General features: G+C 51.4%; 19 protein-coding genes across 19 annotated transcripts; 10 read left to right on the forward strand and 9 right to left on the reverse strand.

The window, feature by feature from the left end:
- Positions 1-6084: 6084 nt before the first annotated feature.
- Positions 6085-8356, forward strand: T069G_09818 (fungal zn(2)-Cys(6) binuclear cluster domain-containing protein; the record flags this gene model as incomplete). The annotated part of the gene is made up of 7 exons (XM_056177028.1): positions 6085-6119; positions 6234-6266; positions 6344-6385; positions 6448-6750; positions 6872-7099; positions 7172-7208; positions 7313-8356. 7 exons carry the CDS (start codon positions 6085-6087, stop codon positions 8354-8356), a joined length of 1722 nt encoding a protein of 573 aa, XP_056025506.1.
- A 4643-nt stretch (positions 8357-12999) lies between these two features.
- Positions 13000-18888, reverse strand: T069G_09819 (uncharacterized protein; the record flags this gene model as incomplete). The annotated part of the gene is made up of 2 exons (XM_056177029.1): positions 13000-13450; positions 13505-18888. 2 exons carry the CDS (start codon positions 18886-18888, stop codon positions 13000-13002), a joined length of 5835 nt encoding a protein of 1944 aa, XP_056025507.1.
- Positions 18889-21910: 3022 nt separating this feature from the next.
- Positions 21911-22663, reverse strand: T069G_09820 (uncharacterized protein; the record flags this gene model as incomplete). Its single annotated transcript, XM_056177030.1, has 1 exon — positions 21911-22663. The coding sequence occupies one exon, from the start codon at positions 22661-22663 to the stop codon at positions 21911-21913; it is 753 nt and encodes a 250-aa protein (XP_056025508.1).
- A 4191-nt stretch (positions 22664-26854) lies between these two features.
- Positions 26855-27898, forward strand: T069G_09821 (endonuclease/Exonuclease/phosphatase family domain-containing protein; the record flags this gene model as incomplete). Its single annotated transcript, XM_056177031.1, has 1 exon — positions 26855-27898. The coding sequence occupies one exon, from the start codon at positions 26855-26857 to the stop codon at positions 27896-27898; it is 1044 nt and encodes a 347-aa protein (XP_056025509.1).
- A 6073-nt stretch (positions 27899-33971) lies between these two features.
- Positions 33972-36164, forward strand: T069G_09822 (uncharacterized protein; the record flags this gene model as incomplete). The annotated part of the gene is made up of 1 exon (XM_056177032.1): positions 33972-36164. The coding sequence occupies one exon, from the start codon at positions 33972-33974 to the stop codon at positions 36162-36164; it is 2193 nt and encodes a 730-aa protein (XP_056025510.1).
- Positions 36165-38571: 2407 nt separating this feature from the next.
- On the forward strand, positions 38572-39774 carry T069G_09823 (uncharacterized protein; the record flags this gene model as incomplete). The annotated part of the gene is made up of 1 exon (XM_056177033.1): positions 38572-39774. The coding sequence occupies one exon, from the start codon at positions 38572-38574 to the stop codon at positions 39772-39774; it is 1203 nt and encodes a 400-aa protein (XP_056025511.1).
- A 2767-nt stretch (positions 39775-42541) lies between these two features.
- Positions 42542-44190, forward strand: T069G_09824 (SPRY domain-containing protein; the record flags this gene model as incomplete). Its single annotated transcript, XM_056177034.1, has 4 exons — positions 42542-42794; positions 42848-43153; positions 43220-43644; positions 43699-44190. 4 exons carry the CDS (start codon positions 42542-42544, stop codon positions 44188-44190), a joined length of 1476 nt encoding a protein of 491 aa, XP_056025512.1.
- Positions 44191-47660: 3470 nt separating this feature from the next.
- T069G_09825 (nucleoporin FG repeat region domain-containing protein) lies at positions 47661-49311 on the reverse strand (the record flags this gene model as incomplete). Its single annotated transcript, XM_056177035.1, has 2 exons — positions 47661-48553; positions 48621-49311. 2 exons carry the CDS (start codon positions 49309-49311, stop codon positions 47661-47663), a joined length of 1584 nt encoding a protein of 527 aa, XP_056025513.1.
- An 817-nt stretch (positions 49312-50128) lies between these two features.
- Positions 50129-51157, reverse strand: T069G_09826 (uncharacterized protein; the record flags this gene model as incomplete). The annotated part of the gene is made up of 1 exon (XM_056177036.1): positions 50129-51157. One exon carries the CDS (start codon positions 51155-51157, stop codon positions 50129-50131), a length of 1029 nt encoding a protein of 342 aa, XP_056025514.1.
- A 1300-nt stretch (positions 51158-52457) lies between these two features.
- Positions 52458-56131, forward strand: T069G_09827 (tetratricopeptide repeat domain-containing protein; the record flags this gene model as incomplete). The annotated part of the gene is made up of 5 exons (XM_056177037.1): positions 52458-52582; positions 52635-53431; positions 53508-54167; positions 54220-54516; positions 54570-56131. 5 exons carry the CDS (start codon positions 52458-52460, stop codon positions 56129-56131), a joined length of 3441 nt encoding a protein of 1146 aa, XP_056025515.1.
- An 861-nt stretch (positions 56132-56992) lies between these two features.
- On the reverse strand, positions 56993-58945 carry T069G_09828 (calcineurin-like phosphoesterase domain-containing protein; the record flags this gene model as incomplete). Its single annotated transcript, XM_056177038.1, has 4 exons — positions 56993-57365; positions 57429-57955; positions 58024-58860; positions 58931-58945. 4 exons carry the CDS (start codon positions 58943-58945, stop codon positions 56993-56995), a joined length of 1752 nt encoding a protein of 583 aa, XP_056025516.1.
- Positions 58946-60238: 1293 nt separating this feature from the next.
- Positions 60239-61173, forward strand: T069G_09829 (SAP domain-containing protein; the record flags this gene model as incomplete). Its single annotated transcript, XM_056177039.1, has 2 exons — positions 60239-60395; positions 60539-61173. 2 exons carry the CDS (start codon positions 60239-60241, stop codon positions 61171-61173), a joined length of 792 nt encoding a protein of 263 aa, XP_056025517.1.
- Positions 61174-66033: 4860 nt separating this feature from the next.
- T069G_09830 (uncharacterized protein) lies at positions 66034-66522 on the forward strand (the record flags this gene model as incomplete). The annotated part of the gene is made up of 2 exons (XM_056177040.1): positions 66034-66217; positions 66320-66522. 2 exons carry the CDS (start codon positions 66034-66036, stop codon positions 66520-66522), a joined length of 387 nt encoding a protein of 128 aa, XP_056025518.1.
- Positions 66523-67787: 1265 nt separating this feature from the next.
- Positions 67788-72272, forward strand: T069G_09831 (uncharacterized protein; the record flags this gene model as incomplete). The annotated part of the gene is made up of 6 exons (XM_056177041.1): positions 67788-68398; positions 68438-68528; positions 68628-70322; positions 70386-70588; positions 70682-72133; positions 72185-72272. The coding sequence occupies 6 exons, from the start codon at positions 67788-67790 to the stop codon at positions 72270-72272; spliced, it is 4140 nt and encodes a 1379-aa protein (XP_056025519.1).
- A 1197-nt stretch (positions 72273-73469) lies between these two features.
- Positions 73470-74859, reverse strand: T069G_09832 (uncharacterized protein; the record flags this gene model as incomplete). The annotated part of the gene is made up of 4 exons (XM_056177042.1): positions 73470-73674; positions 73714-74366; positions 74428-74663; positions 74745-74859. 4 exons carry the CDS (start codon positions 74857-74859, stop codon positions 73470-73472), a joined length of 1209 nt encoding a protein of 402 aa, XP_056025520.1.
- A 1078-nt stretch (positions 74860-75937) lies between these two features.
- On the reverse strand, positions 75938-78701 carry T069G_09833 (clr5 domain-containing protein; the record flags this gene model as incomplete). Its single annotated transcript, XM_056177043.1, has 4 exons — positions 75938-77204; positions 77273-77418; positions 77517-77626; positions 77693-78701. The coding sequence occupies 4 exons, from the start codon at positions 78699-78701 to the stop codon at positions 75938-75940; spliced, it is 2532 nt and encodes an 843-aa protein (XP_056025521.1).
- Positions 78702-82177: 3476 nt separating this feature from the next.
- Positions 82178-86441, reverse strand: T069G_09834 (lipase (class 3) domain-containing protein; the record flags this gene model as incomplete). Its single annotated transcript, XM_056177044.1, has 3 exons — positions 82178-82245; positions 82316-82509; positions 85477-86441. 3 exons carry the CDS (start codon positions 86439-86441, stop codon positions 82178-82180), a joined length of 1227 nt encoding a protein of 408 aa, XP_056025522.1.
- A 1773-nt stretch (positions 86442-88214) lies between these two features.
- T069G_09835 (protein kinase domain-containing protein) lies at positions 88215-90444 on the reverse strand (the record flags this gene model as incomplete). The annotated part of the gene is made up of 4 exons (XM_056177045.1): positions 88215-88381; positions 88424-88777; positions 88833-90071; positions 90168-90444. 4 exons carry the CDS (start codon positions 90442-90444, stop codon positions 88215-88217), a joined length of 2037 nt encoding a protein of 678 aa, XP_056025523.1.
- A 2365-nt stretch (positions 90445-92809) lies between these two features.
- On the forward strand, positions 92810-94524 carry T069G_09836 (eukaryotic and archaeal DNA primase, large subunit domain-containing protein; the record flags this gene model as incomplete). Its single annotated transcript, XM_056177046.1, has 4 exons — positions 92810-92999; positions 93056-93597; positions 93663-94270; positions 94362-94524. The coding sequence occupies 4 exons, from the start codon at positions 92810-92812 to the stop codon at positions 94522-94524; spliced, it is 1503 nt and encodes a 500-aa protein (XP_056025524.1).
- Positions 94525-110080: the final 15556 nt, after the last annotated feature.

The raw sequence follows: 110080 nt of genomic DNA on the forward strand, positions 1-110080 counted from the left end.
GGGCCCATGAAACGTGGTTTTTCTTCTTTCCTTTCTTTCAGCTCGGGGTGGCTTTGAAAGCATGAAGCTCGGATATCCAGTCGTTTCGAGTGTATGTATCATCGTATGACTTGAATGCTGTCTAATAATACTTCAAAGTACGAAATAGTAATAAGAGCCGTGTTGATAATAATAGCAGCCCGTATTAACACCATACACAACGTTGAGCTCATCACTGCTGCACGGAATAAGGCGCAGCGACGTGCATTCATGAACGTTATGCCTTGTGCCAGATCAAGGAGCGTCTCGCCGTGCACTCCATAGTATGGGTCTGCGGATGCTCTCACCAACGTGCTTGTAGAGTGATGATACTGCTTTTCGTCGGTTGAAGATTGCATGGTACTGTAGCAGTAGACGTCATAGAAGTAGAGAGCAGTGCATAGTACCGCATGGGGTGGTGCATCGGATGCCACGTGCCCCCTTTACCAGCAGAGCCATCTGCCGGGATGCTACTTGAGGAATGAGACCAGCCCACAATATTCGTCACAAAAAGCTGAGAAATGCATCATTAACCACTCGACTGGATTATGAAATGTTGACCCGGAAATCTTCTTGACCTGACGGTGTCTAAATCGAGACTGATAAAAATGGAGCTCCGGCATTGAGCATATGGCTGGTGCGTTTGCGCCGATGGCTAACACCGTGCCCCGGTACCAGATTCCCTTGGGGTATCAATTTTGGAATATGAGAGAGATTGGTTGCAGAAAGATTCCAAGGACTGATCGTTGGCTGCCTCCGTCGTGAATCTCTTTTCTGGACCCTTAATGCGTCTGTCTTTGCTCAGCAGGGGCTGCGGATGAAGAGCCGAGCCTCTCAGCCTAGCCTCCATCCGGAGCGTGTTTTCAGGGCCCAGGGTTGTTGCTGCTTCTTGGCCTGCCGTGACAAGTTTTTGCGCGACCAAGCGCGATGCCAAGCTAAGAAGGCATCCTAACTGCTGAAGGAAGAGTGCGGCCTCGTATCTTTGAATAGTGAGACGATTAGACAGCGCCCAAGGCTGTCGCTCATTTCCTGCAGATCAGGAACGCGCTCGATCACGGCGGGGCCAGGTGAGGAGCGTGGCTGAGATGTCATGCAATTATGCTAGCAAGGCCAGCCAACCACATTGACGCTCGTACGGGTAAGTAACCTATTCAGGATGGCAAGCTGGGGGAGTCGCTGAATGACTCGATGCGGCTGTTTCTTGTCATTATCCTAGGGGCCAGCCTGCCACTCAATGAGAAGCGCTCCGCAAGCGCGAATGCCTTCCGCTTTTGTTTGTCCGCTTGCTTGTCTGTCTCTGCTGCCCGGCATGAATACCGTACAGGCTCAAGCATTCAATGCCGTGGGCATGGGGCGCGCGGAGCTGGGGATTACCCTTTGACAGGACTTGGGACGGAGAGTACTTGTACGGAGTACATGAGCTCCATACGGCCGCTCCATAGCATCGCTCGGCCGATAGCTGTACCTGTACAAGTGTCAACTGGCGCGGCTGCCGATATCCGCGGTAGGATCTGCATGCAACAGGCCCTGTTCGCATATTGGAGGGGATGTACGGAGTAGCACTGCTCCATTGTTGTATATGCCTGTACAAGTAGCAAGACGGCCGCTAAGTTCTGACTGGCTTCTCGAAGACGAGGATTCGCGGATCAGCAGCGTCAGCCAAAGGACACATGTCGATGCAAGGTTCTGTTCTAATTCTGCTTACTCGTACTGGCTAGTGCTCGCACAGGCAGAAAAACTGATGCAGAGATCCAAGCGGGAGAGTTTTTCCGGCTCAGGGTTCCCGTTTGATTAGGTAGATAGGCGAGGCCGCAGGATAATCACCGTCACTGGACGGTACGGATACAAGTGGGCGCCTGGCAGTTGAGAATACTCCGTAGCACGAGGGCACGAGGGCACTTTCGTAACGTTAACCCGGCAAGGAGCGCACTGACCAGAGGCGTTTGAGATCACAAAGTATTATGAAGCAGCTGAGCGAGCTTCGCCTCAACGCCTCCAAGCCAAACAGACGCCGGCCGCTTGGGTAAGACCGAGCGTGGCGCGCCGGCGTTCAAACAGCGGTTGTGGCCGCAGGACGGAGATGTTGGCGCGAGCAAGCAAGCCGCTACCAGCACTTCACTTCATACACAGGACCAGCACCAGCACCATCCCGGACCCAGCTCCCACTCACTCCCTCTCCCACTCCCACTGCCGGGGTCTCCTGGCCAAACAGATGCTGTCCGGTCTTGTCTGCTCGGAACCGACTGTGGAAGCGTGGAGCGTATTGCCCAACTTGGACGTAACTTGGATGACAGGGAACATTCAATGCATCAATTGAGCGACATACGAATAAAGGAGCAGCGAAAGGAGTCTGCAACAGGAATGCAGCCGGATACTCCGTCGCTCGATTCTTGTCCATCAACATTTGTCCAGCCAAGCCGGTGCCGAAGCCTCCGTGGCGGCCATGCCTGAGCAGCCGGGGCAAAGCGTGGAAGCCAAGGTACTGACGATAAATAATGGAAACTTGACTTTCGGGCATGGCTCCAGTCTTTGGGTGGATACGTCGAGCGCTAATCGCTGGAACATGCCGTTTTCTGCAGCATCTGCCGCGGTGAGGTGAGCAGTGCTGAGTATACCGGTAGTGTTAAAGTGGTAAATGGTGGTAAAATGAAATACTCAGGCCAACGTGGGTATGAGGCTGCAATATGCAGTTGGTTGAGGCACAAGATAGAGGCATTGAAGCTGGTGATATCAATTCATTTGGGTGGTGATGCTGCTCGCTCCCAAGTTGGCATGCTGGGACCTTATGCGGGCTCTTGGCAGCAGCACCGGCGGCACAGTGTGGATGGCCGCTTTCCCGAAATGGCTATTGGAGGCTGCGTGACGTCGTGCCTGCCAGAGCGGCTTGAGCAGTCGACATGGAAAGAGGCCAGGTCCGGGCGATGCCAAGATTAGTACAGGTACAGCCCGTGCTTGTACATGAGCATTTCTTTGCACGGCACTTTGCTGCGATTGCCGCACACAGATGCACACGCACATGTACGAGTACACCGTCTGCCTGCCGAGACCTTGTCCAGGTACAAACGGGTATAGCATTGGGGCCTGGTTCCATGTTCTCTTGCACTTCTCGCGCTTGCAAGGGCCAAAGTGCAGGTGCTATGTAGACTAGAGGCTGCAGGTGCAGGTGCAGGTGCAGGTGCGGGTTCAGGTGCAGGCAGGTGCAGGGCCCGGGACAAACAACCTCGACCGTGACGACAAATCCACCGCCCAGCACAGTACGGACAGCCCATTGGTGGACGGTGCCCAGCCTCTGGTCTGGCGTCTGGTGGGTGCATCTCATCTTGGAAGCCGCCGACTTAAGCTCCCGAAAACTTTTCGGCTAAGCACTACAAGTACTAGCACCGAGATAATGGCGCCATGTCTGGTAGATGAACTCTGGGCTACGGTTGATGGTGCCTAAGATGCTTTTTTCAGCTCTTTTGCCATTGCCCATTCGGCGAAAATCATGGGAGGCGAATATCGTGAAACTCAAATCAACTGCTTGACGTTTGACTCTGTCCTTGCATGTGCTACCTAACCTTATGGTATGTACCGTCTCTGAGTGCTGTCTGAGTGTTGCGTCTGTGTTTTGACTTGCTGTCTTGCTTGGTGGCCGTTGATAGTAGAAGACTATTGGCATAGCGCGGCCACTTGCCAGCTCCTTTTCGAAGAGTCTGGGCGCACAAAAACCTTGAGGACCATACAGTAGTCGACTGGTGAACAAGATAATTCCGTTGCCCCGCGGCGCCGACTCTTCCCACGATGTGCTGGCACGACCACCGGCCAACCAAGCATCTGACGCTCGCCTGATGGCCTCCGAACCGCGCAGCTGTTTCACCCTGACTAGACAAGACATGGGGCCTAAAGCTGTCGGGTGCCATAGCCCAGGAGGCAAGGGTCTGGTAAGAAAAAGCGACGACGACGGGCAGCAGGCCCTCAGTTCCGGCTGCGAGTCGCTACTGGACTGGCAGCAGAACTACTGCGGTAGCACTCGGTAGCCCGAGCTTGTCTGGTCTGGCTTGGTGCCGTCCCCCACACGCAAAAAGCACTTGACCCTTGTCGCAACCAAGCCGACGGCTCGCCCCAGTTGTTATTTTTACTTCCTTCTGGTGCGCGGGCATCGTGCCATGTGCGTCATGCCTCTTGGGAGCTGTGTGTCTGAGCAGCCAAGCCTCAGAGCCGTCACACCCCTAGCGCCGAGATGCTGAGCTATGCTCTGCTGGGCATCATCATCAATCATCCATCACCCGCCCCCCCTCTCCACCAGCAGCGGTGCCTCTGTCTATGCGGTGCTGTGCTGTGCTGTGCTGGTGCTGTGCCCAGCCCTCTTCTGCCGCCCTCTGCCGCCCGTCTGCTGTCGTCTCGTTTGGTGTGGTTTGGTTTTGGTCTCGTCATGGTTTCCTTTGGCATGTTGCCCGTTTGGATTGGACGCACCGCAGGGCTCGGTCTGGTTTCGGCGCTTTGGTGTGTGTGGGCGACTTTTGCAACAGGTTGAAAAATTGTATGGATGGAATATCATGGCGTAGCTGTATCAAACCATGGTGATGTTTTCTTTGACGAGTGTAACCAGACGAGAGTAGACTGCAATGTTCTTTGATGGCATCAAATTTGTTTCTGCTCACCTCAACGAGATCAATTCAAGGTTATCAAGGTGTAGTAGCTTAGAGTAGGGCGTGAAGGTTCACATCAAGGTTGTGCCGCCAAAACTGACTGACACTTGCAAGACAACCGCAGCACAAACAGCGCCCCCACTGACACTGCTAACTGACCTGAGGGCCGAGTCGCACAGCGCGTGGCACCCCCTTGCACCCCCCAGTCGCGGGACATGGCCGCTGGAGGGGCCCTTTTGCAAAAGTAGCCCCAGGTAGCCGCAGTGGTACCTGCTCTCCTGTCGAGGCTAGGCCGGACCCCTAGCTGCCCCCCTCGGCGGACCAACAGGGCTCCGTTAGCACCCAGACCGGAAGGATCTAGCACCACAGGTTCGGCGAGGGTCAGGCAAGTCAGGGTAAGACTACCTTGGGTGACCGGCCGGTACCTGGACGCGCTGTAAATGCATGGCTGGCTGTGTGGCTGTAGGGGCTTACAGTATGTTCCCTCCACCTGTGCAGTCTGTTGGCAACAGCAGCAGCCAGTATTTAAAAATCCCAGTCCCCCATCTGCCTCCCCTCTCCTTCTCCCCTGGTCCACACTCCAAATCATCTACACTCAACGTTCGCTCTCCCACATTCGCTCTCCCAAACTTTACTCTCTAGGAAGTCCTCGTTGACTCCTGTCATTCGCTTTACCGGTGCTCGTTTTCTTTTTGATCCTCCTTCAACCGCCACTCCGTCGCAACCTTCCATCCGCCGACTCCGCCAGAACTCTATTATCCCGAAGTCAAAGATCCAACGACAACTACCTTTTGCACGGAACACATCGCCTTGCTATAGCTACGCTAAAAGCAAATATCCAAGAGGCTTCGAATCGCGCAAAGGATTCGAAAGGACTAGCAGCTTCGCTACGGTTTCAAGTCTATCCAGGACCGAAATCCAAGTCGCCGTCAATGTCTATCTAAAAGAACATCATCTTCACACCACCACAATCGCTTTCCCACAATCGCTACCAACAAAGAAAATTTATAAAACCAAATTATAAAAAAAGAACGCTTTTTACGACCAAAACTACTTGCTATTTAATTCGAGGTTAGGGAGAGGTAATTCAATACGCCATATTCGATCGCTACGTTTTTTCAAGAGAAGAGGAATATATATATCCGCGGGTATATATATATCGTCAAACCATTTTAGGAAAAAGAGAAACAGAACAAAAGGGATACAGCACAAACGTCTTGTGCATACCAGCTGCATTCGAGCCAACACTTGATTCAAGCATTCACCGGGACATCCGTATAAGTCAATAAGCACGACACTCACTCGTCGTCCAAGCACAGCAATTTTTAGCTGTGTTTTGTTTCATGTATGTGCCTTCATGACGTCTTCCAGTTGATCCATTTACTGACAGCTTCCAGCGGCTCGTCCACAAATTTCCACGCTTTTTCAATCATCAACAATGGCTGGCCCTGGCGGTGGTCCTCCTCGTCGCAGGTTTGTCTCTCTTACTCACCCAGCACTTACACACATTCACTCCTTTTCACTCAACAAAACTACACTCCCACTCACTGCGTCACATCGAAGCACAAGCTAACTCTCTCATGATAGTCACACCAAGTCTCGCAAAGGCTGTGATACGTGGTACGTAGCAATATTCACGGTTTGCCGAATGGCGACCCTGATCAAGCTCGCAAGCACTGGTCTAACTATGATTCTAGCAAGCGTCGTCACATCCGCTGCGATGAGAGCTTCCCTCAATGGTAAGTTATTGGTGCCGTTTCCCGTTCGGAATTTCTCTTTTTGCTAATACGGGTGTCCTCAGCCGCAACTGCACCAAGCACAAGATCCGTTGCCCGTACAACGATGTGCAGGTTCCTGAAGCTGGTCGCTCAACCACTCCGGACAAGCCCGATCTCATGTGGACTCCCCAGATCGAGGCTGCTATTGCCGAGTGGCAGAGGACTGGCATGTTCCCCTTCCCAACGCTCCGCATCTTCCCAGCGCCCATGCCGCACATGTTCTCGCTTGAGGACCTCCGGTTGATCTACCACGTTGCATCCCTGTACTATCAGCTGGCGGCCTATGAAGCCAACAACTTCACCTTGTGGACCCGTCATATCCCGACGTAAGTTTCCAATGAGAGCGGCTATTCCATCCTTCTCCTTGGATACCACCGCTCTGGCAGCAAGCTTCCGCTGCGAGCGGTAGCACATTGTCCAACACAACGCTAACTTTGGTGTTTCCAGTCTGCTCAAGATCGGCGCGACTACTCCCTATGTGATGCATGCGCTGCTGGCATTCTCTGCCATGCATATCGCCTTTTTGACCGACTGCCCTCTGGTCGGTAGCATGGCGTTTGAGCATAGGGGCAAGGCCTTGAGCGGTTTGCACACCGCGATTGGCTCCTTCTCTCGCGCTACCTCCGACGCCATCCTGGCGGCATCCCTGGTGCTATCGTGGCAGGCCACCGATTGGTAAGCGCTCTTCCCTTGACATCTCTGCCACACTCACAAGAACGCTCAATGGCTGACTGAATGTCCAAACAGGCGCAGCTGGACCCAGCTCATGCAGGGCACCTCGACGGTAAGTTAATTGTTGGTTGGTGACGAAGAGCTAAGCATTTCATTGGCTTGCCTTGACTGTTCCCCTCCCTTTTCTTTGGCACGTTGACTGATTTTTCTCGGCAGGTGATTGATGCAATGGACGCATGGAAGCACGAGTCTGAGTTCACAGACTTCATCGCGGAGAGCAGCACGTTCCCCACGGCTCCGGCTTCTCCAGATCCTGAACGCCGGGTTCACCAACCCCAGAAGGACGACATTGAGGCCTACCAGCGAACCTTGGAGCAAGTCATCAAGGTTGAGGCTCATCTGAAGCACTACAAGGAAGACACAACTCAGATGCAGCACTTGATCGGCTTCCTCAAGGGCTCTCGCAAGATCAGCCCCACCCTCCCCATCGCCCAACAGTTTGAGCGCCTCCAACCCCTGAGGACTTGGCTTTTCTGGGTCCCTGTCGGCTACCTTCAGACCTACCAGTGCTCCCCCAACTCCCTGGTTGCCATTGCCCACTTGTACACGGCGGCCTTGCTTATGGAGCGGCTCTTCCCCGAGATTGGCGCGGCCTATTTTGGCAGCTTGTCCATGACCCCGATTGAGGAAATCGCTCGGCGACTCATGTCCATCAATCTCGCGAGCACTGGTGTGAAGAACTCGTACCAGACGCCACTCACGCTCATGGAGTTTCCCATTGACACCGTCAGTGAGTTCCGATCCCGCATGGGCTGGATGAGCCCGCAGAGGACCCCCTCGTTCCCTACGTTCCATCCGCCCAACTTCCCTCTGCGCGAGGAGGTGCCAATGGTCCCTGCTACGGAGTCCTACATGCCATATGGGAACCCTGCCTTTAGCTATAGCGCTGAGAGCATGCCAATGCTCAACAGCCCTACAGCGCCTGGTCCGCATGAGTCGCTCAGCCCGCTGGTCATCTCGTCTCCGTATCTGAGCCATCAGTACCTGAACGTGCCGTCTCCGTCCTTTGGAGTTGCCTACAGTCCGGCATCATCAACCTTTGAGGCGTCCCTTGCATACAGCGACTCGGAAGAGTACGGTGGGTATGAAATGCGAGGCTACCATCCCGGCCATTCGCCCACATTCGAGGATGCGCAATGCGCCGGCAGCAGCAGCTACCCCGTCGGGTTCGTTACTCCCCAGCAGTCCGTGTGGATCTAGTTTCCTCTAGATGGACTTCCCACACACTCGACTCTCCAACCCCGGCTCGAGGAAGCACAATCGGATTGACCGTTGCCACCCAGGAATTCCAGAACTCAATCAGCGTACCCGCCTCCGGATGGTTCATCGATGGCGCCACCCTTTCCGCCAGCTCCATCTCAATCTCAATCTCCGTACCACTACCAGGACACGCTCGGCATGCTTCCTCTTCCTGAATCTCCGATTCCGCTGTCTAGCACACCGCATCACCGACACCGTCAGACCGTTTCGGTCTCTTCCACGCCGCACCCTCCGTCTCCGCTGTCGCGCGTGCCTTTGACTCCAAGCTCTTCGGGGCTTGATGACAAGGGCAAGCAGCGGGCGACGTGATTGATGGGCGCTCTCTTCCTTCTCTCCTCATCCTCTCCGCGATACACTTTGGCAGCTGGGATCTGCTCTCCTCCTCTTCCTCTTCTCTTGATTTCAACGCAGACGCAAATGTACAACATTCCTTAACACGCTCGCTACTACCATGAAACAACAACGATTAATGGGCCTTGTTTTTGCATCATCGATTTTGCTCTTGTCAGCACACTGGCCTGACTGAGCCCAACGCCCGAACGACACTCCTTTAGACTTCTCGAGTTGATCTCGATTGAAACAATCCTTTACGACAACGAATAATTACCAACTAACTATTAATGTATTATCTAATACGCGACACTCCTTTCGAAATGATACCCTCCAGCTTAATCGACAATCCTTTAGACGAAGATACCCCCAAACTACGCACACTCCTTTTATGAAATTACGGTTATGACGAACATCTGGTCGACATAGAGTCACTCCTTTCTGGGTTATACAAAAAATGGTAACTGGGCGAATTGAATATCACACTGCATAGCGACTGTTTTTCTCCGTGCTGCAATAGGCACATTGTTGTGGATAGAAATATGGCGTTTTCCCGGCGTTCAAACGAACAAATAGTGGGGAAGTTTTGGATCTTGGTTATGTTTGAACACTTGGCTTTTGATTTATGTTTTTGATTTATTTTTGGGAAAAGGCCGCTCGGTGTGAAGACGAAGGGCATAAAGTGCCGATGAAGAAAACGGGGGGAGCGTGCCGGGACTTGTGTGTGTGTTAATAGCTGTTGTAAGCTGCATTGACAATGCTTCAGCGACGATGCTTGAGGATGATTCGAGCTCTGCCTTTAGCAGGCACCTTGAATTGGGATTAATACTATTATGTTCGGTGTGCCCCATGAGTCTCAACTATTGGTTCCATCTTGTCCAAAGCATGACGTGCAGATGCGCATCCCTGAATGTGTATGGGTTTTATTGGGCTTGGCCGCTTACGCGGTGTGTCTGCGAAGGAGCCTTTGCTCCTCCCCTGGTTGGCGTTTCTTTTTTCTTCTTCTTTCCTTTTCTTATCCTTTTCCTTTCTCTTTTCCCGTTCTCTACCTTGCAGGTTTCCCTCTTCGTTTCAGTCAGGTCTAAGACACTCTCAAGTGCGTGGTGTCTTCGATCTCGATGTCAGCGAGAACCATGTGGGCTCAGATACACCCCAGTCTCGAGCGGTCTCACGCGGCCTCAAAGCGGTCCTAAGACGGTCCCAAGTGGGATTTTGGAACCGGAATCAAGAGTCCCGCAAGCTGGGGGTGACTGGTCGGGCTATCTTGGGGCGGCAAAACAACCTCCTCCCCTTGACTCTGCATTATCTCTCTTTTTTCTTCGTCTGTTCTTTTGTCCGGCTAGGTCCCCGTTGCCGCCCCCCATGCTACTTTTTTTTTTTCTGTGTGCCCAGCTACTAACACGCAGGGTCCCCGACTATGACCTTTTGGCGTACATTAGGCGCCCTGGCTTGTGTCCGTTTTTGCGTCTCCTGCAGGTTGCTAGCAAGTCGACTTGACACACCCCCTGCGGGAAAACGAAACGGTGAGATGGGGGCTGGGCAAGCTGGGCTGGGCAATGCTGGGCTGTGTGGTCCTGGGGAAACGGGCACGAGTCGGGTTGTCTATTTCGGCTTACGAGAAACGTTTCTCCTCTGCAGAGACGGGATGAACTGGACTGGACTTGGGATGAGGGAGCCAATACCTGTAAGTATACGGGGATGCCTGAAATGGTTACTCGTACCACGAGGCAAAACGGGGGCCCTGAGAGAAAAAGACAGAGAGAGAGAGAAAAAGAGACAAGGACGACTGTCTTTGGTGGCTATGAATTAGGCGATGGCGGATATCCGTCCCGTTCTAGGTCTAGCCCATGGGGTGGACGCTTGTGAATACGAGAAATGGGTGGCAGGGGGGCCAAGAAGAGGAGGGACCCAAACGGTCTATTTATGTACGAATGTACAAAAGTATGCATGGGGTGGTTCATCTCTTTAGGGAAAAAGAACGATTGAGTTGTTTTTTGTGCCGTTTCTCTGTTTGGCTGGGGACAGGTGAATGGTCTTTGTCAGGTTGCCGAGTTAGGTCGGCCTCCCCTCCTAATATTCGACGATGGTGTTTCTCTGCGGCGTGATATGAGAGGGAAGAACATACTGAGACTATTGGAATAGAATGGCCGTTTTTCTCGTGTTTATAATTAGACTATTTGGGAAAAGCGTGAAAAAGATGTAGTGATGGTCTTTTGGTAACGATACTGGCGTCTTTTATTTTGGGAGAGTGAGGAACACGAGATAGTGAGCCAAATACGAGATTTTTGCGTGTTTTTTACTTGATCGGGATTTTTGGGCAGTCCTGCAATGAAATGAATGAAAAAGGGGATAAGAAGACGCTCTTGTTTTGGTTTTATTTTTCCTTTTGTTTGTTTTGATGAGTTTGTGGCTTGAAGTTGTCGTGGAAGGGGGTCAGAGAGAAGCTTCGATTCTGACCTCTCCTAGTGAGTTTGTTTCCCTCTTTTCCCTTGTCCTTCCGAGAGACGCTCTCTAAATATATTATATGCTAACTCTCTCAGATACAGGCCTGTATATGCCGCCTCCGGAAAATCAAACCTCGAAAAATCCAAAGCCTTCATCGATCTTGTTCAAGCTATAACGCCCTTCTCATCCACGTTTCAACCCCCCTATATCATATTCACCAACAACACCTCATCGTCCATGCATACAATAAACACACAAGCTAATCTCCCCTTCAGCTTCAGCTTCTGCACCCGTCGGAATAGCCTAAAGACGAGAGATATTCCCCTTCCGATCCAGCTAAGCAAGTTCCTCAACAAAGTGCCTCTCCCCCTCGAACCTTGCTCTTTTCGTCGTCGTCGGCTCCCCTGATCTACATCCACGAGCCGCCTTGGCCCAATATTTTGCATCGACTATCGAGAATAAAATAGGATCTTCAGAATCTACGTGTCATTGTGCCCGATCTTTTGTCGTTCCACCAAAGCAGCACGACGAAGCGGTCTCTTCCTCCCTCCTCCCTAAAACGTTACATCATGAATCTCGAAACCCGTCTCGGCCGAAAGAAAAGCCTACAGCTTCAAAGTCCCATCTAAACAAAACCAAAGTCCCACCCCTCCTACCTTTACCCCAGTCTATACACCTGCTGGATGCCAAGTTCTACATGTATCCCCGAGGCAATAATCGCCACCACGAAGGGGGTCCATTAAAGGGGCCCAACCACTAAGCCACTCCGGCAAGTTTGCCATCGAATATCCCGATGAGCAGATGAGGGATTATGTCCCGGCGCTTATAGATGTGCTTGCCACTGGGGTTTACATGAAACATCCGCCTGGGGACTTTCAAAGGGGGTGGCTAACTCGTAGGTCGTAAGGGGACTTGGAAGTACATCAGAGTACATCAGGGTACCTACAGAAGAGGCAGCATCTCGTATGGACCATGGCAGTGAGAGAATTCGAGTATCAAGCATGACTGCTTCCTCACATACAAGAATCTTCCAAACTTCACTGAATAGTATTGTAAGCTCATATAACCTCCTACACCTACCTGTGTGGTAAAGTAAATTCCTCGTGCCTCGTACTAGATAGCTACAACTCACATCATACATCATTCTTACTTCCAACCTCTACGTGACCATAAATATAGTGACTACACCATGCCGGACCTCTTACGTTGTGGCCTGACAAGTATAATGCACAGTTCAGACAATCATCCCATATTATAAACATCTTCTGTCTTGTAGCATAATTTTAACCTTATTTAAGCCAGTCCCCCTTACGCTTGATGCGCTTCCTCGCTGCCTGTCAAACCAACTTGGGAGCATCTGAAAATAATAATAATAAAAAGAAGCTCGAATATGTCTCCTCCATGATTCCGCTGTCCGCTTCCTATGCTTTATGCCTCTCTCCCCCTTTCTCTAAATACAAAATGTTTTCTCGCATGTACAGATATCAAACTCCTCGCTGTGTGGCGAAACAAGGGGGGGATATAATGTAGCCACGGGGTGATACAAATAATTAATACAAAGGATGTGGCATGTATGTTTCTAATGATATAAATAATAAAGAAAATGGGGGGAAAGTGAACGGCCCGTAAAAATAAATCTGAGAGCGAAAGTTGAAATCTCCAAGCTGAAATCTCCAAGCTGAAATCTCAAAGCCGAAATCTCAAAGCCGAAATCTCAAAGCTGAAATCTCAAAGCTGAAATCTCGAAGCGGAAATCTCAAAGCTGAAATCTCAAAGCTTTTACCGCTCAAGAATCCTCAGTCGTTCAGTTAGTTGGTGACAACCTCTTGGTGCACCAGTCGCAGAACCCAACCAGCTTCAGTCACGCTGGCGAATTGGAAGCACCACTTCTTGATGTTTCCTCCCGTGGCTCCGTTTGCCGGAACGCCGCCGACAATACCGTCGCCGTTCTTGACTTCTTCCCAGACGCCACAGACGATACCTCTACTGCCCATGGGAGTGAAGCATCCACTTCCCAGAACAGCATCCAGTACAATGATTGGCTTCTCAGAGCTCTTCTTGGGTATTGTCGTAACTGTGACGCGTTTCTCGAGGCCGTGATCCGCTCGAAGGGCTTGACGCCAGCCCGGAGGAGGTCGACGGATTTGTAGACTGCAGTTACCGTAGTCTTCCCACTTGGCGGGCGAAACAAGAAGATGGAGCCGGATGCGAATGTTCTCGGTGCCAAGATTTACAGGCGTCTCGCCGCCATTATCCACGCTAACAGAGGGCGATCGAGGCGAGCCATATCCTGACGAAGAGCCCGATGTGTACATGCTGTTGTGGCCACTTCCACCTCGGCCGCCACGCTGCTTGTCAACAGATGATCGGGCCAGGTTGAAAGAGAGGTTTCCCACCAGAGTGAGCTTCTTAAGGAAACTGGAGGCAGACAGGTTCGACGAGGGTGTAGTGCTGGCGCCATCAAATTGTTGTGACTGCGGTGCCCTCACCGAGCTGCGGTAGCTGTTCTTTCTGCCAAACCAGCTGCGAGCCCGGCTGCTCTTGTCTCCATCATCCGCCGGAGCAGGTCGCTCGCCAAAGCTCCTGAAACGGGCCTCATTCTCCAGCTGGATAAACTTCTGGTTATTGAGGCGAGCGTGGTGGACAGCCGTGTAGAGGGTGTAGCAGTCAGGGCCGTTCAAGCACCGGAAGCGAAAGTTGCCGCCCTGGTAGACTGGCGCCAATTTACTGTGAGGTTGCATTGATGATCTGATTTCGAGGTCGACCGCAGTGCTCTGTCGAATCAAGACCATCGGCGTAAGATCCAATGCGACAATGGGCTTATCGTCAAGCTGAGTGTAGTTGCTGTCTCGGAAAGCAAACGCCTCAATAAGGCCATCTGTAACGACGATTGAAACGTGATCAGGGTGCACGTCCTTCCACGCGCCCTTGTCAGACCACCTGGAGATGGTTGCGAGACATCGTCCTGATCTCGCAAGGCTGCCATCTTCCTCCGATGGCTTCCGTCCATGGAGGCCAGCTTGGGAGGCAGAGTTGGATGGCGTCAAGCTGACTTCGGATGCGGGCGCATATGAGGGAGCATATGAAGGTGCATAAGAGCCTCTTCTCTGGCCTTCGTCCCTGATGCTGTAGCCAAGCTCAGTCTGGGGAATGTCGATGCTCTCCATCTCCTCATCGGATGACTCGGACTCGCTCTCACTTCCAGACACATCTTCTCCCTCTGTTTCCGATTCTGAGGACTCTCCTTCTTCTATTATCGAAGACACTGCAGAAGAAGACAGGCCCGAGGCAGAGGAAACCTCAGAAGGCAGGTACTCGTGTTTGAGAGGAGAAGAGCCTCTTCGCCTTACGGCGTGCATATCAACCGGTGGTTGAAGCAGTGACTGGGACTTTGGTGACTGCTGAGGCGTGGGGCTAAGGGTTCGGTGAACCGGCGGTCGCGGTGGTGGCGTGTCATTGTGGTATATCACAGGGACTTGCTTCGAAGACTGAGCCTTGCTCTTTTCTCTGCCGGGAGGTCCAGGAGCAGCTCGTGTAGGAGTCGGTGGAGTTGAAAGGCCGCTGTCAGAGTCGTCTCCGTCGGTGTTTCGAGACGCCGCGCTCACCATGCTCTGAACTCCCACGGGAACATCAGGTAATCTAGGAGAATCTGATCCCAGCTCAGACTCGTCAAGGACACTCGGTTCAGGCTCCCTCGGCGGGACGGGAGAAGACGGCAGGATATCGAGCCAGTCCAAAATCTGCTCTTCTTCATCGGCCCAGAGATTGAGCAGCTCATGCCATGGTTTCCCATTGTGATTGCCACGGACCATGACCACCATGTCCAATTTTCCATCCCCTGAACGGGCAGAGACGAGAGACATGGAGATGGGCGGAAAGAGGAGATACGATCGTCGACCGTCTCCCACTTCCCGGATGAGAAGATCTCCTCTGTCTTCAGGGCGGCTTTGGTTGTCTCGGTGAACCAGCTCCACCTGACACTCCAGCCTCTGCCCGTTGGAGTGGGCAAGGTCAAGCGAAAAGATGTCCTTGGCACTAACTTGTCGAGTGAGACCGATATTGATGGACTTGGTTGGGCCGAGCGTTCTGAGGTCTCGGGCTCTAGTAGTATCCGTGTTGGCGGCTTCTTCGTCAATGATCCTCGCAACTTCCTCTCTGTGGCGCTGACGAGCCTTTTCCTGCAAGGCCTCGAAATCTTTGACCAGCTGGTTGGTATCAGGCGACGTAAACATTTGGTCAACGCAGACAATCAAACGGGCCATCTGTTTGATGCGAAATAGTGGCCGCTTGAGGAGATAGGCGACGGCCACCCGCTCTCCCTGGGCGTTGATGAGATCGCCATTCGCATTCCTTGGCAACGAATCGAGGAGAGAGTCGTCTTCGTCAGGGGTACCACGTCGCGGTGCGAGGTTGACTATCAGGTCTTGAAAGCCTAGTCGCCAGACACTCAGATAGTTGTTGTAAAGTGGGACAACACCATGGGCCCAGTTGGCCATCCGGCGGATATCTGTCAAGGGAGCCTTGGCATGTGCATTCTTGAGCTTCTCGAGGGCAACTCCCATGTTGACGACCGACTTGGATGTAATATCGACCTTGATCTTCGGAGAAGCAGTCCCGACGAAGTCGGAAGAGACAGTAGGGTCGCTCACTACGTGAGAGAGAAGCACGGGTACCACGCCATCGACCAATGTTTTGAGCTCACTTTGATACAAGTGTTCGTCGTCGGCAAACTCTTTTAGCAACTCATCAGCAGTCACGTTGGATCCGCCACGTGCTTTCCGCAGACTCGGCCTCGACCTGCTATTCATCATTCCTTTAGGAACATTTGTGTCGTCCGGTAGTGAGAGGACGGAAACCAGGTCAGAGTGTTTTGTCAGCCTCCTTTTCAGCCCTGAACCCTGTCGTTGTGGGATTTTTGGGTCGCTCGATTTTGTGACCGTCGTTGAGCGAGTGAGGGTAGAGTGGCTCACATCCGACTCAGACTCCGAATGACTGATACTAGAGCCCTCGGAGAGAATTGTCGAAAGCTCATGATGACCATTTGTAGGGGGGCGGAGACGTGGTCCGGCGATATGTGGTGCCCCTCTTGATGAGCTGTGGACCGATGAGTCTCGATCAGTGCTTGAGCGAGTGTCTGTCGTGACCCAGCTGCTCAACTGACTGCTCAATTCAGAATTGGACTGCATGTATTGTGAATCGGCTTCACGCTCTGTTTCTGTTTCTGTTTCCGTCTCCGATCCCGTTTCACTGTCTGTTAGATCGTCATCATCTGATTCGAGTCGACGCTCTTCATGACTCTGGTAGCTCTTTATGGGTTTCGTGAGCCCCGCAGACTCTCCTTGAAAGGCTTCTTTCAGGGCACCGAAGAATGGTCGTCTTTTACTACCCGATTTAGAATGCAAAGAGTCTCTAGTTGCGCTCCTCCTCTTCAGACTTGAAGAGGATGATGTCTTCTTTCTGAGAGTTTCTTTAGACTTTGACTCCGATTTTGGGGTTGAACCTGTGGCATCAGATGCGCTCTGAGCTGTCTCATCCGATCGCGTTGTGCTTGTCAGGTAAGACGTGACGTCGGAGGTGACATTGGAGACGACACGAGACTCAGAGACCATTGAGCTCTTTGTCTCTGCTGATGGCTTTCTTTTGTGCGTAGTCTCCTTGGTCATAGCTTCTCTGAGTGCAGTGTCTCTTTGTGCCGCCTCTTTTAATTTAGCCTCTTTTGGTGCAGTTCTTCTTGGCGTCGTTTCCTTTGGCGTTGTCGCCTTTGGTGTTGTCGCTTTTGGTGTTGTCGCTTTTGGTGTCGTCGCTTTTGGTGTCGTCGCTTTTGGCGTCCTTTCTCTAGGCGCAGCCTCTCCAATGGTATCATCGTCATCTTCGCTGTCGTCCTCATCAGATAGCGTGGACGTGGGTGAATGTGGCCTTTTATTCTTATCATAAGGCTCGACAGTGTTGTTGAGCCACTTCTCGATGCTGGGGGGGTTGTTGGGCACAGCATGCCTGGGAGCCTCATTGAGATCATGTATAATCTTCTTACCCTCTTCCACCACCTTCTTTAGTACATTCGGCATGGCCTTGAGGCTCGTTGCCCGGTCAAGCTTTGTACGCTTCTGTTGTTGCTTCGGTTTACTCTTAGGAGGACCCCGCAGAGGCAAATCCAGCTCACTAAAGGCGGAATGTCCAAACGGAATGTCTCCTGGGATGTCAGCCAGAGATTTGTTTGACAGCGATGTGCCCAGATCCGAGTCTGGAATATGAGGAGGGTGTTTGGCGCGGGAGCCGACGTCTGCCGACTTGGCTCTGGTGTTGGGACGCTTCGTTCCGCTTCTTTTTACGCCCCCTGGACGAGGTTTCTGCCGTTGGGCATCCACATAGGAGCCTGCGTCGTCCGACATTGATAACTGAGTCGCCTCCTCAACGGCCTTTATCAAGTCTTGAATCGTGGGGTTTTTGTGGGCAGTACCAAGAGTTTTGCTCCGTTGTCGTGTCGGCCTTGGGGTTCCTGGTTCTGATCTGGAGTCGGCCATTGGCTTCACTCTAATGCCATCGTCCTGAGCCGCAGCTGGTGAGGGTTTCATAGGTGTAACACGGATACCATCGCCTTCGGGTTCCTTTTCCTTTTTAGCCGTAGCTGGTGAGGCCTTCATAGGTGCAACACGGATGCCATCATCTTCGGGTTCCTTTTTACCCGCAGTTGGTGCCTTCATAGGCGCAACCCGAATACCATCGTCTTCAGGTTCCTTTTTCCGTACCGGCCGAACACGTATACCATCATTATCGTCCGTGCTAGGCTTGAGCGGCTTTCTCGCAGTGACTTCGGTTGCCGTCTCCTCCTGGTCGCTAACATCCTCATACTCATCCTCAGAACCAGAAAGATCCGAGGACAGAGACCCTTTAAGGCTTTTTGGCGGCGGAGTCACGACCTTTTCAGCCCACGCCTTAACCTTGCTCTGAAAAGTCGGATTAGGTACCGATCGGAAGGCAAAGCCATTAGGAATGCGGGGGGCCGCCGGGGTAGGATTGCTCGCTTTTCTCGGGCGAGGCGAGACCTTTCGAACAGACGCCTTTCTGACTTTGGGCTTGACCCAATTGTCGTCGCTCACAATCCTCTTTTTGGGAGGAGGCATAGGCTCCTTTTCCTCTTTCTCGGCCTCCGCATTGCTGTTGTGCACAATGGCCTTTTTGGGTGGTCTCCTCTTCTGCCTCATCTTGATGCGCACCCGGTCCTCCTCTGTCACGTCTTCCAACTCTTCTCCGGCAAAAGCAACATCAGTCGGCTCTGTGGCAGCATCATCCGGATCGGCATCCGCCATGGCAGCCGCATTGGCCTTTTGCCATTTATTTACCCTGTCTTTCACACCACTTGGCGGCTGCAATTTGCGCACCATGTTCTGTCTCATCTCATGCCGAAGCTCAGCCTTACTGGTATCCATGCTTTGCCGCCGCTTGCGCTCTGCCTCTAACCTCGCTGGGGAGGGCCGCCCTAGAAGAAAGTCGTGGAGCAGAGTAGGGGGCTCTGGCTTCTTGGTGGTGTTGGCCCGCGGGCGGCCCGTCGCCGCAGGCTTGGGGGCCTCTCCGGGAGTGTTTTTGTCGTCCGCCGCGGCGTCATCTTTGGTCGTGTCTGGATTCTTGGTCGGAGTCGTGGGGTTGGCTTGCGCGGTGCTATCGCCAGAGGAACTTTTGGAACTTTTGGACGTGGTCATTGTCTTTTGAGCTGCTAAGCATCGCACTGTTAGCCCGGATGCCACCGCCGAGGCAAGAACAAAGAGTTGTAGTACACGCTGCTAGAAAATAATTCACCACAATGCGTGGAGGCTATAGCGCGCGGAAGCAGAGCGGCCCAAGCTGCCCAAGATGCTCGAGCTTATTCGCAATTGCTCCCGTCCCAGGAAGCCGGTCGTAGAGACGAGGGGCAAGCCAGACAAAGCAGAACGCGGACTTTTCTGTTGCGCTACTCACCTCATCTGAGCAGCATGCTGTTCGCATCGAGGATTCGAAGGTGTTTGCTCGCAGTGTCGCGTTGGCCGTTGCACATGACAGAGCTCGAAGCTCCCAGACCAGCCGCCCGGATCCTTGCTCGCTACCAACAACAAAGACGACGGCCGCAAACGGCTGCAGACGCTGTCGTGTTTGTAAAAGCCTTCGGGAGAAGAAAAAGAGTGAAATGGCGCGAGCTGGTGGTCAAACGGGGTTGGTAGTTCCAAGTCGAGCTGGAGGATCTTGAGTCGGCAGATTAAGGAGAGTAACTGTAAGATGCAGAGCGAAACGAGCGACAGCGGACGAAACTGGTGACGTCTTTGTAGGTGTGTGTATCGGCAGTGTATGATTACGGGAATGATGCGTGTACAGGACAGTGCAAACGTCGAGGGTTTCGATTGACTGACTGACTGCCCGCCGCGATTTGATTACAGGCTCCGGATCCCGCTTATGCCTGTGGCGCTGCAGCATGGATGGTCATGGATCAAAGCTTTGAAGCTGCTGGTGCTGTGCTTGTGCTGGGTGCCGCAGTAACCAGCGGGGTCGCCTCCAAAGCCGCTGTAAACGTAAACAATGCAGTGCAATTTGGCACAGCTCGAGCGTCACTGAAAAGCCACTCAAGGCCCGGGCCGCGGCCAATCAGAGACGGACCTTATTATCGTTCTAGTCAGGTTAGTATCACCATGAAGAAAACTTGCTTCATCAATCTTACTTGGTTGTGCTAGTTCCACGGTATCGTGTTGCGGCTAGCCCCAGACGGGCTGGTGGCTGGCTCTTCTACCTTGCTGTGGCTGATGATGGATCCATGGGTCGGATCTCTGCCTTGATTTGTTGTTGTTTTCTTCCTCTGTGCTGGAGTGAAGATGAAATTGTCCTAGCAGGGGCGATCACCAGGATCGTGACACCGCATCGGGCTCATCGATTTTCGCATCCAGATCTCTGGATTATCGATTATCGTCTTGTTTGTTCTTGTTGATCGCCAGCGCTTGTATCGGCTGCACCTGCATGATATCTACACCCATTCGACTTACCCTGCAATAGAATGGATTCGATATCTTTAAATGTTTCCATGCCTTTTGCTTGTACGAGTAATCATGAGCCCTGCCAGTTCTATTATTGTATGCTTACATGTACTTTGCGGGCTGCAACACGTGTTGACCGGATCGGTATCGTACGTAACTCATCGCCGATGGATTTCACTTACACACCATCTCACCTACACCAGACCGTCAACTGACAAAACAACGACATGCATGCCCTCCACCGTCATCAACGGCACAAACAATTCCTTCCTATTATTTGCTAATATAGCTCGCTCACATCTCAGAAATCATGCCCACGTTCTTCTTACCTACTGTCCCAAAGAGACTCGGCCCTCGTTTTGACAAATTGGAGCACCCCATTTATCATGCCGTCATTTTCCCACTTACACACGATGGCCATTATCTCGAGCGAGTCACAAGGTGGTATCGGACTCTCCACCAACTCCGGACGCACTCTTTGTTTCCCCACTCATTGTCTCAACGCGCTTTAACATCTCCGTCCTATCCAGCACTCATATTCACCCCATACTTGTCCAACAAAGAACTATTCATGCAACCTACCCACAACATCTTCAGCTTTCTCAGCTCTCCCCCCTTCAAACAAATAAACACATCTCCCCATCACTTCTCACCGGAACCCCCGAATCCTCTCTCTCTCACCATCATTACCGCCCTCACAGCCTCCTCCTCTAGCCCATACACGCGTCTCACCCGCTCAGCTCGCCATGGCCATTACCTCCATTCTTGTCCCGGTCCAGCTGATCAACCTCACCCACTAGCTCCACAACCAGCACCACCCGCAACCAATAATGGCGCAAAGTGTGCGATTCAATTCCCGAATGACAGGTCACGCCAAGGGAATGCGATTTCTGGGCAATCTTATGCTCTGCAAGTCATGTCCATCCATATGCAAGTCGTGGGTGCTAGGCGCTTATCGGCTGCCCTACGGATGGAGATCAGCGCTTTGAAGGTTGTGTTTCCATTGTGGCGATAAGGTTTGCGGTGAGGGAGCCTGATGGATGGAATTGTCTGCCAACAATAGCATCCGCATTCGTATCCGATATGGTGTAGTGGCTAACATCGCTCGCTCTCAACTTCTGGTTGAAGCACCGAGCAGCCCTGGGTTCGATTCCCAGTATCGGAGATTTCTTTTTTTGCCCTTCTAGTATCCTACCATCTTCCTACTTGTGTAAACCTGCAAGAGCTTCTTTTTGTTTTCACTGTATTTGATATCCCAAAAGTAGATGAAAGTGAAGAGTCAATTCAGTGATAAATAGTAAGGATATGTAATAGTACCAAATAGTACTGTTGTCAATCAAAAGTTGCCTCCAACTCCAACAGATGCCCTCCCCGGTTGGTATAATTGCAATAAGCAAACAAACAGACAAACAAAATAACAAATGCACACCGTCCGTCCTGTCCTTTATTATGCCTCCTCCCCACCGAAAGTCCCAGCTTGCGATGGCCCAGAAACAAAAACAAAAACTGTAGACGTAGAAGCTGCTACGTATTATAAATGCATGAAACCACTCCAGCCGCCCCGAACGCCTTGAAATGCTATACCAGATAACACACCACACCAAAACCAAATGATGAAATCAAAAACCCTCAACCACCCCCGAAAAATGAATTGATACCGCCCTTTAACGCCGCCCAATGCAAAAATAAAATGGTTGATTAAAAGATATGCACGACGCTCGTGTTATTACTCCTTATCTGGGAGCACGAAGCGTACCTTCTTCTTCGGCTTTGCAGCCTTGGTGTCTACACCTGCATCGCTCATCAACTCCTCTTCAGTCTCTTCTTCGATGGACCACACGTCGGGACTGGGTTCCCTCCACAGGTGGTCATCTCTCGCGCGGACAGACAGGCTCCGAGTCTGCTGGCGTGTCGACCCGCGGCTGTTTGTGCGGCCTCTGCCCCTGCGGCCCGGCGCCGGCACGGAGTTGGGCGAGAGCAGGGCGTTGGCAGTGAGGCCGAAGACGGGGCTCTTGGCTCGGAAGCGGAGGCCCTCGACGGCGAGGTCTCGCAGCGGGGTGAGCGAGAAGGACGACGACGTGGGGGAGAAGCGAATGTATTCCTCATCGTCGTCGTCGTCGGTGGTGAGAGCGTCCGAGTCAAAGTCTGGCGAGGCCGGGCGAGCACTGTCGGGCTTGCGGAGGCCCTCAAGAGAGGAGGGACTGACGCTGCGGACGGCCTCGCGGGGCTGGCTGGCGTCCTCGATGCCGGCGTCGAAATCCATCATGTCGACGTCCAGGTCCATCTCGTCATCCTCATCCTCTGCTGGGATGGGAGTGAGGAAGTAGGTGAGCGGGTTGTCATCGATATCCTCGAGAAGCGGCCGAGGCTCAAAGCTCTCAATAACGGACCTCTTCTTGAAAGACATGGTGGGAGTCAAGCGGAGCTGGGTAGGTGGCCAGGATTCTCGGCGAGAGGAGAAGATGGATTCCATGGGCATTGTTGGCCCGAGTTGCTTTTCTGTCTGGGGAAGACAGAAAGAGGTGGATGGCAGGGGTTTAAGTAGGATGCAAGGCAAGGCAAGGCAAGGCAAGGCAGGCAGATTAGCACTAAGTCTAGGTAGATAGGACTCTTTTGCTGATGCCTTCAAAACGCCACCTTATTGGATGACTCAGACGGGGGAGAGAAATTATGACAGGTCCAATCTCTGAGCGTAAACGAATAGTTCCCTTTGCTGAGGTTCACGAGTAAGGAGAAAGAGTGAAGAGAGGGAACAAAGAGGCCTGTGGGTTGGCGGCACCTCCGACGGTAAAAGGCTGAACAGCCACTGAAAAAAGGGATTCCTGCACGGAGGACCAGAGAAGCTGGTCCAGAATATCAAAAGAAGCCCAAGGGTATGTAGGTAAATGTGGCCAGTCAAGTGAGCCTGGCGAGGCAGCGAGATAAGCCGCAGATATATATGCAATCTGATGCAAGGCAGCGGGTATGCCGACTGGACAAGGACAAGACAGAAATTCAATGCAACGCCCCTACCACCCCCCCTCTTTCTCTGCCGCAAGAGACAATAAACGGGCTCGATAGCCAAGAGCTGGTGCGTTCTAAAACGTCACCAATGCAGCCCGTGATGGGCAGAGACAAGGGGGGGCGCACGGCTCCGGCTTGGCCTTGTGAGGTGCTTTGATGGTCATCAGCAAGCGGTAGATGAGAGAGCTGCGCCCACGTGAAGGAGGCCTATGGGAGAGGCGTCTGGGGCTGGGTCCACCGAGTGTGACAGCCGAGAGCCGTTGTGTATCATTTCTCACAAAAGCCGTTATTGCAAGAGGCTCTTGCTCTTCGCCCGGGCCAAGTCATGAGAAGACAATATATTGAGAGAGGGCTGAAATGGGCGTGCAGTAGGCTCGCCTTGTGGTGTGAGCGCGAGAGATAGAGAGCCAATATCTGCCGCATCAGGCATTTCCCGCCATGGGCAAATAGTCGCAAGCCATGGTGTGTCCATGAGCATTCCAGGATGGTGGTTAGAAGGCGGCGAATGAGCGGCCCGTGTTCAGAGCCCACACCCGAATGACTGAGAAACAAAGACGCGGGGAGAGGGACTAACGAAAGCTGCAAGGGTTCGATTCTCGGAGCCTCTTTGGAGCTTCTGCTGCAGTCTCGTAAGCTGAGACTAGGGCACACCATCTCGAACCAGAAGGGATACCAGATGACTCGTCTGCTGGGGCGAGTAAGGTGAATAGGATGAGGATGATGCTATCTCGTCTTGCTCCATCCCCGCCATCTGGTGGGTTTGAAACCCAGGTCACGCTCACCCCAAGCAGCGTGGAATTCCCATCTGCATGATTTGCATCGATCGAGTTCCTTGTTCCTTGGACGATGCATGCTGGAATGCAAACGATCACTGCATGGTTCCTTGCATGATGGATGCTTGCCCGCGCATGGCGCCTAAAAAAGGACAGGACCGAGCAAGCGTTTGCAGTTTGGCCTCGTCGATCAAGGGCTCGCCATTTTTGGATAGTACGAGTAGTTTACCAACAAAGAAAAACGGCCAGGCAAAGGATAAAAATGGAACGCCGCGAAAGCTAGGCTACGGCGCGGCGCGGGAGCTTCGGCTGGGCTCGTCATCGTCGTCATACTGGATAATATGAAGTTACTGTATCTGTCAGGATACCCTATCCAGCAATTGTACGAGTACGTGTATACGAAGAGGGCACATGTAATTCAAGATGCCGTCCCGTTAGCACAGACTTGCCATTTCCGGACACACGGATTGACTCTAACAAGACTCTAGGATTCTAAGACACCGCCAGTCCAAAACTATGCTCTCCTCAGCTATGGTGGGCCGGATCGTCTGCGTCTGCTGATTTGCTCCAAGCCTCCCCAGGGCGACGAATGCGGCCGTCGAGCTGAGCACGATGGCGCTCGATGGACTTGCTTCGTTTCCATTATTGGCGCCCCGGCCAGGTCAGCTCAGCTTTCACGAGCAAGTTAGTTAGTGCGGGCAACAGAGAGAGGCAAAAAGCCAGTTTCCGTTCTGGAGCTATGGGAAAAATGGAATGTTGATTCGAGAAGATTGGAAAAAAAGATGTGCCACATCCCAATATAGAACGGTTGCCCGGCTTCTTTGCGTATTGTCTGTGTTTCCGTCTAGATAATGGCTGCGAACCCCCTCCGAGAGGATTGAAGAATTTGATTCTCATGAGACCCTCTGTTCCTGATCCGTGATTCCAGGCCGTGCTCGCAGCAGCAAAGCGTGACAGGGACCAGCATGAGAAATTCACTCAAAAAAGGTCCTCTACGCGTCATAGAAACAGGGCGACAAAGACCACACTTCTTCTGCTTGAGCGGTTTCTGGCATCCTGGCGAACACTCAGCATGGGGGAAGCATGACCAGAAAAAAAAAATACACCAGTCGAGCCATGAGTCGTCGTGATCAGACTACTAGACTACTAGACATCTCATATATTCACAAAACCTGGCAGCTCTCGGGCGACCAGAATTAATATATCGAGCAGGAAACATGCAACCCTCCAGGTCCCTTGCTGCATTTCTCCTCTTATTGTATCGAGACTAAATCCCGGCAGACGATGTCTCTGCTCCGTATCCCTGCCGCCAAGCCCAAGCCGTGACCCAAGCACCTGACGCCCTCGTTTGATTCCCTCATGGCTCTTATTCATCTTTTCCCCTCTCTCTTTTTTTCTCCATGGAGCTCAAGCCCCTGCTCGATTCCCGCGCTTGCTGCGGTGCTCCCAATTCCGAACCTGGTCCAGCCTTTTCCTAGGCCAATGACGCCATGTCGGCCTTTTCGGCTGCCGCTGAGTCGCAGTTGAGCTTGATAATCTCCGTGTCCCGACTTTTTTTTTCTTGCCTTGTATCGCATTGCTCTGATAGCTGTGCAAGATATATACTGGGACGGAATCCCGTCCGATGCACTGGATTGCATGCGGCAAGCAGCTGTCAAAGCTTTTTCTTCTCGTCTCTTTTCGCTTGGAGTCTCGTGGAATTTTCCTAACTGAGCAGTGAATGAATACGAGTACGTTGCTGCTTTTTCAGTAAATTGGGGCTTGCGCGGCAATTGCGTGTCTACGATGTCGCTTTGTCCATCATCCAGACCGAGCGTCACTTGTGGCATCATTCGCTGTATTACTGTACCGAACATACTACTCTGTACATAGTAATACTTCCATTCACATTCACATCTGCATACCATCACCGTTTGTACAACCACCACAGTCCATGAATTCCTGCTAGCTTACATCATTCATCCTCTCCCTTCACGTGCATCTCCTGTGTGTCTCGGCTTGAGGCGTGCCGGACTGAGGAGAATAGTAGCCTATTAACGTCTTGGCACGCGCAAACGAGAACGATGTGCCCTGTAAGAATCGACATAGGCATCGCTAGCTGGCCGGCCGTATCGTACATACGCCGCATACGCGTACCCGCCTTTCCTTACCCCATTGCCCAGGAAGCCTATCGGGTATTCGCTTCCTCAAGCTCCGATAAGGGCATCTCCAGTCTGGTTGGGAATCAAGGGCTTAGCACATATCATCCTTGCGTCCTACGTAGTCGCTGTCGCAGTCCTAGTCGCCAAACCTGCAAGGCTTTCGGCGCCAAGAGAGACGGCCCTGTGGCCTGTTTTTACTTCGGCCCGCACGGGATTGTGCTATCGTGCATGTCTGCAGCATCAAGTCAGCGGCGGTCCATTACATAAAGCCAAAACCGCCCTCCGGATCTCCGGATTATAAACCCAACCGACTTCCACCTTAAGTAACCAGCCCGCATTTGACCGTCATTTCTATCTCTCCCTCCCTCTCTTCTGCTCATTGATATATCCTCAAAGTGCATCGTAGCGCTCAGTTCATCTCAGCTCCATTCCTCGTCATTGACTCAATTGCGGAGGTTCTCCTCACCTAATTCTGGTGACTCGCCCGCTCGCTTCATCGACTGCCCTTTTCGGCCTTTGCTGCTCCGCGTATTCCGCACATTCAAAGAGCTCGCCCCACGTGACAAACAAGTCAATTCCGATTGATCGCCTCCAGCTTCCGGATCCGTTGAGGGCGACGACAAGAGAGAAAGCCAGACAAGAAGCTTTAAAAAAGAGGCTCGCCCCGGGCGGTGCAAAAATTCTTTGCCTGCCTCAAGGTTTATGGTGACCTCGAGATTGAAATTCTGCCCTCGAGCAGTGCTGTCGTCCAGGATGCTTCGCTCTGCTCTCGTTGGCTTCGTACTGCTTTGCGCTCTCGTCACTTGGAGCACCACGCTCTTCTTTTTGCAGGGCGATTCTTTCGAGGCTTGGTTTGACGCAGCTGCTCGCCGGGACAGCGGCCTCGAGTTCAGCAACAAGGCGCAGGATCTGGATTACGAGCCTACCAGGATGGATGTGACTAACCTAAGCCCTACCATTCCGCTGAGGATGGTGACGTTTAACATCCGATACGCCACTTCAAGTCCGGTCAAGGGCGAGAAGCTGTGGGACGAGCGAGGACCCAGGCTCGTCAACGAAATCAATTTCATCACTGCCGGCCAAGAAAACGCATTTCTGTGTCTCCAGGAAGCCCTTTACAACCAGCTCGAGGACATCCAGGCCGGCCTGGGCCCCAGATGGGCGTACATTGGCCGGGGCCGCGAGGACGGCAAGAAAAAGGGCGAGTTCTCCCCCGTCTTCTACCGGTCCGACGTCTGGTTCCTCGAGCGCTCGCAGACGCGGTGGCTGAGCACGACGCCCGAGAAGCCGTCGTTTGGCTGGGGCGCCCCTCACAAGCGCGTCGTCACCATGGGCGAGTTCTCGCACAAGGTTACCGGCACCAGGGTCGTCGTCATGAGCACGCACTTTGACTACAAATACGCAAAGGCGCGCAAGCACAGCGCCGAGCAGCTGATGCAGTACGCCCGCGACTGGAGCCAGGGCAACAACAACGCGGCGGTGCTCATCGGCGGCGACTTCAACAGCACGCCCGATGACGTGGCCTACCGCCTCATGACGGCGCCGGGGTCTGGCATGTCCGACCTATCGGATCTGCTGCCTGCGGACAAGCACCACGGAAACAGCCTGACTTACACCAGCTTTGGCGAGCCCAACGAGTGGCCGCAGCGCATCGACTTTTTGTTTATTCAGGAGCCTCGCACCGCAGTCGTCAAGACGTTTAGCGTGCTGGAGAATGTCTATGACGACCAGATCCGCGTGTCGGACCACAGGCCGGTCGTGTCGGACCTTGAGATTGCCGTGGACCCCTCCTCATGAGAATTGACGAAACTGTCCATCTTGGCTAAAGAAAAAAAAAAAAGGAAAAGGAAAAAAAAAATAGCCGTATTGATACTTATGATCAACGTCTCTTTCAACACTGGATAAAACCTCGGAGGATAATGATACCCGGAGCGTGCTTCTCGAGTGGCACCGTCTCCAAGCAACTCGTTATGGACAGGGAGTTTCGGATTTGACATTTATCGCTAGCATATTTCCAAATAAATTAAATAAAAAATCAAATGAAAAAACCTATCCTGTTTACTGAAGATTCTACTCAACGAAAGGACGGAGAGATATGAGCGCCATCTGGATGCATGCCATCAACATAGGCTACGGGCGCTTGTCTGCATACCACACTTGAACGCTCTGCACCTTGTATCCATGGCCATGCTGACGTCCAACCTGAATATCTGCAGACGGACAGAAAAAGCCATCAGCGATGCAGTTTGCTCATGCCGGTGATAATCAACCCGCCTCTCCCACTCTCTTACACCTACCGCACGAGAGCCAAGGATCCAACCGCGTCTCGTCCCCAACGCATCAAATTTCTCAAGGGAGAGAGGCTGGATGGACCTGCAGCGCATCAACGGACATGACAATTTGCAGGATTTATATAATTATTATGGAACCGGACTCTGTACAGTATGCACGCACAAAAAGGCGGTCAAGAGCTGTCCTGGTTGGCTAAGATATGTATCAACTGCATCTCTTACAGCATCTGGAAGTCGGCCATTCTTTGCCATCAATCAGCTTTTGCCTTGGATCGCTCTAGTAGATAGATCGTAAATAGGATACGACCAATATGCATTAACAAGGGATTTATACTATTCTACAAGTATTCAAGTTTGTACGGCATTGAAACGCTTCGTTTGCTCTCACCTGCATGTGATCATGATCCTTCGCCCTCGCGTCAGTGATTGGACTAAATATGTCTCTCGATGCTGATCTTCTTGACAACAACAAGAATACGAGTATGTTTCAGTGCCTCCGTTTCAACTGGCCAATGAGATGATACTTGGTATGTTTGAGCCAACACGCTTGAATCTCTGAAACGGGCCGGATGCAGATAGCATGTACGAGTATTCTCACGTAGTCTGGCGTTCTTTCGGTGATAAATGAGCTACTCACATTAAATTCGTCAACATTCACCGACTTGCTGCTGTCTTTGGAATAAATTGACAGTATGAGATAAGAGTGACTGCATGCAGATATGGCCAATGGCATCACCATGTACGCATGTCCGACTGGCTACATGTACGGCTGACAAGAAGCAAGCAGCAGCTTACCTGCTTCCAACATGCGTATATAAGCTCAAATGTGTATTCTTGGATGCACGTCCGAACATCAAAACGACCGCTGATGAAGCTCCTTTCGGCCCCCGACATGTCCGGTGGTGGATATGCGCAACGGCGGCATACACATTTAGGTTTATCAAATTATATGTCATCTGAAACAGCCAAGTTTCCAAATACACACACACCATCCATATCAGCGATAACATCGAAGAAGGAGAAGAACAAGAAGAAGTTGAGGGGGTGTGTCTAATCTGTAGTGGCTGCAGCAAGGCCGGCATTCCTTTAACACTACATATATGCCATTTCAACCACTCACATCCGCTTACTGTGAGACAAACAAAACAAAATTCAAGACAAAACAGGTAGGTAAGTTGGTAAGTTGTCTCCCAGTCGAACAAGTTATTGCCACTCCAGGCCACGTCGTCGAAGAAAAGTCTTGGAATTCGCCTCGCTGTGTAACACCACACACCGAACAAGAGAAAAAAAAAAAAAAAGAAATGTAAAAACTAGAAATCTTGGTTGAAGCTACACCACGCCCCAACAATGGGAAAAAAGGCTGTGTGCTGGGAGAGGGTCCTCCCACCAATCAAGATGACGAGGCCTACCGATTTTGACACGGATTTGATGTTTTTTTTTTTTTGATCACGAGATTTTTGGATGTGTGTCACGGGTGGCGCGGTATTATATCTCACGCTACATCGTGGGAAATCTGGCGAGACAGCCGCGGTGGGACGGTGCGATGGTTGCGGGTTTGGTATCCTGGTTTGTGGAGGTGGTGGTCGACATGTAGTTTGGCGGAGAAGGATCCCCCATGTGTAAATTGTTCGCAACGCCGGTGTTTTCTTTGTTAGAGATGCAATTACTTCTTTTGCTATATGAGCGGTTTGATGTTCGGTGTATCAAGCGTCTATAAGTCTACGAAGCTACATGTACTAGGGATATGAATACGAGCGGGACGAAACAGTACTACAAGCGGGAGTCTAGAGCAAGAGAAAGGAGCCGTAAAAGCCGGAGATGCTGTCAATATTGAAAGCATCAAGCACCAAATAGACCATCGGGGTTGGTGTGGAGGTCGAGTAATACGGGAGAGGCCGGGAGCCGAGACTGGCAAAAGACGGGGGCCCGGGGGTGGGGCCGGACCATCAGATACGAGTACGGAGGATGCAAGCAGAGGAACAAACTCGATGATAAAGATGAGCACCGCAGGCTGTGCTGACAAGCAGGAGAAGGATCCCGTAGCATTCGGCCGCGGCTGTGAGCTGCGGGACGAGCAGAAAGAAGATGGACAAGGGGGAGGGTCTGCCGGCAGCAGCAGCAGCAGCAAAGTGTGGACTCGGAAGCCTCACAAACTGTGGACGAGGGGGGGCGTGCACCAGCCGGTCGATCATGCATGGGCTTTTGCAAGCGATGGAGGCATTTCGAGTCATCGGCTGAGCAGGCAGGCAGAGAGGCTGGGACGAGAGACGAGAAGACTTTGACCCGAGATATTTCTCGAGGCATGACTCGGAGGAGCAGAAGCACGAGAGGAGGGGGAGCTAAGGCATCAGCCTGTCCTATCAACAGCCGATGGCACGTCCAGCCTGCATGACGGCAAACGGCGACGATTGGGCCTCAATGCCAAAACTGGGGCCGGTGTGAGTTGGCAGTTCGAACGGAGCATCCGCATACGCCCCCCGGATGCCTTTTTTGCCTCCCCCATGTTGCTGTTCTTGTGTCTTGTCCATATTTTACCGCGCACCAACAGTCCGGGGCCACCAGCCTTGGCCTTGAAGAGAAGGAAGTTCACAACCATTTACGATGTTTTGAGAACCGTCGCTGGATTTTTGCAGATCATCTTGTCTGACTGACGAGGACTTTTTTTTTCGTCTTGCTTTTTTGCCTCAACGGGCGTCGGGAGGCAAAGACGGGAAATTATCGTCAGGTCCTTTGCGGTTGATACCCAATGAAGGCCCTAAGAGGAATTTGTTGGGCAGAAAGCCGACAGTAAAGCAAGAAAAAAATAATGTGGTAGGCAAATGGTAGCAGTTTATGGTGGTGGTAGCAGTCGTAATCAAGCAAATTTCTCAAGAAGTTGGGAGAGGCGTATGTGTATATGGCTCTGCGCACTTTGTACCCCCTGCTCAGGCTCTTATAAGCCCCCAAACATTTTTTTCACTTTGGCTCTGTGGCATTGCGACCGTGGTGTGTCATTAGTTTATTAGAGGTTGTCACCAGTTTCGTTGGACTGGGCGAGGCTGGAGAATGTTGAAAATTTTCATCGTTCGCTGGCAGGTTTTTGACCAGATTCTGCTGTCCAACGGTGAGTGTTGAGCTGTCAAGTCCCCCCACGGTGGCGAGATCCAGGATAAAATGTAAAAGGTTTGTTGTACACCGAAGAAGAAAAAAAAAAAAAAACAACGCTGGTTGTGCTGTAGAGTTTCAGCGCGTGTTTCACAATCCCGTCGAGAGGCTGACCCGACTCCCAAAAGGTGGCGGGGCGCCAACGACGGGCAGAGACGAGCCGCCAATCTCCACAGTTGGGCGTGAGTGCTTTTCCTGCTAAAATGGATCAATGTTTTTTCTGCGATTCTTTGGCTCTCAGCCATTCGCCGCGGCTCTACCCGGCGCGCACTTGGCACTAGGATTTGCTTGTGTTTCCACACGGGTGGGAAGGGAATTTGGAAATGGAAAATTGGAAGCCCGTGGCCCAGTCTCCCACAACCCTGGTCCGAACAGGCGGGAATGGTGACGTCGTTGCTTGAACTGAGCTTGACAACTTTGAACTGAACTGTTGGGCTTGGGCTGATTCCCGACAAGGACGGGAGTCTGACAGACTGACGACGATGAAAAATGCTGGCCAGAGCCAAGGCGGATGGATGAGACGAGTAGCGGCGGCGATTCGTCATTGGGAATGCATGTTTTTATTTTTATCCGTCGAGAATGCGAGGCCCGGCTGCTGTCTTGAAGACGGCTAACGCAGCAGCAGCAGCGCCTAGGATCCCTGCTCGAACGTCTTTGTTTCTATTTTGCATGGATTGCATAAGACATGGAACCTACAGGCTACAGGTAGGTATGGAGGCTATTACTAGGTATTGTTGTGTTGTTGTTGTCGCTGATGCTGCAGCCTTTTGGCGAGCGCTTGTTGTAACACCAGCCCCGGCGCTCTGGCATCACGCATCACCCTACAACATCAACGCAACATCAAATGCAACATACGACATCAACTGTTCGCTTGTTCTTTGTGCTTCGCGTAGATTCCTTTCCTTCCTTCGACTCTCTCTCTCTCGCAACTCTTCCCCCCCTCCTCGAAGCTGCTCACAAGCTCCGTCTCAAACCCAAAATACCCTTGCAAGCTCGTCTTTCCCTCGTCTCGCGGCCCCCATTCGCTGGTTCGCTATCGCAGTCCTTCTCGACGGTGGTGCGGCACCTCCGCCCTCGGCCTGTCGTTGAGACGACCCAAGGAGCTACTAGAGGGTCAGGCGGTCGTTAGCTGCCGATGCACTGTGCAGCTTCGCGGGACTGGGACTGGCTCAACGGGCTGCGAGTGTGAGTGTGTCTGGAGCTTACATTACAGTATTTGTTCCATCATGTGGGGGAGAGGGATATCCCGCCGTCTAGACCATTCGGGAGACATCCAGGCCATGTACGGACGGGTATAGCACCAAAGCCAAATAGATGAAGGGACGACGGCTGTCAAGAATGATAAAGGACGGGAGCATCAAGTCAATCTGCTCCATACTCCAGTGTGCATGCGGACGGATATCCAGTGATGCCGTCAAATGTCGCGCGATATTGTGTCCCGGTTGTGCTACTAGAAAACCACACCACCATCTGCCCAGTGCTCATGAACAGCAACTTACTGACTGACATCCATCAAATCTCCTTTCGTCTATCGAGTCCAGCTCTCCCTTGCATCGCGTCGCGTAAATGTCGCCTCGCACAGACGCTCGCTGCCCAAAAGCCAAGTGTCTTTTCTCTCTCTTGGCCTCTCTCCTCCCCCTTTACGGAGTCCGTAACATGCTCGTAGATTATTGATCTTCCATTCGCATCAATCCAATATTGATTCAACGCATCACCAACCCACATCTTCTTTCACAGTGCTTCGCACACTGACACAGCGCCAGATCCAGTGCAGCGACAGCGCATTAGCCCCTACAGCACCCCCCCTGCTACCCTGCTACCCCTCCCTAGACCACCCCCCCTCTGCCCACCCCCATGCCCACCTCACACAAACCCGAACCTTCGCACCCCTCATTCCCGCCCTTGTACAGTCCTCGTAGCGCTCTGCCTGCCCTCTGCACACACTTTGCGGCCATTGGATCAGCGACGACGGGCGATTAAAACCTCGACGCAGCCGCTACTGCGCTGTCCGTTGGTCTTGCAGTTGACAAAGCTCGTTTTTGCGAAGACGACGAAAAATTTCTATTGCTGGGTTTCATTGATCCCTTATTATCCTGGCCCATCGCTGTGAATGAGGGGTTGCGTCTCATCTCATCTCGTCTCATTCACACTCACCACTCTCACACTTCTCTTCTCACGCTTTACGGACAGCTCTTCGAATTCATTTACGCCTGGCGCTAATCGATCCGACTGTCTCTCGCCCACCGCCTGATTGCCCACCGAGCTAGTCGCTGCCTAGACGCCCGACTTTGGATGCTTACAGCTTCTCACTCAACAGCGACTCGAACGAACTCGAATCCCCCCCGCCTTAGTGCGGCTTCTTTTACTTCTTTACAACTAAACATTTACCATTTAACTGCTCCTCTCGGGGCATTCACACTTTTTACTCATACACAATGCCTACAGACAACATGGTAGGCTACGTGGAGGACGTTGACGAGGACATTGGCAGCACCATCGGCGTGGAGAGCACCCGCCGATACGCCAGATCAGCAGCCGCCAGAAGCCCTGAGCGTGAGCGATCCAACACCGGCAAGCCCAGAATGCCAGAGTCCGACTCCGATGACGAGACGGCCTCGAGCAGCAGCAGCCTCTCCGACTCTGACAGCACGCCCGCACCCACCAGGGACAGGACAAGGCCCGTTCCCGTCGAGCATAGACGCCCACTGCACCACAAGGAACGAGACCACCGTCGCCCCCCTCAGGATTCTCGTCCTCCTCGCGACAACAGAGCCCTTGCTCGAGATGATCGCCAGAGACGTGAGAGGAGACCTAGGGAAGACGACGACGACCACAGAAGGCTGCCCCGACCTCAGCCTAAGGATAGAGACCCCAGAGACGCAAGAGATCCAAGAGACCTGAGAGACCCCAGGGGCCCTAAGAAGACCCGACCCGGCCCCCCCAAGCATGCTGCCTCTCAGCCCGTCGTCTCTCAGGGTGCTTACCGAAGAGGCCAGTTCGAAGATCCGGCCGCATATGGAGTTCAGCAGGCTCAGCAGCTCCAGCAGCCTGCTGCCTCTGGCCGGCCTCGTGCCAAATCTCGTCCTGCAAGCTACTACGCCGGACAGCCCCCACGGCCCCCTCTGGACATGGGCTGGCCTGGGCCTCATGCTCCCCTTCCTCCCCCTCCTGGGCCGTTTGGCATGGGCAACTTCCCGCCGCCTCCTCACATGTTTCCTGGCGGTCCCCCAATGCATCCTGGCATGCCGCCGCCTCAGTCTCCCATGGGCATGGGCCCGCCTCCCTTCTTTGATGGTCCCAGCCCAATGGGACCGCCGCCTCCGGGAGAGCATCTTAGACATCGGTTCGATGGTGGCGGCCGGCCTGCTTCTGCCATGGGCTTTGGCTCTCCACCCGAGGCCATAGGCTACTTTAATGAAAAGTATGACGACTACGAGGAAGAGCAGCATCAGAAGGTTGCCCGTCGTTCTTCGCGTGCCAAGAAGGCGCCGCCGCCATTGGAGGAGCGCAAGAAGTTACCGCCTTCCGAGTTTGCTCTCAAGCGTACTCAATCGGCAAGGCCAACTTCGGCCGCCTACAAGCCTCCTCCGTCTGCCCGCGAGCCGATGCGTGAGATGCGCGAGCCACTGCGTGAGGCACCACGGGAGCACACGCGAGACCACCAGCTCCGAGAGCGTCCGCTGTCTCGACAGGGCCACCAGCGGCCGCCGCCATCGCACCGCCGGTCTGTGGGCTTTGTGGACCAGCAGGCCTTTGACGAGGATGACTTCCTGGGCGGCGAGGTGGACCTGTATCAAGAGGTCTCTCCCAACCAGCGCCGTACTGCCCTCGCTCGACCTCGACGCAGCAGCTCCGTCGCTTATGATCAACACGGCTACGACATTGTTCCCGCTGGCAACCGAGGCCGCCGCTCGTCCATGTACGGACCTCTCCCTGGGGAGTCTGGCGGCGTCAGCCTCGAAGAAGATGGCAGGTACTTTGATGCTCTGCGGTATCAAGAGGATGTGAGCGGAGGTGCGCCAATGCCCTTGACTGCTGAGACTCTGCGCAAGGCATCTAAGCGCGGGGAGCTGGCCAGCAGCCGATCCACCAGGAGCAGCGGCAGCCATGACGAAAGCGACTACAAGCGAAGCAGCCACACCACTGGCCTTACCACGCAGTCCTCGGCAGCCCACAACAATGACGACTTCACCATCAAAGTCTCCGGCCAAGCGGTCGTCAAGCTTCCCGGCGCCCAGATCGAGTGCGACGGAGGCGAGATCACCTTTAGCGGCAACCGAGGAGCCGGGGCCGGACCTGGCTCAGGAATGCACGGCGCTTCTCGCGCTGGCAGCGACAAGGAAAGCACCGTCTACCAGCTTGACGATGCACGCAGCTCTCGCATGGACCGCAAGGCACTGCCGCATCGCCCTCGCGCAACCAGCCAATCTGATGTTCACAGCCGCATCTACGCTCCGATCCACGCCCCGTACGAACATGCCCCGTATGAGCATGTTCCATACGAGCACGCCCCATACGAGCAAGCCCCATACGAGCATGGCCCATACGATGCTTTTGAGCCATATGAGCCCGTCACTTATGAACATGCTCCCTACGACCCGTCCCTTGCTGCTTCCAACTTTTATTAATGTTGACGACCAAAAACGAAGAACCATTCTCAAAAATTTACGAAGCTAAACTCACGACTTATGCCATGATGAAAAGTGCTTTTTTTGTCTTTCCTCAATGTTGACGACATACAAACGATGTTGAGGTCACTGGTTCTGCTTCTTTTTCGAAGACCGACTGAATGATTTTTTTCTCTCATCTCTATTTCTCCATTTCTGTTTCCATTTCCATTATTTACGACGTTTCTTCTTCTTCTCTTCTTTTCTCCCTCACATCCAGCGCTTGGCTTGGTGGTTCATATACCCTGCCGCCATTCCATGGCAGCAAAACTTTCTGATACCCCCAAAAAGTTGGCGATGGGAAGGATATTGTGTGCTTTCTACTAGGCGGATCTTGGTACACGTGTATTGGGTTTCATTTCATTTCATTCTTCATTTTTCCATTTATTTTCCTTTTGCATACTCAGCTTTTGCTTTGAGCGCCGCACAGCCTGCAAACAAGTGTCGGTGAGATAATCGAGGATGGATTTGGCAGGGAGAAAGCTGGTCTGACTCCCCCAACCTTGCCGTTTGGGAGATGGCGCCATCTCCAAGGACGGCTGTGTTTAATTCTTCTCTCGGGCCTGGATTTGACGATGCTCGAACACAGCCGTCTCCCTACCCATCTACACCCTTTTTGGAGCTGGCACTTTGTGGCCAATGTCTTTTATTTTACTTTTTGGGTTTGGCAATTTCTCAGTCTACTACTATAGCGGCTCTTTGTGTTAAGAGGAGGAAATTATCGAACTGTCTGATTTATTCATTTTCTCATCAATGTTACGAAAGCGATAGAATGTACGAGCAATGGGGGTTCACACCCCCTTCACTCCCTCTGCCGTACACGAGGGGCTCTTTGATTCTCAACTGGCATGCTATTTACTCCCCGTGCTCCGGCTCCTTTACCCTCCGAGACAAAAACCTCTTCTGCTTTCTCCCTCTCGGGGGGAGAGAGAGCTGTGATTTGCGGCCACGTGCACTGGAGCTGGACTCTGATACCCCTCACGGCTTACCCTTGTGGGCTAGCACGCATAATGCGAGGAGGGAGGTGCATGCACGCATGGCTCGAGGAGGACGTGATACAATGGATAGACACGATGCTGCAGGGAAGGACGATGTGGTATGTATGGTGGTTTAGATTACGAAGCGGGGGGGTGTTTGGATAGCATGCGCTGCTGGAGGGATTGGCTTGACGATTCTTTCACGACCTGATGACGAACCAAAAGCGTTGATTTTCTTGTCTTTTTTTACTCTTTTATTTCTTAACGATGGACCATGTATTTTTTGTTATCAAAGCATGTACTTGTTTTTATTTCTACACTTAATAAATGGCCCCTGGCGGCCATCTACCTGAATTACGTTTGCACCACCAGTGACATTCAAAGGCATGAACCAAGCAATACTCCATGTAAGTTTATGCAGGGAGCCAGGGCAGGCGGTGAATCAAGCGGAAGAGCTGAGAAGCCTCCACGTAGCAGTGTGGATCGTACTGGATCCTTTTGTGATGCACGTTTCCATCGAGGCTGAGGCTGTTCTGCAAGTAGTAGCACGAGCACGAGCACGAGCACGAGCACAATGACGAGCGAGCAAGCAAGCAGCGAGAAAAAGTAAAACCTGCTGTACTGTAAATACGACGATGAGCCAGTTCTGATGCTCTTGTGTAATCAATACGATTAGCGTGTTCTGATGCTCTTGTGTAAGGCAAACTGCAGTGACACTTTACAGCTCAGATCTCGAGTCCCACAAGCCCTCCGCTGAGAGCAGCAGGTGGAGCGTGATTGGATCGATCGATGGGGGGTGGGGCGTTGCTGGGTCAGGGTGTTTACTTGGTGTGCGTCATCCCGATTTGGAACTTCAAAGGAAAACACACAAAAGGTACTCGGTAAGTAAAAAAAGCTAGAGATGTTGTAAAAGCTGCCAAACACGTTCAATTATTGGTATAATAGACTTTTTGAAAGTAAACAATTTACATTAAACTGCCCGCTTACGATGCTAGTGAGAGGCCGTATTGCATGCATCGATCAGCAGAAAAAGCGAGTTTGATTGGTTCTTAGCGCTGCAACCCCCCAGCCACGGTATTTTTGCGGTTTCTGTAGGAACAACAGCGCGCCCCCGGTAAGCTTCTTCCGCCGCACCATTCTGCCCATCTGCACTCTCTTGTTTTCGCTAGTGTTTTTTCCCCCAACTCTTCAACCTCAAATCCGGGGGTTGACGATTATTCTGGTTGTTTACTGGTTTTGATCGGTGGGATATAGTTGCACCTTTGTGCACTGACAAGGCACCCCCCCTTTTTGCTGGATAAGAGCGATATTATCGCGTATCTTCGAGTCCTTGCCGGAGAGACAATCCGCATTCCAACACTCTCGACTCGGCCAAGGACTTCTCAATCACCATGGCGCCGGCGGTGGTGAGTGCCGATACAGGCCTTACCGGCACAGCGACCGTCAATGTCATAGACACCGACAAATTCCCAGCAGATGGTCCTCTCCTCCAGGGAGCCCGCGTCTTTGCCCGACTCGCCAAGCGAACCAATGATCCATCCAAGGGTGTTCTCGACCCTCACGATATCAACAACGTCGGCTTCTTCTTCCTCTTCGCGCTCATCGGCCTCGCCTTTGTCGCCACCGGCATCTGGTTCTTCTTCTATGCCAAGAACGGTGGCATTGTCTTCAAGGATAACGATTGGGACGACTACAAGTCTACGGTTTTGCGTCGCAGGGGACCCAACGGCACGGTTCTCTCTGGAGCCACCGAGTCGACTGATCTGGGAGGCGGCAGCGTTTACAAGCGATATGACGACCACGATGATGATGACCGGAGAACCGCAATCACGGACAGCACTTACCTGACTGGCATTACTGCGGGCGCGAGTGACATTTTCGCCCGCGAGAAGCGCAAGAAGAAGAAGGAGGCCCGCGATGCTGAACGTAGAAAGCGACGCGGCGAAAAGGGCAAATCGACTGAGGGTACTGCATTCGAGGGCGTCCAGGATGAAAAGGCGGAGCGCGAGGCCAAGAAGCATCTGCGCAGCTACCGTCACGAAAAGGCGGCTCGCGTTGGCGGAATCAACAAGGAGGCCGAAGGCTCTGAGTGGGAAGGATCCACGAACGCGGCGGAGTCTTCCGTCGGAGCCACGTCAGAACTGCTTGCGAACCAGGAACCCCCGCCTATCTCGGAGCCTCCCAAGACGTCTGCTCCCCCCAAGGCGACGCCCAAGAGCGGAGGCATTCGAAAGGTGTATTCTACTGCGGACCGGAGAGAGAGCAAGGAGGCGGAGCGGGAACGTGCCGAGGCCCGAAGACTGAGAGCCGCCAACAGGGTTGCTCAGCGGGACTTTGGATACCAGAGAGCGGCGGGCGCGGTGACCAACAGCCAGCTGAGTGAGAGTTTGCTCTCGGGTAGTGGTACCGGCGATTCGACGACGCTTGGGGAGAGTAGTATTCCTGAGGAGGAGAGCGAGGTTGGCACCAAGAGCTACCACCATCCCATGCCGGAGCTGAAGGAGCAGAGGCGGAGGGAGAGAGAGGAGCGCAGGGCGAGGCGCAGCAAGAGCGGATACCGTCGTGGAAATACGGATGAGAATACCGATGTTTAAAGGGGGGCTGGGATGACAGCGGGATGAGATTTTACTTGAAGGGCTGACTCGCTTTTTCCTTTTTTGTAAAGCGTTTGGGTCTTTTTGCTGGGTTTTCACGCAGGTTACTTTGGGTTTTTTGATGAGGAATTGGGATGGAGGCGGTATTCAATGTCTTTTTTGTTATTCATTCTTTCTTTTGTTATGCAGGCACGTAGATATGAAGACGAGATGAGATGAGATGCACGGTATGAAGGAGGGTGTTTGGGTGTAGAAAGTGAGTAACGCAATGGGATATGAAGTGAAGGATGAATGATATGCGATAGTCGATAGTTTTGTGTCGTATGAATATAATGGTATTCGACTTTTTTCAATATTATACCCTTGATTCCTTTCGTAATCGTTTCCTTGTCTCATTTTGAGATGTGCGGCTAGATATCTCTTCAATTCCTTTTGACAATGGATGTCTCAGTCTCGCGCTGAATAGGGTTAAACTGAACACCAGACCTTTTGCTTGACTCTTGCACTCACACTAGGCTTACAGTAACACTTTATTGGGGATTTGTTCTCACACTAGGCTTACAGCTTGATTATTGTTGGTACCTGAACCGATGGATTCGTATCGTATTGTACTAGTCTAGTGTTTACGAGTACAACTCCAGTCTTACGTGTACGCGGAGATTGGGTGCTCAGGAACAGGAACAGGAACAGAGCGTGTCCGATCCCGCCCTTGCGTCGCGTCTGTGTTTTTTTATGGACGTGTTGGACGGTTAGGTTACATTTTCGTGAGTGTTTGGCATAGGAGTTATTTACAGAATTTGATAGGTGGCGTTTATTTATTTGTTTTCAAGGTTTGTTTGGGTTTGTCTTTTCATTACACGGTTTAGTAATGTTGTTGACGGAGACGCGGCTATGATTGCTATGAATAGCAGCAGCATGTTCCATGGAGCGCGGATCCAATTGACGAGGTCCAATCCCTGGACGGATCAATTTAGAAAGAAAATAAAGACGGCACGGCAGCGAGAAATGGCACGCATAAGCACCCGTGGAACCCCCTCTGGGGGAGCAGGAGGTGCATTGACAGGGCGAGACAGCATGAAAGCGGCTTGAAACTCGCGGGCTGTGAGGGTGAAACTACAGGGGTGGTTTTGTCTTTGGCGACTTTTTTTTAGGTGAGGCGGTACTCTGGATTAGGCGCCCGGGTCGTCCGAAGGGGTCAATAGGTTTGAAGGTCGCTTTGTATTGAAATGGAGTTGTTTTGGTATGAGCATTGCGAGACGCTGTGCTTGGGGGGTTTCATATGCGACGATGCAGGATGAAGATGAGGATGAGTTTTCGTATGAGACGCTGTATTCAATTCGATGCGTGAATGCACGGCTGTTTTGTTGCTCACGAGGCTGCCTGCTTGTCATCCGCATTGCGTCACACAGGCCGCTAGCACCAATGCCAAAGGTACCGCGGGAGGAGGTATTGAGTACCGACTCGTCGGGGGTCTGCCGCAACGGAAGGGACTTATGCTTCCCCGCTAAGCAGATGAATATTTCCACTATAAACCCATACAAGACACTATCTGATGCATTGAACACGCCAAGTATCTCCCTGCTGCGTGCACATGCTTCGCCCGGGTCCCCAGTACCTCCCTCCAGACAATGCCCGCTCTTCTCCATGACCTGACATTCCAGATTCCACAACCTGCACCTGCGGCCCCACAGATTTGCCTCTTCAAACCCAGCCTCTCGTCGTTGCGTTTCTCTTCGATCCCGGCCTAGCTTCAGCTCCTCCAGTGGCCCTTTGCCCAGCTGGGACACATTTCTGCTGTTCTATCCTCTTCTCGTCTCGTCCTTCTACCTGTAGCCTGGGGGATCGTACCAGGGAAAACGAACATCCAATCCTCAGCATTCTTTTTGTCTTTTGTCGTGCTTCTTTTTTCTTCTTCCTTTTTGGATCTCTACTTGACGCAATCTCCTTTGTCTAAACACAATTTCCCCTTTCCGGCATTCTCCTTCATTTGTTTCTGGTCCCTTTTTTCTTCCCAATCTTTCCTTCGTACCTACGCCCGTCTCTCCCACATCGTCATCCATCTCCTCAATTCCCTCACGGGTTCTCACTTTAGCGGTTCTGGGTTCTGGGCCCCTGCGGGAGCCAAGCGCCAGTTGGGCTGTTTAGCTGTGCCACTCGCTGCTCGCTGCCGCTCTAGTCCCTGCTAGCTGCTGTTGGGCTCTACCAGCAGCCTCCAGTCGTGTGTACACTTGCCCGCTAGCACGAGTAATCCGCTACAGTACAGCCTGGCTGCGTTATCTCCCGAGTCGTTCGCCTCTCTCTCTCCCTCTGTGGCGAGGCACCACCGTCCGTGTCCGCCCAAACGCAATCTTTCCATCAACCCTCCACTACTTTATTTTCGCCCTCTGGCAGCGGCTGCTCCGGAACGGTCCGATCGAGAGAACTTCTTTTTTCTTTTTCTTTTTTCTTTCCTTGCTGGAATCGTACGAGCGACGACTCGAGACTTTTTGGTTGCTGCGTCTACGAACATCGACATTCCGCGGAATCGCTCGCCTGCGCACTCGACTGCAGATCCGGCTTTGGAGCAGCATCATCCCCCGCAGCCTCCTCACCACACGCCCGTCGACAACTCGCAGCGCCGCGACCGTCGCGGCGGAGACGCCGTCTCGTCCTTTGGCTCCTCGGAGTCTCTCTTTTTTTTTTCTTCTCTTTCGCTGCGAGCGAATGCTAGATTCTTGCTTTGTTCCATCGCTTCGGCTGGCACTTGATTAAAAAGCACTCCATCACAATGACGACGTCACCATCTTCGGCCCTGACGGGAGTCATCATCGGCCTGGCGTCTTCCTTTGGCTCCATCGTCCTCATCTTCCTCGTCATCTTCATCTTCTGGGCCTCCGGATGCGCTGGCTCCGGCCGAATCATCCTCGATCGCATCGGCCGACCCGGTGAATACGATGACGAACAGGCGTTTGCGAGGGAAGAGGCCGAGGCCTTGGAGAACATGGACGACATGTCCAGGACGGAATACCTGAGAGCCAAAGGTACACCGAGCCATCTGCGCAACATAGCCAACATACTGACAGTGGAATTGTAGCATTCGTCACTGCGAACCCTCCAGAGTCTGCGCAAACCGATATTTCGCTCTCACAATATCTTGCTATCCAGGAAAAGGGCGTGTCCGCCTGGGAGTTTGAGCCCGAGCTGGAAATTGCAAATTGCTTCGTCCAGGCCCGAACCGAGATTGAATTCTTCGATTCCGAGTGCACCGTCATGAGCAACCTGCCCGTGCCCAAGCAAAACGACGTCTACTACTGGGAGGCCAAGGTCTACGAAAAGCCCGAGAACACGCTTGTTGCTATTGGTATGGCCACCAAGCCATACCCTCTCTTTAGACTGCCTGGTGAGTTTTCCTCTCTGTTCTAATTATGGCGCTGCCTTGCGACCCGGTTCTAACAGCGCACGATAGGCTTCCACAAGTACTCCGTTGCCTACCATTCAAACGGCTCACGACACTACAACCAACCATTCAGCCGAACCCCGTATGGCCCCCAGATTGTCACTGGTGATGTTATCGGTGTTGGCTACAGACCTCGAACGGGCGTCATCTTCTTCACACGGAACGGCAAGAAGCTCGAGGAAGTGGTTCATGGCTTAAAGTCTCAAAACTTCTTCCCGGCTATCGGGGCCAACGGGCCCGCGACAGTTCACGTCAACTTTGGTCAGTCTGGTTTCGTCTTTATTGAGGCAAATGTCAAGAAATGGGGCCTGGCCCCGGTCACTGGCAGCCTGGCTCCCCCGCCCCCGTATGGCTCTGAGCAAGGCAGCATCCTTCTGGAAACCGGTACCAAGGATGGCTTTACCTCTGCGCAAGGGCGGGCTCATCGACACTCTGTCAGCGGCACGCCATACAGCGTTAGAGTTGGCGAGAATGATCTCAACGTACAGCACGGACGATCACGCAGCGGAAATTTCAGGGTTCTCCCTCCCACCAGCCCTGGTCCTGTCAGGAGTCCAACCGACATCTCGCTTGCCCAGCTCGTACCATCCGATGAAGGTGGTGAGGCTAGCAGCAGCACACACCCTGCACACGAACAGCATTTCGACGGCAACCCGCTTCAGCTCCACCTCGAAGACGCCACCAACCCGCCGCCCGATTATTCAAGTCCAACCTATACCCAGAATCGCAACCGCCGATACAGCACGGACAGCGAGGATGAAAACGCTCCTCTCATCCATGTTGTGACTCGCAGCAGGGGTGAATCTTCGGCAACAATCCGGCCTGCAGGACATGGCCAACCCGCCCCGCCCCAAGATCCTGTCCCGAGTTACAGCGACGCGATACAACAGGGAGCGAGCCCAATTCGACGTGAACGAAGCAACAGCTCTGAGTCTGAAGCCTCAGTCCAAAGTTCGGAGAGCGGGTCCTCATCTAGCTGAAATAGGCTGTTAAGAGACAGCCTACGCAACCCACTTGGCAAACGAATTCACGAAAGCACACCGAACGTCTAGACCCTGCAGAAGAGTCATCAAATCGACCCGGTTCACCAATTTACATCATAAGCACGGAGTCAAGGGTTGAACTGAACATATGGAGCCAAGCTACTCAACAGTGGCACTTTCTACACACACAAACGCATGCCATCACACTCACAAACACACACTTTTTGCACACTGTTACATATCTCGCACGGGCGCCTTGGAGTTTGAATAGCATTGGGATCTACCGTCACGACGGATACACATCGTTTGGGGCTTTTTTTTTTTTTTGTCTTGATTGTTTTTTTATATTTGTTAGCAGCCCTCAACCTCTCTCCGCACCTTAGAACAGGTCCGCCCTTTTATATATATATCTTTCTGCTATGGACGGAAACACCTTTTTCCATGGAATTTCCTGGGAGGAAACTATGAAACATGATACCACCTCTTGAAGGCCCTGGCGAAAACTGCGACTATTTGAATTTTCCTTTTGTTCCTCTGTCTTGCTGTTTTCTGCCTTTTTTTCTCTTTTTTTGATTAAAACTGTGGAGGAGGAGGCGGAAGACTGGAAGGACTTGTTTTAGTGCTTTCAGGTGGCATGAGGTGTAGATAGTTGGTTTAAATAGTAAAAAGGGCTTCAATTTGGCATTGTTTTGTTCGGTTTGTGTACTTAGGTGATTTGTGTGATCTGTGGTAATTGTGACGTGCGGGCTGCATTCTCGAGGATTGGCGTTGATCGTTTGCGGTGATCCTAGCTAATATTAAGCTTCAATGTTAGTGCCATCTACTAGGATCGTTGTGTGTGTTTTGAATCCACTGCTTAGCATGTGAGTTCACTTGTGATCGACTATATGTCCATACAAGTAGCGAAGCTGCATCAAAATTTGCATGGGGAAAATATTACACACTACTTCATCCCTCTGTAGCTTCAAGGAGAGAGGGATTAGATAACTCTAATCACTTCTTTGCATATTTATCTATGTCGTTGGAAAGACAGGCGTTTATTCGAAGCATTGAAGTGTCAAGACTGGTATTTCTTTAAGCTCTATGGGCAATATTCAAATACTGAGAAAGATTTAGAAGTCATACCTGGTTATACACCGACAACCATGTGTCAAGGCCAGAGTGATCAAGTGGAATAACGCGAGCAACCCTCGAAACCGCTATATTTCGACTTCTGGCATAGTGAGTACTTATGTAACACCGTAGGCAACTCTAGTCTTAAGAGCCATCTAATGGCCTTCAAGAAGGGATCACGCGAGTATGCCGTCCGCTACTAAGATTTCAGATACATCAGACACACACTACAAAAATGTGTATAGATGACCCCATGACCCCATCCGGCCTACCTGAAACACTTCTGACTTGGCTCCAGTCGAGCTGTGTATGGTCGATATATACCTAAAGTAGTGTAACCTGCATGTGGGTTGACGTCTGGCTGCAGGAATAACTGCCTAGCCCCTCTCTATTCTCCGGGCTCAGATGCCCTCATAAGTACAGGTATTGTTCTGCTTCAGCAATATGTTCTACACTTACTTATACGGGGCTTGAACACGCCCTGAGAGCTTCACAGTGTCTTCTATCTCTTGCCAAAGTCGTCCCTGTAGACATGGCGGACCCGAAGAGTTATACAGTAGGCTGGATCTGTGCTTTAAGCACGGAGTTTGTGGCCGCAAAAAGCCTTTTGGATGAGCAACATGAGCAACTCACGAATGTTGGCAAAGGAGATAATAACAACTATACACTGGGGAAAATTGCAAACCATAACGTCGTTTTAGCTATCTTACCCGATGGACAGAATGGAACAAGAGCCGCAACAATCTTTGCTGCGACAATGTTATGCACATTCCCCAATATGAAAATTCGCTTGATGGTTGGCATTGGGGGTGGTGCGCCTAGCAAGAACCACGACATTCGGCTGGGTGACGTTGTGGTGAGCTTACCTTCAAGTTGTGATAGAAGAGGTGGCGTGCTACGATATGATTATGAGAAAACAATCCAGAATCAAGCACTCCAGATCACAGGGTCTCTCAACCAGCCTCCCAGTGTCTTACGTTCAGCCGCGAGCAACCTCCTGGCGGACTATACGGCGAGTGGTCATAAAATTAAAGAGACTATCGAGAGTATCATAGAACGAAACCCTCAGCTTCGGAAGAAATACCAGCGACCGCTCCTTGGCAGCGACATATTATACCAATCTACATTTATCCATCCAGCAGATAGTGAAATGCCCTGCTCAGAGCTTTGTGGAGATGACCCATCACGTATAGTCAGGAGAGAGCCCCGGGATGATGACCACGACAATCCTGCCATTCACTACGGCCTAATTGTATCAGCAAACCAGGCAATGAAAGACGCCCAGGTTAGGGACAAGCTTGCAGAAGAAAGAGATGTGCTGTGTTTTGAAATGGAAGCCGCAGGGTTGATGAATGTATTCCCTTGCTTGGTGATCCGAGGCATATGCGATTATTCAGATACTCATAAGAACAAGGAATGGCAGGGATATGCAGCAATGACCGCAGCTGTGTATGCAAAAGATCTTTTGTTACGAGTACCAGTCGAAGAGATTGAAGCTACACAACCGATCAAAGGAGGTATTGGTTCTGTGTCGAGGACTGGATCAGGAGAAACAGCTTCCGGAGGACCAGGAGCAACGGGCTGTTTTCTGCCTATCCCGCCCATGGTATGTGTGCTACATGTTATTGAAGTGGAAATTGAACTGATTCTAATGTCGGCGTAGAATAATTTAGTGGGATATCTGAGCAGAGGTTCTGTCGACGCGTGTATCGCAAGGGACCGGGAGCAATTCATTTCCAAAACAAGGGAACTGATTCAAAATATCATCAATGCCAATATACCTGGGGGTATCTGGTACAATCGTGATGAGGTGGCGGATCTGTCTCGCCAATGGAGGAAGTATTTCCGTTTGCACAGGACGATTCCGTCTGAAGAGGAGTTGAGTGGCTCTCCGTCTCCTCAGACGACGCGATCGTATCTGGTACGTATGGTATCTGACACTTGTCTTGGCGGGGATGGAATTTCTGCCCAGACGGCAGACTTGTATGATGTTATTGCTGTCATGGACTACGTTGATGGTTGGCAAAATGTTGATATCCAAGAGGAAGAGGATTATGAATGGATTTAGGACAGGTAATGGGCTAATATTGAAGCTCAACCCTGAAAGTTTTTTGTTCCTCTACTAGAGTTTATTACATGTTACGTATGTAGTCATTTAACCCAAAGGATGGAAATATAGCCGTTGATTGAACTAGTTCTCGCAGCTTATTACATTAGTGAATTGCTTTGAAGTAAAACGTACATATTCATGATTATATGCATCGTATGTATGCATCATTAAAGACATCATTACTCCGGAGAAACAGTCGCTCATCTTCCATGTCCAGCAAAATACCAACATGATGAGCCATACATCACTCTTTTTGGACATAGTCATATAGATCTAGACCATTGAATGTTTTAAATAGCTCCTCAATGATTGGGCTCGTTTTAGCAGCAAGACTGCAGCGGGGAGGAGGTGATTTAGTTTTGTCTTCAGGATCGGACGAAGCGGGTTTGCCAAAGAGACCACCCGATGGAAACGATGAAATAGGTTTACCAAAGAGACTCCCCGATGAAGCATTTGTGCCAAATCCCCCAGAAGCAGCGGTTGTGGCATTGCCGAAAAGACCCCCAGAGGGAGCTGTAGTAGCGTTGCCAAAGAGGCCACCAGTTGGAGTAGGAGTGGCCTTGTTGCCGAATAAAGTTGAGCCTCCAGAGGGAGTGGCATTGGTACTGTTGCCAAATAAACTTGAACCCCCAGTCGGGGTGGCATTGGCATTGGCATTATTACCAAATGGACTTGAACTTCCAGTCGGAGCGGAAGTGGTATTGCCAAACAGACCTCCAGATGAAGTAGTAGGGAAACCAAACCTTGGAGCGGTGGCGGCGTGAGGAGGGAAAGGGTTCTTTGTGCTTGTGGATGCCGTGCCATCAGAATCATTGCTGGACTGTCCCGGTGTAGGTTTCTCAGACGTCTTCGCAGATTCCTTTGGGGAAGCAGAACTCTCCGGGCAGTTCGTTTCCCACGTTGGCTCCTTGATTTCGCGGATGGCTTGTTCCAGGGCCAACAGGCTGTGGCCTGGGTACGGGCTGGTTGGGATCGGATCCATGAGGCCCATCTTGGACATGGCCTTGAGGAGAGCGCCCAAATGTATGGAGGAGCATTCGAACGAGCACATTTGATCCTCGCACAGGCGCTGCCTCAATTTCAAAAATTCAGCTACAACAGTCTCAATCGCATACTCTCGTGAGTCGTTGAGCGCGTCTAGAACCACAGGTCAGCTAATGTCCACTACGGTGTCGTAGCATCATGAATTTTTTCTCTTAAATACCTATGATATCTTGTTTGATTGGTAGGCCAAGCGAATCAATAGGCCCAGTGGCCCCCCATATAATCGTCTTTGTCAATAGCTGGAAGTTAAAGATCTCTGAAAACACCAAGCATACGACAAGCCTGAGCATAAAGTCTCTTTCTCCCTTCCTCGGAATAACGATAAATATGGAGCTCAACCACGTCTGCGAGAAGAAGGCGACAACCTCGTGGCATTGGTAGTAATCGACCAAAACGGCCATCTTGGCAAGCAGCTCGAGGTCAATATATCGCGGAACCTTTGAGGTCCGCCCATGGATGATGTTCATCAAAAGCAGCAGCGCCTTCTCGTCCCAGTCATTGGCGTTGATGACATACGAATAGCTAAACTCGGGCGTGGCCTCCTTGGACTCCTTCCAATTATTGGCGGTCAATTTCTGGAAATACTTGGATGCTAATGTGAGATGCTTCGACGAGAGGCGCATTTGTACTGTCGGTTTGCTGTCTGCATCTTTGGGCTTGCTGCCTTCTTCTTTCGGCTTGTTGTCTAAATCCTGCGCCTTGCCTGCTGTTTTATCGTCTGGAGTTGAGTCGGATGCTTTCTGTTTTGCTTGTGGTCCTGATGATGGAAGAACTGCAAATGGCGCATTTGCATTCTGGAGGATGAGAAGCGTATCCCCACTGGGGTCGATTTCGTAAAAGGTCAAACCCATTGTACTGGCTCAAAATGACGGCTATGTAACGGCAGGGAATAGTTTAGAATGACATCAAATGTAGCCTCGAAAAGCAGACATGGCAGCCTTATAAGCGCTGCGTTGAATTAGTTGTATGATGGATGGCTCGATTTGGCTACACGGGCGCTAAATACGCGACCCCAATAAGAATGAACCTGAACATGCAGGAGCTGAAATCTATTGCTTCATTTTGATTAACTGGCTGTGACAAACCAATTGTATGGGGGCTATGCAGAAGTGAATGACAGGGGTGAACCAACAGATAAAGGCAGAAGGGAGGGGTTGTCAAGCGAAGGAGTGTGCGGCTGAACTCCATACCATCCGATCTGATGGTTGCAAAGAGTATCCAAAAGTGTGACCCGACAGAGTGGGATCATGAAAACGTGGGAAACGGGTCTGCATGGGTCTCACCTCATCGGATCCAACCTCTCTAACATCGGACGCTTATACGCTTTGTGGAGTGTGAATAATTGATTCAATTTATGGACATAAATTGACATCTGCGGGGATCATCAAAAGAAGTGCACAATACCTATCTATGGCTATCATAGGATCAAATCCATGTGACCATCAAAGAGGTGTGCTGAATTGAATAGCGTCTTCCCAGCAGCCACCCAGCTCTATGCAGTTCTGGTAATTGTTAAGACATTCAAGTAAAGGGAACAAACTGCCCAAATTCATCATTATCATAACCTTATTATCTAGATGCAGTTCGTCCAGCAGATAGAGCAGATCTGCTATATATAAATATTATCAAAAGCCCCGTAACGCCAATGCCATGCGAACAAGATGCAGTTTATCCCACCACCTCAAAATCAAACCCCAGTTCGTCAACAATAGCTTCAAACTCAACCTCTTCCTCTCCAAGCTCCTTCTTCTCTTCCTTGGGTGTTTCCGCTGACAGGAACGGTTCTGCATTCCCTTCCACAGCCCTCTCCACCAACTCTGGCCAATAGTCGAACCCATCACGCACTGTAAAGCCGGCCTTGGAGCCTAGGAACAGGCGCCCGAGCTTCGCCCTCGTGCCCTCAACCTTCTCAAGCCGCACCAGTCGATATCCGAGGAAGACAATGGTCTCTTCTTCATAGTATGCCGAGTAGCCCTTTTCTCGGAGGACTTGGAAACGGCCTCCAGCACCGATGTTGACGTTCAAGGTAGGTTCTGGAATGGGCACCTTGACTTCAGCGCCGACACCTGACAAGCGACCGGTTGAATCATTAATTTCCATATTTGTCAGGGTGACGATGTCGGTGATAAAGTAACCTTGGTCGTGGTTACTCCGCAGCAACTCGAATAGCTCTTCGAAATATTCCTTGTTCTTGAGAAGCTCCTTGAACTTCTCGCCCGGCGAATCCATGTGCCATATCCTCGCTACCGTGGCCATCTTCTCGCTATTGTCCTCCTTGGCCCGGTCCACAAACGCCTCGAGAATCTCGTTGAGCGACGCCGATACGCCGGCATCTTTGATGCGACGGGTCCAGAACTTGACATTGCGCACCTGGATGGGCTTCGGGTCGAGATCCGATACAATGTCTCGGGGCAGCTTTGCGCCCGTTCGGTAGGGGATATGGCGTTCGGTGGGAAGGTCTGGGTATTTGACGACGCTGCCGATCAGCTTGTCGCGATACACGCCGGCATCGAGGCGTGGCTGGATGAGCCAGAGAGGTTTCGTCTCGTGAGCGTGGGGCATCGTGTCTGCGGCAAGTTTGGTGTTGCTGTTGGTGGTGTTACAGCTGCTGTTGCTGATATGACGGTGTGTATGTGAGCCGACTGAAGGCAGATGGCGGTTGTGAGACTGCGGATTTATAACAACAGCCGTGGACATTGTAGGAGGAAAAAAGAGAAGCAGGAGACTGGAGTATTAAAGCCAATGGATATAGGTAGAAGCAATAGCGGCAGGTGAGATCTGCTAGGGCTATTTCAGCTGTGCTACTTTGTTTACTTTCTCCAGCAGAGCTAGTAATGCAAGTAATTGGTGTAAAAGAAGTCGGTGAGTCTCGAGCTGGCGGTGAATAATAAATAGTTATTCGAATATTACAGTTCAAGACATTATTTCTAATTAGACTACGTTTATCGCAATCGCCGAGGTTTTCTTCAGAAAGGCTTCGCCGCATCAGTCATATATGGTTGATGGCCTTGAAATGTGGCATGTGACGTCGTTGTTCCTGGAGAGGCCGCCACTTTTGCTAAGTTTAGGCTGCGCCACAAGGTCTAACTTCGCCCTGTGATTCGGTGTGTGCTCGCTGCGCCACATATAGATTGATGCCAGTCATCGAAGCTCTGGAACGAGGCAGCGGCTATTCAAGGGCCGGGGAGGAAGCGTATTCGTGTCTGCTGAGTATTTTATTGGTATTGACAATAGATGCCTTATGTTAAGCAAGTCCCAATAAGAAGAGCAGCAAAGGTAGCAAGGATGTGTGCCTTGATCCAAATGCCAACACCCGACTCTTTTTCAGCGCTTATAAGAGGTATAACTTTGATTCCGCCAGGTACATGCAGCCTCCTCGGACAACCTTTATTCTAGGCTATTCCTTGTCGATTTCAGCAAACTCTCTGATTTACAGTTGGTTTTTCATCGTCACCACCGGCCAACTCTCGCCTGCAAAGGCTTTGGTACTCGTACCTATGTTGGCTAACACAGGATGGCTATGGCCGGCATGGAGTCTCGCGCCACTAGGTCCCATGAGCCAAACCAGCAAAATAGCAACCCAACCAGTTCGTCCCAGAGTCTGCCTGGCGATGGCAGGCCATGAACTTTAGGGCTGGAATGAATTTGGGTGGTACTGTACGTTGGCTTGATATGAATCAGAAGTAGAACTGTAAATTGTGTAAGAAACATGGAGGCACATGCTAACCTTTTAGCATCCTCAGCCACTATAACCATAAGCTCATACAGGGAATCAGCTTCTATATTTATTGTGCACCAGCCACACTTCCTTCGTTGTTGTCAGGCCGTCATCTCTCCCTTTCAGCTCCTTTGTGCCACTCCCAAACTTGACACTTCCATCATCTTGTCTTTACAGTTCGTGAGCTTCGCCTTTGCACATTATAATCCATCGGTTGTGAAATGCCCAGTGAAAAGATCAACCATACCACAACATTCTCGACGCCCAATATTTGACCAAATGGACTCGCGAGAGTCGTCCTTCAAGGGCTTATTCCATCGCGTACGGGGCGCCTTTACACGACAAGGAAGCTCAGAGGGAAGCGGCTTGCAGGTCGTGCAGGACCCAGAAGATGCAGAAATAGAGTATGTTCAGATATCTCGTCCCTTGATATGTTAATTAACGGAGTGAATGCAGCATCGTGGCCGTTCATGGCCTTGGTGGACAAGGCTTTAAATCATGGATCTCGCTTGAGGGCGGCAAGTCCAAATCCTGGTTGGAGGACCTTCTCGCAAAGGATATTCCCAACGCAAGAATCATGACCTATGGCTATATTTCCGATGGAGCCAACTACCGGTATCTCGTACGCAACGTGCTTTATGGCAGGGCCTTGGACTTGGTCAAAGAGCTAGGGAGCCAACGCAGTCGTGATGGGACAAACGAACGACCACTATTCTTCATTGCGCATAGCTTAGGCGGGTGGATCGTCAAGCGCGCTCTCATAATCTCCAGCGAGGCTATAGATGCAGAGCTCAAAGACATTGAGCTGTCGACTTGTGGAGTTGCATTTTTGGGGACCTTGTCTCCTGGGAGACCACTATCGCCAACACCGCTTGCACATGTCATTCGAAGGACGACATCGGGGTTTAATGACCATCCAAGTTCTACTCGCGGGCAATCCATGCAGGCGCATGATATCGAATGGTTGGAAAGTCAGATGGAAGCGTTCAAGGCAATCACAGCGGCCCTGCCGCAGCTCTCCTTTCATGAGACGAAGCGGTCGGAGCATGGGTTTGTCGTCGAACAGCGGCATTCCATGTCTGGCTCAGATGGTGTGCAGATTGGCTTGTCCGCTACTCATTCGGGCTTGATTCAATTTGAGGGTCGCGATGCAAACTACCAGACGTTTGTAGAAAAGTTCCGCGAAATGATACATAAAGCCAAAGAATCCGGGCTATTGGAGACGAAGCGAAAGGCATTTGACCATGTGACGGGTGAGCGCGCAGTTTCACTTTCAAGTCAATAATACTAATGTGGATCTAGATCAACACCTGGAATACCTCTCTGAAGGTTTCGATATTCCATACAGGCTGCCCGGTGACCCGGGCGTCATCATACATAGAAATAGTCTGCTCGAACTCGTCGAGGCGAGCTTCAAACCGTCCCCAGATCGGCAAGCCCTGAACATCAGTATCGCCGGCCTATGGGGAGATGCTGGCGTTGGCAAGACTACTCTTGCTAGGGACTACGCCGAGGTCAACAAGAACGAGCTTTCCTTCGTCTTCTGGATCTGGGCCGAGAGTTGGGATACAGTCGTTACGAGTTATCTGGAGTTTGCCAATAACCTGGTCCAGTACTACTCCAAGAACACTGATCGAACTCGAGTAGAAAACGAACTTGGACTCACAGGAGTCGAAGATATGCTCAAAGTAAAAAGCATTCAACAGTTAGATAGATTGAGAGTCAAGGCTGTGGTCCGAGCCGTCAAAGATTGGTTGATGAGACCTGAAAATGACCGATGGCTCCTCATTTTCGACAATGTTGAACCATCATTCGATATATCCGACTTCATTCCCCTCACGCTCACTGGTAAGATTATCCAGACTTCAAGGGATAGTAGCAACTGTATATGGGGAAAGAAATTGCGTATCGGGCCCATGATGGATGAAGAAGCAGTGGAACTGCTTCGTTCTGCGGCTGGGGTCGAGTCTTTGGGGGCCGACTCAGAAGGTATTTTGAACCATTCCCTCGAGTTATTGAGTCAACTAACGGCTCCATGCAGGCGAAGCAGCGTATAGATTAGTACGGCAGCTCAAATGTCACCCTCAGAGCATAGCCATTGCTGCCTCTACTATCAGCAAAAAGGGACTCGAAATCTCCCAATACCAGAAGGAGCTTGATTCTAATATGCCGCTTCGGATACTAGGTTCCACGCTGGACCAGTCTTCCGTCACAAGAACAGTACTTCGTGTTAGCGCAATGCTTTCATACACAGTCATTCCTGTTGCCTTGTTCAGTCGGCCCAAAGAGCCAAAGCACACGCCTGCACGGTTTACGGATGCTTTTGCGGAAATTAGAGGTGCGTTCTCCTAAGAATACCCCATCACGAACTCATTTTTAATTGATAAACAGCATTTCAAGATGCAAACCGACTTGATGACGTTTTGCAATACCTTTTTGATCAAAACTTCATACAGACCGCTTCTTCTGATTCACCACCACCGTCAGCAACTTCATCGCCCAGCTCACCCTCAGCATCGCAAGACACAAATTCCTCAACAACATCGTTTGAAACTTTTAGACTAGACCCTGCGGCCCGTGAATATGTGCGGGCAACACTCAAAGATGGAGAACAAAAGGAAAACGCATGGCTGGCCTGCAACATCTGCGTAGATGGCATCCGGGAAAAGGAGACAGCTTCGTCGAGTCTACCGGAAATCCACGACTTTGGAAGAATCATGGCTCCCCACGCAAAGACTTGTTATGATGATTGGTCTGGGATTCTAGAACACGATGAGGATGACGTCGCATGGCAGGTATTGGGAAATGTATGCATGACACAAGGTGCGATAGACCAAGCTATTGGTTGCTTTGAACTTTCGCTACGACAAAAATCGAATTTGGATGCTAAAGAAAGGATCGAAACCTCCCTATCTCTTGCATCGCTGCTTCAACAAGCAGGACAACACGAAAAGAGCGCAGAAGTCTTGACGAATATTGACTTGGCGTCTATCGACAAAGCTCTTGGCTTCCGTGTGGCTCTGGCAAAAGTATCAGCCGCTGCTGCCTTGGGGGATTTTGATTATGTCGAGGACCAATATGAAATTATCGAGCACAGGCAAGAGGCAGAGCTTGGTCCAACAGATGCGGCGACTGTGAGCACGGTGCAAAAGCTCGCCTCTACGCTGGAACAGCTGGGGAAGATGGAGGAGGCGCAGGCGTTATATCGTCGGGTATACATCTCCTACCAAAGTATGTTTGGACAGAGCCACCCCATTACCGTTGAAGCTCTCGATGAGCTTGCCCATGTATCCAAAGAGAGCAACGCGATAGACGAAGCCGAGGCGCTCTACAAAAAGTCGCTTGAGATCAAAACCAGGACCCTTGGAGCCGATCATCCTAGCACAGCTCATGCGATGCAGAAGCTGGCCGTTATTGATGATATGCGTTGTCGTTACGAAGATGCCAAGACAAAGTATCAAAAAGCTCTGGATATCATGGCCGCTTCACTGGGCAGAGCTCACCCTCTTTATACAGCTACGATGGAAAATCTAGCATTAAGCTGTCGCTGGCGAGCCCACTCATTGGGAGAGGAAGACGAGACGGGTTCGATTATCTCGTCCGGAACAGATACCCCAACACGAGCTCTTCGTTCGCGAGCCCGACGCCGTTTAACGCTCAACTCGATGAATACCATCACTCAGGCAGGTCACTCAAACAGATACAAAGAAGAAGCCGTGCTTCGGGATGCTTCCCGCCGTCGGGCGTTTGCCGAGGCAGAAAAACTCTACCTCGATGTGCTTGCTATAAAGAAGTCGGCGACTGAACTGTACCGTGAAGGAGAGGCCCTTGAGACGGGATCCAAGTTGCGAGAGATGTATGAGAGTGAGCCATTTTTCGACGATTGTCGGGATGAAAAAGTCTTGGCTTTGATGGGGCTTTTGCGAGAGATGAGAAGGAGAGGGACATTATAAACCTCCACTCTTCTACCACATAACTCTTTGTCTCCATGGCTTTGAGTTTTGAAAAGGAATGTTATTCGCCCATTGTGCCGGCTATAATTGAGATTTTGGGAGTTGAAATCAATAACAAGAAACAGGCCGTGTGGCTCAATGGCAGAGCGTCTGACTACGATTAGTATATCAGGAGGTTGCAGGTTCGACCCCTGTCTCGGTCAATTTTTTGGTCTTGTTTTTTGCAGCTTTGTACGCTAGCTGCTCTGATTAGCCTTTCTCTTTTTTACACCTTTGTTCGTTCGGGCTTGGTTGGTTGCTGTTATGATTTTTTAACGATGGGTTTAGCGAGGTGTTTTTGAGTTTTATTATTTACGATGAGGTCGCGTGGTGTTAGTGTGGCGGGATGGTAGGGTTTGATCTTCATGTGGCGGTTTACTGTGTGATTTCGTCAGGGTTCAGTGGTGTTTTCGGTATAAACGAGCTATGAATTAAGAAGTCTTCTTTTCCCATGAGTAAATACATTCATTCATTCATTCACACATACAGCCAGCTTGTGTTGTATTCATTGGTAGTAGTAATTGTGTAGAGAGACAATATGTGGATGATATCTGGTGTGTTTATATATAAATGTTTCCCAGTCATGTCCATCCTGAGCCGGTCCCAACTCTCCAGCGCCATTTCATATAAAAAAATTCGCATCCCATCAAATAAGACTCGAGAGAAGCTGAATCTCTTCATTTGCATAGCTGCCAAAACAATGATAACAATACTCATTATACCCAACGAGTGACAGAGTTACCAGTTAGCCGCTTCACTTTCCAGCAATTCCCTTACATCCCCACGATAATATAATATATAACCAGCCGTACTCTTATCTCTTCACTGCTGCTGCTGCTGCTGCTCCTCCGGAGGCGGTGGCGGCGGCGGCGCAAAATACGCCTTCCCAGCCTCCACAAGAATCTGCTGATCAATGCGCGCCTGGGTATCGCCGTACTCGACCCTCTTCCACGTCGTGATGCGGGCCTCCTCGGTGTCGACCTCGAAGAGGCGCAGGCGGCGGACGTACCCGTCGTAGCCGGCGTATCCGCCGAAGCCGATGCCGCCGGAGTAGCACATCCACATGGCGGGCACCTTTTGGACGTCGTCGGGCTTCTTCTCCGACAAGAGGGGCAGTTTCTCTTCCCAGCCGGGGAGGAAGGATTTGGTCTCGTCGCCGTGGGAGGAGAGGGAGCAGTAGTCGTTGACGTGGTCGCTAGGGAGATATGATGTTAGTAAAACAAGGGAGTCCGTATGAATTTTCAGTGGTTTAACTTACTGTCCGGCGCTGACCATGACGACGCCCTCGGCAATGAGAGCATCGTGGAATCCAGTGTTAAAGACGGGTGCAGTGACGCCTTCTTTCCATTCTCCCACACGGGGCTTATCCCAATCCGCATACTCGGTAAGTGGAATGTGAATAAAGGCAATGTCCATATGCCGATGGGTATATCCATCATGGTTCTTTTTGAGACTTGCGCTCGTTTTCTTGAACCAGTCAATCTGGTTCGGCTTCACCCAGTCATAGCCGGGGTAGTGACGCTCATCCGGGGAATAAGAGTGTGTGTCGAGGAGATAGATGGTCAAGGCGGAGTGGTCGTTGTGGCCACGGGCCAAGACTTCGATGTAGTAGTTGCCGACGCCGTCGACGTCGACGGGCCCGGCTCGGGATAGGGAGTATGGCAGCGTCTCCATCAAGGCCATCTGGGCTTCGCGCGACATGGACTTTTCGTCGTCATGGTTGCCGAAAATGGCGGCATAGGGTATTTTGCGCTCAATCAGGAGAGAGGCGTATTTATATATGGCCTATAATCCAAGGTCAGCATCTTGACTCTAATGAATCTACACAGTTGGATCAAAGCAGGACAACATACCGAAGGTGCATCAGGGGCTGTATCTCCATTAACCTGGTCGCCGCTCAAGATGACCAAGTCAGGCTTCTCTTCGTCAAGCATCTTGGTAAGGAAATCGAGGGTCCTGGGGTCAGCCTCGCATTTGCCCCCCTTGTAGCCATCTGGGACAGCATCTCGACACTCTCCAACGCCGGTGCTGAGGTGCAAGTCTCCCACTTGCATGATTTTAAACCGTCCATTGTCGGGAATTCTAGGCTTCGGCTTCTTCACCTCATGGGGAGGTCCCCTCCGCACAGTCAGATGTGCGCTAAGGAGATTCCCACCAGTGCCAAGATGCAAAGGTCGTCCAACAATCCCCCATCCGTTGCGCGCCTCAGTTGCGTCGTCGCCAAAGATGACATCGACATCCGTCACAGCAGCATCCGAGTCGCTCGACTTTTTATTTCTAGAGCGCTTCAGCCATATGCCACCCGGCCGGGGTTCCCAGTGCTCGTTCCCGTCAGAGACGTCTCCGGGATTTAGCGATCCGACAGAGACGCCGACGACAACCTCATCTTCAGCCGTCAACTCCTCTTCGTGCTTGCGACGGACGTGGAGGTATGCGCTCGATGTCCACGTCTTGCCCAGGTATAGTTCCTTCTCGATGCGGTGCCACTCGTTGGGGTTCAGTTCGCAGGAGGAAAAGGGCTTGAGGCTGGAGCAGGTCGCAATGGTAATGTCGGTGACTACCAGGCCAGGATGGTGGGAGGGCATGTAGTTGTGGAGAGCATTGGGGAGGACTCTGTAGTTGCGATCGAGGAAGAAGATGATGATTGTGGTGATGAATGCAACGGCGCCCAGCTGCGTGAGCGTGCGAACCTGATGGAAGCAGCTTGTCAGTATTCAAGTCTCAAGTCTCCTGCGCAAGTAGAACGGGCCAGCAGCATACAATACGTCGCGTCATCTTGACTGCAGGCCGGATATCAAACAGTAGGATCGGGTCTCGGGGATGCGCCGCGCAGCAAAGATCTGCTTAGTATCGCATCTTCATGCAAACGAGCATCGTGTAGGTGTTCACAGTCGGGATTCGGATATCAGATCAGATGCCACCTCAGCAATTCGCCGCCGCCGCGCGCACACGCCAGCCAGTGACAAGCCGCTATTCGTACAGCAATACAGCAATTCGAGATCTCTAGGGGAGGACGCTGAAGCTCTGGTCGGTTGCCGAATATCTGGTTCGTTGCAGGTGTCGACTTTTCGATGATAAGGCAATAATTCAACAACTCGATACGCAACGCAGTCAAGGGGTCAATACCGGGAACAGCGAGATGAGCCACCGCAATTGGTCCGAAGCCAAGTCGCCAAGCCGCCCCAGCCAGGGTTCTAGACGGCCTGGCTCCAGCGGGGACTACAGGAGCTGTAGGGAGCTCTGGGCCCTGTAAGTTTGCTAGAGGGGCCCCTAAAAGCCGGCAGCACCAGAGGCAACCAGGCACTAATGCAAGATCTAGCAGCTAGCGAGGCATCGTTGCACGGCACGGGATCGAAGAAGCAAAACTGGCCAATTTGCGGTGAAGGAATCCAACGTCATACTATTATGGCATTGCTAGAGGGATATTACGAGGATGCGTAAGTTGACAGTAATAATGAGGTGAGTTCAGCTGCAGTTGCTATTGCTCAGTTGGGATGAGTTGGTTGGCACTTGGGGGCTGAAAATTGATGTTATAAGGAAGATCCCGGGTAACATATATGGAGAGATGGAAAGGGGAAACAGTGATATTTGGGGGCAGCAATTCCATCATGAACGAGGATATGTAAATAATAATGCAATTAATGGATCAAAATAAAATAATGACTTAAAGAATTCAACAGAAGCAACCATTTATCTCTTTAAAGATGTAAGTTCAAGTTATTTGAGCAGCAGTTCCTGGAGCTTGCAGAGCTCTTTTAAGCTTACTGGTCCGTGCGCATTCCTGGTGCAAATCACGATCCCCAGCCTCGTCCGTCCATTCAGTCTCCGTAATAGCGGCCCAGATCGCGTCTCTTCCCATCTCGACTTTCTCTCTCCTCCCTCTTCGCCGTCTCTCCCCATCGCCCTTTTTCTCTTCTTCTCGCGCCGCTTCCCGGCAAATCACCTCGTTTGATTCCATTTCGACCACGACCGACTTTTCTTCTTCTTCCGCTCCCTCAGCCTTCAATTCGTTCCGCCACCGCGACCGCGACATTCTTTTTCAAACTCTCCGACTTTTTTTTCTCCACAATGGCCGATTACACTGCCCTCAAGGTGCCGGAGCTGAAGAAGCTCCTGGCGGAAAAGAAGCTGCCGCAGACGGGCAACAAGGCCGACCTCATTGCGCGCCTGCAGGAGGACGACAAGAAGAACGCTACCGCGTCAGCACCCAAAGCCGACAAGCCTGGTATGTAGCTGTTGCGCCCTTCCGTTTCCTTGCCGCAAATCATCACCACAGTCACCATCACGTTGAGCTGGAACGCGCGAAGCAGGGAAAACTACGTTGAGCATTGGATGGGACAACGAATGCTAACAAAGACCCGCCCCCAGCTGAGTCCAAGGAGGACGAAATCAACTATAGCGACGATGAACCCTCTGCCGCCTCAAAACCTGAGAAGGAACAGGCAGCCAAGCCCGCAGAGAAGCCCGCCGCAGAACCCGCCGCCGCAGCTGCTGCTCCGACAGACAAGGACGAGGCCAAGCCCGCCGAGGAATCCGGCGACAAGGGCGCCGACGAGCCAGCAGAGGCCAAGGAGCCCGCGCCGTCGTTTGCCATCGGGCTCTCGTCCACCACCGCCGACGAGGAGCTTAGGAAGCGCGTCGAGCGGGCCAAGCGCTTCGGCACCGAGCTCGACGACGAGACTAAGAAGCTGGCCGAGCGGGCGAAGCGCTTCGGCGTCGACGACTCGGAGCTGGCCACCGGGCTCGACTCCGCGCTGCCCGAGAGGCCGCTGAAGCGTGGCCGTGACCGCAAAGAGGGCGACGGCAACAGGCCCGGCAAGCGACGCAACCAGGACCGCAGGGAGCAGCAGCCCTCGGGCAACGAGAGACGCAGCGGCCGCAACAAGGGCAATCAGAACCAGGGCGGCAAGGGCTCCGGCAAGCCCAAGTTCAGCAGCATCATAGAGGATCCTGCTGAGAAGGCAAAGGCCGAGAAGCGAGCTGCCCGATTTGCTGCAGCGTAAGAAAGACAAAAAGTCAGCCGCAACGTTTTTGCTGTGGTATTTTTGGGAAAAGGGGGGAAAAGAGAAATATCTGGAGATGAAATTCTATCTTTGTAATGAGAAGGTCTTTTTTGGGAGGGACGAAATGGGAATGTATATCATATGAGAGCGCTTTTTCTAATAAGAGGCTAAAACGGCGTTGTTCGGTTTTGAAAGCTACATTGTAATGCTTGGGAGTAAATTCGCTGTGTGATAATGCTGCTGCTTCTGTGATGCTTCTGTTGCTGCTTGGACCCTTGTATTGAAGTATGTAGTGATTGCGATGATTACGTTGGCCGTATTCACAGGATACCTTACGAAGACGCAATTCGGCTTTGACCAACGGTACTCTCCTCAAACGACAAGGAACAAAAAATCCCTTGATCCATAAACGGCCCTTCTCCCAAACAGACCCAGCAGTGACAGCTTCATCTCATCACCGCAGCATTCACATAGGAAACAAGTGCCCTTTTTCACATGCAGCAAGAAAGAGAAAAAAAGACGCACATCTCCAACAACAAAAACCACAAAACACCTTTATCCTCCTCCCCTATGCGTAACATCCTCCTCCCTTATGCGTAACATAAAAGGGAACAAGGGAACAAACGCCATCACAATCACATATACTAAAACCCGTGATCTCCGCTCCATGCCCACATCCTAGCTCCCATCACACATATCACACACTCCCCGCTCGCCGAAAAAGACACGAAAAAATGGCCTCACGGGAAGATGAGATCCTCCGGGCACCACACTCTCTGGCTTATCTATTTCGCTCCAATGTGATGTATCGTCTAATCAAAGAGTACTCGTAAATAGTTATATGACTAGGGGGGAAGCAAGGCGGTACTACTGCTACTTTCGTACTTGCGTACGGGTACTACGGGTACGGGAAGTCAATCTTAGTCCGTGAAGCTAGCTTGCAGAGATTTTTTGCGAGATATCATATTTCTACTATTCCCACATCCGTTTCAGTTGGACGGTAGTGGGCTTTGGTCTCGCTGAATAAGAGGCCAAGCTTACGCGCCGGGCAATGCAGGCGAGATGGATGTCGCTAGTCGCACTGGCAGCTGGAAGTGGGTTTTGACAGAAGGACCAATAGCAGCGAGGAATATCTTGGTGAGGCCATCTGGTCTAGAAGATGCTGGCTATCAGACTAAGAAGGATATTCTCGGGGAGAAGCATCAAAAGTGTTAGGAGCAGTCAAGCCAACGGAGTAAAGCACGGGAATATGAAGGGGGAGAAAGGGGGATGACTGCTCGGTTTCTCCTCAGCTGAGCCACAGACATGAGGTTGTATCGTCGACATGATGGTGATTCGTTGCCAGACGTCAACACCACTTTCGACTTAGACCGAGATGAGAGAGAAAGCCCGAGTGCGCCCTTTCTAGCTCATTCTCGAGCATGCCCAGGCTCATATCAGATATCTGCAGGTCAAGGGACGGTTGGCCAATATGACAACAGACTAAGCTGATTGTCCGAGACATCCAACATAAAGAAGAGTCGTGCCAGAAATATGCAGAAGGGGGGGCAAAGAATAGGTAGTTTACATGTAGTCAGATATCAGCTGCTGCGTCAATCAGTCAACAGAGGCCAATCACTCGGCATCCGGGCAGCCCTTTCAACTCCGCCACCAACATGATGTGTCATACGGATGGACCAACAGGAGGTTCAACAAAAGATCCATCCCAAGTCGCCGTGAGAAGTCGTCTGGGACCAACGCGCTAATCCCGCATTTCGAGTAAGAAAAGCTGCTTCCACTGGTAATCAAGCGCCCCAACCACACCAAGGAATCTAGCGGCTCGCTCGGTCGTCGATTTTGGAGGTGAGACGAGCAGAGAGCAGAGATTTCACCTCGGCGAGCCAACGTCCGTGCCTTGTTCCCCACGTGTGTAGACCCAGTCGGCAGCCATGATTCAGTGCAGAAGAGGCAGAAGGCCCAAGGAGTGGTTGGATGGCGTTGGACAGTGAGGCACTTCTCGTCACGTTACTTGGAGACGTCGAAATCCGGGAGCCAATGGCATGCCGGAAACCCTTGTTGAGCTAAAGCGAGATGGGGTCCTCGCCTGGCGTCTTGCGCACTTTGATATTGATCGATGGGCAAATAGGGTGTGAAGGTTTGGAAGGGCAGGGGCCATGGCCTGATTCGCTAGCCGTGCTGTGAGAGAGTTGTGGTTTCAATAGCAGCATACGATACACGCAAGAACAGGTATATGCCTCTTCGGTAATGTGCCGTGTTAGTAAACAATGCCGGCGATATTATGCCTTGACAAGCCGACACCGGTCAGCCCAAGTCCAGAATGCCTTGTCTCGGTCCCGAGAGCGACTCTTGCAATGCATTGATCCATGTTTGGACAACAAAAGACAAAGAAAGACAACGAGACACGTCATGAAGGTCCATGAATGCAATGGCTGCATACGATGGCAAAGATGGCAATTCTGTGCCTCCAAAATGTCGTCAGCAAAAGCGCCGGCCTTGGATCTGGCGATTTGACATCAGCCACAGGCCACCAGCCCCACCAGGCCAACTGCGGGAGCGGCCACAGCGGGACGTGCCACGTCACAAGCCTCACTTTGTTCCCAGCTGTGGCCAAGTGTGGCGAAGCACCGTCAATGCGTGTCGATATTATTAGACCGGTTGCCTCCGTCCCATCTTGATGTCGGCTTTGGCATTTCGTTTTCGTTTTCCAGATATGCAAGAGATGCAATGCGATGCCAACAAACAGTCGGTCGGTGACTGATAGACATGGCCAGCTCATCCAGGTCGCCACTAGCTTTCCATGCCCTGAATGCAGCTTTCAGCTCCGTTGTGCACCCCGAGCTGTTGGGCCAAGGCATACACAAAGCACGGCTTTTGGAGAATGACTGTCCCGACATCTGCCGCATGCTTAGCGTTCGGGATCAGGGCGTGCGGATGCAGGGAGAGCAAAGGAAGACCTGTTGCTATTATTGTATTCTTGTACCACGCCGTCTTGATTTGCTCATCATATTGGCCATCATGGATCAAGTGCTCCGTACTCTGCCGGGCTTTGATCAGCAAAATGGGTACGGAAAATCATCACGAGGCCCAACCCGGCAAGCTGTCCGACTTCTCAAGGATTCCAGTTGAGGTTTTGTAATGGCGATATAATCAATTTGTGTTGCAAAACGGCTGAGGCATGTTGTGTAATTAGCATGCTGGGGTACGTTCCTTGTTTGCTAGTGATGTTGAGAACGAGGCGTTCTGGTTATCGGGGGTATCCTGGCGAGCAGGGGACGGGAAAGCATTCAGTTGGGTCGAGCAAAGTGATTGGAAGAAAATCAAAAATAGTAGCCAATGGCAGCGCAGAAGCAGCCGCCCTTCTCCTCAAATATTGACGAATCGCCTCTTTTGCCAGGTTCAAAAAGTACTTGACAATATGTACACACTCGCTGAGGCCGTGCGTTTGATGAGAGAAAGTGGACAAAGTGAGCCTCCAAAGCCGGATGCCCACTTGGAGTGAAGACCCTGGTCATCCTTGCTTCCGCGGTGTGATAGTGGTGGTGCGACAATTTGCGGCTGGCCTCCGGGATTATCTGTAGTGCAACAACGGTCTAATATGTGACAATATCGGAAATGACAAGGGAAAAAAAGAAGAGGAAAAAAAAAACTTGCACTTCTGCTAGCAATTATTCCCCTTTGCCGAAGGGCTGGTCGAAAAGCACGGAGATAGGGCAGCAAATGCATGGTGATCTGCTAGCAGCCATACCTTGTAGTGCTAATGCTCCCCAGCTGGTTACATGCAGACGGAAGATGCATCAGAGGCCCATGCAGGAGCATCTCTCAAACCTGAATAACGGCCGACATCTGTCCGTCTAGGCGTTCATCTGGAGAGCATTGGATACGGGCGTAGGATTCAGTGCTACCACCGCACAATATCCAGGCCTCGCTGGTTGGTGTCTCTCGGGCAACGGGATGACTGTTGCCCGTGCGTGGATGCAAGAGTGTGTGAGGAGAGGCGTGGAGCGTGGATGCAGGTGTTTTTGGATGCTCGCCAATTGAACGAAGGGATTCATCTCCCAGATCCAGACAAACAGACGCGCTATTCGTGCCTAGCAGACGGCCAGAGTTAGCATGTATGTAGGTCTAGTTAGTTAGTACGCGGACAGGCTCTCAAGCTATTATTACATACCAACCAGCGCATGGAGATGACAGGAAGAGGCGAGATGGAACCAGATGGATCTATGCGGGGCAGATGGAGAGACACTGAAGCTTGACATGTGCAAGTTGATGTGCGTGTCCTGTAGCGAGAAGGACGAGTCGATGCAAGTCTTCCTTAGTAGGTGCGATGCTGGTAGTACTAGCAAAAAAGTGCGGAGTAATACCTGGGCCAATGTACCTTCTCATCAAATCAATACGATGGATGCAAGTGCTAACTAACTTACGCCCTCCTTCGCCAGCTACAGATACCGAGCAAACTAACAAATTAACAGGCAGCACCCTTTGGAGCCTGCACACCACCCCGTTGGCTCTCACCCTCCATGGCCTGCAAAATTTGACGCCCACCGATGCCGTCCAGTAGGAGAAGGTGGATAAGCTAACGGCGCAGATCGTGCGGAATGCTGAGACATGCAGACACCTCGTCCTCTGGATCGACCTGTCGGAGTCGACAGAAATGAGACATACATGGCCAGGCAAGACATGTCTCAGACATGCATACAGCCTCTAGCAGTCTAGCAGACGACACCCGGCTGTGGCTGATGCCTCTTCCTAAACGGGCGTAAGCTCGGCGACCACGCCCAGCTGCCTCTCAGTCTCGCGTGCCGGGATATTGGGGGAGGAAGACATGGGAGATGGCGAGAGCGAGAGGGAGTGAAGGATGCCATGTGGCCGCCAACAACAATAGCAACAACGCCTCTCCATGTTGATAATGACGGTGACGATGATGATGATGATGGCACGACGACGACAACAACGGCCACGACGACGGCACTTGGCCTTGAGCAAAGCGACCGAGATGGGGGCATGTGGCCGTCAGTCTGGCTGCCTACTCCGCCTCAGCCTGGACGTACGTCCAATATGCTGCCAATTGCGCGCGACGGCTAGCCTGGCAGCGACGACGACATCGCGCGCCAATGAGTCCCTCGCACGCTGGATTCCCTCGGCCTAGTCCTCGCCGCTGGGCGCCTCCAGGAACCATGGCAGCCTTTCATCTTCAACGGCGAGGCCAAGCGGAGACCTCAGACCCTCGGCCGCCCCACCGCTTGCTGGGGATTTGTGATGCTTGGACTGCCAGGAACAGACGCTGTGGCCAGCCCTCGTGCCCAATCGCCGCCTCGCCCTGCCCGGCCTGGCTCTGACGAGATTCCATAGGACCACGGCCGTGCTTTTCATGCGCATGGCATGGCGGCGCAGCTGCATCTGCATCTGCAGTAGCAGCAGCGCAGTGCCACTGATCTCCCCAAGCTTCCGGGACCCTAGCATGGCAAGCATGGACACAGACTGGCCATCGCACTGCCTCCGATCGGCCACAATTGACCGCCGCCCAAGCCCGTACAGTGGCCAGGAGGACAGCATGCCATCATCTGCTTTGAGAATCTTTGCCGTCTGCAGTAGACGTGGACAGTGACAGCAGAGCATGCCTCTCCACAGGCACCACTCCAAGGCTTTCCCAAGCAGTCGTGTCAACCACTCACGATGCCCAAACCGGAGGCCTTCATCGCCTAAAGAAGCATGACACCCATGAGATGCCAATGATCGTGTCTACAAAGGCTGCTGTGCTCTTCCCTCCACTCCAAGCAGCCTCATCCACCTGCTTTCCCCGCCTCTCTCTCAGTCTTGTCAACAACCAAGTCTCGTTGGTTTATTCTCAGTCCCGACCACCGGGCCTCGTTTCGCCACTCCACACCTACTCGTGCTTCTTTGCCACGCTTGTATTCGCAAAGGGACCAATCGATCCCCAGCTGGCAAAATCCTTTCTCAACTCGACATCCCCCTGTCGTTTGCTCCAAGCCAAGGGCTCTCTCGGCCTGGCTCAGTCAATTTTAACCTACTCACAAGCGCTCTCTCAGCAGCACTAAGCTACTCCGTACCTAGTTCAGCTTATTCCCGTCTCGGGCTGCATCCCCACTCCTCCGGTCCTCTCAGTCTGCCGGTTCTTTTATACTACCGGCACTCCATCGTTACATTGTTCCCTTTTCGTGCACAATAATTTCTTTTTTCCCTTCCTCGTTTATTTCTTGAAATAGCCACTTACCTTCGCTTTGGACCCCTCGACGGAAGTTTCTTTGCCTGCTCCGGAGCTCTTCGACAAGACTCCCTCGTAATCTGCTTTCATTACCGGATTTGGCTGTACCTTATCGTGTGCCAGCAGCTCTGCTAATAGCCAAGCTTTGACCTGAGCTCGCGGCCAACAAGGTGAGCAGGCTCCTTTCTATTAATTAATTACTGATGGGTCGAACTATTACCTGTGCTCTTTCCCAGCACCTCAATTACTACATAGTAGTTACGTTGCATCTGCTGACATCTGTGCAAGACCAATTCTTGACGTGAAATACTCTTTGAACAAAGTATGCATCTCTATACATCATAAGAGGCATGTTTGGAATACTACAAACATCCCACGAGGTTGGAACAGTATGGCATCCCCCAAGGCGGGATATGGATTACCAGTCAGGCCATCCGATGGCTTGCGAAGGCGGCCCGAAGACTCGAAACCATTGAGTGGCATTCCCAAGTCTACCTCCAGGACGAGCGAGAGAGAAACGGATATCCCGAGACTGGTAAAACAAGACTCATCACAGCCGCGTGCGGCTAGTCGAGTCCCCCTTCCATCTTCAACACGTCGCCCCTCTGCTACTACACAGCAATCCGTCCCAAAGATTGTTCCAGATCGGCAATCAAAGTCATGGGGCTCGGCCACGAGCTCCTCTGGCTACTCACGATCCCATACACAAACCGAATCAGGTTCCTCCTCTTCCAGCCGGTCATTTGATAGTAGCTCAAAGCTGGGACAAAATGTGCCGAGACGGAAGAAGCCTTCTCTATCGCCCGAGGTAGGCACTCTGCCTAGTGGCTCTCCCGGTCCAGGTCCCATTTCCCCCAAGGGTCAACCGCAGGTAATGATGGATTCGGCACTGGGGATTCAGTTCAATCGAAACATAACGGCCAGTCCAAGCACCATTCAAAGAGAAGAGCCTGCTTCGAAGCCGGTCGGTCAGTCTCCCGTCATCTACCCTGAGCTAGATCGGTATCGTCATTACGATCGAGCGCACAATGCTTTGAATAGGCAGGGCCCGGACATGCCTTACCGCTTGGCTACACATGACCTTCCACCGCCAACTCCTGGGAGTCTGCTCTTCTCTGCCAACAGCAGTCAGGTTAGCGCCATCAGTGGTAGCCCTTCTACCAGATTTTCTGCATCGCCTGGTCCGGGGCCATACAGCCGAGACACAACGCCAACCTCAATATCATCTCAGTCCCCTGGCCTCGTTATTCCCAGCCGCGGCTTCCCATTGGCAAAGATTCGACAGCACAGCCCCGCCTTTACTCGCCCACCTGTTACCCGACGAAGGACGGGGAGTATATCAAATGAGGTTGATATTATAAGCGTTGATCCCCACGGCCTTGCTGCGGTCCGAGAGTCGTTGACTTCCTCGTCATCAAGCTCTACTGTTAAGGCCGGCATCAACCCAAAGAAAGAAAGAAGAGGTGGAAAAAACTTCGCAGCACCGCCGCAAAGTCCCCCTCCACGGAAGTCATCGCAGAAATTCCTTTCAAGCGAAGATGAAGAAGAGCTATCTCCCAGACAAAAACGCAGACCAGAGGCCCAGTCGATGAATATCTCATCCCCGCCAAAATCTGCACTCCCATTTCGCAACTATCAATCACCTTCGCCGCAGGCTATGCCCCCACGCCGGCCCAGTCGAGAGGGTACCTCTGACCTCAAGTCCCAGTTGTATACCATTCCAGTCATCCAAAGTAGCTTGGCACTCAGGGCGATCAATTCAGAAAGACGTGATAGTGAGACTACAATGTCTCCTCCACCTCCGCTTTCAACTATGCAGACCAACAAGAGTGCATCAACATCGAATCTACTCACGTCTGAGCAACCTACCTCATCAGGCAAACTGACGAGCAGGAGAAAGCTTAGCGTGTCTGGCCCACTTGTGTCTGGCCCATCTCGACCGACTGCTAATACGCCGTCCCCAAATATCAAGAGCTCTGGCCCTCGTTTCCCGTTCTTTGGGCGCAGAAAAGCTTCTTCAGAGAACGCGCCCACTGAAAAGGACAAGAAAGACAAACAGAAAGTATCTCGAAAGGGTCCGGCAGCTGGCACTGGTCATGAAGGGTATGGACGACTTGGTGCTGTTCGGCGGCGAAGCGGAGTCATTGCCAATCCTCAAAAATCCAATGAGAGCCTTGTCAGTGGCGACTCTTTCCTGGCTGACCGCATCAATCCTGTCGTGATTGCTGGAGGAGCTGTTGTTGAGAACCGAAACGCCAGTGCAGAGCTCACTAGGACAGAGAGCAATATGAGCTTCACAACAAACGAACGTCCAAGCATTGATTCAATAGCCAACTCAACTACATCTTCCATTTCAAGGGATGTGCCTGGAACAGGACTTTGGCCCTCGGCTATTCCCCGTGGGCAGAATTACACGAATGCTCGAAGGCCATCTGACAGCGACGCTAGCAGTGTGGCTATGGGTTCTACTCTAGCATTTAGACGATCCGTTCAGCGGTTGAAGTCATTTCCAGATGACCCTCTACAACTGCCACGACCAATCAACACCAGTGGCGTGATTACATCGCCCATGACTAGCTTTGATACAAGCATCATGTCTGATGAATCTTCCATCTTCAATCTTCAGCAACAGCCTTCTCATGAAATTGCCAATCCTCATCCGGCACCCAAGAAGCTCAAGAAAAAACCTCGGTCTCCGAGGAAATGGAACTTTTTCAGTAGATCGAACAACCAGGCCAAGCCAGATAAGGCGAGCGAGCCGGTTGCCGTCACTGTACAGCCAGTGGAGAAGAAGCCAGTGGCTTTTTACACCATTATGGATTCACCTGAGCAAGAATTAGCCCAGCCTGTAGACCTCAAGGAGATTTTGCGTGAGGCAGATGCCTACGCGCGCTCACCTGCCAAGATAAATACCCCTGAGTTGCAGGTAGAGGAAGCCCAGTCGTTTGTCACCTCACGAATGCAGCCTTCGGCGAACATTCTACCACAGCCTCTCTCACCAGTACAAGACTACTTTTCTGTGGCCGACGAGCCAGCTGTTTCTCGTACGGAAGGAATACCTCCTGCAGCAGTAACACTGAGCTCTGGGAGACCTAGTCGCTTGGCACAGGTGGGAAGGATACCGCAGGTGGTGAGCAACCGTCAAGAAGGGCCCTCTCCCCGCAGTTTCTCTCGGCCTTTTATGGGAAATGAGCAACTTTCTTTGCATATACCCAAAACACGCGGCCCAGGCTTGAATACCAGGATGCCCAATTTTTCAAAACCATCTCCGATCCCGGATACCAGCGGTGGTGACGGATCAACGACGGATGCGGGCACTGAATTTTCCTTCTTCAGTGAACCCAGGTCACGTCTATCTCCCGAGCCTACAACTACACAAGAATTCCTCGCCTTTTCTCCCCCTCGAAAGGATTCTGACTGTACAACGAGCTCGACTGAATCTTGTGTTTCATACAATTATGCAGAGGCAACTGCTGTTATTCCTAAGCCTGACGACCCACCTGCGGATGATGAGGTCTGGGATGAATATGACGATCTTCTGGGAGAAGACAACGTTAAAGCTCGGCAGTCTACCACGTCTTCCAGGGGTATTCCATTCCATCTCGAAACCTACCAAGTGAGGCTGGCAAGAGAGAAGCCTCTCGAATCTCTCGAATCTCCAACAATCGTCACTGATAACCGTAAGCTGTCAACCATTTCAGATGCGCCGACAGCTTCCACTACCTTCAGTGCCGATATGACGGAGAGAATTCGAAAGGCCTTTCAGCCCCATCCTAGCCCTACGGTGCCGTCACCTGTGCCAGAGGTCGCAGAACAGAACAATGGCCGGCATTCTAGGAAGCCTAGCGCCGCTGAAACCATGCGTCACAGCATCGCCTCTTCCCGCAAGTCTAGGCAGTCTGGCTCGTCTACCTCTTCTGAAGAATGGACGCCCCTGGCCCAGGTGAACCTTCGTGTAGGTTCCATGACCGTCTCCAAGTGGCTTAGCTTTGGCCAAGTTCTCTTCAGCGACATTCGACATGGACTGGGTCGGGGTCAAGACTCTGTCGAGCGCCCATCAGTTCTCGTCATTGACGGGCTTGGTAATGACGATTGGTCATTTTATGCCGCGGAAACATACTCGGCTGCCCAATTCTTCAACCTCTCTCCGCGAGCCCCTTTGCCTACACCCGATGCAGAAAGCTCGGCATCGCGCTATCCCCTAAGCCCACCCAACCATCGTCAAGTACAATATTTTTCCCACCTCGATGAGTTTCCCTTTGCTTCGAATACTTTCAACTGTGTTGTCTATCGATTCCCGGCGGCTGCTCCGGAATCTCACTATGAGAATATCCTTTCTGAAGCCCGCCGTGTTCTCAAGCCGGGCGGATATCTTGAGTTGTCTATTCTTGATGTTGATCTCAACAATATGGGTAACCGCGGGCGCCGTACCATTCGTCAGCTCAAGGAACGCATACATGAAACATCACCAGAGACGAATTTGGCGTCTACTGCTGATTTAATCGTGCGCCTCCTGGGCAAGAGCGGCTTTTCAACTATCAAGGCTGCCCGCGTTGGCGTTCCGGTTGCAAGCTCAATCACGTCCTCCGATGACAATTCAAAGGGCAAAGGTTTAGCTGAGAAGAAGGCGAAAAAGTTGTCCAAAGATCAGCCTAGCTTGGCGGAAATGATGCGAGATCAAAGTCCAAACGCAGACGAGGGCATTACCAACATGGTATCCCGAGTTGGACGCTGGTGGTATTCTCGATGCTATGAGAACGGAATCACCCATTCTTCCGGAAAAAGCAGCATCTGGAACGACAAGGCCTTGCTCAGGGAATGCGAAGAACTGGGCACCAGTCTCAAGCTGATGGTCTGCAGTGCCCGTGCGCCTTAGACGATCAACAATATCTAATCATATCCCGCTCAATGCCGTATAACCTGGTTTATATCTATTTCTTATTACTCTATTTTTGTTTCATTATATCTTTCCTTTTCTCATACCTTCCTACTGGCACTTGGAAGCAACGATACTGGAAAAAATTCTCAAGATTGGAAGACATGGCGCAAGCCAATCCTCAAGACTGGATCTTTAACGAGCATGATTCGACCTTCTTTTATCTTCTCTTTCTTTTCATCTTTATTTCCATCTTTTTTTCTCAGTATCCGAAGGGTTGGGTCCTTAATAACGCAAACCCGAGACTTCCCCCCTCCCTTCAACGAATGAGTCGCGAACAGCATATATACGATGGCTGTTGAGCCTCTGTTTAGCGTGCGCTGCATTTAAGTCATACTGCTCGTTTCCTCATTTTCCATCTCTTTCACTTTTGTATCACGCCGCCGGACGGAGGACTAGTTGCCGGACACAAGACCGATTTTACTCTGGAAGAATTTTTTTCTCATTTCAAATATGGCATTTGGGGTTAAATATTAATGGAGATGGCTCGCTCCCTTTGAGGGCACTGAAGCAGACGCAATGGCAGGCCGGCGCACTCTGCGGATGTCTCTTTGGAAGGGTAACTCTCGACATATCTGAGATTGCAAACGAGAGGAAGAGCGCAAGGGGAGGATTTCATATGAAGGGGGAGAAAAAGTGGGATTTGTTTGGTTTTTTGCTGCTTTTTTATGAGCGATTATGACGACGATGACGATAAACATGAATACCTTTTTTTCTTTTCTTGTAGCGTTGTATATAGAGATACCCGCCAACAATTGGTAGAAATTTGAGAGTGAGAATGTTTTTGGCTGGGACTTGAACTTTTTTTACATTGCAAAAATAGCGAGCGGAAGGCTTTTTTGACTTGTTTCTATTTTGAAGAATGATATGTTTTGTGTTTTGAAGCTTTGAAAACAGTTTGAAATTGGCATTTGTGATTCTGAGGCAAATATGACTGACTTGCCTCATCTTGAAGATTTATTCTTTGCTATTGAGAGTAGAATAAATGAGTTCTATATAGGGTCTCTATGGCCTGTATATCTCAAAGGTCCTTGACCTGTTTATCAACCTCTAGTAAAATATCCATCTGGTAAATATGTAAATGACACAATATATACAAGAAATTGCCGACACATCATCTAAGGTCAGATGCCGATTTCACTCTTGGGCCTCTGGCTCTTCAGGGGCTTCTTGGACCGGCACCTCAGAAACAGGCCATCGCCGCAGTACAGCCACAAAGCCTCCGCCTGCAACACGCTCGCCTACTCTTGGCCGCATCACCTGTACCGGTTTATTGTTGCCGTCTTCGCCCTGCTGCGCTCTCGGCACTACCGTTTTTACGTCCCAGTGTCTTCCGCCAGAGCTGTCGTGTACACCGCCATCTGATGCAGTGGTAGAATACAGTTCAATGACCTTTTCCATGCGCACAGGCTGTTTCGTCTCGTTGGACCAGGCTTGGAAATCGGCGATTTGACTAATGGAGGGCTTGAAGAGGATGAGAAGGCCATTGGGATGCAAGGCCTCGATTACACGTTCGGCGTTTTCGTGCGCTGATGGGAGGTCGAGAATGGCGCGTGAGAGAAAAGGCTGTCCACCCGTTTGCTCAAGACGCTGATTTATAAACTCGTCTACCGAAGTGACGTGGAAATCGACAGAAGGCAAGTACTGCGCACGGCGAAAGTTGCGAACGAGCTTGTATGCAGCGCGAGCATGCTTCGAGTTACGATCGAGAGTGTGCAAGACTGCGCGACGGGAAGAAGCATATCCGTCGAGAGCAGCTTGTTCCTCGGGAGAGATTTCTAGACAGCCTCTTGAAGTGGCGAAATCGTAGCGAGCCTTGAAGGGGGAGGAGATGAGGATTTGTCGAAGAGTAGGTGGTAGAGGCGGATTTGCTGCGTGTAGGGCACGAGCGAGGTGGAGGGTGAGGCTGCCCATGCCTGTGCCGGCTTCGAAGATTTCGAATGGAGGAGCTTCATCGTCTTGGTCGTCTTCGCCGGGACGGGAGGGATTGAGGTCGAGAAGAGAGACGATTGTGTTGGCGTCGTTGGGATAGATCTGCAATTGTTCAGCTAACTCAAATCTACCAGCTTACTCAAATTTATGGAGGAATATTTACCGGCGTGGCAAGACGCTCGCTGTTAATGATGTAGCTTGCAAGAGACGGTTCATGCAGAACCACGGAATTGCCAGCGCTATCGCGGACCACATCGAGAATGCGACGGCCGATCAGCTCAGACCCCGGGATGGAAGCGCCATACGAAAGCCTCACGCGGGAGTCTGACTTCAAGGGAGCCGAGAGATGCCATTTTGCGTGCTTGGCTCCATGCTGGCGGAGGAAAAGGACGTCGTACTCTGTGAGGAAAAAAGAAGAGGTTTGTTTGTCTGTGTCTTATTTTGTTCGGGAAGCTGGTTCGAGAAGCTCCGGAGGCGTACCTTGAATTGTGCGATTCGACGAGGAGTAGAAGCGACGAAGGGTCTTGCTACTGCTGTTAATGATATGGAGTTGCTGGAGATGTTTGGAGCTCAATTGGCCGCGGAGCAGCAACATGTCGGCGGTTTGGTGGATTGGGGAAAAAATGTTACTGCTGATAGCGGTCGTAATGGCGATGAGGTCACTGGCAAGGTTTGCGCCGGTGATACCTCGGAATGGGGATTCCCGAGATGGATTGATTCCTCAACGATTGTTATAATTCTAGCACTTGTAGGCGGTAAATACCAATTAATATAATGTTTTAATACCTGATATGATTTAATGAATCAATATTTACAACGAACGTAGTATACATAGGCCAGCCAAAATAATGTCATCATGTCTTTATTCATTACCAAGATTTTAATACTAACGGCAAGTCAAGTAGAAAAGAAGGTGCGATGAGAAATCAGGGTGCTATCGTGCCTTCCCAGAAGGACGATCTGGTCTACCATCTGCATGACAATTGCCTCGTCCGTTCCTGCCATCCAAACTCCAGCCTGCCGCCTTCCCAGATAGTGCAGGAAATGCTCGATAACGTATTTTTCTGCTCAAGTTCCAACAACTCCAACGTTTGCCCTTTTCAAAAGTCTGGGGGTTTTGTCTCAGCCATGCCAGACCCTCAACATCGTGTCCTCCCCTTGCGGTCTCCGGAAACACGAAAAAACAACGCAAAAATACAACAAAAAAAAACAACGACTCATTCATACTATTATACACGGATGCACGCGCATCCAGCTAAGAAGCCTCCAAAACGCCGGCTCGAGGTGCAACAACTTGCGCGCAAGGAGACAAAATAAACCAAGGAAAAACGACTTGTCAGCGTGAACTAGACGACAAAGGAAAATTCCACGAGGGTGAAAAATATCAGCCGTCCAAAACTCCAGGCTCGATATGAGATGGCAAACGGCACGGAACTGAAATCGTCGCTATGCGCGCCCAAACCCCCTTGATGCTGGGTATCAACCGTCCGCCGAGATTCGACAAAAGATCCCGACAAGTCATGCTCGCCAAAACGCGTGTTGCCGACTCTTTTCTTTTCTTTTTCTCAACAAAATAATTCGTCATGAGTAAACGAGAGACAAGGTATCGTGATACCCGCTACCTGCGATAGTTTGGCTTGGATGAGCCCAAGCCTCGATGATGCTTCGCTTCGCTAAATGAAGCCCCATGATCTGCTCGACGTGCCCATTTGCATAGCGGCGGCCCATGAATTCTGTGGTTCTTGGGCGTGCTCAGTCGTGTGGAAGTCTTCCTCGAAATAAGGGTGAATTCTCACTCCCACATGCTCTTCCAAGATGGTGACGAGCGAGTCGTACCGCCTTCGACATCTCTTTGTCCATGGGTCAACTTTAAGAGGGCTGTGATAACAATAGCTATTCGGGCGGGAGTCGCGCATGAGATGCATGGTTCCCATATTTCGCAACATGTTCCAATAATCGTTTGCAGCTTGCTTCGCGGCATCTGACTGGGGAGACGCCGCATACACCAAGAGCAGTATAGCATATCGAATGGACACCACTTCGACGCTGGAATGGCCATGGCGCTGCTCGAGCTGCCTCTGCAGGACGCGGAGCTCAACAACCAATTTTTCCAACCTCTCAGGGTTCACCTGGTTATAAAACAGTGCGAGATCGGCCCATGTCCGAGCCACATACGGATGCTTGCGTCCATAGATGGCTTCAAGTTCCTCCGCAATCGTGGAAATGCTGGTCCACAAGAGTTCAGACAGTGTTTGGGCTCCATGTTTTTGCTGCACCTCATACAAACAGGTGAAGATTTGCCGAAGAGGATGTGTGCGCTCCAGATTAGTCGTCGAGTATGCCGCCAGGTATTTGCACAAAGCTGTCATCATGCCGGGATCGCGATTAATCATGCCCAAGATGAGCTCCATGATGCCTTGCGGTGAAAGTTTCCTCAGGTCCACCTCAAGCTGTTTGAAAGCCCGCATCAGGTAGTCACCACCTTGGTCTGCGTCGCGAGCTTCGAAATAAAAGTTGGCTTCGACTAATAGTTCGCTTGATCCGGCTCCCCAAACCATGGTCGACGGCCAGCCAATTTGCGTCTCCGTCTCCATTTCAAACTGCCGACAGTGCAAAAATGCTTTGCGCATGTTACCAACCACAACTTCTTGTGCGCGAAGGAGATCTGGAGACCGAAGCGCTGGAGGTGGTGTTGGCGTTCTGCATCGGATATGAGCTGGGAGATCGGCAGGCAACTCAAAGTCTACCAAATCATACTCCGTCACTCCTTTTCGTTTCAAGTAAGTACCCAGATTTACCACTCTGCCGTTTCGGACAAATTCGGAAACTTTGCCCTCGGCATCGCGCTGGAACTTCATCGACAATAGCCGCTTTACCTCTTCTTCTGTGTTGTTCTTTACGAAACCCCATTGAGAAAATCTAGTCTTGTACATCTTGGGTCTGATGAAGGGTTAGATCTTCTTCGGGGAGATTTAAAAACACAAGGGAAAGAAGAATCTCCAACTCACGTTGCTTGAAAGCCATATTTGTCGGCCATGATGCTCATGACTTCTTTCAATGGTTTTCTTTCTTCAAGATAGAGGGTTTTGATGGTGGACTTATATTGCTCCCAAGCCTCTGCAGGAACCTGTTCCCGTGACGGCCTAGTACCTGCCTGGGCACGAAGAGAAATCGAATCCTGCCGTTGTGTCTGCATGAATGAGTTAGTACTACGGTTAGAGAAAAGCCCCCAAATATCACAAGACAGCTTACAGCGAGAGGTGTCGATGAAGACGATGATTCGGTAGGTCGAGGCGGTTTAGGAGGAGGAGACATTGGGCCTGGAGTTGAGGCAGCGGCGGGAGTGGGTGCTGGTGCTGGTGCTGGTGTTGGTGTTGGTGCATGAGCGGGTGTCGATGCTCGTGCTGATATTTGGGTTTGCGCGATACTGGGTTTCCGTGGAGGCAATCGTGGCCTGGGAGGTTTCGCTGGGGCCTTCCCTTTGGCGGCTTTGGCACTGGGGTTGAATTCCAGGATGAACTGGTTGCCTGCGTTTACAACCGGCTTTGGTGTTGTTGGCACGGGAGGTCTGAAATAGCCGCCAAAATTGGCAGGGTTGGAGATCGGTTCGGTTTTGATGATGGGTTCGGTTTTGATGATGGGGGTCGTCATCGAAGGAGGAGGTCGCCATATTTCGAATCCAGGTGTACCAGGAACTCCGGGAGTAGCCATCGGGCTGGACACCATGGGCGTTGATACCATGGGCGTCGATACCATTGGTGTCGACACCATCGGACTATTCACACGAGTAGAGTTCATGAACCCATCCATACCTCCGAATGGCGTGCCAATACCGGGACTATGCACCTGCTGAGTATCATGGAAACTGCCATAGTGCACACTGCCGGAGCGGCCCATGCTGGTGCCGATTGGGCTGGGGGTTGGGGGCGAATGGACACCAAGGGAGCCATATTGGGATTCACCTGAGCTAGCAACTGGGCTCGAGATCCTATGCGTATGGGCTACAGAATTCAGGCTGCCAAACTGCGACGACATTGAAGGGCTGGTGCCAAGATGGTGCGGTTGATACGGCTGGTTGTTGATGGGCCGAGGAGGCAATGGCGGGACATAACCTTTGTTCTCGAATTGCGCGACCAAGCGGCTAACCCCTCCCCCTCCTTGAGTTGAACCTAGGCTTTCCATTTCGACATTTTCTACTGGCGACATGGCCACCCCATCGCCGTGGTGGTGAAAGGTCGTGTCGATGTCGGGCGTCCAGTCCATTACCGATGCCGTGGAATAGGCCCGTCCGGTCCTCTGGATGGGCTGCGGAGCCATCGCCGGAGGAGGCGACGAGACGTTGCCGAAGCCATATCTATCCCAACCCTGGTTGGCAAACCCAAACGTATCATCATCGAAGCCAGTCGCGCGAGGCTTATCTGGCGGTTGATGGAACATGTCAACGTGCCCACACCGAGCAGACGGAGCACTGTTGCTCAGTCCGCCGGCAGTCTGTCTGTCAGTCACTGACGGACCTGGGCAAGTCGTGAGACTCGGCTGGAATAATCAGTCTCCAGCGCGATGATTCATCACTCTGTTGGAGTGGCGAGCGTGTTTGCTCAATCAAATCAAGGTCGTCGTGTATGGGAGGCGGGCAGAGGTGCCCATAGTCGCCCGGTGTAGATGAATAGTAAAGAGAAGGGAAATCACAGTGGTAGCGAGGCCTACTAGAACGAGAGCGCTGCGCCCAGTACAAGGGCTTGGCTGGCTGGCTAGGGGCAGATATCGGTATCGTTCCCCAGATATCGGCTGATGTGGGAATCCGCCTTGATAGGGCAACAGCCGTTGTGTGGTTTGGACAAACAACAAGAGCAGCAGCAGAAGCGTGGGAGGAAGACAGCCAAGCCACCCAGTGAAAGAGAGAGCGAGCAAAAGTTCCTTCGTCTAAGTTTCCAAGAAGGGAAATCCCATGTGCCGTCTTTCGAGAAGGGTCAATTTAGAAGGCCCCCGCTGAGATAAGAGAGCGAGATCCCCCAAGTTGGAGCAAGGACAAGAATCGCTCTGGTGTACTCTAATGGACTAATGCCACTGCTACCGCTAGTACGATGGTATTAAACGACGGGACAGCCTAGGCACGAGAGCAGGTGGAGAGGGGCTAGCATGGAAGAGACAACACGGCGAGCCAAACGTTGGATTGGAGGGGATGTAACCTAATGCAGGCTGGTGGCTAACGACTATTGCAACAGCGATGGCGAAGCAAATAATCAGGCCGGGGAAACAAGTAGGGCTGCCGGCCATTGAGCTGGAGTAGCCAGGGGGGTCGGCGTGTGGGAATGCCACCATCGGCCAGAAAAAGAAGGTGATATGGCCTCAAGCCACCACCCACCAGGGAAAACCACCAATGACAGCGCTCTGATACTGACCCCCTGGTGCCATATTCTCAATGACACTGTGCTCGGACGCAATCAATGATGGCATTTCGCCTCGCAGCGATGTCTTCAGGTGCACAGCTCGACAGTGCCCGTTGTTAGGCGGTTCCAGAAGGATTCCGCACCCTGTGTGGGCTGTCGTGTGAGAACGAAGAGACGAGAGGCTTGCTGAGAGATATGCGAACCACACAAGGCGAGGGACAAGACAACGCCACAGATTGAACCACCACCACTACGATTCGCACCGGTACAACCGACTGCCTCGGGCCACCAATACCAGTTCAAAAGGGGTGACCGAGCCAGCGGGCGGGAAGGCTTAGGGCTCACACCAAAGCCCCCAAGTTCGCTAAATAGATGTTCCTTTCTGGTTCTACTGCAATGGCCTTGTCTTGTGGTGTACGCAGATTGCTGCTTTCAAGATACGGAGTACGTACTGGGTGCATGTGGCTGTCACCCCAAGTCTCAACTCCGTACGCTAACTAATATAGCACCACTCCGCAAACCCATATGGGCAGCAGAATGGATGAGCACAAAATGTGGGAGAGCGCCAAACAGGGTCCGTACAGCACGTCCAAGCGGAGGGCACACGCTCTTCCAAGATTTGGCAACATGAGCCAGCCATTCGCCAGCCGGCGGCGACTCTTTGGACAGTTTATGGTATACTCCTCCGTTGGCGGCACTGCCGCGACCTGCCTTGTGCTGAAAGGATCGCCCAAAGCGTGTCGCAAATCCGTCGGATCGCATTCTTTATCCGTGCGTTCTGTCATGGGCGGTGGGCGTGACCAAGCACTGGAGCCGGGCCGACAATGTCTTGTCCATGATGGGCTTGTTGTATGTGACAAAGACGGATCGCAGTCAAGGAACAAGCTGGGGGACGTGGGATGTGAGGAGACGACACTGTGGGGCGCAACACGATTCAGCAGCGGTGGTACAAGCACGGAGTACGGCGCAACATGTTGCTGGCGCCTTCGGCCACCGCCGTGGGTCGAAACCGAAGCCTATCGAGGGTCTGGGGCTGACCCGCGCCGAGACCTTGGTGTCAGCAGCTTCTGCGGGACTAGCAGGGGTTGATTGGTGTCGAGATACAACCTTGAATCCGTTTCCCTGGACACTGTGCTTGCTCGTGTGGGTGGCATCTCACGAGATCTCACAGCACCAGCCTGTGCCAAAAAGCGTTCCCGTATCTGCTGCAATCCGCGCCCATGGCCGTCGTCAAAGAACCTTATCGTCGATAAGCACGCTTGAAATCCTACATCATATATTAGAGAGCCCTCTTTTTTCAACCTGTCTGGAATGGAGCTAGCAGCGAGGCCGTATCTTCAGTGGCCAACGGTTTGCCCCCAAGTGGGCAGAGCCTCTCTGACCAAGCATCGCAGACCCGCTGCCTACGAGGGAAAAACGACTTTGCGGCAAAAAAGGCTTGCGGCAAAAAAATCGCGTGCAATTACGAAGTGCGTGCTACATCCAGCTGGCGTTATCTCTTCTGGCGGCGTCCACCTAGCGCAAGAGCCCCGGCGGTTTACGCCATTTTCAATTTTTTTTTCTCCCTTGAATGTCGGTCGCCCTGATGCAGAGGACAGGGCGAAACTCTCGGAGGGAAAATTCCAAATCAGCTAGACCAGCATGATGCTAATATCTGCCGGACGGGGACAATTTCCAGAGCACATACAGTACTAGCATGCAAAGCATTGACTTTTAATGCGACGTGTTTGGCGTCGATGAGATGGCGGCAGTCGCCGAGCCACATGGTCCAAGTACCTCTAGAGGCGGTACTCGAGCTACTTTCACATGACGGAGAAATACATGTGCCTAGGTAACTCTTTCGTACGAGCAACGGAGCACGAGAATCCTCCCGTGCCTTAGTTTATCACTGACCAGGTTGACCATCAAATATGACTGACCGAGCCTTGTCCGCGGGCGGCTGCTGATAAGGAGCTCATTTAAAGATGATGAGCTAATTTGAGCGACAAAAAAGGATTCATCACTCGCATAACAGTCCTGCAGCAGCAACGTCATGTCTGCCCAGCATTTTCAGCTTGTGAAAATCTGCAAGTCTTTACTCTTGTCTGAGGCAGCGAGCGGGCGGGCAGGGCGCCAGTCAAAGTGGGCGGCAACTGCAAGTACGGAGCACCACGGGAGCAGGCAACGCGACAAATAGCCATTATGAGCAGGTCTGATGAATTTCGTGGCTGATTTCCGAGGCATGCAACACTCCTGGCCCGTACTGCTAGTCTCCTCGTACTGTCAGCCGAGTTTGCCAGGGCCCTTTCCAGGCCGAGACCAATGACGTTGAGTGGTGGGCAAGCGAAGGCCAGCTGCTCGAAGTGGCTTGTTTTAGCATTACGAATCGCATGGCCTTGACTGGATGCCGGGATGTTATCCCGATTTGACGGGGGGAGGCGCTCTTATTAAGTTCGGGAGGAAGCCGCATGCATCACATTCCCCTGAAAACCAAGCCAGCTGCTAAAATGGAAAAATTCGACAACTACGTCTAGATTTCATCGCTCAGACAGCCCATGTCTCTTCGTCGCCGTATGATGGAGAGCCGTCGAGATTTGGATCTAACCGGAAGGCTGCCGAATTACATAAAAGGAGCGCGTGCTATTCGTGCCCAAATGGCCAATATTGGATGCGGGGACTGACAAGCGGAGCTCAAAGTTGCCGCCGAAAGCTGGAACCTTGCCGAGATGGCCTGGGAGCGATCCACCCGTTGCTTTTTGCTGCGCGAGCGAGCCGACAGCGAGTCCATGCGAGCTGTGTTTCCAGCTCCCTCTTCCGCAAGGTTGTCCGGTTCATCAACCGATGTTGAAACAGCCATGTACCGGCTGTCGGAGACCCTTGCGGCAAGTGTTAGTTTGTGCGTTGCTCATGACTAAAGAGAAATCTGGAGCACTTTGAAGTGCGCGTAACGCCTTTTTTGGAGGCCGAGGCCCAGCGTCCTGCGCAAAAATTTTCGGGGACGGCTCGGGCTTTGTCGGATTGCTCTATGGTGCCAGCTTGACTTTGCGCTTGGCCGATAACGACTACTGTTCTGGAGCGCGCGGGTTGTCGGTCTACCTGCACTACTTTCTACTCTTGCGGCCAACTACGATATCACGATATTCCAAAGGATGAGGCCCAAGACGCATGGCTGCATCGTATCCTAGGCCGCTTTCAATGACACCCGCAGCCAAGAACACGGGGTTTTGATTTCTATTAGTAGTGATTTTCCGGAGAGGCCCTCCGGAGTGGACATTTCCCCAGGAAATGCCATGCCATCAGACGCCAAACAGTGCATGCTGCTTCCCGACGATAGCCGCCGGTCCGCTGTGGCGGTATCTGGGGATTCTTTTGACCTCCTTTTCTGGGGTAAGGCTGGCCAGCCTCGTTCAAGATTGATGAGATGGGCCGCATCCATCGTTTCTGAAGGATGCATTAAGCATGGGAGCCAAGGATAACGAGCATGGAAGTGAGAGGAACTATTGTTGCTGTCAAAAAGTCGAATGTCTTTCCCCAAACTTGGCGTCGATATGTTGGGATTCCCATCCCAGAGCCAGTCCACCTAACGCAAAAAACGTGCGGAGAAGCTCAACGTGCCATCAATGGGCCCAGGACGAGTCTTTTACCAGCGGCGGGCGCTCGCTTAATCCTGCAATGGCAATAGGAAGCCTCGAAAGTGGGAGAGGCAGTAAAGTTTCCGTCCCTCCAGGACCTGTTTCCCAATGAGCAGCAGACTTTCTTTCTGCTCCGCGTCAGGTATCGTTCTAATCTCATTCAGGGGGCGAACGGTGACGCTACGGCGCGAGCGGGTGCCACGCCGTCGAACCCAAGTGACATGCCTTGCTGATCTGGAATGAAGGCGTCATGTGTTACACGGCGGCGACGAACCGAATCTCGTAGAGGGCGGAAAGACTCTTGAGCTGAGGCAAAGACATTTCTCCTAGCACGGGGCGCTTGTCTCAGAACCGTATTCGCAAGGAAAATTCTAGATGTCACGGCTTCCATCCGCTCTAAAGCATCCGGTTGTTAGCTGCCGCCGCCTGGGCTGCAAATGGCGGCCGTATGCAGGATTCGAGTCAGGAGAAGCAACCTGTTTTTCCTCACGAGAGAAGAAGTCACATGCCCCTGAGCAGAGTCCTCGGCAGGAACATGCAGTTGCCTTGCAGTATGCCTGTGTCACACATGTCTGTTTGTTGTTCAGCCCTGTGTCTCTAAACGCCGGCCTGTGTTACCTTTCCCAATACGCTATCGTGATGTTTGGACGAGCACTATTGCACAAAGCACCTGGTCAGAGTCGCCTGGGTGCCTGGTGTATCCCATGCAACTGCGGGCTCAATTTGGAGGCTCAGTAGATAAAGGAGCAAAGGGGAGAGAAGCTATGTGTCATGCTAAAAGATGGACCACAGCTCACCTGAAAGAAGAGGGAAAAAAGACATACGATGGCGTTGACATGTGACGTTCATTTTATTTCTGCATAGCAAAACGCGCACGGGCTCTGTTGACTATCGTGGCAAGTGGAAACAGGACGCACAGCTGCATTAATTAGTTTCATCCTTCAATGGGTATTTCGTATATGCCAGCACAGCACAGCCTCTTTTGTTTTGTCTAGGAATTTGGGTCGGTCGAGTCCCCATCTAGGTAGTCTTTTTACCTTTTACCTTTTGGTGGTAGGATGAGACACCTTGCTGACGATAAGCGGCGGATGCAATTCCGCGTTGGGAGTTGCGAGTCATTATGCTGGTGGTTTGGACTATTTTTACAGTGAACGAATGGATGACACGGTGGGCGTGGCGAATGTGAGGCGCTGTTGTGGTATAGTATGATGTATGACTAGCATAATGTTTATTCTGGAGATGTGAAATAGTGAAATTGATTTGTGTTTTTTTTTTGAGAGAGATTTGTGTTTTTGTTGTCATGGGAAGTTGGTTTAGTGGGCTGAGGGATTTAGTATTGTGTCAATGGTGATAACGATGGCGACATGGAGAGAAAATTTCTGCTTGAGTTATTGATGGCGGTTTCTGCTTGAGTTGGATTGATGAGGATTTTAGGGGTTGTCTCCGAACGGAGTTTTGCTGGTGCGACGGAGTTGGTTGGAGACAAGGAATGTGGCCCTTGAACTGAGCGACTTCAACATGGCGTGGAAGGGCGTGTCAACTAGGAACGTGATATACGATTAAGAAGGTATTAGCTCAAGGTAACAGTAGTAGAAGTGACTCTTCTAGAGCTGTAGGTGGATGTGTAGACTTTATCAGGTATTTGCAATTTGTTGGAACATGACTTGATTGGAACAGGGCAAGAAGTGTATGAGCAAGATTTCAAGAAATGAGTGATTAGAAGGATATAAGGTGAAGCGTAGTTTGTAGATATTGACGAAAGATGGGAATAGCAGTCGAGATTTCTTACCCAATACAGATGAGTCTCTATAAGGCTTGATATGTTGACGACTTTGGAGGTTTTGCCGTAGCCGTTTTTTCAGCGAAAAACATCAACTATTACCCTATTGGAATTCTAGACTATCTGGTTCATAACCAGATTGGCGTGTGTTTGATCCCGGAGAAAGAATGCCTTTGCAATTCAAGAACGTGGTGTTTAAGGAAGCAAATCGTTTCTTGGTGAAAATTGTATATAGAGATATCACTAAGAGTGGATACATTTATTCACTATTGTACATGGATTCAAACTATGGAAGGAAAATGACTCAATGAGAGTATATTTAATGTGCATGGCCACACCAATCATCTACATTACGACGTGTGAAATACTTCCTCAAGAGTACTATAGTCCCTCCAATGGGAGACAATAGACTTGTCCCGAAAAATCCCCACGGAAGCCGTCTCATAAAGCCAATGATTTTGCGCTTTATATTCGGAGCGTTTGGTTCGTGAGGTGTTTCTGCTACAGGGTACGCGAGAGCCACATCCCAACCTTCTAGAACGGATATAAAAAGAAGTAGATGTGTGTGCAGAACGCCGATTCTGGGAAGAACAACACCATCTGGACCAATGCGGCTGTATGCTTTTGGTGTTGTTATAGGGTAATGCCCGGTGACGGGTACCAGATCGTCGACGTGCCAATATGTATGCAGCTGAGTGTGGTGACCTTGAAACAATTCTGTGAACTCTGCTGCAGCCTTTGTGTCTAAGCCAGGAGCGCTGAAAGCATATAACTCGGAGTTTTCCCATCGCGGACGTTTCTCCTCAGCGTAATGTTTAAGTGCACGCATCGCTAAACATCCTCCAAGACTGTATCCTACCGCAGTGATATCCCTTCCCTTGGTAGTCTGTTCGTTCATCCAATTAAACACTCTGTCTTTGATCACCCTATAGCTAAACGATGCGACGCTTTTGAAGTTTCCATCAGCCCAGGCGCCAGCTGGTTCAACGTTGAGACGTCCCTTTCGATCACGGTATTCAGCTGGATGTGTTGCAGTCCCTCGGAAGAGCAGTATTGCTCTGGCGGCGGGATTGTTGACGGGCTCGAGGTAGTGCCATACACAACCCGCAGCGAGGACGGACACTCGCGTGTCTGTGAGCCTGTACGTGGTATCGTATTCGGGATGTTGTGGGTTGAGGTTTAGGTTGATGTCTGCGTGTTGGGTGCCGTTTGTTCCGGGAAGATGAATCGCTGCTAGAATATTTGCCCAGATCTGGAAGTTACCTTCAAGTGTATGGAGTCTTGGTGCGATATAGGTATTATAGTTTTCTAGATATTGGCGTTTGTTATGAGAGGTAGCTGTTCTCATCCTCCCGGAGTCCTCGAGGAAGTTGCTGTGATTATTCCAACGATCCATCATATGATACTCGACTATAATGGCGTGTTAGAGGAGAGTTTTAAAAGTAATCTCATGGTGAGTAACTATTGAAGCAAGCCTTTTGGCAGAAGATATAGACTGCCAATGTCTTTTATAATTATATGCACTTTTGCTAATCCTGCCATCTCAAACACATGCATTTCATACAAAAATTAAGTTTTGAAGCATTCCAGAGATATATCTGTATTGGAGGCGTAGTGCACGAATCAGTTGTATCATACAATCAGCCAGAGCCACAATTCTTATGCAGTGATGCCAAAAACAGATGGCTATTGCTACGCTACTATAGCTTTTAATTAATAAAGCGTGGAAATTATTTCTCTTTGTGGTGAGTAAACCTTGTGTTACGCTGAGTTATAGTCTACAGTTTGGCAAAACAACAGCCTGGCATTGGGAAACTCCCTTTCCTCAGCTTCACAGTAGGCGACAATCGGCTTAAACTTAATTGAAACGCTCTTCAGCTGTTTCAGCTGTATATACTGTATGCTTCTCTTATAAACAGGTTTATATAATGGGTTGTATTAAGCTTTCCAATAAGAACTGAGAGCCAGTCAAGCTGACAGCTTCCTTGGAATGTGGCTGTCCACGGTGTAGTCATTGGCTGGAAAAACCACACGTGAGCAAGCTGAACACATGTACGTAAAGAAAATATTGTCTGAATGGAGTCAAAAGTTCGAAATACAGATAGCTAATTGACATGGTTTAACGATAGAAGTGTAGATTATATGGCACAAGTGGGCTGCGTTACCTTGTCTACCTGTCGACAATTCGTCGACCTGAATGGTCACATAGCATCGAGGAATTGTCCATTAAGTCTAACAAACTATTTTGAATCACACTTGAAATGGGCACAATTATCATAGTCCTTCATCCAGTTTAATGCTAACTTCGTCTTCTGCTTTGAAAGTCAGATCGAAGAGAGCTACCCGTGTATATGCAAAACAACGAGAAACATCAAGTTTATAAAGCAGAAACACTCATCCCTGAAAACTTCAACAATTAAATATATTATATTAAAAAGTAAAAAGTAATGCAAACTACCAACATCCCCCATTACATATACACATAACCCCTATTAAAAAACCTACTATACAAGAAAAGCTACTAATACAACTAACCCACCAGACCCTCCGGCCAGGTCGAAGCAGAACTACCAAACGACAAGCGACACGTCACGTAATGTTTATTGTCAACAGCAAAAAATCCGAAATACAAAAAAGACAACCCTAATTCCAACCAAACACCCCAATCTGCCCCCCCTTTGTTGTTTAAGAGTCATACGTGATGTGATACATGTCCCGCATAGTCTCTCCTTACTTGAAACTCGTCCCGTCCTCCCATCCAAATTGCTCCATTGCCTAGAGCTTCAAAAGTGTTGTTTCATGCGATAGTGTTTTTCTTCCTTCTACCGCCCCTATAACTCCTGATCATATGGGCTTTTGGTCCATTTCCGTGGTTGATTTTGCAATAGCGCGTAATAAATTGAATGTTAGCGCCAGTTTAGTCCTGATGCCTTGAAAAGAAAAAAGAAAGAAAGACAGGTTGAAAATTTGGTGAGAAGAAGAACAAAATGAAAGGCCGACGTGTGGTTGAGCTCAAAAGAAAAGCATCACGCCAAGCATACGGCTTTGGCGGCGTGAGAGAGAACGGAAGGTGTTTGTTCATCTCGCTGCGTCTTGCCGAGAAAGAAATAAGGAAAAAGTTCCTCAGAATACATGAGGACATGAAGGCAACCACTGGTATGGTCTACACTCAGCACACTTCAGCCCCTCCAGCTTCTTCTCTGAAGCGGATGCCACCATCAACGGCGATGCCGCCTTGCACCCATTGCGTGGCCAATACTTGCTGTAATGTCCAGCGACTTCGCGCACGCTTGAGAAGACCCTCTGTGATATTCATGGCGTCCAGTAAACCCCTCTCTGTGAAGCGGGCTTCATTAGCCTCATGATCGCCGTCATCACCGCCATACTCGATCCAACGCCATTCGCCTCTTGCTATCCGGTGGCTCTTTCGACTACGCATCCTATGAGAGTCGTTCATCCCCGGAGGAGGATCAAACGGGAGTCGAGATTCGAGCAGGGCATAGAGTAGCACACCAAGCGACCATGCGTCGGTAGCACGACCGTCGTAAGGTTGGCCCATGATAACCTCTGGAGCAGCATAATCTTCAGATCCGCAGCGTGTCTCGAGCTTCTCGTCCTCTGCAATCCGTCTTGATAGGCCCAGGTCAGCCAATGCTATTACTGAATGCGGGTATGTCGTCCAATCGACTGATGGATCTGCAAGTTCGTTGGGTGTAAGATTGACAAGGACGTCTGGAAAGATTGTTAGTAAGGTCTACCATTTCCCCCATCGATTCAAAGAGCTTACTCTCTAGCTTGATATCGCGATGAACAATCATTTGCTCATGGAGATATTTCACAGCACCGACCAATTCGGCAAAGATTCGTCTCATCAAAGGCGGTGTCAAGAGCTTTCGGTGGGCTGTAGCAACATCAAACAGGTCTCCTCCAGGACAATAGGTCAGGACAAGAATGGCCCTGGTAGGTTCTATGCTCCACGCCATGAGGTTAACCAGGCTAGGATGACGAATGCTCTGCATGATTTCCAACTCTCGCTTGAGACTCATCTCAACACGCTCTTCACTGGCTCCCCCCTGAGGACCATGCTCGCAAACCTTGATGGCAACCAATGTTTTCCGATCAAGTGGGGGATCAGTCATGGTTGTACTTCCTAAATCGGCAGAGAGATGCTTAGGCTGATCCATCTGACTGGTAGCCAATACGACTCTGCTAAATGTGCCCTGACCCACAGTTCGCACTGAGCGCCAGCGCCTACGTTTTCGATCATGCCGGTCAAAGGCTTCAAAATACTCGTATCGTGAGGTTGCGGCGGCGTCGGTCGAGTCCCTGGAACTCTCGCTAGGAGGAGGCGTCGGCGGCTTCGCAACGTTGGGAGACAGGCCGCGGGACTCTGCTAGGTTTTGTTCTCTCCTCATCTGGGGACCTTGAGTATCAGGCTTGGCATGAGGCCCAGACACGGAGACAATTCTCTTTGGAATGGCTGTGGGATCCGGCTGAGTATATTCGCTGAGGCTCCGGTTCCTTGTGTGAGGTTGAGATTCAGATTGAGGCAGATGTTGTTGTGCGGGTTTGGGTAAAGTTTGGCTAGCCTCGTTGCTTTCTGTTAGGCTGGCATATGCCTTGCGCCTTGAGGAAGAGGCTGAGGCATTCTGGTTCTTCATTGGACCAACTGGAGCCCCCATAGTAGGCAAATCCTCTCCAACACTGCTCAATAGACTTCGGTGTTGAGGCGGGGACACAGAGCCCACTGCCAGCCTCCGCCACGGTCCAGGGGATTCTCCTGATAAGAGTGGACTCGGCAATGGCGTCACGTCGCCCATTGCTGTAATCATGGGACTTGAAATAACACTGCTAGTACCGCTAGCAGATCCAATTGAATGCGCGAGAGCGGCTTTGAGACTCGGGGTTCGCGTCAGAAGGCGTATGCTGCTAGAAGACGACTTGTGATTCAAGGGCGTAGGGATGCGAATGGGTGAGAGACTTGTATGGCCAGTGGGAGATTCGCGGTGGTAGATTGAAGGAGAAGCTGTAGAGGAGGAAGAAGAAGGAGCAACGTTTGTGGAAATGCGGAGGGATGAAGTTGCATCGTGGTAAGAAGTGCTAGAGTCTAGAAACGATCTACCTCGATGGCCGGCATCTTCAAATGGAGTAGACTGAATTGGAGGCGATGGAGCAATGGTTGTAGCCTGGAAGCTGATAGGAGGCAGCGGAGGATTGGCTGCTAAGGCTAACTCGTCATCTGGAACAAAAGCTGGTGCGTTGCGTTGGGCGTCGGGTCGAATCTCGGACGGACAGCTCGAGCTTGGGGTTAAGTTTAGATTCTCAGATCTTGCCGTCGAGGGGGGATTGAAGCCATCATGGGGTATCGAGGTTGGCGGGTGAAAAGGAGAATTGCTCATGGCTGGACAAGAAGCGTCCCGGTCAGAGGCCTGTCGAACATGAGCATCCATCAATGCGACTCATAGCCACCGGCATGGCCAGGGCTGTCACGTACGGCTAGGCGGCTGCGGGCGCCGCGTCGATGGTCAATGTCGCCCCGAAGGCTCCGGTTTCGACGGATGGAGGCGGCGAGGCGTTGAGTTGTGCAGGGAGCAGCGTCAAAATCACGAAGAAGAGGCACGCGGTCGTTCCAAGCAAGGGCGTCGCGAGGGAGGGACCGTCGCGGAGGAACAAGTCGAGAAGTGAGGGGTTTGGCAGGGCAAAACCAAAACCAGAGCGGCGCTCTCCTATAACGGTGACATCTAGGGCTTCTGCGCGGTGCCTCTGCGGCGGAGGATTGGCGGATGACGGGCCGAGAGAGCGAAAAGGCAGAAGGCAGAGCGTTTTGCGAGTCGAGATTTGTCTTGTCGCGAAGGAGTCAGTGCAACGAAACGACGTTGGTGGTGTCCGATCCAAAGGACGACGTTCCGGGTACAAGCGAAGCGCATGACATGCCTGCGGGTCTGCTCCCTGTTCATGTACAGAAGCGTGTAGCAGGTACAATAGCGATTCAAGTCCCCACCCGCAACCGTAGGGCGACCACCAGGTGGGAGATACCGGGGGCTACAAGGCCCGCGCTAGCCCGAATCAGGCCGGGCGGTACGTTACATAAAGTACTGGGCACGACTAGAGAGGGACTACGGCGCTGCTAAGAGGCCTAACAGGCAGAGTTGCTGCAACCTGAAGGCCCATTCCACGAAATTTGGTTCCATTTGATGTTTGCTGTGTCCAGTCTGGTACTGGTAGGTGCTCTTCTCGGGAGGTACTCGGTACTGTACTCGGTACCGTACTACCAGCGGGTACTTCCATGCCACAGCCGGGACAACTGAAAACTCAGATCGGCGGGCAAACAACGCCCAGAAAGATTAAAAAAAAGAAAAAGAAACACCGCTGTCGAATCATGGGGCATGTGATGCTCCAATGGAAATCCCCAGCTTATCACCATAACGTCATCCGCTCCGAAGGGCCGCAACGTGCATCGGCTTTGGCGAACAAGTGGACTCGTTGGAAAAGCGGGGGCTGAATTATAACGTACAAATTGGCTGAGCTAGCGCCAATAACTTTCAATACTTTGCTGGTATCCTTGAAGTTTAGTCGCTCATCTCATCTCATCTCAATTCATGGGTCACTTTAGCAGGCTATCTCCACGTGACAAGATCCCGGCCGTGTGGCTCAATGGCAGAGCGTCTGACTACGATTAAGTACATCAGGAGGTTGCAGGTTCGACCCCTGTCTCGGTCAATGATACAAATCATCCTGTTTCAATTCGCCATTGGATTGGAATGGGCATTTCTTTTTGAAACTGTCGAGTTTTTGTTTTACTTTTCTCAGTTTCCACGCTCGAAGCATTCTTGAACCGCCTACCCCTGCTCCTCAGCCACAATTCAATGGCCGTGTGGCTCAATGGCAGAGCGTCTGACTACGATCAAGTATATCAGGAGGTTGCAGGTTCGACCCCTGTCTCGGTCACGAGATCGATTTCAATTCCACGCAAGGGGAATCAATTTCTTTTTTGTTTCGTCTTCTTTTTGCCTCTGTGGAATTTCCATCCGGCTTCCCTCTTTGGGCAAGCGAATGCGTGCCCGTGACTGTGCTTTGATGCTTTTTGGTCATTCGATCAAAAGGTCAATGCCAAATTGCCAAGTTGTGATAGCCAAGCGATATTACCGTCAAGGTGAAGGTGCTTCGGGGTCCAATTAGCGAGCTGCCAGCATCCATGCTATCAGCAGCTGTCTGTGCTATGGAGGAACAGTGAATCCTAGCACTTGGCTGTGACGGACAAGGGCTTGGACGTGAGATTCGATATGAGAAGGTATTGGGAACTTGATCCTGTAAATGTGACGCATGACCTTACGAAAGAGATTTGGGAGAGTTAATAATCTCGTTATCAAGCATCTCAAGCACACGCCAATTTTACAATATGTAAGAAGCTGAATGGATACTAGGACGGACAATGCTGTGCATATTCAATTATGTTCCTTGACGAATCAATTTTTCCTCTATTGCATCGGCGAGTTTAGAAGTACCTGAGCTCTGAGCTAGTATTGGCAACATGGAGATGTCCCAACTTTTGGTGTTGCTGATGCAAGGTACCGGTACCTAGGCCGTAGCGCCAATCGCAGTGCCAGACAAGTACCGGGCACCATGGGTTTTAATTGATTCCAGCCGTGCCCCACGTCGAGACGCGTCAAGTCGCGTCCCTCCACACTTCTGCCACTCTCAACCACCAAAAATCCACCTCGAAAGCACCAGATTCAGCTTCAGCTTCACACGCAGCCAGCAATCATGATGCGGCAGGATTACAACAGAATCGACCCCAAGAGGCGGAATGTCGTCGATTACCGGAAAAAGCAGTTTGCAACGCCGCAATTCCAGGACACGCAGTACCCCCACCGCTTGAACTTTTACGCAGATGCCCCAACAGCAGACATCACACTTGAGCAGTTTGAGCAATGGGCCATTGACCGACTACGAGGTAATGCGAGGCTACTCATTACTATAATTCAATATTCAGAGTCTGACACGGCACAGTCCTGGCCGAGCTTGAGGCATGCTCCTTTCGCAACCGATCGCCTGCCGAGACAGCAACCCACATGAAGCCCATCCTCGACAAATACCTCCCTCTCGACTCCAACAGCTCTAGCAACACAAAGCTGCTCTCGCAACGACAAAAAGACCACTACAGCCATTTCATCCTGAGGCTCGCCTTCTCCTCTACCGAAGACCTGCGCCGGAGATTTGCTCGTGTTGAGACGATGCTGTTCCGAATGCGATTCAACAGTGACGATTTGAGCGAGCGATCTACATTCGTATCCAGCTTGGATCTCGACTGGTGGGAGCCCGTAACAGAGGATGAGAAGATACGGTATGGCGCCGAGCTGGCAGCCATGGTCAGCGGAAAGAAAGGTAGCAGCGAGGATGGGACATGGTTCAAAGTGGACTGGGAGCGAGTGCCCGACTTGGTGGAGAGTCGACGTGTGTTCCTGAAAGCTGGAAAGGCATATGTGCCTGGGAGAGAGCAATCGAGCATGGTTGTAGCAGAGTTTACGAGCCGGCTTGAGAGACAACTAGAGGTGAGTCGCACGGCCTTGTCCATCACAGCTTTTCAGTAAACTAACATGAGATCTTCAATGATTAGCTCACAGCTCGGGCTCTGCCACGGCTTGACGAAGATGACCGGTTGACGCCCATCCTTAACCACCTCTCCAAAAACTTCATTACTCCCGACTCGGCTTACATGTCTGGATCGACAGCGCCCACTGGTGCGCAAATCTCGGCTGCCAATGTTGACAATCTTTCACAACATTTCCCTGCATGCATGTCCAACCTGCATCGGTCGTTGCGTCGCGACGCTCACCTTAAACACTACGGTCGTCTTCAGTACACACTGTTCCTCAAGGGCATCGGGCTGAACCTGGAAGAGTGTCTCGCGTTTTGGCGGGGCGCCTTTCACAAGGTGACAGATGACACATTCAACAAGGAATACCGGTACAATATTCGCCACGCTTACGGAGATGTCGGTGGCGACACGAATCGACGAGGCGGCGGCTATAGCCCGTTTAGCTGTCAGAAGATTCTCACTGAGCATCCTCCGGGACCTGGCGAGGCTCACGGCTGCCCGTACCGGCACTTTAATCTGGAAAACTTGACCTCTTTGGTACAATCCATGGGGGTATCTGACAGATCGGTGCTACAGGGTGTCAAGGAAGACAAGGATAATCAAAAGTTTCACATGGCATGTAACCGGTAAGTTGCCTGCCCCTGTTCCTGTCATTGGGATTTACATTCCGAGAGCACGATCTGCAAATATTACGGTGAGGCTAATTCAACTACACAGCGTGTTTGAACACTTACACAAGGCCGAGATTAAAAAGGCAAAGGATGAAGGTGTCATGACATCTAATCAGCTCGAGACAATTGTGCATCCCAACGAGTACTTTAAACGAAGCTACCTGTTGAAGAATCTTGGCAAGGAGACTGATGTCAAGATGGAGGGCTAAACATTATTCACACATTGGCTACACATTGTTTACAAATTGTCTATACATTGGCTACACGTTTTACATGAGGGAGTGACACAGATGGTAGCGCCATTCTGTCACGGGCTACAAGATAGAGGGAAGCATTTGGGAGGGATGAAGCAACTGGGCGTTTTGTCAAACTGTATTAGGATATGAGATATTGGGCAACATTTGCGTCAAGACTGTATGTATCATGATGAGGTGGTATCTCTCAACACCATTAATGCCAACCAAGCCGGGTTACATCAAACACGGCTTTCACCAGCGTCATCAAGATCATCGCCAACCCATCAGCCCACCATTCTCATCTTGATTGAGCCTGTCCAACCCAAAACAAAACCCACCTGGGCTTTCATAGCCCAACGCCCCTCCCCTTGACGTCCGTCTCTCGTCTGGCTCAGACCCCTACGCGAGCTAAGGCAAGTGACCCGGTTGCCAATGATGCTAATGATGTAGGTACCGAGGGCGTTTGGTTCATGCACCTTGTTTTTTTTCTGAAATGATGTAGTGCATACATACAGAAGCCATGCATCATCTCATCATGACTTGACGAGGAGGGACCCTTGGGGTTTTCGGGATAAAGGTGCCTTTAGGCATACGCCCAGATGTGTTACGATTCACGAGCCCCGGTTTTTAAGAAGACAATCGAGGGGAGGGGATGTGTGGGTTCTTGGTGGTATTGCTGGATAGTTGTATAAACTGGGGGTGGAGGGAAGAAAGCGTATCAAAGTCGGACATAGTTCGTGGTTTTGGAGGCTATATCGTCTTTTGTTTTATCTTTGACTACATGTAGCGCGGGAACAGTGAAGTGAGGCATTGAGGTATTTCGATTGCGAAAGACGCCCGAATATGCCGAGGCAATCAAATGAGCTGATGGATGGAATCATGGAATGGGCTCATCTTTGAAGAGGGATCCATCAAAAAACGCAACCGTGAGATTCCCGAGAGTCCTCCATTCCCGGTATCAATAGTCGCAATTTCATGCGCGCTATATCTTCAACTTCTTCCGTTTTCCGTCAAACGGTCCAAAACGGGCTTAAAATAGACTTATCGTCAACACACACTTAGAAATGGGAAGTGGGTGTGCTAACCCCCATGTAAAAAATTCGATACGTGTACTAAAAAGCGTCCGTCTTTTTTCTAGCGATACGGAGATGCTGTTCTCTTTTTTTTCACGGTATGAGTGCGGAAGGAGAGGAGACAAGGGTGTAGTAGCATCGAGCTAAAACAATCTGCTGCACGATGATATCAGAAATACGGAGGAGGGCGTGTGCGGGCGAGCAGAAATGAGACCAAAGCAAACAAGGGTCGGTTTTTTCTCTCTCTCGCTCTCTTTAGTTTGGGAGCACGATGACGACACGGGGCATGTTGCTAGTTTGGGGGGGCAGGGGGTCTCAGATTGTGCTGGATAAGTGAATGTCTTTTGATTCCCTGGATTCGTGAATATCGTGAGTGCTGCATCCGACGCTTGAATTGGGGGAGATTTGCGGTTGCATCTGTATTCAAGCGAGGGGGCTAGAAATGGGCCAGGGTGAGTGTGTGTGTGTGAATGCTTCTGTCGCGTATGTAGGTATTAAACCAAGAAAATGAATAGTCGGCTGCAATGTTTTATTTTTGAACAAGGCTTGCATATAGATGATGGCTATGTCTACATCTACAGATCGTGAGTGAAGAGCAGGTTTGGGAGGGGGTGAGACAGGCTGTGCGAGGATGTTGCCGATGCATCGATCGACTAGGGCCAAAATGCATCTTTCTTTCTGGGCGTGTGCTCGATATCGCGATGATGATGACGACTGGGGCCGTTGAATGTGGATTAAAAGAAAGAGGGGAACAAAAGGAGAGTTTCTTTCTGAACATAGCTGTCCCAATTACGGATACATGGATATCTAGCTGAAGAGAGAGTGTGTGCTGTTGACAGGCACGCATTGCATCATTGCGCGGCGATGACGGCAAATTCTGGGGTCGAAATGATGGAGACAGACGGCAACAGGGCAAGGCTTGGGAAGCATGGACAAGGCTGGCCGGCTTATCAACCAATGAGCGGGATGCCCTGTATCTTTTGGAATACAGAAGCCTAGGGACAGTGTGTACGTGTACGCGTAGCTTCGACCAGCACCATGGAATTAACTATCAGGGGGGCAGTAGAGCGAGCGGCTTTGTGAGGGCATCGACGGCAGAGATAGAGAGATGTGTCAGCGGAGAATGCAGCGTGCGGAGTAGCGTCTGACAGGAGGCATCAGCCTTGTCTGTAATAATCGGTACTCCTGCTCGGTATAACTGAGTGACATCCAATGACAAATATCGGGAATATGTATTAGAAAACGAGAATGCTGGGATTCTCAGCGAAGAGTACAGTACAGCACAGGATAGAAACAGGCATTAGCTACAGCACGTTCTATTTGCGCTCACTCAGGTGCGGAGTAGCGCGTCAAAATGGAGAATCCATGGATCCCATTGATCCCACGGCCCCCTCCCCCAATAATCCACGGCGAACGAGAGGCCATCGTGAGAAGAACAGGTTCGTCGCGACTGGCCGACGCGATGTGACGTGGATTTGGACCGCCAAGATGCGGGGAGGGGGAGGGACGTGCTTGTTGTGACACAGGCGAATGAGCTCTCATGTACATGCAGTGCATTGCCTACTATATTTCTTCATGCTCATAAATGAAGTGTACATTACATTACATTACATCGAATGCTAATGCTCGTGCGTGCAGGTATGTAGGATCGAAATGCTGTGCTATGCTATGCCGTTCTGTGCGGTGTTGCTGCTATTATTAAACGCCAATGCCACCACGCTCAGTCCTTCTCTTACACCAGCGCCCGCATCTCTCCTCGTCCCATGTCCCTCTACCAGGATCCCCGATTTCCCTTACTCGCGAAACTCGCCCAGTCAGCGGAAATAGCCGTCGTGGGAGGCTCCGTAATGGGATCTAAAAGGCGGTAGCGGACGATCCCCCAGTCGCTCTCCCGTGTCTTTGCTCTGCCTCAGCTCTTCTGGGTTCCCCTTTTATCATCACATGTACGAAGCGTCTGTGTAATCATGAACCAGGACAAAAAGATGACAGAAAAGGCGTGCAGCAGAGCAAAATACGAAGCCCAGCCAATATTTGCTCCCCTTGGCGGTGCTATTTGATGATTGCATACATGTACATTACATGCACATGTGCCCATCCATGCCTTATCTTTTCCTTGCAATCCTCGCCAGTCGTCCAAGAGCGGTATCAATCTGCTTCGCCTGTCTGTATCTTTCTCTCTATTTCATCCTATCCTGTCCAAGTTTGCTTCCTTCAGCTGCTGCTGTCCAGCCAATAGAATCAGTGATCCTTCGGCCAATAGAAACAATAAATCCGTCTTCCGAGTCCCTTTCCCCTCTCCCCCAGGCACGGATTTACTCCCTGCAGTCTGTTTGGCGAGTTTGATTTGCCGCGCAAAGCGCAGCGAAAATCCCATTGCCCATACCTATGTACCTGCTATGTAATACAATCCCATGGCTCTCACTGGCCGCTAAATCCAGAAAAGCAAATATCGATTCGTCCAATCTGGATGCTTCTCCATATGGAACAGTCGCATGCAAGATGTACACGCGCGCATGTGTATACGCAGCTTTTCAGCGCCTTTGCCCTGCGTTTAGACTCGAGAAGGGAGGCTGGGCTCGCGCGATAGTGCCACTCTGCAGAGGTCATGTGAACCATAAACCCCGAATCCTCTTTGGCCTCGTCCTTTCTCCAACCCGCGCTTCTGCATGGAACGGCTACGGCTCGGGGGTGAAAGTTGTGAATGAGACAGCGGCAAGTAGAGTGCTCCCTCGGAGATGCAACCGCAGTATTAGCCCCCAGAATGCGCTCCCCCTCACCTCACTGATGCCACAATGACAGGCGGTTTATTGCATGAATTGAACGATGCCCGGCCTTGGTTCGACTGACCAGGCCTGAGCATGGATGTCCGAGGATGGCACTCTTTGGGAACTAGTTTGGAGAAACATCTGATTGCCCCAAGATCAGACAATGGCGGTCGGATATCCGAATCTCCATCTACCTAGTTTCAGGAACAGCCGCCCTCGCATATCCTCCTCACAAGCGAGAGAGAGAGACAGAGAAAGAGCGTCAATATCCTAGCATCCAGCCGAGTTCCCTTACTCGTGTGCGCGGACCTGCTCAACTGGGCGATATTCCCAGTACAACCACGGAGCTACCCCAAAAGGGGCGCGTCTCTGCGGCACCCGTACGCCCTCCTTGTGTGCATATTGTGATCTCTCCCGTGTGCAAGCGAATGCATGATATGATTCACTTTACTCGTACTATTCTCATTATTCCTCGCATAAAAAGAACTACAGACTTCACGAGGGGTGGCCCAATATTGAGCCAGCTGACTCTCTGTCTCTGACCCCCGGTCCCCCTAGGGAACTTGTGCTTGATTACCGTAAGGAACGGGCTGCAGAATGCGGCGCCTGTGTCCGTGAGCCTTTTTTCCCCCCAAGAGACTACCACGGAGCACTATATTTTGTTACAGGTTAAATGCCTCTTTGCAGGAAAAATGGTACGATGGGAACAACTGCCGTGTGGACAAACAGACGGCTAAGACGGAATGTCTGATCCGCGGCAACTCTAGGCGGTTCGTGCGGCCCGATCGGGCGGGCGGCTTGGGAGGTCATTTCACGGTGTAAGTCGTGAGAATCCATTCAGCCTTGAAGTACCTGCTAGGTAAGTAATACTCGCTCCATACAGTTCACCACCATGGCCAGGCTCCAGCGACAAAAAAGAGGGAAATAATTGAGGAATTGCCTACAGCTTGATCGATCTGTTTACGGCACAATGCTTACAGGAATAGTAAAAGATGAATCGTAAATCATGTTGAAGCCCTTCCCCATGTGCGGTCCCTATAAACCTGATCTACACAGCACCTCCAGCTGTACTCAGGAACCGCCAATCCATTCCCGCTAGCCCCAGGCACAGCACGTTTAGCCTCCTCCTCCCCCTTCATTTTCTAAACATGCCCCAGCGTGTCTTGAACAACGCAATCTCGTTCCTCCAACACAATAAGACTCCTCCAACAAATTCTTAAAACCGTTTACTGCTGATGTACTCTAGCTGCCAAGTCATTTACAATTCAACGGCTCCTTCATCCTACCTTATTTCTTATCGGAAGTTTCCGTCAGGACGCTGCAGACACGTGGGCGTGAGAATTGGACAAAAAGGCCGCCTCCATCTCGCTCGGCATGGGCGAACGACGATAGGCAGGCTGGGCCTTCTTCACAGATACACTCGCATCTAAGCAAGTTTTTTTTGTGTTATTCCCGTCGATAATTCCCATATTTTTGAGATATTACCAGGGGAAAAAGAAAAAAAAATTAAGCAATTTGGGTTCACTAATCAGAAACCGGCAGCTTATACCGCGCTCGGTAGGGTACCATTGTTGATACTTCACGGCCAGCCTCGTCTCACTGCAACGCCCGCCCGCCTCTCTCTCTCTCTCTTCACGATGGCTCCCAATTTCCTCCAAAGCCCCCCAATCGCTTGGAATTGCCCTACATTATACTTTTTCATGCATGCTATACTCCACACACCCCCGAAGACATGCTCTTCATCCCAAAGCACAAAGCACTGTAGCCAGCACATCCACGTAGTCTCGCATCGCATCGCAGCTGCATCTGCATCTGCATACAAAAATCGAACGAAAACCCTGCACCCTACGAATAAAAACCATCCCCTGCCCAAGCCGAAAAAAAACGCCAAGAAGAACAAGAAAAGCAAAGTCCTACGCGCATGTATGTACATGTAGGCCTCACATCAAGTCACACCGCAGAATCAAACTCTCTGCCGCTCGCCTAACATGTCCTGTCCCAGTCCTAGCAAAAAAAAAAAAAAGAGACGTGTAGCAATAGACGGGAACATTCCAGGCCCGCATGCAACTGCACGCTGCACGTCGCTCATTCAGACGAGTCTAATCCCAGCAATAGAAAGTAAACAAACCAGTCAAAACTACTGGAGTGAACTCCGTACACACCTTCAATAACAAAATTAATAAAAAGAAGAGAAGAGAAAAATGACAGAGCCAAAATTGCCAAGACCTATCAAAGACAAAAAAGGTCCAGAACTTGTCTCGCCCCATGCTTAGGTACTCTCGTACAGTAGTAAAGCCGCGGCTACGCAAATCCAGACCCACGCGAACGAAACCTTGTGCACATCATGCACTGCATATTTCACAGTTTGTATGAAAATTCGGAAGAAAAGAAGCGATGAAGCGATAGAGAAAAATGTTTGTTTGTAGTCATGTAAAAAATCTTGCATTCTAATAAACTATAAAAGCACGGGCATCGTTGGCCCAGGTGGTATCACTATACTAGCCAAAGAAAAAAAAAAGATCCCGCATCGTCTATTTCGCATAGAAATCCAAAACATAAGAAAAAATGAGAAGAAAAAAAGTGATACTAGGTAATGCAACAACCTTGCGAACCTCGCGCAAGTAGTAGAAGTGAAGAAGGAAAATAATCCGTTATCCCGTCCCGTCGTATATGCACCTCCCGACGCTCAGCGCCAATGCAGGAAGAGAGAGAAAATGAGACGATAGTAATAAAGACGTCAGTGGCTGTGCCAGGAGCCCCCAAAGGAAAGCCAAGGGAGAAGCAAGAAAAAATAGAGGCCACGATGCCGTGCCAAGGAAAACCAAAAGGGCGATAAAACCAAGGCTAGCTAGTCTCTCAACGGCCCCCATCGAGGAACCCACTTCTTCCTTTTGTGTCGCTCGCTGCTCGGCATGCCAACGTCTTTTTTTTTTTTTTTTTTTTTTTTGCTTGAGAAGCCAAGGCTAAGGCAGAGACCCCTGTCGCGCAGATGAACTGGTCGCACACAGCGCTTCTGGGCCAAGCCATTCGTCGCCTGCGATTCGGCGCCGCCTAGCGGTATCCGTCTTGTCTTTGCGGCCCCAATAAAAAAAAAAAAAAAAAAAAAAGTCGGCAGTGCATGCATGGGTGAAGCGATGTTGAGTATCTGGTAGGAGATTGCGAAAAGGCGGCCAAGAGAAGTAAAAGGTGAATAAAGTAATAAATCAATAAGCATGTAAAATTCATCGCCGTGGTCGTCATTCATAAGGCTTGTTCGCAAAGGTGGAGACGCAAAAGAGAGAAGTCGTGGGTTCCCAGTTCCCCAGAAAGGGTCGACTGAAACGACCTGTCACAAAATGACGAGGCGCTGTCGAATCATCGTCGCACCGACGAGATGTGCCGAAATGCCGCAGCCTCCAATTGGAGGCCCTGCCTGCGGGCGAGGTCGCGAGCGCGCTGCGTGCAGTAAGGACATGGAGGTGCAAGCGAGAGCCAAGGCCAGGCCAAAAGGGCCCTGCGCCTTGTTGCATGGCCTGCACTGCATCCAGGGACTTGCTCGGGTAGCACCGCATGTGCGCAGCAGTGCTCGTCTCGAGCTGGATGTGGAGGGAGATGCACATGGCTCAAAGCAGAGAAGCGAGGTGCAAGGCCATGTCTATCCGGCAACAGCTCGGTGTAGTCGGTGGAGGTTCGCCGTCTTGTGCTCGAAAGCAACGGCTGGAGCTCGGACATAGCATTACAGACAGACAAGATAAGACGGAGAGCTCATTGCAGATCTCACACCATCCATGTGGCCGACGGCTGCTGCGGTTCCCGGGAATCGCGAACCAAGCTATGCCGCATAGAGTGCTGACCGTTGAGCCGACACGCTGGGTGACGAATCCCATCATTTTCTGGGGTTGCCCGCGGGAAGACATGGGGGATGGGGATAAAGATAGCAACTCTCAACAGCCAGCGCCCGCTTTGGTCGTCGATCCAGGAGAGCCAGATGCCAGGTTAAAGTGCCTGCGGACATCTGACCTAAGCGTGCAAGGAGATGCAAGTGAGAGCTCGACTTTTTTGTATTTTTTAACAGGTGATGGAGTGTTTCGACCTGTCAAGTAGAGCGTGTGTAGATGGGTGGAGCGACGGGTGCTGCTGATGACGGATTGTTTCCATGCGGGTTGGGATGGTGTCGACACTGCGTCGAGCAGCTCTGCCAATGCGAGAATGCAAAAAGAGTCTCGTGTCGTGTCTATGATCCATTTGAGGATGATGTCGTCTATAATGTGCCATAATGCTCGCTTTTTCCGAAAAAATGAAGATGATAAAAATACAATAGCGCAGTTGTATAAGGCTGCGTGCGGTGTGATGTCAGAAAGACGGTGCTGGGGATATTTCTTTACTTGTATCCCACGAGCTTGGCGCAACGCTCGCAGTAGTAGAGGTTGTGTGAGATGCGCACCATGCCGGCTGTGCTCGCGTCGTCCGTCGTCGTCGTCTCGGCGGATCGAGCGCACCGCATGCAGCGCAGCACGAGGACTGAGGCAATGGGCCGAGGGTTGGAGTCCATCCTGGATGAAGACGAAGGGACGTCGGAGTCGGAAGATGAGGCGGAGGAGAAGTTGTGGCTGGCGATCAATGCGGCAGCGGGCATCTTTTGGCGTGAGTGATGTTTGGTTGTTTTCAGTTCTGGAGATATTTCAGACAAAGCTGAAAGCGTCGAATGTGAAAAGCAGTGCAAGCCGTGGGTTTTATCTGCTTTTTTGCGTTCGCTGGTGTTTCCGAATCGGCGGGGTGGGCTTGAATCGCGGCTTTGCAGGGTGACGTGACTGGGTGCAAAGGGTAAGCTGATGGAGTGAACCAGCGGGCTAATGTTGTATGCACGGACGGGACAGGCAATGACTGTCTTGTGGTTGTATGTATGCTGTTTGTTATTTCTCGGATGCTTTATTCCAGAATGAAAAATAAAGAATGAGAAATGAGTACGAGTAGTCAGAGAGAGTTTGGATGCAAGCGGTTTTAGTCGTCTAGAGCGGAGGGATGGGCCTTGTTTTAAGAAGTAGCAAAAGGAGGTGGGTTTAGTATCCTTAGAGGGTGTGGTTGACGACGTAGGGCCAAGATGGGGACGAGGGGGCGTGTGGAAAGCAAAAAAAGGTACTTGGGTGCTAAAGCAAAAAGAAAGGGTCTCCAGCAAGGCAACAAGGAGGATCCACGACAGGGAGGGTACGATCGACGATATGGTCGGAGTTGCGAGTGACAAGGGATCTCGGGCACGGAGCGGCGCAAGTCACAGGCGGCCGGTGCGGGTTCTGCGGGCGTGTGGATTCGGCATGTGTCCAGCGCCGTTTCAGTTTCTTGGACCAACTCACCCTTTTGCCTCTTTGTCGCATGCAGTCGTAAATGAGTGTCAATGTGACTTTCTGTTGCGAGCCATGGCTGCATAGGCGGCTGGTACGGTCTCGATATCGTCCGATGTGCTTGTGCTGTGCGATTCAAATGACATGGGCGGTTGGGTTGCTGTGTTGTGTTGTGTGCCCGTAATCATTTGATATCCTACCAGCAGGCATCCAACCTTTTTTTTTTTTTTTTCCTTCCTCTGCTCGCCCGATCGCCGTCCCAACCAAGCAGGGCAACGCAACAACTTCCGTTACGAGAGCGCTGGGACGGTACGGTATGAAGATAAGGGGGTGCGTGGTTCAGCCTCTGGAATACGGGATATATGCACTTGAACCATGCAAAGCTAGAGAGGGCTTAGCAGAGCCAGGCCAGGGAGGGCGTGCGTATGCAACTGCAGCACAGCCAGCAAACAGGGCAGGGGTGTGCATTTGCGGTTATAGCAATAGCAATCCATAATGCATATGCAGGATACGAGTTCCTTATTCTGTTCTGCTTGGCTTGCGACGCCAGTCTTCAGGGCGCTGCTAAAAAGCTCCAAAGCCACTTTTCTGAGAGGGGCGTGCGTGGGCGCTGGAACCCGGCCTGTCTGGCATTTCAAGCGCTGGTCCACTATGAAGTTTTTTTTTTCTTCTCGTCCTTTGCCCGGGTAATTTACACGTATGAGTAAAGGACCAGGGAACCATCCGATATCTGGATGCCCAAAGTGCACGTTTTTTTCAATGTTGTGGATATGCGCGACTGTCATCGTATCGTCTTTTTTGCTGTTGGTGGACCTGACAGGGGACACAAAACGGCAACCTGGAGGGCCAAAGGAACTGAACCTTGACCACAGCTCTGCTGGCACCGTTCTTCGCCTCACTCGCTAAGCCCAAAAGCTAAGAAAGCTGTCAGCCGAGTGTGCCGTTGTTGGCCAGACAAAGAGCGGCAGGATTCTGGAGGAACAAGGCGTGCAACCCCGAGGGCCGGTCAAAGCTCCGACGAGCTTACTGTACTGGCAGAGATGCATCAAAGTTGTGTGTCTGGTGTGAGTCTTGGTATTCTGGCTGTTTAGGGAAGCTTTGTCCTCGGTTAAGCTTCTGTCTCGCAAACGCCTCCAGCCTTTAAGCCGCCCGGTCCGAGACCTGTCTGGGCTGCAATAAGCTGCGTCGTCCTGGAGGCTGTACACTCCAGTCAGGTGTGCGTGTGTGTGCGTGGACGGCTACGAATACTACAGGCTCATTCATGTCTGTTGACTGTTGATGCCAAAATAAGAACACGGAAAACAAAACACGCAGCATGCGAGATGTGACGGTGGCCAGACCAACTAGGAATGCCAAGTGTCATGCAGAACCGCTCCGTGCTTGCGACGCTCTCGCTCTAATTAGACGGACCAGTCGTGCATTTCATTCACGATGCGGAAACCGACTCAAATTGAAACGCTCCAACATGCGAAGATGACATGCCGGTGAAGCTCGCCATCCCTGTGGCTACAACGCAAAGCAAGCCAGGGACATCCTAGAGCAAAGCCTAAAAGCATGAAAAACAGAAACCAAAATACGGTGAATGGATGTGATTCATCCAGCGTGCTCCGTGCTGAAGCTGAAGCTGCCCAACTCCACGGGCAAACAAGAATCAATCCATCCCATTTGCCGTCTTGAATGTTAATGCGCCGCGAAACGCCACCATAGTGGGATAGTGCCGCGTAGTCAAAACTGTAATGGAGAAGATTAATGCCCAAAGCCACGCGTTTTTTACTCTACACAATACACAAGACTCAGAGAAAAAGGGCCTCGGCCAACGGAGACTGGCAGGCTCCGCCAGAGAATAAGCCACCAGAGACATAGTATGATCCAGAGAGGTGCTCGGACGGTGGATTTTGTCCATGGAATTTAGCTGGGCAGGACTTGGACCCGTCCACAGGGAGGCTGACGCGCAGCAGTTCTCAGCATCTCGGGTCGAACAGCCGTCCGATGGGCCGGAGTTTGTCTTCTCAGCAGATTCCATCGCCAATCATCCATCACGGTGTTGCCACTCCCAACTTTGTTGACAGACCCTTGCAAACATTGGGCAGAGATGTACGAGTATTCCTCATCCGCAAATCCACATCCCACATCGGCTATCGGAAAACCCACGCGAGAAGAGATTTTGTGCATATGGAAACACGAAAAACGCCCAACGGCAAAGGGGGCAGGCGAAGAAAAAAGTTCCAGAAGGTCAGAGATAAATGAAAGGGCCTGATGGAATGGATATCCTCATCAAGATGAGGCAGCGAATCGGTGGCTTCGGGCTCCGTTTTGTGGTTCCCAGCTGAAAGAGGTGCGCTGTTTCGAGCAATTCCTCGAAATCTGGGCAAATGGGAAAATTGGAACTCAAAGCCCGCGTGTTTCAGATTTCCGCGATGGCGCTAGGCTTGGAACTGTCATCCATTGATCCATTCTGCTTCTTGTGAATAATATCGGCCTACGGGGGCTGGAGTCATACGAAAAAGCTCGGATTGATGCATGGATGCTTGGGGGTCAGAAGCATTGAACTGTATTTCCTGCCCAGGTGGATTTTTAGTGCATGCCAACTCGCTGTGCGACAACAGGTTACAGCGTGTCTCAGTCAGTTGCACTGACACAAACAGAATTTGATGCAGTGCCTAATACGGAGAAAGACAGCAGCAAGACAGATGACTCATCTCCAACATAACACATCCCCGCAAGGCGTCTGAATCATCGAAGCCGCGCTGACTGGCTGCAATCCCATCCCATGCTTGCATTCTGGTGCAGGCTTACGCACATATGACCGACTATGCTGCACAGTACTGTATTGATTGTATTGACTTGTAGGCATTAGCACCATGGAGAGCGTCCGAGACAAGACACCGGCTACTGGTTACATCTTCGGAAACTCCCCTGGATCAGCATCAGGCAAACAAGGCAAAGCAGGGAAACGAACGAAACGGTGAGTGAGCCGATGCAAGGAATGAACCATTATGGCCCAATCGCCCAATCCGCTTGCCCGTCGACGATGCAGGAAGCGTCGGTTCCACGTCACCATGATTGCGTCCTGGGTGGTTTCTGCCACAGTACCTGCAGACACGGGGGGACCCATCATCAGCGAGCCATGGTTCCTTTGACGGACTCCTCCTCTCGTCTTTTTAGCCAGCCAGTGAAAAAGGGAGAAACTTGTCTCTCGCGAGAACTCATCAGTCAGCATCGTTCTTCTTGCTCGCTCTCCTCTCGCGGTTAGCGCCATCGGCCGCTCCTTGATTGCCCTGCAAATCTCCGATCCCCAGCCCCTTGGCAGAGGTTCCCAGTTTCCAGCTCAAAGCCTGTTTTTTTGCCCTTGCTCGCAGCAGGATGAGAGGCCGTCACGCTGAGTGAGAGCGCCGTTCCAAGAAATTGATTGATTAGGGCGGGTCTTGTCTCCTTATCTCGGTTTGTTACGTTGAATCGAACTTCTTTGTTCCGTCCATGGAGGCTTCGGCCACAGCTTCTCCGCTCCCCCTTTCAACAACCCCCTTCACCATGTCCAGTTTTCATCTAACAAACGGTTTCACCCTGGACACAACCTTCCGTTTCCTGGCAGGCCGTCGTACGACGTGGCTGGTCGGCCTGGCTGATGCGACCGTTTGACTCGTCAGTTTTCATTTATCCAAGGCAGCCTCTCGGTCATCCTTTGCAGCTCAGTCTCAAGCCACTATGCGTGCCGTGACCAATCCGCCAAGTCATGCTCATGCTCATGACACTGCCCTCACCTCGGCTGCAGTCATTCTCCTCTAGCTATGTCTCACCCGTCGTAATCAGAAAATGGCTGCTGCCTTGTCACGTCTGGCAGCGCACCACAAACTCAAGTGTCACCGCCAAATCAAATCAAAAGCTCAATCTAACTGCCTTATGGGACTTATTGGTCCCTGATACTGATACACCGTGGCCCGTTCCACCAAAAATCAGCTGCACAGTGCCGTCGCTCTCCCTTGAGCATCTCCGCACTGATCGTCGATTTCCAGTTACCGGGAGAAAGGTAGCTTGTGGGGCTTGTTTCGACTTTCTCGTGCTTGTGTTTCCAGACAGAACAGGACCCAGTCTTTGATGATTCTACAAGAACGTCAAACACGTCTGAGAAGACGTAAGAGATGCGTTGCTGTTGTGCAAGCTCCTCTCTTAATGCCTCATGGGGACATGTCAGGCAAGCCTCTGTGTGTATTGTGTAGCCTTGGGGCTGCAAGCTAATCTTTCTGGCTTGTCTGTGCTTCGATCCCGCGATTGTCTCAGATGATACGCCGTAAGTAGTGCTGCAGGTCGAAAGCTAATTAGCAGGACGACAGCTGTCTCGCCTCTCGCCTCTCGCCATTAGTCGTCCCGTCTAGATATCGAGGTGGGGGATTCAGCAGCTGTCGATCAGAGCCAGCTGCCTTTCTCGATCACCTACCGATCACCTACCGATCACCTACCATACTCTCGATGTGCAAATAGGCTTTCAGCCTATCACCAGGTCGCAATGCTTGCTCACGCAAAACAAGCCGCCCCTCTCTAGCTTTCACGCCTCGCCACTTTCAATCGCACCGATCGCAAGCGCCGTACGTTGGAATCTGGCTGGTAGGCTGCACATCGAGGGACATCGACGGACATCGTGGGTGCTAAATTGTGCGTGCAAAATGTAACCTTTAGCCCTGCAATCTCTTTGGGCCAGAACCTTTCAATCCAATGGCCCTGCAGATGCAGACATGTTGGACCGTCGATGCGACTCGATGCTTGGCCTTGTGATCAGATTGAAAAAAACACGGCGAGTCGTCATCCCATTGTGCACCTTTAGCTGCATATTGCCGGAACAATTTCCCTCCAGAGCACAATGTTGTTGACTCCGATGGGGGGGTCTGTCAAACCTCAAACCCACAGTCGAAGCCGTCTTTCCGGTCGGCTTCGGCTGGCCTCCGATATCGAAGCTTGCGTGGGTAGCAAACCAAACCAAACCAAACCACCAGAGAGTTCTGTCGGCCGCTGTCAGCTACCAAGCCATCGCCACCGCCTGTGCCTGTGCATGCCATCCCCACGATCAATGCTACTTCGTACCATCGGCCGGCGATTTGAGGGCTAGGCCCCGACTCTTTGCTCTTGTTGGCTGGCTGCTAATAGTCACTGGAGGGCCCGGCCAAGCCGCGGAGACGAGGCTCCAGGTCTAGACTTGCCCAGGCCTTTCTCTCACTTGCACCATACCGCCCCTCGCAATCATTTGCCATGAAACGCAGATGCAATATTCCACTTTCGCATACAGCCAGCCCGTCGTATTTCACAGGCCACCAATTTTGAATTGCCTTTCAGCCCGGCCGCCGCCAATCGATGTCCGTGCTGATGCTGCTGCGACCGGCTGCAGCCCACGCACAACGTTTCTGCGCGTAGGGTCGAGACCGACAGGGCAGCACCCAAAAAAAGCCACCCCTAAGCACGCTTACTCCCTTGGCCGTCGACTATTGAGAGCCATCCCGCGCTATCAAGCCTGCATCAAGGGACTTGCAATCAAAGCCATCACGAGGAGACCCGACGATTCGAGACTCGATGCACTGCCGACTCGCGACGACCGTTGAACCACCCTACCCCCCTGGTCATAGAGCCCGTAGTCTCAACGGTCGTGGCAGTTCTAGGCCAGACGGGCTGGAGTTGTCAGGCGATGTGATACCGCTTTCCCGCGCTCTATTGAGGATCCGAAACGTCGTAGCTCTCGAATTCGTTACGTGCCAATAGTCCAAAAGCCGCCGCCATTGGCTTGTGCCGGCGCTTCCTAACCCTAGAAGGCCGGAAAGAAACTTTCGCCAACCTTCTAGCCCCAAATGCTTATTTCCGTTGGTCAGAGTAAAAAGAAAGAAAAAAGGTCGAGAACCACGCTCTGCTGGGACGGGCGTCTTGGTCCGACGGCACGGCACACACACTCCCACGCCCGTTTATTCAGATATGCGATATGGGCTTACTTGGGCGAGGGTATCGTGGAGCTGACTATCGTACTAATAATAATGATGGCGGTTGTTTTACAGTATTTGATTTGAAGTTGATTGACATTAACCTTTACAGCTAAGCAATTGAATTCCAACTAGGGCTTGGCCAGCCGCGCAACCAGCCGCACAACCAGGGGAGGCTCAGCAGCAAGTAGGAATACGCTTCCCGTTTGAAGCATACATCTACACAAAAAACACCATTCCTCAAGACTTAACGGGTGTTTGGATACGCCCTAACTCTCTGAAGCGGCACACTTTCGGTGTAGGTTTTTCCTCCGAAGCGCCTTTCGGGTCGGTTCACACGGAGCGTCATCAGACGATCGACGTGCGGGAAGAAACAAAGCTCGCAACTCTTTCTTTGTGGTTGCATGAAGATGCGC

This window comes from Trichoderma breve, chromosome 6 (genome assembly GCF_028502605.1).
Source record: "Trichoderma breve strain T069 chromosome 6, whole genome shotgun sequence".
NCBI lineage: Eukaryota > Fungi > Ascomycota > Sordariomycetes > Hypocreales > Hypocreaceae > Trichoderma > Trichoderma breve.